This window comes from Doryrhamphus excisus, chromosome 11 (genome assembly GCF_030265055.1).
Source record: "Doryrhamphus excisus isolate RoL2022-K1 chromosome 11, RoL_Dexc_1.0, whole genome shotgun sequence".
NCBI classification, from domain to species: Eukaryota; Metazoa; Chordata; class Actinopteri; order Syngnathiformes; family Syngnathidae; genus Doryrhamphus; species Doryrhamphus excisus.
Window position 1 is genome coordinate 4,297,177 of NC_080476.1, and position 105,692 is coordinate 4,402,868.

A 105,692-nucleotide genomic window follows, 5' to 3' on the forward strand; every position below is an offset into this window, starting at 1 on the left:
CTGGGATGAAGTAATTAAAAAGAAAATAGCGTAATAATAGAGTAATAGTGTCTGAATAGACCTCATGTACACGTTATATGGCAACACTGCAACATGTCAAGACATGTTTTAAGTTCCAATTTGTCAAGAAGCCGCTCACCTTTTTGCTCGTGCTGCCATCTTGCGGCGAAACCCGGTCACAGCAATGCGATCGCTAACAGCAGACGGGTAGGGGTTTCTATCAAACACTGCTGCCATCTTCTGGTGAGAATCTGCAACTGCAACCACAAGACCTGTCGAAAAGTTTTCATTTTTGCCGTTGTACAAATATTTCAACGTTCTTGTGTGTGTTTGCTTATATTATGACTTTATGACTATTATTTTATTCTCCTAAAACCTACTTTAAAAATCACATTTGTAAATTGCAATGATACACAAAATACACAGTTCGGTTCGAACGTTTCAAATGCATCTTGTTAGAGTTCATGCTAAATTTTGTACAACATTATCAATATGAATGGAGTGAGGACGAACTAAAAAACCTCAACTCTGTGTTTTCGCATGTTCGGCTATATAAACATATGAATTTCTGTGATGGGACCATTTTAAAACGCCGACCGTGTTTGTAGCTCTGCTAAATTAGCTTGCTAAATTAGCATGATATGCTATGAATCGCACCATTCGCAAGGCACCCGAGCCGACTGGATGGTTGCTAGTGACCCGACAGCGACCCCTGTATAGAAGGGTTCGGTACTGATACACGTATTGTTGCACCCCTACTTTATTGTTCTAAAATCATAACTTTTTTTCTCTTATTCCCGTAATGGTTTTACTTTATTCTGGTAATATTTTAACTTTTTCTCTACCTAATTTTCCAAAAGATTGCAACATTGCTTGTTTAGTTTCTTAGAATATTATGACTTTAAAATTTGACTTTTTTCATTAAGCATTGTGCATCTTTCTCAGTCTCATTATTATGATTTTATTCTCATATAGAAAATGTATGAATTAATAATTTCATTTTTTTTAATTCTCTTTTTTCAGATTTTTCTGTAGTTGATGTACAAATATGTCATCTTGTAATTATTTTTGCATTATTCCCACTTCATTCTCCTAATATTTAGACTTTATTCTGATACATTGCTGCTCCTTTTTACAATGTTGCTGTTTTTTATGTACAAATATTTCAACATTCATTCATTCATTTTCTACCGCTTTTTCCTCACGAGGGTCGCGGGGGGTGCTGGAGCCTATCCCAGCTGTCTTCGGGCGTAAGGCGGGGTACACCCTGGACTGGTCATATTTCAACATACAAAACATAATTTTTTCTGGTAATATTATAACTTAATCCCATAATAATTTGACGTTATTCTCATTCCAAAATTTTCCATCTATCCATTTTCTATGCGGCTTATGTCACGGGTATGCTGGAGCCTATCCCAGCTGTCTTTGGGAGAGAGGTGGGATACCAACCAATCACAGGGCACATATAGACAAACAACCATTCACACTCACATTCATACCTATGGACAATTTGGAGTGGCCAATTAACCTAGCATGTTTTTGGAATGTGGGAGGAAACCGGGGTACCCGGAGAAAACCCACGCATGCACGGGGAGAACATGCAAACTCCACACAGAGATGGCCAAGAGGGGAATTGAACCCGGCTGTTCAGCCTGCGCGCTAACCGCTTATCACCGTGCAGTCCTCTTGGAAACTACAAGCCATATAATAATAAGCAGCTGGTGTCAAACCTCCTGAAGTCCTACAAAGCTGCAATATGTCACTGAAGATCCACTTCTTGTATTCCCATCTATTGAACTGTGGAGAAGTAAGCGATGAGCACGGGGAAGGATTCCACCAGGACGTTGCAGCTTTGGAGAAAAGATATCATGGAAAGTGGAATCCATCTTTGCTTGCTGAGTGAAACCTTAGCATGTTTTTCATAAGCTATTCAATCACCTGATGTCTTAATATGTTTCTTTTTTATTTTCACAACAGATCGAGAAGCGCAACTTCAATATTTAGATGTGATTTTGACTTATACGTGTTTGAATGCCCGTAATGCTACGAAAGGCTAGCAAGACAATGCACTTAAAATGGGTTTAAAGTTAAGAAACGATACTTACAACCACATCGATCATGAAAAGTTTTACACTCAAGTGTGCCGAGCCAACGTTAAAGTGACAAAACAAACAATAGTGTGTGTGTGTATCACCAGAGGATCAATTAGTCAGCTCGGTGCCAACAAATGGAAGACTTAAGGGAATTGAAGTGGAAAACAAGTCTTGTCTCTGGAGAGTGAAGTAGACACAGTAGAGAGGTGTCTCCCGTCAACATGTTTGTTTTACTACTTTGACATCCAAACAAAGTTCATGTACGTAAACTTTTGTGTCTCCGTCTGACATGAAGACTATACATTGGGATCCAATATTGTTTAGAAGAGTAAAAACAACACGTATGTACATATGCTTGTAAAATGTGTGATCGGTCATCTTAATATTCATGAATGAATGTTGATTCTGCTTGATGACTATTTGCGTACTTTATCAAAGAGTTGATATGAATACTGAGTTATTATTTAGTGTATAGTCGTCATGAAGTTTCTCAGGTAGATGATGAATTAGTAGCAAATAAGTGTCTTTGTCCCAGCAGCTTTAATAGTCCTCAGAGACACGTTGTCCTTCCCAGGGCACATCTCATAGCTAATTCATTAGCGAACCTTAGCTTACCCCGTAGCTGTGGCATTCGTGTTGATCGCCTGAAAAATTGGTTTGGGCATGCTGGTTGTGTGTTTCCAGGAGGCGAGTGGGAATGTTGCTCCAGGTGGTGAAGATGGCTTCACGGAGGACATCCAATGTCTGGAAGTGATGTCCGTTTTGGTAAACTTCCCTTGCCATCCGCCCCCAATTGGGTTTAGATTAGGCTGAGGTTGTTCCTCTGGAAGACAACCTTTGAACTACACAGACGAGGGTCTTGCCGTCTATCGTACATGGTTGTTTCTCTGCCACCGGAGGTCAATTTGAGTCTCAAACTCAATTTACCTGGGGGCCACCGGAGCTAGGTTCTGGGTGAAGCCGGGCCGCATCAGGTTTTCAAAAAAAAAACCAAAACGCATTTATTAAAAACTGGAAAAAAAATCAATAAAAAAATCTTCAATGCTTTTGCTTCTGCTATACCCTACACTTTTTCAGTACTTTGGTTCCGGTTTTCCACACCAAAATATCTGATAAAACATTCCACTGTTCTCAAATATCTTAATTTTTATTTTTCTATACACAAAATAAGATAAAAAAAATAAATAAACAAATTAAGAATAAAGACAATAATCAATCAATCAGTAATAAATAAGTAAAATAATAATAAAACAGCAAATAAGAAAAACGTAAGAAACCACATACAGTTGGTAGAGAAATTATTTTTTTCAGATTCAAATGTTCAGTATTAACAGTTATTTAACCTTTAACATGAACATTAATGAAACTTATTGAAATAATTTGACCCAATTAGCAAGTTAGCATCGTACTCAGTTCCATCTGGGAGCAGCGTGGTAACTTTAACGTTTAATGTTTGATGAGATGCTTTATCCTGACGTGTATTTTCCCTTTTATTCCAAATCATTTCCTGCATTTATTTGTACCCAGCGTCATAAGCCTTTAGCTTCATTGCTAATCCAAAGCAAAACAGGGCGGGGTAACAGGGTAGGGTAACAGTATGGGCGGGGCAAAATCATGTTAATTGTGTCCGGTGTGCACACAACTTTAAGCTGTCATTTCAACATTAAACTTTGGTATCAAGGTGGGGGCCTCAAACTAGCATCTCGCGGGCCGCTTTTGGCCCGCGGGCAGCGAGTTTGAGACCCCTGGTCTAGAGTCTAGAGAGCCCCATTTTCATTGCTACATAGCTCCACCAGAAGGTAGAAGGATAGCTAGCCTGGTTGCTGGTGCAGATTATGATGATGATACTGTAGTGACGGGGAAACGATCATAACATCCCCACATAGCCATCTGCTGTTTGACGCCCCTGCACAACCTGAAGCTCCATTGTTCCATTGAAGGATCACGATGGCGCCCCCTCCACTGTGCCGTGTGGAAGAGATCTCAGGTGTGATCTCCTTGTCATGCCAGTAACGTTGGAAGCCATCAGGACCGTCAAAGTTCCTGTTAGAAAGCCCATAATTTACATGGTTTGTGTCACTGATGATATTCAGCTTTTGGTGTTGTTTTGTCCTACTGTGTTCGGCGGTCAGGAAACACACCACAATGCGCCATTGCATCCATTGAGCTATTTATGACTTCTCTGACGCTTTCTTGTTTGCAGTTGTTTGCGCACCCTTTTCGCTAAGCGAGGCTCCTTTGTTGGTGCTAATATTAGCATTCAAGCTAACTGTATGACCAACTATTGTTCTAATAAGCGTCATATTTACCTAACTCTCAGAGTGACTGGACCCTACACACTTCCATAAGTGGGTCAAAAATGACCCATAGAATAGAATCAATGCCTTTTTATGCCAATTTTGCCATTTTGGTTAGGAATAATCACTTGTTTGATATTTAGTATTATATTTAGGACCACACAAGAATGATTTCATGTTTGACACATCTTCATTTTTCACTTTTTTACATCTTTGAAAAAGAAAATGACCCCGTACAACAGAGGTAGGGAACCTATGGCTCGGGAGCCAGGTATGGCTCTTTTGATGACACTATCTGGCTCTCAAGCATTTCTTACCACAATAAAAATGTATTTTTGCTAACATTTTAAAGTAAACATCACAGAAATCACTGTTAAAAATAATATTAAAAATCAAAACTTTCTTATGCATTTTAATTCGTCCATCTATTTTCTACTGCAATACGGCCAACCATATCTATCTTTCCTGATGATATTTTCCAGGTCAAATACCAAAACTTGATTATTACTGGATAATGCGGTAGTCTACCTCGGTCATTGAGATGTCAACATGTAAATGTAAACACTCCTCCTTTAGTCAAATAGTCACCTAGCTAAAGCTGCAGAACCAAGCCTTCTGACGAAGATGGCCAAAAGAATGAAATATACTGAGTATGGTGCAAAATTATGCAGCAGCAGAAGTTGTATTAATGGCAACAAGTATTTGATTTATTATTAGACACTGCGCTGCTCACGAAAGTGTGCTGGCCACACCCCATTGTCGTGGGGTAGTGTGCCTGGTCTACGTAATTAGAGCCCATTATATCTAAAACTGTTGGTCTTACATAAAAATGCACACATTTTATTGCATTCAATGTTTAAAAAAATGTATATGGCTCTCACAGATACACATTTTAAAATATCTGGTCTTCATGGCTCTCTTAGCCAAAAAGGTTCCCGACCCCTGCCGTACAACAATAGAAATGTGAGGATCCATTGTGTGTTGCATAAGAGTAAGTTAAAAATGTGAACGGTATGATATCAAAAATATGTTTTTTGAGGAATACCTGGAATATCAAATAATGAAAAATTTTCATTATGAAATATTTCAAGAAAACAACCTGACCGGGTCATTTTTGACCCACTTATGGAAGGTTGGGGTAGTAACACAAAACCAAAAATTTCTTAAAATGTATATAAGGTAAGTTAAAAATGTGAACGGCATGATATCAAAGAGATGTTTTTTAAGGAATACCAGGAATATGAAATGATAAAAAATTTTCATTACAAAGATATTTCAAGAAAACAACCCGACCGGGTCATTTTTGACCCACTTATGCATTTAAGGGTTTCCTTGCTGATTTCTGTATGTGCCTTTGGCTCATCATTATGTTGATGTAATATGAGTTATGTTACTTTACTTCTCATTGATTTGTATTGTATGTATGTTGTTACAGTACCACAGCATAAAGCCTTAATACATCCACCAAACAGAGGACAACCTGCCGTGGTCTTTGACTTGAACACACCTTTATACCTTTGACCGCCCCAAACCAGTGCATCCTTGGAGACATTCTCACCGCATTTGGTACAAATTCCAAACACACAATTTAAAGGTGTTGAAGGAGACAAAGCCTTTGAAGCCATTTTTTCTTTAAATGCCATCTGATGAGGTCAGACAACCATCATTTGGGCCGAGGATGTCTTGACAGACGACCAATGGGATCCTCTGGCTCAGGGCCGGTACATTTTTTTTTGTTCCACAACTCTCAGGATGTTTGAAGAAGTTTCAAATGATTGTCTTCCTGCGTCCAACCTCAGCAGCAATGGAACGCTGTGAGAAGCCTCACATAGGCAGCTCAACAATCCGACCGCGTTCAAAGACAAAAAGATTTTTTGCCTTTGCCCTCAAGAGATCATGACAGTGTGAATACCTGACAGAAAATCACAATCAATCCACATTTTTTCCACGATTTGGACTTGTAAGGCTGTGGGTTTAAACTTTTGAACATTATGCTGTGAGGTCATGTTTGTGTTTCCATGATTACGCTCGGTTGGTGTAAACGTGTTTGTCGGCCAAGTGGGTGTAGTTAAGGAGGAGGAAGCACAAGGGGGAGGGGCATGGGCGTCCCCTCTTATTGGTGGTCCTCACAGAAGACGAGCATCTTGTGGGACCATGAACTTGTTCAATCCCGCAACAGACAAGAACGTGTCCATGGTGCGCCCCGAGTACTTCATCATCAGCGGGCTGTCAGGCGTACGCCACATCAAATTGTACTACGTCTTCCTCTTCCTGCTCTATCTCCTGTCCGTGCTGGGCAACGGCGCCGTCATGGCTGTCATTTGCCTGGACCGCAAGCTGAGGACGCCCAAGTACGTAGCCGTCTTCAACCTGGCTTTGGTGGACCTGTTGGGCAGCTCAGCGCTTGTGCCCAAGCTGCTGGATATCTTCCTGCTGGGGCGGCGGCGCATCGCGTACGGGAACTGCCTGGTGTTCCTCTTCTTCTGCTACACGTGTCTGTCCATGCAGTCCTTCAACCTACTGGCGCTGTCCTACGACCGCCTGCTGGCCATCATCTTCCCGCTGCACTATCAGGTGAGGATGAGCCACCGCTTCATGTTCTCGCTCATCGCCGTTTTCTGGCTGCTGGCGGTGCTGCTGGTGCTGGTGGCGGTGGGCCTGCTGACGAGGCTGTCCTTCTGCCAGTCGCTGGTCATCAACAGCTACTTCTGCGACCACGGCCAGATCTACAGGCTGGCATGCAACAGCCACTTCCCCAACTACGTGGTCAGCTGCCTCTACCCCATCATCATCTTCTGGATCCCGCTGGCCTTCATCCTGCTCAGCTACGTGGCCATCGGCTGCACGCTGGCCAAGGTGGCGGCCGTGCAGGAGCGCCTCAAAGCCTTCAAGACCTGCGTGGCCCACCTGTCGCTGGTGGCCATCTACTTCATCCCGCTGCTCATCACCTTCACGCTCATGGAGAACATCCACCCCAACGCCAGGATCATCAACCTGTCGCTCACCTCCGTCTTCCCGCCCATGTTGAACCCCATCATCTACACGCTGCAGACGCAGGAGATCAAGGAGTGTCTCAAGAAACTGCTCGCCAGCCGGCACAGGGCCAAGATGGCCGGTGGCAGGCCAGCGCACGTTAGCTGACAAATACGAGTACGGCTTCATGATAGCCATTGGGGAAGGTCTTCAATATTACGTAACGGTAGTAGAAATGATCTGTCATACTTCTCCAATGTTGTTGTTTATTTAATCTGTCATGGTGATATTTCACCAAATATTACACATACTGTATAAAAGTAGACATTTCATTGTCATTGTCAACTGTGCTACGTTGGTCAGTGCTCCGCTTGATTGACTGTCGGACCATTTCAGGGACGTAATAGGTACGCTGGCAGCGATAAACCGATCAGAGAACTTCACATAATAAGTACAGTACGTATGCTTAACCATCGCCACCCCACCCCATTGCTCCGCTAATGTGAAAAACCAAGTGAAGCAAATGAATTCGGAGCGTGCCATCATTCCAGGAGGATTAGCAAAAGACTAAAGACTGGGAGGCAGATCATATGTGAATGGATTGTGGATGCTTGGGCTAAGGTATCTGCTTTAACTGCAAAAAAGTCATCTCAGATTGTCTTGATGGTGAAGAAGAGCCATGGCGGCCAACACTTAAATGTGATGTTGACTGGCTTTCATTGAACGTGTTTATGCTGACTATTGTGGACAACTTGCACCAGACTGGATGGTGTACATGTTTATTCTTGTTACACACCATTCAATTAGGTACAGTCTCTCTATATATGTCAATGTGAAAGTCAATTTCCCCTGGAGATGAATAGAGTATCTATCAAAATCGAAAGAGCAAACACATCTCCAAAGTTGTTGGTGTGCTCAGCTGGGTGTGGTTTCTGCAGTCGGCATCCGTCGTTTCCTCAGTTCTTCCATGCGTGTCTTCTGGTGGTCCAGCATGCACGCTTTGAAGGCGTGCACGTGGCTCTGACACGCCCGCCAGTCCTGACGCTCGGCCATGCACTCCTGTACGGCGTAATGCAGCTCGGCGCAGCCCGTGCGAGAAATCATAAGCTCCACCGGGTCGTCCTCATCCTTGTCGTCGCTCCTCCTGCTGCGGTTGTGAGGAGACGGTGATGTCATTCTGCGCAGAGGAACAACACCAATGTGATATGGTGGTCATGATCATGGAAATGTGCGGTATGTTTGCCGCTTTTAATTGTTTTTCATTGAGTAGACCACAGGGGTGTCCATGCTACGGACTCTGGGAGGCTTGTTTTTTTTTTTAATTAGCCCACTGCACGCTGTAGGAATAAAATTAAACAGCAATAATGGGAAAATGGGAAATAATGGGAAAATGTTTGGACACCACTGGTGGATTTTTTCTAGCGAAACTTGTAGTAATTAATAATTATGGTAACTAATGTGTATGATAAATATATACCGTCACTACTTCTGTAGGCAATTGCAACGTCAGAGTTATTGAAATAATTGACGTTTCTTTGAGTATGACCTCATGGTGTACTGTATGTTAGCTAACTGGTTCACAACACAGTTTGTTCAAGAATTTATTGTTATCATACCTGTTGTGGTTGTTTTAAATGGACTCCGTGTGTCCAGTCACACTTTCACACTGAAGAAAAGTCACACTTTTATAAGTAATAACTTAAAAAACGGACTCGAAGGAGGGGAGCTGCTTTTCCGGCTGGAGGGGACACATTTAAGCGTCGGACTGTGGTGTCGGAGATAAATAGTTCCGTCTAAGCATACTGCCCTAACCGACAAACCACACAGGTAAATACAATTACGCCATACAACCTCATATCGTAATTATTAGTAATAATTAAGTTTCATTTGTATCTGTACACAACATGTTTGTAATGCATTTTACATAATTAAATGACGATTAATGTGATTATCTTTGACGCAAGAAATGGCAATGCAATGCAGGAGTACAAGCTAGGTCGTGTGTCTGAAGAAGCAAACAGCTTTCTGTTTAAATTCACCCTAGCTTTTACAATCATTAAGTCACCACAACTGTAGCAAATGTAGACAAATACAGATATTTAGGTTATATTTCAGGGATATGTATAAAAAAGCAGTAATCAGCCAAGCTTGCTGTTACTGCAAAGACTAGTGAGGTGGACGACGTCGTCCACAAACGCTGCAAACAAAATCATCCCAAATTAAAAACACATAGCTGCTCGACACCACAAAGCAAATGCAACATCAAAATGATCCAAATTAAATCATAAACACCTCAAAATCAACACCCAAATGCTAAATAAAAATGCACACAAAATTGTTTTGTGTTGCTTTAACGGTGTAAGGTGTAATGTCTACTTTGGTGACCTTGTCTACAACAAACAAAGCTATTATTCACACTTTACCCTAATTAATCTCCTTGAGTACTATCACAGTGGAACTGAGATATTATTTCCCTGTAGGAAACAGTCAATTATAAATAATCTGTTCCAGGGTCAATGTGTGTCCACCATGACAGCTTTATTAATTGTGCAGGCCATATTTGAAGTCCCATTTTAAACGCGCTTAGCTGTCACACAAGCAGCAGGTATGCCAGAATTCTGACTGTTTGACTTTAGTTTGCAGGTGACCTCATCATGACGGTGCCCCTCACCAGAACCTCTCAGAGGGGCTCCTTTTGTCTTATTAATCCCTTTTATCATAAGACAGTAATTTCCAGGAGGGACCATGATGAATAGGCCTCTACTAGACTAAAGAGGAATTAATTTAAGTTAATATGGGTGACTCTGCCTCCTGCTCAATGTCATGTAGGATAGCCTCCGCCCCTCATGACGACCCTGCACTGTAACAGTATTGATGATGGTTCTGTATGCGAGTCATGATGAAGAACTGAACAGTTTGAGTAGAGACAGGATGTACATTTTAAGAGTAGATGGCTGCTATTTGCACAGGTTACCTTCTACTGTTACTCTTATACAGTAGGTGCTGTGTTGTATTTCACTGCCCACCTGGGGGCAGCAGACTGTCTTAAAATGATGGGGGGAGGGGTTGATGTCCTCAAAGTGTCTGTACTGTTAAAGCAGCTGTTAAACTTGGCTGGATCATGTGATGGCTCGTCATCCTGATGTGTTACTCGGTGGAGGAGAGAGGGTGCTACTAGGTAACATTATTTTATGTGGGGGTGGGGGGGATAGAAGTGACACAGCAGTTCTCTGACAAGCGGATCAGAACCACAAAAATGTTGTCTGACTGCCGCCTATCTAAACTGCTGAGATGCCAGTTTTGTTGGTGCACTTTGAGATGCATGTCACGTGCACATACACACAGTGGAGGCTAATTCCATTGATTTGAGGGAGCATTTCCTTCTAATTGGGCCCAATAATGATGACATGACTTATAGAACTGCATTCTCAATGCATTTACTTATAGAAACGTAGATTTTTTAAATGTTTGTTTTTTAGTATATCCATCCATCTTCTATGCCGCTTATCCTCACATGGGTCGTGTGTATGCTGGAGCCTATCCCAGCCGACTTCAGGCAAGAGGCAGAGGCACATATACGTTACACAAACAACCATTCACACTCACATTCATACCTATGGACAATTTAGAGACGCCAATTAACCTAATGATTTCAGTATCATACTGGCAAACATCTGGTAAATACACCGAAATCCAACCCAACTGTGCTCACAGGACTAAGTGGGGAGTAAGTCACCATTGATGCACTACACTGCCAATGGATGCCATACAACTTCACGGAAAAATACACCCTTTAACCCCTTTAAGTTCTTGAAGATGCTTGTTGGTGACTTTAAGTGAGTCAGGTTTGTCCAAATATTTTCATACAGAAAACTAGAATAGCCACTTTGATACGTTTAGTGCTAATATGCTAAAACCAATGTAATGTAGGTCAATGACCGGTCAAAGGTTTTACAACACTCCAAGTTTTCCAGTTGTTTATTGAAATTCAAGCCGTTCAAGTCCAACGGCTTGAAATGGTACAAAGGTAAGTGGTGAAGTGCCAGAGGTTAAAAACAAAAATGAAAAATAATATGGATCTCAGAATTACACAAAAAGGCCTAATTCAGTGACCACAAAATGGGTCAACAATTTCAAGCTTTTCGGCAGAAATGGAGGTTGATCAAAATTGTCCATAGGTATGAATGTGAGTGTGAATGGTTGTTTGTCTATATGTGCCCTGTGATTGGCTGGCAACCAGTCCAGGGTGGACCCCGCCTCTCACCCGAAGAGGGCTGGGATAGGCTCCAGCATGCCTGCGACCCTAGTGAGGATAAGCAGTATAGGAAATGGATGAATGGATGGATGGATGGATGGATGGAGGTTGATCAAGCCTTGGCAGTTGGTGCACATACTTCCTATCGGTGTTCACCAAGTTCTGGAGTACGTACGACCTCCTCTGCCTGAATAAAAATATACACACTATAGTACTATATCCTCCTCAACATCAATTGAGCAGCATTGTACTAAAGTCATTTGTTGCTACAAAAAAAGGAAATGAACAATGGAAGAGAGACAGACCTTATTACTTATTTCTTCCTCCAGAGAAACTGGATTGTTTTGACCGGTCGTGTGTGCTAAACTATCTGAACAAAACATCTTAGCTTTGTGTCAAAGCAGTGTCAGTGTCTGCAAAGCAAATGAGTGTAATATCAAATAAAATGTCTCATTAATAATCAATGTATTTTATTTTTAAAGTATGCCGCAGGCCCATAAAAAATGAGCTGTGGCCTGAAAAAGGCCCCATTCTAGATACCTGTGCTTTAGTAAAATGTAAAGTGTCTTTATTCCGCCTCCATGTAAAGTGGAATAAAAAAGTCGGTTTGGTGCTGACGTCTCCTAAAAGCAAGTTAATGAGCAGCACATCAGTCTTGTCATCAATAAAAGTCTCTCTTCGCTCTTATGACTTCCTGCTTGTTCCCCATCAGACCCAAAGTCATTAAATCAATTGCAAGTGACACCCCCTCCCCCCAATAAAAGAAATAAAAGCTTTTACAAGTTGAGCATCAATGTCACCTTTTGAGGACCTGGCAGGTCTACCGCGTCCAGCAGCTGCGCTCCGGTTTGAAGTGTGAAATGCCCAAACGTCGTCTTCATTAATGCTTGCCCTCTGCCGAGCGATGAAGGTCAGAGCATCATCATCATCACTTTAATGAGAGTATGGATTGCAGCCATGTTGTGATCCGAGGCCAATCGATCAGTCAGAAGTGTTTTCTTTCTTTTCTTTTCTTTTTTTTTAATTCTCCATTTTGTATTTTAACGGCCATGAAAACACACGGCATCTTCGACTGCAGAGGTTGTGACCTTGGCGGTGCGTTTGGTTTCCCATGGTGGGGAATTAATGACACTGCTGAGCAATGCAAGCACGGATCACTGACAAAATAGTCCAAAATAGCCACTATTCACCATGATGACTTAAAGCTACTGTATGTAAGAACAGGACCTTCGAGTAACATCTTAAACAAGTTGGTGCTAACCACACTTATATAATTGCGGCAACCAAAATCCTCAATGTTGCATTCATACATACTATGTGATTTGCGTTATTAACTCGTCTCAGTCGCTCCACTCATCCTAGTCCTGGTCCACCGCGTTCTTATTACTAAAAATGGCATAATGTATACTGTATATGTATGTATACTGTATATGGTCCATAAATGTGGTTGCATAAATGTGACAGCCAAAAGGGGAATTTCTATGAAAAATGGTACAGTTTATGTCAACATGCGTTTTAGAATTGTTGCTTTGGTTGCTGAGCGACAGAGACAGTACTTTTGATACGCTATTATAAACTACAGTGTATAATAACATATAAAAGCGGTCAACAAAAATCAGGCTTCCTTTCCTCACTCCTCCCCCTCCCTGACAAGTGTTAGAAAACCGAGCCATTTCCTTTTTTATGCATCTGGCATGTAGTTTTATCCACAGTGTATTGGATAGTTGTAGGGATAATCTAGCGAGGTTCCAGGTGCTCAATGAAGCTTTTAAACCAAGACATTCCTGACCACTGACAGGGGCTCACTCTTTTCTGTCAATGCTAGTCCTGTGGGAGGTTCCTATGCATGACAAGTTTCATCAGTTCTGTGCCACCACAGGAAACCTGCGCATGACAAGTTTTCTGCTTTGTTTGTGGCCTTTCACAAAAAGTGCACACGGCCGACATCGCTTCTGCTCCTTACTACTCTGTTAACACATTAGTACATTGTTGTTGTGATCACATGGCCTTTATCCGGCCACTGATGGATAGATGTGCTGTGGCAGAGTCTGGAATCGATTGCTCGTATCGGACTAGCAACATCGGAGGTTTTACCCTTACTTTTACGATCCGATAAATGGGGCTCAGTACAAAGTCACAAGGTTTGGATTTGGTTATGTTGACAACAGCTAATGTCAATATGAGTCAGACAGTTTGACATAAACGGGTTCACGGGTTCAAGTTTATGTTTTGTTTGAGCTGCTCTGCTGCCACCTGTCTGCTCTGTGTTGCAGTGCACCTGAGGGGCGTTGCCATCTGGTGGACTGTTGCTTCCAGCTTGTGGGTTCTCCGAATTAGCTTTTGCTATTGTTTTGCCGTTTTTGCTCCCGTGGTTTACCATTTACCTTTGGCTTTGTCCTGTTTTTTGCCTTTTTGTGACAATTCATCCACTCAAGTCGAGCCTTTTTATTATGATCTTCCGTGTCTTTCTATTCTGGCAACCAGCTGATTCATAAGATCAGATGTAGGTTGTTTCTTTTTCCATGATAGGAACTATTAAAAGGGGAAAGATACTGGAGTTACCTGATGAAAACAGGAGTGTTGAAGGGAATGCATTGGATAAGGTTAAGTGTGTATAATAAACACTTTTTTTTTTATTTGTGAGTACCCCTGATTTAGTTCCAGACATGATGCCCTTAACAACCCTCCTCTTGGCTTCTCACACATGTAGCAAACGATGACTCATCACTTTGCACGGGACCTTTGGAGGCCGGGCTGAAGACGTTAATGAAACTTTTTCTTCTTAATCGTTCTTTTTTTTTCCTTTTCAGCTTAGAGGCAGCGTGCTTAGGAAGTCACTCAGCTGAATAAAATCATTTACCTGCAGCGAGGAGCAAGGAGAGGTGGGGTGTGTGTTGGGGGGTGGGGGTGGTTAATGGGGGATCTGCATGACTAATATTTGAGGAGAGGAAGCTGGGGTGAACATGCAATGCAAACATCCACAAGCTTCTTCATCTTTACTGAGTCCATGACGCACAAACACACATTTACATTTGAACATTCTTTATTCTATATTCTGATGATGAAGATGTTGCACGGAGAGGGAATAAAACACTTCCTGGGTCGGCACTAAAGTCCAAGTCTTAAAAAGCAGATATTAGAAACCTTTTCCAGATGTGCAGAGGTCTCTGGCTGGTGGTTCCTACTCTACTGATCTTATCAGTAAGAGGCCAACATGAACTTGTGCTCTATTTGCAACATGAAAAATATCTTTTTTTTTCTCCAAAACTTAAATTTGACACACTTAATTTGTCTTTTCCTCCATTCAGCATTGTTGTTATTGTGTCTTTTTCATTAGTGACTTTCCTCGGACTTCTGATTGGCCACAATGATCTAGTCTTTTGCTTAGGCTGTGTCTCATATGAAGTACTTCATCAGTACACTTCAGAAAGAATACTTTACACCTGACTGTTGACAAGCTGCATACTTACCGGAAATGCCCCATGCCCTTTCGCTACAAGATAATTAAGCGTCCAGCACTGTGCACTCTTTGAGCGTGACATCCAGGTACTGACAGTGCACTGCATTTTGACATTCATCACAGTGTGAACACACTTATGCACTCAGAAGTCTCAAGTGAAGACTTCCCTGTACTCGGTTTCTGAGTGTGCAAATTTTGGCAGTGTCGTGCTATCCCAAATCAATTGATGTTGATGACTGATGCTTAGATGACTGATAGTCCATCTCCGCATTTTGCAGTGTACTTATGCACTGAAGTGTAAGTACACAAATGTGCCAGATTAGACACAGCCACTGTTTTTTCCTGCTTTCCTTTAAAAGTTTTTTTTTTTTAAATCTCTAGACAAGGGGTGTCCCAAGATTAAAACATGACAAGATTTCTCGTTCATGGACACTAGGACGATGATAAATGAATGAATTAATCACACAATAAATGGAAAATGAACTTACTAATTTTGCTCGCACAATAGACAGTATATTGCCTTGGGCATGCGGCAGGGTTCACTCTGTGCATTGGTTACAGCACGTTGGTGTGTTTGTTCCATAGAACAACAGCATGAAAGGAATGAGCCATTTTATCAGTCATACAGTCGCTTTTTCTCAGTGGGTGGAGGCGGGGCCGCCAGCTTAAACACAGAGCGCAGAAGAGTATAACGTAGTCCAAATTAAATGAGTGGATTGCCATATTCATTCATTTTTTACCGCTTATCCTCACGAGGGTGGCGGGCGTGCTGGAGCCTATCCCAGCAGTCTTTGAGCGAGAGGCGGGGTACACACTGGACTGGTGGCCAGCCAATCACAGGTCACATACGTATAGACAAACAACCATTCACACTCACATTCATACCTATGGACAATTTGGAGTCGCCAATTAACCTAGCATGTTTTTGGAGAAAACCCATGCATGCACAGGGAGAACATGCAAACTCCACAGAGATGGCGAGGGTGGAATTGAACTCGGGTCTCCTAGCTGTGAGGCCTGCGTGATAATCACCGTGCAGCCGAGATTGCCATATGTTGTCATATAATTTTTTAATTGTACTATTCTTAAAAGTAATGTTAATATCGCATCTCGTTTTCATAGGCCCCAATCTCGCGTATCGTCTTGTCTTGTGAACTGAGTATCTAGTGACACCCCTAATCTGGAGTGGAAAAAACATGGTCTCCAATTGAAGTGTACTGTATGTATGAATATAGACTAAACAAGACGACATCCATGTTATGGCATCCAACAACAGCATGACACTTTTTATGCCATTGGTGGCAACTTTTAACACTGCTGACAAATTGATTTGTATCTACGGTACATGTCCTTCCTCTGTCTGCTACATTAATAATAATTATAATAGGAATAGAATGTATGTACCTCCTATTTATACTCACACTAAACCCAAGAAGATTGGAAGAAATGATACCTTTAGTTATTTCTGGTTAACTAAAGAGATAAAATCAGTTCTACCTTTAGAAAAAGAAGCGTGTACGAGACACTTTAATAATGTCAGTAGTATATTTACAAATACTAGAGTGACCTCTAATCCTACAAATAACATCAACATGCATGTTCATTCATTTAAAACTCACCATTCTTCGTCCTTCTGACACTTTATATGTTGTCACGTCTTAAGCTATTAAAATGAGTAAATGTAAAATATCTTCATACAGTATTAAGTAGTAAGTAGAGCTATTGACCCGCTGAGATGGAAAAGATGATTAACAGGTATTGTCTTTGGCTGTGTCACAGGGTTAAACGGCCACATTGGCCAGCCGTGGGTCCGAGTCCTGCTCGTAGCGGTAGTGGTAGACCTCCATCTGGTCCCTACACGCCTCTCGGATGTTGTTGAGCCAGCGCTTAATGCCGCCTCGGTTCAGGTAAAGCACCATGAGGAACACCAGCCCGATCAGAGCCAGGACAATGCCCAGGAACACGTAGGAGACCGCCTCCAGGTTCTCGTTCACGCAGTCCACGTCTTCCCCGCGCAGTTTCTCCAGAGGGAGTCCTCTCTTGGCTTCGGGCTCACTGCAACGAAGCAGCGCCGCGTCGGGACACTGGGACGAGTTCCTCAGCCAGTAGTAGAACGCCTCCAGGTCACACGTGCACCTGAAGGGGTTGTGTGACAAGTAGACCCTGGTGCGCCTGTGCTGGCCCAGGCTGGTGACATTGTCCCTGTTGATGGTCTCGATGGAGTTGTTGACCAGTACTAACTGGTGCAGGTTGGATGCGTCCAAACTTGCCAGTGGGACGGACCGCAGCCGGTTGCCCGCCAGCTCCAGGCGGTGAAGGTTGTGAAGACTTTTAGAGGCGAGTGCGGCCGAGAGCTGCATGGTGGCCTCGGGCAGGATGGACTCATTGAGGCACAGCATGCGAAGTTCCACAAGTCCATTGAATGCATCATCTGAGATCAGCGCTACGCGGTTGTGGCTCAAATCCAGCACGTGCACACGCGGAAGTCCCAAGAAGGCGCCCGCTTCAATTACCTGGATCATGTTTGAAGCCAGGGACAGAGTCCCCATGTCCAACTCTGTGCCATTGGCCACGAACGCACCACGCTGCAAAGTTGTCACGTTTCTCCCGTGCACGATCAGCGTGGACGTCCACGCCGGGACGTCTCCCGGCACTCCCGCGACCCCGCCGCCACGGCAGCTGACCGTGCCGGACTCTCGGTCGCACGCGCACGCCGGCGGGCACGCGTCCTCCGCGCGGACACACGCCAAGCCCGCCAAAACGGCTGTCCACCAACGCCACGCACTCGCGCGCGTCCACATCTTCTCTCGCCTTTGGGTGTGTGTGCAGTACTCGTCGCCTCTCACGTGCACGCGCCGGCCCGCACTAGCCCGTACGGCTCCGCGTCGGTCCGCTACCGGTCCAGAACGGCACGCTCATGACGTCTTCACGTGCTCTGGACCTTAGTGAAGTGAGGCTGACTTTCGCTGCCTGTCTGGTCCGCTGCCACGCCCCCGGAGTGGCTCCCATGTCACATGACCCAGAGAGAGAAAGTACTGTACAGTACTTGACCCAAAAAAAGCCCCTTCATGAAGTCACACTTCCATCTTTTTAATATATTAACATTTGTTATGATTTGTTCTGGTGTTATGGGCAGTGAATCTGGACTTGGAACCTTCAGAAAATACCACATGATATTCTCCTCAAGAGCTCAGTTCAGCAAGTGTCAAAACACTCTTTTGCTTTTTCTTTGTCTTCCATAAGAAGGATGAGCATCAGCAAGAGGGCGTTAAGAAGACGTGAATTATAAGTGATTTTCATTCAAAGCATGCATGCATTCTGCTGAGAAGTAGGCCTATGGCAAAATGCAGTACACTGTCAGTACCCAGAAATTAGAGTCTGTGTATTTTTTTGTTAAAATCCCATCTTTAATGTGATTATTAAAATAAATCTGACTTATAATTGTGAGCATGATGTGTCTGAGAAGTAACCCATATGCGCAAAACATGATGTCACGCTCATTGCCGTGTGTTTACAGAAGTAAACATTGCCCCATTTGTGCGCTTCTCGTGGCACTTTCAAGGAAGAGACAGAGACAAAAGAGGGCAGGTATTTTGGGCTATATGGCAGTATAAGGACAACGTACTGTGGATCAGTGGACGTCAGAGCCAACAGTGGTGTCTCGCCTGGCAAAACACGCCTTTCGATGGCATATAGGTCGCATATATGCATAGCCATGGTTTTGAAGGACTTGTTCATGACTCACAAAAATCTATTACTTGGATGTTGCGCTCAAAACTCCCCAACTGGTGAGTGTGCAGGGATCTTGGCTATATGGATACAAAAAGCATGTAAATATTGCAGTGGCCATTTCCGGTAAACGTGCAATGACAGAACAGCACAGCACTGTCAAAATTAGTGTCCTCCTGAGCTAAGTAGACATATAAGCTTGTGTGTGCATAGCATAGCATTCTCTTTAGCTAACATGTTATGCTGTGAAAACCGCATCACTTTTGCACACTTTTATGGCACATAAGAATGTGAATATAAGCCACAGTTTGACCCTGGAACGGATCATTTCTATTTCCATAATTTCCTGTGGTACTGTATTAATGCTGGACGTTTTTATCCATCTGCTAAAACATGTTTGTATTTTCATCTTTAGCATGTTGCGACTGCCCCCGTGCACCAGTGGATTTCAGCGGCATATGAGTGACCTCCTCTTCCAAAGACAAGCACCCGCTGTCCTCATCCTCTGTGTGGAGTCAGGAAACAAAAGATGAGTTTTAGTAAACACAACACTTGAGTGGGTGAGTGAGACACATTCCTCTCTTGGGAAACTCCTTGCCTTCGATCTGTCTGTGAAACATTCATTCATTCATTTTCTACTGCTTATCCTTGTGAGGGTTGTGGGGGGTGCTGGAGCCTACTGGTTTGCTACTGACTGGTTGCCAACCAATCACAGGACACTTATAGACAAACAACCATTCACACTCACATTCATACCTATGGACAATTTGGAGTCACCAATTAATCTAACATGTTTTTGGAATGTGGGAGGAAACCGGAGTACCCGGAGAAAACCCACGCATGCACAGGGAGAACATGCAAACTCCACACAGAGATGGCCGAGGGTGGAATCGAATTCGGGTTCCTAGCTGTGTGGCCTGCGCGCTAACCACTCGTTCGCTGTGAAGCCCCATCTGTGAAGCATATGTACAATAAGAAAGTGATCAGGCTCTTCTGGTTCGTAACACACAACAAGCCACCTTTACACATGGATGTAGGAGAGAGCAGATTCAGAACCATGGACAGCTCATTTAGTGGCCAGAAATACATTCATTAATTCATTCATTTTCTACCGCTTTTTCCTCACGAGGGTGCGGGGGTGCTGGAGCCTATCCCAGCTGTCTTCGGGTGATAGGCGGGGTACACCCTGGACTGGTGGCCAGCCAATCACAGGGCACATATAGACAAACAACCATTCACACTCACATTCATACCTATGGACAATTTGGAGTGGCCAATTAACCTAGCATGTTTTTGGAATGTGGGAGGAAAGCGAAGTCCCGGGAGAAAACCCACGCATGAACGGGGAGAACATGCAAACTCCACACAGAGATGGCCGAGGGTGGAATTGAACCCTGTTCTCTTAGCTGTGAGGTCTGCGCGCTAACCACTCCAGAAATACAGTCAGGCTCCAAAGTGGTGCTATAAGTCATACTATAAGTGTGTTATAAGACATAAGACATAGTGCTATAAAGTATAATGCTATAAGCCATAGTGTTATAACTTACAATATAAGGTGTAATGCTATGAGCTATAAGGCTATAAACTATAGTGCTATAAGGTACAATGCTATCAGGTACTATAAGGCCATAGTGGATAATGTTGTATAAGCTAGAAGCTACAACGCTATACAGCTGTGCTATTTAAGGCAGTGATTTCTAACTAGAGCAGGGGTGGGCAAACTACGGCCTGGGGGCCACATGCGGCCCGCCAAGTGTTTGAATACGGCCAGCCCGTTCTTTCCAAAGTATTTCATTTAAACCTAATATACAATCTGGCATCATGGCTTGAGCCAACCTTTTGATGGTTTAAGTAGCTGTTTTATCAATTTCATTATTTGATGGTCTGCTGTTTACAAAGTGCTCCTGAAAAACAGGGACACGACACACACACTTTTACAGATACAATACTTCCAGGGGGACTGTTACGTGTAAAATATATAGTCTGCCCACCGCTGAACTAGGCGTATGTGTAGTGGTACATGAGCAAATTGCAGGGGGTACACGGAAACATTTAATTTTCAACATGTTAAGTAAATATTCTCAATCCTTTCATATTAAGCCACACAGTGTGTATGCTACAATTAGAAGAATTATTAAAGAATCATCTCTGGGGCTATACAAGACGAAAGAAAGCTGGGAGACGCTGCTATAAACTATAGTGCTGTAAGATATACAGTAAGGTGCTATTAAGACTATAATGTGTAATGCTATATAATCTATAATGCTTTAAACTACAACACTATAATGCTATATTGCTATTAGGTATGATGCTATAAGATAGAATGCCATAAGGTATGATACTGTAAGGCTTACTATGCTATAATGTTATAAGGTACATATTATAAGGAACACTATAATGTAGAAACTACAGTGTAATGCCATAAGGTATAATGCATTGATATATTTTGTACATTTTTTTTGTACATTTTGTACATCCATATCTTAGCTTTGTGCCTAAAGCACCTTAGTGTGACATGTAACATATCTTCTTAAGAATGAATTGATTTTCTGTGTACAACAGGCCGAGAGCTAGTAAGAGGCGAGCTGCAGGCCGCATTTTGGGCATCATACCACAAGGCATAGAGAGGCTGTATGAGAGTGATGCAGGATGAAGAATAACATCCAAAAGAGCGAATGGAGATGTTCATCCTCCCAAATGTGACGATTCAGACAGGTTGTGAAATGAAAGGCAGTGATGCCGACTTAACGCAGCGAGCCCCAGGACATGTCCACGCACGTGAGGACGGTATCAGCGACTCCGCCAAGGTCACGGTGGCTGATACCACACGCACACGCTTGAAGTAAATCAATTAGGTGGCTCAGAGTCAAGTTGCACTCCTCTGCAACAACGGCGTCCACTAGGCTGTGGTTATATAGGGGGTGGGCGGTACTAAATCTGGAGGTCCTGAGAGGTCGTCCTTGTGTGTTTGGACTTCCCAAAACGAGGCACTGTCACGGCGAAGCTTTATGGAGCTTATCAGAAACGCCAGCAGCCAGCAAGACCATCTCCATCACGCCTTATCTTACTCTGCACTCTTGTCCCTGCAGCTCCCTCTGCTTGCTAATCTAGATTTATGTCCCTCTACACTCCTTGCTTGTCCCTGTGTCCACACAGGGCACATGGAACCTTCTAGTACGCATGCACACACACACACAAACACACTACGTGCCTCCATTTGAAAGCAAAACCACACCTGAAGCAGCATTAAAGCTCCACATATGCACCGATATATTCTTTGACTACTGCTGATATGAGCATTCAAAGTCAATGGAGCACAATGACCCCTGAACTTTGAGGTGTATGGACTCATTTGACCTTTGACCCTTGACCTCAAGCATCTTCAAACCTCATCCTTGTGCAATCTTGCTCAAAATGTAATTGTTCACAACTTCATCACTGACTGCATAATGCCAGAGAGTTTAAGGAGGAGGATAGACTTTTGAGCATGCGGTGTTAAAAACCAACAGGGTTCTTGCTCTGACATGAGACGTTCATGAAGTTTGAATAGTTGTGACTCAGAAAAGTCTCCTGCCCAAACATATTCCACTGGGTATTATTCCATATCAATATGATTTTCTTCTACAACCCACCCACCACAATCCCATGCCTCCAGAGATTCTTTGTGTGTGTGCGTGTGTGTGTGTGTGTGTGTGTGTGTGTGCACGTGTTTACCGAGTATACACGCACACATACACACAGATAAATGAGCTAGTGCAAAGAAATAGGAGCCATTGTTGTCAGACAATAATTGCACACTAATCTAAGTGTAATCTCTGCAGCAAAAACACAACACAACTCTCTTATGTCTTCCTGACAAACTTTCACCCTCTCTCTCTTCTACTTCTTCACTTGTCTCCTTTCTGTCCATAAAGATGCCGCCCGCCCACTCGTTCCATTTGCCCCGTCCGCCTGTCCGTCCATCCCTGTGTCCACCCACGGAGCTTCTCCTTAATGCTTTTGCATGAATAAGACATGAAGGGACGAGGCGGTGGAGTTCTGTCACAGCCTCGTAGGGACCGAAGGGGGAGGGTGGAGGATGAAAGATGCGGGAGAGGGGACGGGGGTGGTTCGGGGGGTTAGAAATGGATCTAGAGGAGACGGTGTCACCTGTCCGCCGACCATTAATTAGTCATTTAGGGTTGTAATGGAGCGAGCTGTGGACAGAACGACGCAAGTGGCAGAACTAAACATGTCACTTAGTCAAACGGGGTAGCTTAGCATTGTCTGATAGTCAGAATGTCAACATGAGGACGCTCACATTCAATGTTTTAAAAAACATTCAAATAGTCTTATTTTTAATAAATAAATAACAAATTAAACAATTAAGCATGTGAAAAATTATTTACATTAAATTATTTACAAATTGAAGCATTCATTCATTCATTTTCTAAATCTTATCCTTCTTATCCTTATCTTATCCTCATGAAGGTCGCGGGGGCGAGAGGCGGGGTACAGCCTGGACTGGTGGCCAGCCAATCACAGGGCACATATAGACAAACAACCATTCACACTCACATTCATACCTATGGACAATTTGGAGTCACCAATTAACCTAGCATGTTTTTGGAATGTGGGAGGAAACCGGAGTACCCGGAGAAAACCCACGCATGCCACGTATGAGATGGCCGAGGGTGGAATTCAACTTGAGTTTCCTAGCTGTGAGGCCTGCGCGCTAATCACTCCTCCGCCGTGCAGCCGAATGTTTAATAAATAAAACCATATTATGAATATAAATGAAAATAGAGAATTTAAAAAGCAGAAAATGTATTTTTAATTTAGTCAATTGATTGAAATATTTAATTGAGATTAATTGCATTTTGTCCATAGTTAACTCCTAATTAATCACAATTAATCATAGATAGAAAGAACAGTTTATCCATAACAGGTAAGGATGTCCGATATTGGCTTTTTTGCCCCCAAATTACGTGCCAATATTGTCCAACTCTCTTTCTGATACCAATACCGATACCGATACCGATACTGATACCGATATGTATAACATGACATAGCTCCTGTGGTGGAATGAACGCATATAGTGTGTTTGGTATACAGCATTTATTAAACAGCCGATACCGATATCAAACAATATTGCATTTTCATGCTGATATCAGGCCGATAATTATCACACTTCTTTAATAATAAGTGTAACTCTTTTTTTCAGTTTTTAATACACCTATCAACATGAGACTGGATAATCGGTCTGCTTTATGCAAATTTTGGCTTATTAAATATTGTGTTTTTTAAACAGTTCAACACCAAATGGACCTTAATGCATAAAAAATACAAAGACTATGTACAACAAGTAGACATTGGTAAGGTAAACTGTCCATCATTCAAATACCATTTTCTTCAAGTAAATAATCTCACAAAATATAGTTGCGACTAACATTTTAAACTCGAGAGCACAGCTCTCCGTCTATAGACAAATGCTAATAAATAATAATAATGCTAATAATGCTCGCTAGTTGGGAAGCCAAGGTACCACTGTATAGATGACAATAAAAGTGCTCCAGTACCTTATCTCTGCCATTTGAGAGTTGACGTACTCGGTGACAACTCAACTCACAGCTGGTAGAGGGTAGATACAAATAACGATGGTCTTATTGAGAAAGCCATCTACTACCATTACCAGTACTACCATTCAAAATACTTCAAAATGCTCAATATTTCTCCCTGCTTGTGGCTCCACATCCACCGCTGCCTTTCCTCAAAAATGGTGTGTGCCAAAGGTCAAACAGGACGTGTGATGTTGATCTGGCATCAAAACAATAGTGCTTGAAAGCCCTAATTGAATATTAATATCTATTTTTTTTGTCATGGTGACATACATAATTGTAAATAAATGTATTTTTTGCCTATATACCCAGACTTTAGGGACACCCTGTAGTTAGACAGAATAAAATACAACAAAATGTAGGGTAATTTTGTGGAGCCCCTGAAGCCAAATTTCAAAGAGTTTCCCCTGGTGCTCAGAAATGTATATTGTGGGGTGACCACCATATTCAAAATGTGACCCCGTCAAAATGACGGTAATGGTAAAATAAAATGGGGCAAATTGGTCATCCGAAGCCAGTATGAGTATTGATTCAAATGCTTCAAATAAATGTGGTAATAATGAATTCAGTATGTTTAAAAACATGAAATAGTCTCATATTTGCAGTGATTTTGACAAGGAAGTGGCAAGTGGCAATAGGATCCGATACAAATAATAGGAAGTACACATTTAACGCATGATCCGATTGTCCTGTTCTTACGGTGTCTTTTAATAATGAGCACATAATGACGTGTCATCTAATATTCCATTTCCCATCTTGCTCCCCCTGTGCCAAAATATTTCGAAGGTCATAAAAAGTTAAATTTCTATCTGGCACGTTGGGATGAGGGATGTTTATGAAGCCTTTCATCACACTGATGCTTCATAATGTCATCTTCCTTTTTAATTTTATTTTACGTAGTCATCACGACGTGCTCGGCAGACCAGAAGGTTCTGAAGATGCCGAAGACGTGATGCTCTTTAATGATCTTTTACTGATATGTTCTTGTGTTTATGATAAATGAGTACGATGTACCGTATACCGTATGACTGATTATTATCATTCATAAATATCTTTATCATTTGTAATAGGCAGCAAGTTAACACATCAAATGTCCTCACATTAAGTACTGGTTATACCAGTGGTGTCCAAACGGCGGCCTGGGGGTCATTTGTGTCCCATTTGTAATGGCCTGCTGAATATTCTGCAGACAAAACATGGCTTGTATTAGAACGTTACATAGAAAAAACGGGTGTGGTGCCTGTAAAACAAAATGAAGGACGAATTGTACGGTACTTATATACTATATGCTCTTTGATGATTTTGGTTTTGGGTGGGGTTGGCCATCATCTGACTAGCCCCCAGGGCTCTACATTAAAAACAAAAATGACTTGCCCATGGGGAATCCTTAAGGTGAGAACTACTTGCCCGAACTTGCCCCATGTAAAATGAAAAGACTGCCATAATGATATCATCTCATTTTTGTGGCATCACATGAGAATCTCAAATAAAGATGAAATGATTATCATTTCTTGTGGTTGTTTTCCTACATAGATCATGACGTTGCATGGAAATCTGGATTGTCAAGAGACTTCTAGGCACTTTGCCTTGATAAATAAAAGTACATTCATGATTGAATAAACATTGTGCTTAAAAAAAAAATGTGGAGATGTATGTTAACATGGCATGCCATACTAGCTTACACATCGTAGTCGTAGTAAGCAGTGCCATCATTTGATTTGCTGCCGCTAATAAAATACTTGTTTAGGAGACACTGGTTCATCACTTTTTGCTGTTTTCCTTCACAAGTTGTTGAAGAATTAGACGCCATGATAGATGTTTTCCTAGTCAAACCATCGCTGATTGGTTGATCGCGAACAAGAACGGGTGTGGGTAAAACGAGGACTGTGGACTGCGGACCACGGTCTAAATAAACTATTCTGATTGGTCCATTTCAAGATTTGCAAGGATTGGTTTGCAAATTACCACCGGAATTATGCAGTCCGTGTTTTACCAACACCCAACAAGAACTGGTTTTAAAAAAACTCTTGGCAGTATGGCATTCCAAAGTGCACTTGCCCGACGGGAATATCACTGATTGGATTTACTTGCCCCAATTTTGTTTTAACTTGCCCCAGGCCATTGGTACATCGTTATTGTCGAGCCCTGGCCCCGCACACAAGGAAAGTTCCTCCTGCACTAAAAGTGCGACATGGTGTCTGCATGCTCCCAAATCCTTACTGAGGCGGTACTCACCCCCAAATTTCACCCACACTCACAAGTACAGCGGGTTGGGACCTGGGCCTTATAGCCGGTGCCTGATGGATGATCACATTGCGAGCCTCAAACTCACCACACTCTGCCAAGTGTTCGCCCCCCAATCTAAAGCTTTATAAAGCGCTGAGATATTTTATTATCAATAAAATTATTTTCGATCGGAGCACCCCTAATTTTTACTGATGTATATATTTAGATAGAGATTCCTTGCGCTCACTAAATAACATTCATTCATTTTATCAAAGTGTATAACTTTATTTTATAGTCGCTTCAGAGCCTGACAATACACTGTATTCTATTGTCTGTCTGGCCCCGCCCACCTCTGTGGCGCCCTATCATGGCGGACTTTTATCTCCATGCCATACTTCCCTGTGTTCCATTCATTTGCGGCAGAGTTGGAAATCCTCTTGTTGAAGTATGAACTTTTGGAATCTGGAATGTTATGATAATGAATTTGTGGATGTGAGATTTTTGGCCCAGAAAATGGGAAAACCGGGATTTTTTTGAGCATCAGTTAGCATTAGAACAATGTGTGTGTGTGTGTTCATGTCGTGTTTTTGATGGTGTTTCAAGTTATGTAAGGGTCCCACCTCCCTGGAGGTGTAAGGTGACCTCCTTTCTGGGTCACTAAAGATGGCTTCAGATTGATCAGGAAGTGAGCCGTAAAAAACGGCTTACTTCCTGTTTATTTTTAGCGGGCCACATGGCGCGTGTGTGTGTGTTTGTGCACGTCGACTGACAACAAGCATTTTCCACGCCCACTTGGCCCACAGCGTCCTCTCCTAGTGTCTTGAATTACTGAATGTCGGCCGGCAGCGGCGCTCTCGACGCCAGCAAGGCCGTCCGAGTGTATCGGTGACACGTGGCCCGAGACTCGAGAAGGCCGCGAGTCCTTTTAGACGCTACAAGGGACCAGATCAGGTTGCAAAGTGGAGATTAAATGTTTTGGAATAAGATGATTTATTTTTTCCGCTGGTCTGCGACCCACCTTGACTTCTCAAGAAAACACGTGCACGTGTACCTGAAAGGACCTTTCACCTCACCTGCTTTGAGCATCATGGCAGTCAAAATGAATAGGGTTCTATCACAATGCATATTTATATTATGTCAGCCTAACATAGGGGTGTAACAGTACACACGTCATCTCATTTTTTTTCACTTTTGTCCTCAATTTGAGAATTTTGCACACTACCAAAGTACATTCTGACTACTCCGAAGCCCACTTTCTAATATAGTGGGTATAGGAGTTGATAATAAATGAATAAAGTCTTTGGAGAGCTAAATGAAAAGTGTTTAGGACCTACTGGTAGCTCCTGGACACCCCTGACTTACCGTGTATGAACACTCAAACAGTGGGCACCGCTGGTGCTCCTCCAACCTCCCCGAGAAGGAGAACTCATTGTCGGACACACTCAGAGGCACCGCTGGTGCCGTGGAGATCAGAAGCCGGAGCTCAGAAGGGGAAATGTGGTTGTTGCATCGTGGACCAGATATCGTGGGCACTGTGGTTCTCTCCACCTTCATGGACGCACAATGTGTCCGACATGAATGCAGCTTTCCCGACGAGAGCGTGCTTCTTCTGGCTTCAGCAACGATTTGGCAGATATGTTCCCAAAAACAGTCCCATGTGAAATGCCGTCGACGCATGAAAATATTTTTCTCTTGCTGGGAATCACCAACTTGGTTGGGAGATTGGGGGAGGGCAGAGAGTGTATGGCGCCTACAGCCACGTCCATAAGGACGCCAGGTCACCTGTGACATCACAACGGAACAGTTTTGCAATACCCTCTGAAACCGATTGTTTTGAGCCATACCTCATTATCTGAAACTTTGGCATCGTTTAACACGAGAAAACAACATTCTAACTACATTTATAGGTCAGAAAAGTGGAAAAAGGATCATAAGTCCCCTTTGTGATTGGAATGTATTGTTACGCCCTTCTGTGCTTCTGTGTTCATTAGTTATTGGTGTAAACAGCCCCCAAATGTGCTAACTTACTAGCATGACATGTCAGCCATCAGTCGTGTGGCAATCAGGATTCATCCTTGGCCTGGATGGACTCTATGGGACAAAGCGTCAATGTTGTTCTCATTGTGGTGATGGACACACACGGTGGCAGGCCTGAATCTCGTTAAATATGACATCAGCGGCAGGCATCTTGGCTCCTCCATCATGGCCGGAAGAACAGGAAGCGTCCTTGAAGGCAGCGCACTCTCTGCTGGGAGAGGATGTGAAAAAGCAAAGTTCTGCGCATTAAAGAGTGATGAAGTTGGACGCTCCGTCATCAGGAAGCATGCTGGAGACCATCATTCATACCATCTTCATCATCATCCATCCACACTGCTGAAAATATTCAGCCATTAGGGTTAGCAGACGTGGACAAGCTTCCATTTATTGCCATGGTGCAAATTAAGAAGGGGGAGGTCATTATCTTTATCTGGGAGGGGCTAAAATTAGCTTCTCTGCTGGTGGAGCGGACAGATCTTCAAAATCATCATCATCATCATCAGTTCCTCCCACTAAATAAGTTATTGGAGGGCCACAGCTTTCATAGCTCTTGTGGGGCAAACACTTCACTGTTCATATGAAGCCATTGCTGCCCCTGGTGGTCACATATGTACATTACACTTACAGAGTGGCAGCCATGATACTTCAAATGTGACACTACAAGTAGTTGTAAATTAAACTCTGCTTAAGGGTTTGATTTGAAGTCATTCAATTCGATTTTGACGTCAAGTAAAAAGAAATTAGGCTGCACGGTGTTCAAGTGTAAACACAGCTTGGGGACCCGAGTGCGATTCCACCCTCGGCCATTTCTGTGTGTAGTTTGCATGTTCTCCCCGTGCATGCGTGGGTTTTCTCCGGGTACTCCGGTTTCCTCCCACATTCCAAAAACATGCTAGGTTAACCCTTTCATGCATGACCCATGATAAACTGAGTTAAAAAAATGTTACTAAGTGTTTTTATGTGTCTTTAGACATAAAAATAAGAACTGATTTGGTTCTGTTTTTATACACCAAATTTTCAAGAAGTTATGAACATGTCCACATAGGTGGACAGCATGCGTTTGTGGATTTTGACAAAACGAGACAAACAGCAGTGATTCAATTGACAAAACTCATCAAACTGCAGAGCTTCAACTGACAAACTACACAAACTATAATGCATCAACTGACAACCTCACAAGGTTAGGGATAGGCCACAGATGAGGTGGTATACAACCCTGCTACAATGCTGCATGCTTATGCTTATGTACTTAGTTAGTCGATCAGTACTGAGATACAGTACTAGATCACCGTCTTGTGTGAAAAATTGCCATGCACCCAGGGCACACAGCTACATTGCAACACATGCAGCTGCACTTTGTTTTTCGTGTGCACGCAGGGTCTTGGCATCTTTGGGCATTTTTTATGTTGTTCAGCAAGAGGGGGGCAAGAGGTTTCCAGGACCAGGCCTGACCTCCCAGGGTACCTTGGATGCAGGTTTGCACTTCACAAGAATAGGAGGTGGGGAAGTGTCACTTGGGCTCCCCCTTTTGCGGACAGTGCCTGAATTTATCAATGAATGAGCCACAGATGCCTTGAAAGGCAGAAGACCTCCCTCCTGCAATCCAGAGAATCTGAGGAGATGCCAGGCATTCACAACGGTTACATCGAGGAAGTGGAAGAACATTCTGACGTACCAGTGTTTGGTCTTGCATCTGTGAGGATACATTGCCACCATTTGGTCCATCAGGTCAAACACTCCCATATAATCGTTGTTGACCTTCAAATGGCCTACAAATGGCCTGTCAATGGTGATGATCTTCTTATCTTTCTTGGATCATCTCTGTGCAACATCCGTCAGGTGCTTGCCAAGACAGGAAGAGGCCAAGTGTCAAGCCAACGTTTGACAGTGAGATCTTCACCATTGGTGACAACAGAGATAGGTCCTCTTCCTCCTTCTTTGAGTTCTGTTGCACTCCTGAGTTTTGTTTGTGCACCCTGAAGCCTGTTGACCCGGCATGTGCCAGTGACATAGATGCCCTGTTCCTTCAAGACAGTAATTAGTGGAATGCCACAAAAGTAGTTATCAAAAAACACCTTGTGGTTCTTGAATTAGATGTCATCACAGAGGCGCAAGATGACGTCTGCAGCCATTCCCAATTCGTTGACTGCACCTGTGCTGGCTGCACCCCTGTACACTTCAAAGTGGTACATGTATCCTGAAGCCCCTGATCTTGCCCAAATTTTCACACCCCAGGGTTTTGGTTTTTTGGAGATGTATTGCTTGATAGACAATTTGCCTTTTGAAGAGCATGATCATCTCATCTATGGCTTGAAACTCCTCAGGATCCACAGCAGAGAGCAAATTTGCTGGAAAAGTACCTGTTACTGGGCGGCACGGTGGTCTAGGGGTTAGCGCACAGAACTCACAGCGAGGAGACCAGGGTTCAACTCCACCCTCGGGCATCTCTGTGTGGAGTTTGCATGTTCTCCCCGTGCATGCGTGGGTTTTCTCCGGGTACTCCGGTTTCCTCCCACATTCCAAAAACATGCTAGGTTAATTGGCGACTCCAAATTGTCCATAGGTATGAATGTGAGTGTGAATGGTTGTTTGTCTATATGTGCCCTGTGATTGGCTGGCGACCAGTCTAGGGTGTACCCCGCCTCTCGCCCGAAGACAGCTGGGATAGGCTCCAGCACCCCCCGCGACCCTCGTGAGGGAAAGCGGTAGAAAATGAATGAATGAAGTTACTCATAATGAATAATGCAAAAAACGTACATATTGATATATACAATGCAGCTTACAATCTAATAGCATAAAATGTTGATTTATACAAAAGAAAACTACTTCAGATAAAACATTGTCAAGAGTGATATACTGTTCAGTAATTGCATGTAATTGCATGCAGTCCACTTTGGTGGACATCTGAAAAATTGCAATTTCCTCCCAATCTAAAATCAATACATTGAAATTTTCACAACTATGGTGATTATTAGGTGTTACTTGATGTAGAAATATATTTTTTTACCTGCAGGAGTCTCCTACTCTAGAAGGATTGAGCAGCGATAAAACTATTAGTACATTGTAATCAACAGATAAATATATGTATAATAGCTGTCAGACAATCTTATTAAATAATAATGTATACATTCACTGGTTCGCCATTGTCCCTGTAAACAGAATGGTTGTACTGTTTCTTATACTAGTACATTACTCTTTAGTGTTTTATATGTCATTTTTCAAATGTGAAAAACTGTACTCCGCCTGAAGCTTGCATGGTAATTCTCACAGTATGCAAAGTGCTCTGATAAAACAAAAATAAAATGTCTAAAATAGTCAACAACACCCCTGAAGGCCTGTTTTTCTGGGGCAAAGTTGAGTCACTGACGGTGAAATAAACGTTTTCACAGCAGAGAGGACTGCTGATGCTGCACATGGAACAAACAAACAAATGTCCCCTGGGGCCCTTTTCTTATGATATTTTTTGGATGTGTGGATTTGGGCTGGCTGGCAGTGTGCCACCAGTGTTATTGTCCCCTGAGGTGGAATCAGAAGCCACAATACTCATGGTTAAAATCAGCTCTCCTGTCTAATAATATGCAGTAAAGTCATAATAAAAAAACTGCTGAGTCACATGTGCACACCCTGAGGCCCAGCTGACCGTCACCTCCGTGTATCAAATTTAGCATGCCCTAGTGAAGCCTTGCTAAAAAAAAAAGTTATTTTGTTGACTATGATGTAGTGAGCAATGCTGACATGATGGCCGCGAAGAGTGATGGCGTTTTTATTCTTACATGAGACACATTAACATCGCACCCATCATGCATCATGGGCCATGGTTCGGAGGGGGGTTGAGTAAGCAATTTATTGCAAACAACCATTTAACTAAAATAGGCTGTTCATCAGGTTTAATATTATACCTCAAAAAACCTGAAAACCCTTCCCTAAAAAATAACTTAAGCGTTTAACAAAAAGGACTCAGTAAGATCCACCAGTGTAAAAACTAAATTATCACAATTATTCAACCGGTCTTTCAAATTTTCATCAGGAATGGATGTAATGTGGGGACCTATTATGCACATTTTTCGACCCTTTGTATTCAGTTATGGACTCAATACTGCTATAGAGCAGCTACACACAATAACCCGTGCAGAAAATCTTCCAGAATCTGCACCTATTCCAGCTGTATTTCTTTGGATTCGTGCTTCCCGCCAAACAGTGCTTTAATTCATTCCACACGCCCGCCTCTGGGCACGCCCACTCCACAGTGATTGGTCACACTCCCATAGTACTTCCTGACTACTGTGAACAACACTTTCAAATTTAGTGTGGTAACTAGGCACCGCTGGTGTGGTGGAGCTCAGGAGAAGCCGGACGTATGGGCGCATCTTCCAACCTCGCCTGCCTGAGGAGGAGCACTCATTGTTGGACACACTTTGTCTGAGGCACTGCTGGTGCCGTGGAGCTCAGAAGCGGGATATGAGGGCTCTGTTTACTGAGTGCAGACAATCTTGGCATAACATCGGTAGTGGAAATGTGGTCATTACACGTTCCCGACATTGGTGTGTGCTGTGCAAGAGCGTGCTGACTCTGGCTCAGCAAAAGTTTGGTCTCGTGTGAAATGCCGTTGACAGATGAAAATATTTTTCTCTTGCTGGGAATCACCAACTCCAATAACTTCTGCCTGAGCTTGTTGAAACTACAGCCATGTAAGGAAGCCTGCCCCTCTATGACATCACAAAAGAGCAGCTTTGCAACGCCCTCTGAAACTGAGCGTTTTGAGCCATCCCAAACTTCTTTCAGGGCTCACTTACAAATGCGCAAACCTCATTATCTGAAACTTTGGCATCGTTTAACACGTCAGTACAACATTCTAAGTACATTTATAGGTCAGAAAAGTGGAAAAAACACAATAGGTCCCCTTTAAACTATCATTAAGAGAAATGAAAGTCCTGATTTTTTTAGACAAATTGGCGAGAATAATTCAAATTAAATACATTTGTATTCAACTGAGTGAAATGAATATTTGACCCCCTACCTTCCAGCAAGAATTCTGATCCACAGACCGGTTATGTGGAAATGAAACACACAAATGAGTCATGTCACTTTAAGAAAATACTCCTATTCTCAACTCATTATGATTAAAAGACACCTGTCACACAAACACTCTCTTCCATTCAAGAGTCTCAACCGCCATGGGCAAGACCAAAGAGTCAGTACTTATTTTCCTCAATAAAGTACAAATTCATTTGTAAATGTATTCATGTGTTTTAATAAACCTACCATAACTCAGCAGGGGATCAAATACTTATTTCCCCCACTATAAATGAAGCTTGTAGGATTACCATTGGTCGCTTTATTTTCCTGAGCACCGTGGAGCTTTCTCTAAGCTGCAGCAGGAGAAGGCAAACATGTTTAATCATCATGATGGAGGAGTGTGTCAGGTTGTATTGGATCACCTCCTCCGCTGTCATGTCAGGACGTTGAGGCCCAGCATCAATCTGAAGCTTCTGGAAGAGGTTGCTCTGTAGTTTAGGAATGTTACTTAGTTTTTCGTCCTTTTGAAGGTTGTCGTCAGTGTGAGCATCATTGTGATCAATCTTAGTTGTCAGTGATGACACTACTTAAACAGTCTTTTGGTTGAAGGTCAGAGTTGATTGCCATGGTGACAAGCAGTGTGTGTATCGTTGATGGGATGCCAGAGGAGACCGAGTTCGTCCCGACTCAGCAGTTCTGTTCCAGACGCTGATGTGCACGTCTGGTTCCTGGATACACTTGAGACATAAACTTAACAAATAAAGCTCAAGCTTTTCATGTACTGTTCAGATGATATAATTTTGCTAGGTACTTGCACATCAGAGGACTTTTTCAAAAATATTTGAAGTGATTAATAGCATATTTTGCCATACGTTGCTATTCACCCAAACCCAGTCAACTGTGTCAAGTGCTGGCATTCTTACCCACCGCATCATCCAGCCGCTTTATAAAATATTGAATTCTACTGCCAAGTGTCTATAATACCATGATTAATAAAGCAAGACACCCGCTTCACTTTTTATTTTCAAATACATCCTCACCGATGACTTTCATTTCTGCTAGCAACTTTGTGATCGCTGGTAAAATTTGGTGCTCAGCCAAATGTAACAAGCATAAATAGAACAACTCGGTCATTAAGTGTTCAGACAATATCAAACCTGGGCTGCACGGCAGCCGAGTGGTTAGCACGCAGACCTCACAGCAAGGAGACTAGAGTTCAATTCCACCCTCGGCCATCTCTGTGTGGAGTTTGCATGTTCTCCCCGTGCATGCGTGGGTTTTCTCCCGGGACTTCGCTTTCCTCCCACATTCCAAAAACATGCTAGGTTAATTGGTGACTTCAAATTGTTATGAATGTGAGTGTGAATGGTTGTTTGTCTATATGTGCCCTGTGATTGGCTGGCGACCAGTCCAGGGTGTACCCCGCCTCTCGCCTGAAGACAGCAGGGATAGCCTCCAGCACCCCCCGACTGAATATCAAACCTCTACACTATAACATCAACTGGAGCAGTTCACAATCAATGTTTATCTAAAAACATGACTAAACCTAAAGCTAAACCTAAACCTGGAAGAAATCCCAGACAGGCATTGTGAACTGTCCTGTTGAAATAGCCAGTCATTACCACACAGACGAGGGCTTTCAGTCATGAAGTATGCCCCCTTGCAACATAGACATAGACTTTCTTTATTGTCATTGCACAATAACACAGCAGTGTAATTGCCAACGAAATGTCGTTGCCTGGCTCCCGTGTAATAATAAATAATAAATAATAATGTGGAGAATAAATAGATTACATCAAATATGAACAACAATGTACAGCGTAAACAGTAAATTGCACAAATAATTTAAATAAATTAGAGTAAATAACAATAATTTAAAGTTTTGGTTATGCGTGTGGGCAGGTCGAGGGGCTTATTTGGCATTGAGCAGTCTGATGGCCAGGGGGAAGAAGCTGTCTCTAAACCTGGTTGTTCTACAGCGGATGCTGCAGAGCCTTCTCCCCGACGCCAGGCGAGAAAACAGTCCATGCTGAGGGTGTGTGGGGTCAGAGTAGATCCGACGGGCTCTTGATACGCAGCGGGTGTTTGCTATGTCCTTAATGGGGGGGAGCGGGGTCCCAATGATCTTCTCCGCTGTCCTCACCACTCTCTGCAGTAACATCCAGTCCGAGGCCTTGCAGCTCCCAGACCAGACGGAGATGCAGCTGGTCAGCAGGCTCTCGATGGTCCCTCTGTAGAAAGTGGTAAGGATAGGAGGGGAGGAGGGAGGCTCTTCTCATCCGCCGCGGGAAGTGCAGTCGCTGCTGTGCCTTCTTTGCCAGAGAGGAGGCGTGGCGTGACCAGCCGAGGTTGTCTGTGATATGCACCCCCAAGTACTTGGTTGCGCTCACAACTTCTACGGCTGTGTCGTTGATGCAGAGTGGGGTGTGGCTGGGTCTGGATCTCCTGAAGTCGACGATGATCTCTTTTATTTTGTCAACGTTCAGGACCAGGTTGTTCGCCTTGCACCAATCCACAAGATGTTTCACTTCCTCCCTGTAAGCCAGTTCATTGTTGCCCTGAATGAGGCCCACAACTGTTGTGTCGTCCGCGTACTTCAGGATGTGGTTGCTGCTGTATCTGGGGCGACAGTCATGGGTCATCAGGGTAAACAGGGGGCTGAGAACACATCCCTGGGGTGAGCCGGTGTTCAGGGAGATGACACTGGATGTGTTGTTGCCCAGTTTGACATACTGGGTTCTATTCGTGAGGAAGTCAAGCAGCCAGTTGCACAGGGAGGTCTTGAGGCCCAGCAGCTCCAACTTGCATACCAGGTCCTGGGGGATGATCATGTTGAATGCTGAGCTGAAGTCCAGGAACAGCATCCGTACGTGAGTGTTTCTCTTCTCCAGATGCTCCAGGCTCAGGTGGAGAGCAGTGGAGATGGCGTCCTCAGTGGAGCGGTTTGGCTGGTATGCGAATTGGAACGGGTCCAGTGATGGGGGGAGTATGGAGGTGATATGGTCCTTAACCACCCTCTCGAAGCATTTCATAATGGTGGATGTAAGTGCAATGGGCCGAAAGTCGTTTAGACATGTGATGGAGGATTTCTTGGGCACTGGAATTATTGTGGAAGACTTGAAACATGGGGGGACTACAGCCTGGGCCAGTGAGGTGTTGAAGATGTCCGTGAGCACGTGGGCCAGCTGGTCTGCACATTCCTTGATCACCCGTCCTGGAATGGAGTCGGGGCCTGCGGCTTTCCGCACGTCGACCTTCCTCAGGACTCTCCACACTGCAGCGGCATCCAACTTGACTGCCTCTTCATCGGGGTGGGGGGTAGCCTTCCTCGCAGGGTTGTTGTTTAGAGCCTCGAACCTTCCAAAGAAGTTATTTCGCTCATTGAGGAAGCTGACGTCATTCTGGCAGGGTGCAGGTGTGGCTTTGTAGCCAGTGACAGACTGGATGCCCTGCCACATAGCCATCTGCTGTTTGACGCCCCTGCACAACCTGAAGCTCCATTGAAGGAAAAGCAACCCAGATCATGATGTGCCATGTGGAAATCATCTCGGGTGGGATCTCCTTGTCATGCCAGTAACGTTGGAAGCCATCAGGACAGTCATGGTTCAATTTCAAGGTCAAGGTCTTCCACCTTTCAATGTCCCATGTTTGGCGTTCTCATAGAAAGTCCAAAACAGGCAATTTTGTGGTGTTGAATGAGATTAGGCCTTTGTTTTTCCTTTTTAAAAGCCTTCTGTCGCAGATGCCGTCTGATGGTTATTGGACTGCACTCAGCATCAGTAACAACCTTCATTTGGGCCGAGGATCATCACGTGTCTTGACAGACAGCCAATCGGATCTCCTGCTTAGGGCTAGTGATACATGACTTTTTTGTTCCATAACCCTGAGGATCTTTCAAGAAGTTTCAAATGACTGCAGCAGTGTCACATTCAGATAGAAAGCTCTTTTGCCTTGGCCATCAAGAGATCATAACAGTGTGAATACCTGGCATAAAATGACATTGAATCCACATTTTTCACTCCCATTTCTTCTTTTTCTAATTTGAAGCTCTACTTAGAACCTCCTTAAGATCCAGCAGTGCAAAATGTAAATTCTGCTCTTGAGATTTTGATCAAAATAACTTGATAGCAAGGCCTTCACTTTGTAGCATACACAAACCCAGTCACCGATGCAGCATTTGATTAGTTTCTAAGCCATTCCTGTAGGAGGTGATTTCCCCCAAGTTCACTCCTTCTGCAGTCTGTGTCAGGATGCTGGTTTGTGAAATAACAGTCCTCCACATCCACAAAATGTCATCTTTCCCCCCTCCTTCACCTCATCTTCATCCGGTATGACGACTTCCACGCTGAAAATGGATGAAAATGCGTAGCCGTGACGTGACTGATCCTGGAGGACCTCTTCAGCGTCGTCATGCTCTCGGCCGACCGAGCGTGAAATTGCACGTTGCAGTCGGAGGACGACTGCTGCCACCTAAAGGTCAGAGGGCTGCTGCTGCGTCGGCACGGCGACCAGCACCGTTACCGGGCCTTACACATTGATTAAGCGGCCGCATGGGGCTTAACGCAAGCAGACAGGTGCAAGGAAGCTGCAGGAGCCTCCCGGCTGAGCATGAAATTGGACTTCTTGATGGATGAAGTGTGATGCCAAGAGGTCAGAGAGCACCAACAGAATTTGAAACAATTGATTCTGTTTTATACACAAAGTAAGGACACACAGTTGTCACTGATCAAATGTTGAAATCCAACACAGAAGATGACTCGTGTAAACAGTCCTCCATAGCTCGGAGCTCCTGGACTTCAGGGGCCTGGGGGCCACAGTGCAGGGAGAGGAGGTGTCGGGCTTTGGGAATGATGGCGAGTGCGGACCTTCTGAATCCACTGCAAGTGAGATGATATGATGACCATATTTTTAAAAACATTCTACGAGGCAGACTCACCCATTGAAGTGCAGCTGAGCTAACTTGAAGAGTTGTCGAGCCATTTCAACGCTGTCCTCCCCAAACTGGGAGCCGATGGCGGTGGTGCTACGCTCCATGTGTGAAGCTGCACATCTCCACTGGCCTGCAGGAACAAGCGGAGATGGGTTCTTCATTCATCGACTAAAGTGCTCTTCTTCCTCTTGACCCCATTAAGACGCCATCAAATCCCCACCCATTGTGGCGTGCGCTCTGGCCATGGCGTCCGCAACCTCCCCCTGTAGAGGGTGTGTCTCTGCTAGCGTCCGGTCAGACCGGCGCCGCGTTCTTTCCAGCAGGACCAGGGCTTCACCTGACGGGAAGGCGAGATGAACATGAAGATACTCCTGAGAGAATCAAATGAGATTTCAGATGGGTGCTCACCTGGTCTCTGTCTCTCCATGAGGTCCACGGCTAACTCCAAGTCCTGCTGGACCTCCTGCAACCTCTGTCTCACCTCAGAGGATGACATCAGATAGCTGCAAGACGGGTGTGAGCATTTAAAGTGTCTTCCTGTGTCCTGCATCTGGGGATAGTTTGACAACACAGTTATCTCGTGGTTAGCACTGCTCTGCCTCACGGCGAGAAGGTTGTGGGTTTGAATCATGGGGGGTCCAGACTATTTCCACTGAGGGCCACATACTGAAAAATCGGCCCCAACGTTTGGTCTGTACTTCCTAGCTCAGCAGACAGATAGCAGATAAGACTCCAGTTGAGGGGGCAGGCTTGACAGTAAATAAATGAGACCCACTGCTCGAAGTGAATGGTCATTCGTCACGTGATTGACAGGTGGTCTCACCACAAGGGAAGCCTTGCATTCAGCACACAGCAGTCCAGATGTTCCACCTCCACATTGACCTTTTATGTCCTCTATCTGGTCCTCCATCTGCGTGCAGGCCTCACACTCGCACAGGAAGAAGTACTGCTCCTGCAGGAGGCGCCTGCGCTCCCCGGTAGTCATTCTACTGCTGCTAGGACCTGAGGACCAGAATAGCACCTCCATCATGTATTAAATCTGCTCCAGTTCTCTGCAAACATTTGTTCCTACCATAGCAGTGTGTGATCTCTTGTCCAGGAGACACACTTTGGGACGCTCTTATGGCGACAGCCACGCCGCTGCCGTTAGTCAGGGCATCTCCGATGCTGAACACCAGGCTGGTGTTGGGACGGCAGGAGTGGTTGAGGAGACTCAGTGTTGGGAATATGGCTGTGGCCATGCGTGCTTCCTGACTGGATTGCACTAGAGCATCTGACGGACCTACCAGGGACAAAGGAAGTCCTTGGTGTGGTGTCACAAATGACTATGACTTGAATGATACTCTTTAACAAGCCTCACCTTGGTCTTGGAGCGTGAGAACAGCCTGGCTGTTGCAGCGTAATTGCAGCAGGTGCCTGAATGCCACACTTCCCAACAGCTGCCACTCTGGGCTCAGATCCAGGTCTGCATCCTGATCTGGTTGTTCCGTCAGTGGTCCGCAGAGATCCTTCGCTGAAGGCGGTGGTCCTGTCCTGCTGAGCTTCATACAGAGCGCCGCTATGGTCACCGCACATAGGAAAAGCATGCTGGGACTCTGGTGGTTCAAGTGGTGCAACAGCTGGAACACGCTCATGTAGGAGTGAGCGGAATATTCTGAGGGATGTGCGTTCTCTCGAGACGACTCCATGACCACACGGATGGTCTTCACGCCAGCTTTCAGCGCTATTCTAAGAGCGAGCTGTGACATCACGCCCACCGCCATCAGATATTCCCCCAGTGGACACTCCCAGCGGTGGTGTTCCTCCCAGGCGAGCTTCTGACAGCCAGCAGAACAGTAGCGGCTGTAAGCGCACCCCACACATGGCACCGGATTTAATGTTTGCACCAAACACCTATGACAGCACCTGTACTCCGTCCCAAGCATGTCCCCCTTAGCTCCCTTTATGCTTGGAATGAGGACACAACTATAAGGCCTCTCTCTTAGGATCACCTCCCCGGCTGATATTCTCTTTGTAGCCACCAGGTGGCGACCTTTCTTTGGGCTGAAGTCAACAGCAGCTTGGGGACAAAGCCCTAATGTTAGAGTTCCGCTTTCTGCTATGTGTGGAGCTCTGTGGGTGTCTGAGGAAGAGAGGTGTGTGAGGCACTGTGCGTGGCGCTTCTCTAGCTTTTGTAAAAGATGCGAAGGGTAGTTGTTCCTCTTTGCTTTCTCAATGTCATCAAGAGCTTCCTGTAACAATGAGAGTGGAGCAGAATGTGAGTGAATTTGCAGTGTTTAGGAACGCTTTCCATTTAGTAGCTAACTAGTTGAACTTGGATTAATATCACCCTCTGGTGATTGCAGCGATGGAGCTGGACATGTCAGCTGTCATAAAGGGGGGAAGACAACACTTTACCTGATAGTGCTGCAGGTGGTAGAGTGCTGCTGAGCGGTTGGCATAGCACAGAGACAGCTGCTCTGAACCTTGGGGGGCAAAGCATACGCCCTGTCATGGCAGGAGAGAGACGCACTTTATGTTTGATACACTTTCATCAATAGCAGACCATAGTGCCTGGAAGTCTGGAGCTACAAAGTCACCTGTGAGTAATGCAGGGCTGCATCTGTGTACTTCCTGCATTTGAAGCTAATGTTGCCTCTCTCCCTGCATCTGGCTGCCTCCCCTGTATCTTTGTGTCCATGGTGTCTTGCAGAGATGCTTTGTAGACAGCACACGTCATCCTGTCTACAATCACAAACGACAAACTTTATTTGTATGTTACAACTACACAGTGCATCTTTGTTCAATGCTACAAAAAAGGTTATGCATGGCTCACGTGAGATTTTACAGAGACATACAAATAAGTACATCTAACCACCTTAGCATTAACATCAACTCACGTTGTCACACTTTGGGCGCTTGAAAAAATGTCTTCTATTTCACGTATGGACTTGAAATGTTCTTTAAATGCAGGTTCGAGTGCGGCCCATTTACGAGCAACGTGGTCTTGCCACGGCATACACGGAAGATCCATTCAGAAAAACTAACTTTCGTTGGAGGTGCAAAGTTTAGAGGGTTATCGTCAGTCCAGTCTGCAGCCGTCACACCAGTTTGCAGCCGCCATTGCTAGCTAAAACGTTCGTCTTATTTTGAAAAGATTATACGTCATATCCGGTCCGTGTTGAATTAGACGAGCAGGACATTTAAAAGGCAGCTTTTAAGTTCTTACAACATTCGTTTAACCAACAGACATGCGTGTCACACTCACACAAGGGGCCATTGAGGTAAGAATAAGCACGAACAAAGAGCTATATCTTGACTTGGCGATGCGACTGCTACCAGTTACTGTTAGCTTGTATTTATACAACAAAGATTATGAATTGCCTGTTTCATAAGATAGACAACGTTGTCAAAAGGATATAGGGCGCGCACACTTGAAAGAAAGCTGCCAAAAGGTTGTAATATATCTATACCAGACCAGCAGTTGATGTCAATTCGTTAAAAAAGCACTATAGCTACTAGTCTGTCTATTAAATATGCTTGTTCACTATATATACGTCTTTATAAATTGACGTAGGTTAGTTAACGTGTTTTATACAATAAACGTACACAGATGTGAACCCTGGTCCTCCATTGTTTTGGTTGCCTTGTCGCTACGCCGAACACTATCACGCATGCGCATGCCCCACGTTAGTTCCTGTTTACAAGAAGTTACAATAATTAAAATTTAAATATACCGTTTTAAACTTCCACTTTGAGACATGCTTGCTTATATTTGGCTACAAATCGCTGTTTACGTGTTATTTCATTTAAACTATTAATGCATTATTTTCCTGACGCACGTTGGCTGAATGGTATGCGTTTTGGCCACACCGGGAGACAAGGATTCGATTCTGCTCTTGGTATTTCAAGTTTGAGTGGACTGTTGATTCATTTTTAAAAAACGCTTTTCAAATAACTCTCATATTTGTTTTATTTCAGGCCCTGTTCAAAGATTCTCATGTTAAGGATCCAGTATTGCAGGTTTTGGTGAGTAAACCCTTAAAATAATCATTACTTTCTTGGTGGTACAGATAGTCCTCGGTCTATGTTCGAGTTATGTTCCTATGACTGTGGTGTAAGTGTAAGTCGCAACACCCGAGTCACTCACACTGAACACACATTAAGTAGCCTAATGACTATGTGTGTGACTATGTATCATTCCATGTATGTATCCTACCTACATAGCTGCTTCTATTTATTGTTGTACAAGACTAATTATGTATGGTAATGCGCTGTAACATTATTATAACACGAAGACCGCCTGTAATTTAGGATTTTTATTGATGCAATCATTCCCTGTCTCCCCTGCCAGAACCTCCGTGAGTACCCAAGTGCCCAAGGACCCCCCAAGTACCGTCTGAACCTGAGTGATGGTGTGCACATGCTGTCTAGTGAGTGTCCTAGAGTTTGCATTAATGTTAAGCATCATTAAGTGAGTTGTTTGTGTTTGCGGTCGGTACTGAAATCTGCTGATGGTTCCACATCAGAGCAGACCATTTAGAAGCTGCCATCATAAAACTGAATGATGATTACATTAGAATGGATCCTTTAGGGAGTTGGTTTCAAAGGAATGAAAGATGATTACATGAGGATGAATCCTTTAGGGAGTTGGAATCAAAGGAATGAAAGACAGGTGAGGGGAGTGGGGATCCTGACTGTGTGTGTGTGTGTGTGTAGGCTTCTTGATGGTCAGCCAGTTAAACCACCTGGTGGAGTCTCAGAAGCTGACCCCAGGCTGCGTGTGTACGCTCAAGAAGATCACAGAGACGTATTTATCCAACAAGTGTGTGCACCTTCCACCAACTTGTTCTTGACCTGACAGCTTGCCATGAATGAACAGTGTGTTGTGTCGTAGGCGAGTGCTGATCTTGTTGGACTTGGAAGTGTTGCAGACTGCTGAGGAAACTGGAGGGAAGATTGGGAATCCCAGGCAGTTAAATGGTGTGAAGGACTTCCTCGTGAGCATGAGGACATTTTGGGAAAGCAATAATATTCACACTGTTTGTTTGAACTGTCAGATAAAACCTCAGCGTCCGACATGAGTAGCTCAGTTGCAGAAGCCTCCGTGTCTGACGAAACACCTGGACCATCTGGAAACAGCAAGACAAGTAAGTCACCAGGGATGTTTTGTGCATTAAATATACTAAAAGCAATCTAATGTAGCTCAGGCTAGCTAAACTATATCACAGCAAAATAGCCTTGCTTTGTATTGTAGATAACAAAGCAAATTTAGCATAATAACAAATATGTATCTGATTAATGGGTATGCTGGAGCCTATCCCAGCTTTCTTTGAGCGAGAGGCAGGGTACACCCTGGACTGGTCGCCAGCCAACCACAGGGCGCATATAGACAAACAACCATTCACACTCACATTCATACCTATGGACAATTTGGAGTCACCAATTAACCTAGCATGTTTTTGGAACGTGGGAGGAAACCGAAGAAAACCCATGCATGCACGGGGAGAACATGCAAACTCCTCAGAGATGGCAGAGGGTGGAATTGAACTTGGGTCTCCTAGCTGTGAGGCCTGTGTGCTAACCACTCGACACAGTGGAGCCGGCCATGATTAGTAATCTATGAAATTAATTTGAATTTTTAAAAAAAACGAGCTGCATGCTTTGGACACCCCTGGTAATACATTTTACAATGTGGAAAGCGTTCCTGTTTGATAGATTTACGGTTCTCAGTCTGGCCTGCAGAGGGCGCCATGCATCCGTTGAGAAAAAACACTGCAGCATGATTGACTTGCGTTTTCAGTATTTTCATCCTCACAGCTTAATATTTAATTTGATCTCATGTATGTAACCTTAGACCAGATATGTTGTTGTTTCTCAGTTTTCAGTCTTTTAACTCATCAACTTTACTGACAGACAAACATACCGACTGTTCGTCTGTCTAGCTCCATGTTTGTGTAGACATACTGTTTGTAGGCACTCCCATTCATTTGGATACAGCATCCAAACAGCACGCCGGGTGCATATTGTGTGTCTGCGTTCATGTGTTATGACTGGTGTTGCAGCTCCTCCACTTCACGGCTTCATGAATATTGCAAGGCCGTGTAGTGTAGTCGCAGATAGAACACGTCGACTCATTTGACTCAGCAAAGACGGGACGCCGCATTAAGTACTTCATCAGCCTTTTCCTCCTTAAAGCCTTTGATCCGTGTTACCGCGGCGACGCAGCCAGCCTGCTGCTCTCATTAATTGTTGCGTTGATGAAACGCTCATGAGCGTGGCCCTCCAGCATGAAACCTGCTGCTGGTGTGTTTTACTGCCGCTCCAAAACGCTTTCTAGTACTCGTATTAACAGCTGCTTCCATGAGGCGACACAAGCAATGCTGAAGGTCAAAAAAAAGCTCAAAATGGAAGTTTTTTTTAAATTGGTTGTGAAATGGACTAATGCATCACAGCATGTGTTGGGAAGATTACTTATTTCCTGTCGCTGTTTACATGTTGAGGTCAGACTTTCATAACTTTGTTAGGCATGTCCAATATGAACTAAACCAGTACCAGGCCCGTTTTGGTTATTTTTCCATTACGCCGGTAATTGGTTGTTGGGGGGGTGTGTGGACTCTGTTGTGATTGTTTTCTTCCATCCAATATGGCCGCTCATCTCTGCCAAATAGAGGTGCTGCATCCCTCTCATCATGCCTGCTATGAGTCATTGCTGGTGGTAAACCAGCGAGGGAAGGTGCGTTCACAGCGGGGAAGCCAGGCGGGGGGGCCCGGTGGCCGCTGCCAAACATAAGAAGGTTGTTGGCTATTGTGTTGATTACATCACCATCACGCTCTGCCAAGAGATGGAAGACATGTCCACTTTGCAAAGTCAAGTTGTGAAGTTAATAAGCAACAAAAAACATTAACTTTCCCAAACTCCAAAATAAAAACATAGCAGCAGTGGCGTCAGATTCGATATGTATATATAAATAGCTTATATATATTTTCGGTAGTGGTCTGAGGCGCTGATGTGTGTGGTCGTTAGTTGCTAGCTAATGTGTAGTAACGTAGTTGGATCTGTGTACAGTGTTAATAATAATGACAACGTCGCAGTAGCTTGGTTGTATATGTGTCACATTATGTAAATGGAGCATTGTTGGCGCTTTTTGGAGTCTTTCTCAGAAGGCTTTATAGGCCGAATTATGTCATTACATGCAGTAATGAGATGCTTTTTTATCTGTTTTGATATCTTTCGAACGCACAGAAAAGAGAAAGAATGGGTTCATACATAAAATTTCCAAAAAAGTTAAATTTTCCTTGAAGTGTTTATTCTTTAACGTCTGTCCCTTTTTTTCCTGTCCCCAAAGCTCATGGACAAGTACTCATGAGAAACTCACCTATGAAGCAGTCCCCCGTGAAGGCATCTGAGATGGCGGCTTCCATGCAGGTTTCTCCTACAAAGATATCTCCTATAAAAGGATCCCCCATGCAGACAAGCCCGATGACACCATCCCCTCTGAAGGAGTCCCCGATGAAGTCTTCCAAGCTCTCCCAGAGTCCGACGAATGTGATGCCAATTGAGAAACTCAACCCCTATGTGAGCAAGTAAGTTACAGGGTGCATGAGTGTTCTGCTTTTCCTTTGACCACAGCTACAAAATAACCTAAAATGGAGCCTTTTTGTTGAAGAAGGCTATTTAAGACTTAAATCACGTCAAAAAAAACAAATGTGGTGTCCGTGTTGATTTTGCTATGGTATTGTGTCAACAATCTTGTCTTTCATGAGTGTAAAAGTAACAAACGTATTAGCAAGCTGCTAAGAAGGATGCTGTGTGTGTACTGGTGGATTCTTGCAAGATGCGTGCCATATTATCCGCACACCCGAGGCGTACATTTTGGAGTAAATTTTGAATGTTAACCGAAAAACACTCTTAACTGGGGCGTACGCAAACCAAGGTTTTGAGATAACAAGGCCACATGTATTTGTATATGTGCATGTGCTTGCATATGCTGCTAGTTACAATATGGGTGTGGGTTGTGCTTGTGCATGCCTTTGTGTACATTATCTTTGTATTTGTGTGTGCTAAATTTGCATGGAAATGAAATAAGCAATTTTGCAGGGCAGATGCCACCAGTTAGCTTGGATTTTGTTATTTTTCTCGCTGGGGATGAGGCCCACTCCATTTCTTCCTTCCTCCCCCCAGGCGTCCATTTCACTGCTGTATTTCCCCATCAATTTGCTTATCATTTGATGAGGCCCGAGTGGTCCTGTTGCTATTAAATCCAGCAGAGAGAGACAAGCACTTGAGTGGACTTAATAGGCAGTAGAACGGATAGTGACGATGACTCACTGCGTGGAGGGCGTGGCCATCGGGTGTTCATTGGAAACACAGCCAGTTAAACAGATGAGGGAGGGGTTTGCAGACGATCCTGTGGTCTGTCCAGGGACCACGGTCTCTGGAAATGGCACAGATCAGTGGTCCCTACCACTAGGGCCGCTGAAGACACTGGTCCTTGTGCTCTATGAAGCGTCTAGTGTTTTCTCTCTTTTCCGGACATTTTGGCAGCACCGTTTGATAGATGGGTAGTGTAAAAGATCATAATCCCTGGTCTCTATAATACACCATATCATCATTATTACTGATTATGGAGGTCAAGGACAAGCTTCCTTTTGGTTGTTTGTCTATATGTGCCCTGCCTTTGGCTGGCAACCAGTTCAGGGTGTACTCTCGCCCAATGTCAGCTGGGATAGGCTCCAGCATACCGCCCCCCAACCCTAATGTGGATAAGCGGTATAGAAAACGGATGGATGGAAATTGAATACATTGTCTGAATTTCTTTGCAACTGGTTAAAATATTACACCATTGAAGTTTAAAAGCTTGTCACATTACCCTCAGTGCGACATCTTCATCTTGGAACTAATGTCTTGGAACTAAAGTTGGAACACACCGCTGCTACACTGACATGATGTCTATATTTGGGACGCTGTAATCCGATCACTGGGTTGGCCTTACTAAGGCAATGAGGTCATTCAGTTGTTGGACATAGTAGGCCTAAATAAACATTTATTCATGCCAAAATTAGCATTTTTAAATATTTGAGATATGACACACATTACATACATTGGTCTAGTTGTTTCAATAAAGTGATTCGACTCTTGCATCTGGGGCGGATTTGGCCCCCGGGCCTGAGTTTGACATGTAATCTACAGCACTGGTTCCCAAACTTTTTACAGTCACGTACCCCTGCAGACATTTGACATGAAGCCATGTACCCCCTAGTCCTGCACACTTCACAAACATAAGCCTTATTATGTTAATGAACTTGAAATATTGAAGATAATTCAATGGTTCATTTATTTGATAGTAATTCCGGGTGCAAAATGTGTATTTTGCATGGTGACATTGGGATAAAGTTTGAGCACTGATAAATAGATTAGTTATGCCACATATCTTTTATTCAACTCTGATGTTGACATTCTTCCCTTTCAATCCATTTCATCTGAATTTACCTAATTTAAGCTTCACCTTTTTTTGTCCACTCAGGATGGCTATGGTTTAAGTCTTCATATTCATTTCATAGCAAATAGAAGGGGGAAGTTGACCAATCAGAATAAAGCAGTATCTGTCCAAAGGTTTGTTTAACATTGATGTCTTTTTAGAAGTAAAATATTTTGTAACATTGTCTTATTGTTGTTGTGGCAACAAGTGGTTGCCTTTGTAAATACGACCTACTTTGGGCTGCATGTGCATGTGTGGGTGTGTTTGTGTCATTTACAAGTGCCGCTCCGTGAAATGAAATTGAATTTTTAAGATGCACAAAGTAATCATTCAGACTTAGTTGTTGATATGATGCACACGGAGCAAGGAACAACTTGTCGCTCTGTGTCTTTCCTGCTGCGGTCTCCTCGCACTGTGAGGTGTTCAAGTGCACTTGTAAGTTTTAGTGTTGGGCGGTAGTTGTTTCTCATATTTATTCATGTAACCACTATGGCACTTGATGCACCCATTGGGGATATGCGAACTCCACAGTGGGAACCACTGCTCTAAAGTAACAACATTGTGGTGGTTTTTCCATTCCCACTGTCCCAACATGTCTTCAACATCTTCAACATCTGTCCCCTGCTATTCCTGCACCCGCTGTCTGTCTGCCCCATCCAGCATGATGAAAACAGGCCATGAAGTGGATACTCTCACCAGCTGTGGCTACATCTTAGTCCTTTCTGTTCCCAAAACCTTTCCCCGGTACCCCACTACTCAGACTTCAGAGTTAATGATGTGACAAAAGAGAGATTAGACTCTCATCTTTCATCAGAAAAAAAGAGTTTGTCCCTACCGTTTTCCATTCTTTAGTAATCAGCAGTAGAACATACCAGGTAAGTTTCAGCAAAATATCAGTTCTCAACACAAAAAGGGAGAGAAAGCCTTTTTGGGATCAAGCATAACACAAATTAGCCATATTATATATTTAGCCAAAATGTCGAAACAACGATGCCACAACATAAACTACACAAATTTTGTTGTTTTACTGTTTTTTAACAAGTAAACTATTTACAATTGTCACATTTACAACTGAACCGTGTGTGTGCATGTTTGTTCCTTTCAATTCGTCACCTTTTTCGTGCTACACCGCGACATGCCTTTTCACTTCCTGCTTGCTACAGTGCATGGTTTACAATGGGAGAGATGCAGGCCGGGCTTTAATAAAATGCACTTCTCCCACTTTGCGGACGCTTTTTTTCGGCTTAAAACTGTCCCAAACATGCTCTCTTCTATTGTGGAGTTACTATATTGTCATTACTCCTTTCATTATCACCTTGTGCAAAAAACCCCATAAAAGATGAATAAATACGTCTTTGGGAGTGAGCTGTCGGATTGGAAAAAAACATATGAATATGTCTTCAAAATGTATTGTTTATAAATACCACCAATACATAGATTAGATTTTATGTAGCGCTTCAGAATGAAGCTCATTCACTCCTCAGTCACACATCGGTGGTGGTAAACTACATATAGAGCCACAGCTGCCCTGCGGTAGTCTAATGGAAACATGGCTGCCAATGGCCTCTCCGACAGTGTGGACAGCACTTGAGGCAAGGTGGGTGAAGTGTCTTGCCCAAGGAGACAGCGATACGCCCACTCATGACCCACTGCCATCCAAGTACAAACAGTACAAAATTCAATCCCTAGAAATCAAGAGAAATAAGAGTTACATCTAAAATGAAAGGAAAGGTATACAAAACTGCGGTAAGATCAGCCATGTTGTTTGGTCTAGAGACAGTGCCACTGAGGAAAAGACAGGAAGCAAAACTTGAGGTAGCAAAGATGAGGATGCTGAGGTTCTCATTGGGAGTGACCAGGATGGATAGGATCAGAACGAATCCATCAGCGGGACATTACATGTTAGAGGCCTTGGAGATAAAGTCCTTTAGGCCAGACTGAGATGGTTGGGACATGTCCAGAGGAGAGATAGTGAATATATTGGTAGAAGGACGCTGTGTTTAGAGCTGCCAGGTAGGAGGCGTAGCGGAAGACCAAAGAGGACATTTATGGATGCAGTCAAGGAGGACATGAGGGTAGTTGGTGTGAGTGAGACAAATGCAGAAGACAAGGTTGGATGGAGGAGATTGATTTGCTGAAGAAGCAGCAATGCAGCGCAGTGTTGTGTGTCATTAGCACACCCTAGTGGTAGTGACCACTAACCACTCTGCCACTGGTTGCGACAAGTGTCTTCAGCGCTTTAGTGGTAGGGACCACCGGTCCTTGCCAGAGGTCGTGGTTACCTGGACAGACCACAGAATCGTCTCCAACCCTTGCTGACAGACACGGCGCCCTCACTTCACTAGCTGTTTGTTAGTTACCAGCAAGCAGAGCTGATAATTGGCTCCTGTCCGGCTGCTGCTTTCCTGATGGCAGATTTAATTGCGTGGGACGTTGGGGCATGAATATCTGTCGGAGCGCAATTATCGTCGCCGTCACGGAGGTGGGTGTCAATCGTCTGGCTGTTGTTTAAAAACAGAAGCAGCTGCACATTTGTGATACAAGCAGGATTTGGCAGATTTACAGCATACCTCGTCGAGTCTTTGAAAAGAAACTCCTTCTTCTTCTTGGCCTAACTTTAAACAGACAGGAAAGTCCTTCATGGTGATACCTTGGGATTTGCTCTGTTACCCAGATGTGATTCACTTTGGTGACTGATGTGAGCAGTCGGGGTGCTCATTAGCTAAAAAGAATGTCTTCCTTTAAGTCATTGTGTCGACTGGCACACAGCGACGACCCCACATTGACACAAACCTGTTTTTGACATCTTTTTTTACAGGAATGCCATTCTCTGACACACTCGGTACATTCTACACATATTGTGTAAATCCTCATGAATGCATATTTTCATATTAGGGCTGTTTAGAAATAGTGCGTTAATGGCGGTTACTAAGTTTGATTTAATTACATAAACAAAGTTTACCTAGCCATGACAACAGACAGTGTAGCTCCCCATAGAGACACTCTTTTATACAGTAACTCTTTCATAACTTTGTTCTAACTCTGTTAAAGATTTATGTTTTGTTCCACTGTCTGGAAACCATGAACACACCAGCCTGAGCGCTTGTGCGTACGGCATTGTACGTGTGGAGACAACTCCAGTACGTTTACTGATATTCTTCTAGCTACATTTGCTGATATTCTTTTGGCATGGTTGCATATTATTATTATTATAATTATTGGGCGATATCCAAGTTCAGGGATTGGATCGGAAGTGGGAATGTACACAAACAGCGTAGCGCTCTGTATTGACTCATGATGTGCGGATCGATACTGAAACATTGATACTTCTGATACCAGCTCTTCATGCATCAGAATATGGATCGATACGTCTCGTCTGAATTGCAAATATAGTTTTCATCCTTGAAGTAGTTCTTAATAGTCATTTATTTTAATGGTTTTATTAATTTTAGTTTTTATGTAACGGGGTTATATTGTAAATCACCCCACTAGCTTAATATGCCGTGCTTTTTTCATTAGCAAATGTTATATTCCTAATGCTATGATATGAATACTTTTTAAAATTTACCACACATACGGTGAATTTACACAAAGTATCTTTACCACCGATGCCAACGGAATCCGTATTGGATCGGAAACGATATCAGTGGGACTGCACAAAACTATTTATTCAGATTTCCCAAAAGTGTAAATATCTCCAATACATATTTTTGGAATGTTAGATGAAACCTTGGAATGAGAGAGAAACACACAGGGAGAACATGCAAACTTCCAGATGCCCAAACGGAGATATGAACCTGCTAACATGCTAACCGCTAGCAACACAAATACCGTTGTTATTATTATTCATTCATTCATTTTCTACCGCTTTTCCTCACAAGGGCCGCGGGGTTGCTGGAGCCTATCCCAGCTGTCTTTGGGCGAGAGACGGGGTGGACTGGTCGTCAGCCAATCACAGGGCACATATAGACAAACAACCATTCACACTCACATTCATACCTATGGACAATTTGGAGTCACCAATTAACCTAGCATGTTTTTGGAATGTGGGAGGAAACCGGAGTACCCGGAGAAAACCCACGCATGCACGGGGAGAACATGCAAACTCCACACAGAGATGGCCGAGGGTGGAATCGCACTCGGGTCTCCTCGCTGTGAGGTCTGCTCGCTAACCACTCGTCCGCCGTGCCACCCCCATTGTTGTTATTGTTATAATGAAATGTACTTTATAGGTGATAGAATGCTCTGTAGTGATGCCACTGTTTGTGTTGCAGTTGGACCATCAGAGCCAGAGTCACCAGCAAGTCCAACATCCGCCAGTGGAGTAACTCCAGAGGGGAGGGGAAGGTCTTCTCCTTTGAGACTGTGGATGAGAGTGTGAGTAGAAAACACACTCTCACCCCACACAGCGCATTTTCACACCTTCACATGTTGCCTTCAATGTCATGCAGGGAGAAATCAAGATTACGGCCTTCAACAAGGAAGTGGACAAGTTTTTCTCTCTGGTGGAGCAAAACAAGGTGAGCAGATTGTGAGCTGTCTCGGAGACAGTTTGTGCTGGCAAATTGAGCTTTTTTTTTAAGGGAGGTGATTTCACTGACGAGCTTGAACAAAACAACATCTTTAGCTTAGCAGATGAGGGGTGAACATGTCTCCCCCGGTCTACATGATCAGTTTCTGCTGATTCAGGCCAAACAATAATTGCTTAGCACTGACATTGACAGTGTCACTTCTCGGTGACACTGGCACGCCATCGTGGTAAACAAGGCCACGGGACATGCACACGATAGGTCTTTGACGTGTTGCGTGAGAGGAGGCGCTTACTGATGGAAAGGCAAGGTCGGTCCTTATGTCTCACATTAGGATTGTGGATGATGGGCAAAATTGCAAAACAAAGGTGCAGTTTTCCTTCAAAGGTGGATCCAAGGTTTGTGGCATGTGACAAATAACGTACTGTACTTTTCCAATGCAATGGCACAGGTCTTCTTGATCTCCAAGGGCACTCTGAAGGTGGCCAACAAACAGTTCAACTCCCTGAACAACAAGTACGAGTTGACACTCAACTCCAACTCTCACATCGTGCCCTGCCAGGACAGCCAGGGTGTGCCCACCATGCACTACGATTTTGTGGCCATCTCACAGCTGGGGGACATCGAAACAGACACCTTCGTTGGTGAGGAGCGCTCTGTTTTCTAACGAGTGTGCTAATTGTTGGCTATTGACACGTGTGTCGCCTGTAGATGTGATAGGCGTGTGCGACGAGGTGGGGGACGTGTCCGTCATCAACACCAAGGCCGGCAAACAGGTCCAAAAGAGGGTGCTCATGCTGACTGACTCCAGTGGAAAGATGGTTGCGCTCACACTGTGGGGAGATGAGGTAATGGCCGCCGTATTGCTTTAGTTGTGTTGGCAGGTATGCGATATCATTCTGGGAGCTGTTGTTAAAATTTCGGCTTCCATCATTAGTGACATGCGAGGGTCTAAATATTAAGGACAGCTCGCAGCAAACAAGATAATTGTGTGGTTTATCCTCCATTGCATTCTTCTTCTGTCTTCAGGCTCAGAATTTTGACACGTCCCCTCACCCCGTGGTGGCCATCAAAGGAGCGCGCTTGACGGACTTTGGCGGCCGCTCGCTCTCAGCACTCTTTAGCTCCACACTCATGGTCAACCCTGATCTCCCGGAGGCCTTTAAATTGAGAGCCTGGTGAGTGTGCACCAACGCCAGCATCCTTTGAATCATCTTGCCAAAAAAGATGCAGTTTAATAGTCCAAAGATGGCCGCCTCATACTGTGCATATCTGCATGTGCGTGCACGTGCGCGCACACAGCAGCCCCGATGCGCACTTGTCAGAATGTTGGTGGCGTACATGCCTCCTTCTCCTCCTCCTCCTTTTCTGTCCCTGTGGGATCATCAACAGGATGGAAGGCTGATATTTGTGGATGCTGGCTTGGAAGAATGTGTGTGTGTGTGTGTGTGTGTGTGTTTGCACAGCCAGATGGGACACATCTACATGGAGCTTATTAGCCTCCCTGGTGCATGGATCTGAAAGTATGACTCACGCCTTCATCAAGGCTGCTCCCAAGTACGCATGTGGTGAATTCAGAATAGTTCATTGTTTATTTGGGGGCACCATGGTCCACATACACACAGCATCACTGGATCACACCTTTTCCTTAGGTGTGTGTCACTACAGCATTTTTAATAACCTCATCAGTAGCTCCTGTAAAGAGGCAGAGCTTTGTGGGATTGCTTTGCAATGATGCTCTCCACATTGTTTCTCCATCAAAGAATGAAAGTGGAAGTACATCACGAGTCAATGTTTACACAAAAGCTAAGCAGTTTTATGAACAGTGACATTAAAAGCGATGCACATGCATTATGGTGTACCCTTGTAATGATGTAAATAAAGGTGCTACGTGTTCTCTGCACGCACAGGTACAACCAGATGGGTCACTCCCTTCAAAGTCAGTCCTTGACAGTCCCCAAGTTCATGGGTGATGATGTCAGGACCAACTGGAAGTCCCTCAGCGACATCAAGACGGAACAACTGGGGCACACTGAGAAGGTGAGGTGCACACACACACACACCCACACACACCTGCTCCAAGATGCTTGTGGTATCCGGTGTCAAAGGTGCCAATTAAGTATCTCCTGACGCTTTCATAGTTTTAAAGCGACCTGTGGTCCCGCTCACATGCTTCTCTCAGGAAAGAACCCTGTAGTTTTAAGTTGTCATCTTGCAGTATGGCCCCCTCCCACCAGCTGTAACAGCCACCCCGTCCCCTAAAGTGCTAGTTGTCTGAAAAATGTGATGAGGCAGGCGGAAACATGTCGCTGGACTGCTTGATGGAGGCAGAGGGTTCTTGCTAACGGGTAAAGTCTCCTAATTAAGAAAAAGTTCCTTACTAAGTGTTTTGCGGGGGGGGGGGGCATCTTGTCTCGTTATGAGGCAGTGACTCAATGGTCGCTGACGGGGGGGAAGTGTCACATAGAGTTTGACAGACAGGAACTGCGGAGGTCACCAAGACAGCTGCAGCCATCTTAGGCCAACATGTGCTGGAGGTCCATGTTAGCTGTAGACAGTGGTGCTGATCCAGGTTCATGATTCAGCTTTTGTTACTGTAGAACAGGGGAACCTTTCTTCAGCAAACAGAAAAACTGAAGGATGTGGGGAAGGCCATTTGTACTTGCTGAAGGCAATCCAATGTAGGTCAAAAATGGCCCCCGGACTGCACTTTGGACACCCTTGTTCTAGTGAAAGAAACTTGCCCTGCATACTATTTAGTGGGACTGTATAATGAAAATACTGAATGTGTTGCACATGTGTGTGTACATGTGTGTGTACATGTGTGTGTACATGTGCTGGCTTGAGACACAGTTCATCTGCCGCGTGTGAGGCTGGCATTAATATTCATGGGAAACCAGTGGGAAGAGACAACTGGTCTCCCTCTGCCGAATTAGCATTTGTTGACTTGTTAGGGGCTGATTGGTCGACTGGTTGTGTCGCTAATTGAGGTTTAATGACATTCCCTGCCCACCATGCACACTTGCGTTCACACGCAAGGGAGGTTTAACAGATGAGACTCCAGTTTGCATATGACCTTGCATGCTTATCGTGTGTGTGTGTGTGTGTTTATTTTATGAGAGAAGCATTAGCTGCTAGCAGCTGGGCACGCTTTTTGGCAACATTTCATCCAAATTTTTATTTCATTATTTCTTCTGTCGCTGAGCTTTATTGTAGAACAAGTTTGTGTTCTGACTGGACTACAGGCGGACTACTTCAGCTGTGTGGCCACGGTTCTGTACATGCGCAAAGAGAACTGTCTGTACCAGGCCTGTCCCACCACCTCCTGCAACAAGAAGGTCGTGGACCAGAACGGCCGGTACTACTGTGAGAAGTGTAACCAGGACTTCTCCAACTTTAAATACAGATTTATTCTCAATGTGAGTATGAAGACGAACATACAATGCTGGAAACAATTCATAGAAAAGAATGGAAATAATCTGTTCCAGGGTCAAAGTGTGGTTCCATTGTCAACTTGCAGTTAAAGGGCGGTCATGTGATGTGTTCAGGTCAACTTAGCAGACTTTGGGGAAAACCAGTGGGTAACGTGCTTCCAGGAGACAGCTGAAGCCTTGGTTGGTCACAGCGCTGAAGCTCTGGGACATATGAAAGACACAGTGAGAGAGACACACACACACATTGTGTTTAAAGTAGTCTATTCGCCTTTTAACTTCACCTGGTTACCTCTTTTTCTGTTCTGTTATATTTTGTGGTGTTTTTAGGATGAGGATGCTTTCAATCAAGTGTTCCAGAAAGTCAACCTCACAACACACGTCTTTAAGAACCGAATCAAACTGGAGACGTACAATGTGAGTCATGCCAGCCACTAATAATCAATGTGGTAATCCCTTGTTTATCACCATTAATTTATTCCACAACCAACCGTGAACAGGGTGGAAAAGGGGACCCATTAGGCTTTTTAACTTTTCTGACCTATAAATGTAGTTAGAATGTTGTATTTTTGTGTTAAACGATGCCAAAGTTTCAGATTTCAGGTTTGTGCATTTGGAATTGAGCTCTGAAAGAAGTTTGGGATGGCTCAAAACACTCTGTTTCAAAGGGCGTGGTAAAACTGCCCCTTTGTGATGTCATAGAGGGGTGGACTTTCTTATAGGGTTCATAGTTAGGAAGCACTTTGGGCGTGTGACCAATCACAGCGCAGTGGGTGTGCCCGAAGGCGGGCCATGGGTGGAATGAAACAAAACAGACTAAGGAAATACAGCTGCCGATTCTGGAAAATCTGAACAAGTTTTCTGTGTGGGTTATTGTGTGGAGCTGCTCATTAGGAGACCACGACTCAATACAAAAGGTCGAAAAATGAGCATAATAGGTCCCCTTTAACATATTCAACAAATGATGTCCAAAACATGTTTTACCTGCTTTCAGTATGTACATTATCCTTGACAACATCTCTCTTAACCAATCTGCTATATGAGGTCTTGTGAGTCTTTTTCCACAAAAGTAGAGAAGTAGGCTCCACCAGCGCAACAACAAAAAAATACACGATTCATTATAAAAAGTCCTCACTTTTACACTTGTCAGAGAAAATAAGGTGTCAATGCGTCACAGTAAATGTATTTTGGGGCTAGTAGGAGAGCAGAGTGGGTGGTGGACAGGAAGTGACTTTGGGTGTCCAGAGATGAGTTTTAGCTTGTTGTGGGTTATGGCCGCCACATTAGCCTGTGTTAATATTGGGGTTATGACTATGATGGTGTACAGTCGTCATTCATAATAACGCGGTTCAATTATCGCTCCATCGCTCTTTTTTTGCAGTTTTTAAAAAAATAATAAATTGCCTGTTTGTGATTGACCATGGCATATGATTAGTCAAAAAATACTAGGCGTCAGTAATGTTCCACTATTGAGACATGACATTGGAAATGGAGTCTGACATGATACAATGAAAAGAAGTTATCCTCCCATTCTGTGTGGAAGTGGTAGGTTTTTGGCTTCTTTGTTCTTCCTCCCACTCCTTTGTAAACCATTTAAGTTTAGAATACCATAAATTGGAGGCTAGTTAGCTCGTTAGCTTGCTAACGGCCAAAGCCGTGGCTGCCTCTTGTGTACCTGCACTGATCACGTAGCTCTGACTACAGGGGTTGTTATTTGTTGTCTCCAGGGATCTAATAACTGTAAACGTTGTATTTAGAAATACATAAATATGTGTTCTGTGCCCTCACTGTTCAATTTATTAATATCGAATCCTACTTCATGGAACTTCACTTATCACGGTCGGGTCTAGCACCAATTGACCGTGATGAACGAGCGATGACTGTATTGTGCTCCTACTTGGTGCTCTGCATCACCTATTGGTTTCTGCTGCAGGGACATATTATGCTAAGATATTCCAATTAGCATCGTCATGACGACAGACTGGTCATGTATGTGCAATAGCAAAACAAAAATCTTAATTATTGAGCATTTAGCTTGTGTCTGTCTCAGCCTAATTAGCCTGCCCATTATTTGCATGCTAATTAGCTACCAGCGGCTGATTCTCGGCGTCTGAGCGGAAAGGCCGAGAGCGCGCTTGAGTCCTGACCCCGGGATGGCTCCTCGGGAACATGACGCATGCAAGATGCTCATTTTCTGCGGCAGAACACTGATTTAATGAACACGGCTTTGTGTTTCATCGACACTCATGTGACAAAAGGCTGGAATATCCAGCTGATAGCTGTGTCTAGTATTTTGCTAGCTGCCCGAGTGTCAGACTGGACTCACTGTGTTCGCTGTCACTCTTCAGGATGAAAGTCGAGTGAAGGTGACTGTTCTGGAGGTCCATCCGGTGGACCACAAGCAGTACAGCAGGAGGCTGCTTGCCAACATCCGCACGCTGTCCCGGAGGACCTGAGCACAGCGCTCCATCCAAACATCCCGCATCAGAACTACACTACGGTTTTATTTTGGCTGGTCCATATTTCCCCCAGAACTGACATCACCATTTTATTCTTGACATCTTTAAACTTTTAGATTTTAGATTTAGCTTTTGATGATGAGGAATGACTCACTTTCTCTGTGTCCATTTGAAAAGAGAAGGAATATGTATATGCGTGGGATATGCACGTGTTTTAATGTTATTTATAGAGGCTTTTCTAAGGGCTCAGTCGGCGGGGGGACTGGGGATTTTGAGTGTTAATATAAACCAGGAGTGTTAATATAAACCAGGAGTGTTAATATAAACCAGAAAAAAAGGATTAAAGCAGTCCTTCAGACACTTGTGTACTTTTGTTGCTATTTTTGAGCTTGCTGTTGTATTTCCACTAACCCCTTTGACAGGAACACGAAGTCGATTAACATGATGGAACAAGGACGCCACGTGTGTTCCCAGCGAGGAGGAGGCACAGCTCTAATTTATGTTGACAGGACAACCAGCACCAGTACCACCTGCTTGCACTGAGCTTTGACAGCTGATCTCTTCATCCAGGTGACACATCCACACTGACATGCTTTGACCCTTGTTCATGTTACAGTACAGGTTAACTGTACTGTACTCCAATGGTGTGAAAGGATGCTCCCTTCCTGCTCTTATTTTTTGTCATACTTAAATGTTTTCGAATCCATTTTCTACCGCTTATGTCGCCGGCGTGCTGGAGCCTATCCCAGCTGTCTTCGGGTGAGAGGCGGGGTACACCCTGGACTGGTCGCCAGCCAATCACAGGGCACATATAACAAACAACCATTCACACTCACATTCATACCTATGGACAATTTGGCGTCACCAATTAACCTAGCATGTTTTTGGAATGTGGGAGGAAACTGGAGTACCCGGAGAAAACCCACGCACGCAAGGGGTAATGCCTGATGGGGAATCGAACTAGCTGTGTGGCCTACGTGCTAACCACTCTCTACCGTGCATCCCTGTTTTGAAATCATCAAACTAATTTAAATAGGTTTTGGAAAATCCAAACCTACATGGCCCTGTGTGGCATTTATTTGATGGTCTGAAACATTTGAACGAGTAAGAAATCAGGAAGGGGGCAAACACTTTTACACTGTTGTCTTTTACACTTTCTCTGATTGGCTGAAATGGTCTCCCAGTTAGCACCACCTGTTGCTTTGTCATGCACGGCAGCATGCTAATATATGTTTTTATGTGGTTCCAGTGGTGAGGGGAAACGTGTTTAAAAAACATTGTGTGATTGGGCACTGATAAATTAGCAGTCTGGACTTGAATCACATGCATCAAAACCGTACCGTCGTGTCCTGCACATCGTGATGTCTGAGCTCGTTATTGATGTTTTTCATTTTGAGGACAAAACCTCCACTGTGGCCTTCACTCCTCCTCGGCTAGAAGAACATTTGGCCTCGGGTCGTGAGCGCATGCTGGGATTATCTCTGCTCTGTGTGCAAACACCAAGGCCAGCGTTCTGTGTGTGTGCACGCACCGACAGCCTTGACGGAGGACTGCAAGATCCTCTCCCAGTCGGAGCGGCGGTCCTGCGGGTGTCCATGTTGATGTTGCATGCTGCTGTTGGCTCGCAACTTTCCCAGGTGGGCTCAGGGGTTCCAGCGAGGTGCACACTGGAGTATTACATCAGGCATCACAGAATGTTGAGCCTCGATGCCACATCATCAGCATGTAGTCATGTAAGGCAGTGAATGAACACGCTAACTACTCATTATCTTGATGACGATTAGAAGTGTTACATGTTTGCACAGCGGTGCACACTGGAGGCTCGCATTAGCATGTAGAATATGTGCATATCTATTCTTACTTTGGCATTCATGTATTGGTCTGGAGGATTATTGGAACAGCATGTCCACATACTAACACATCTAGTTCAGTGAATGTACTAATCTGCATCTTAGCATTCATGTGTAGACAAACAACTAAAGCAACAAAAGACTTTTTATGTGTGATTTTCCACCTGCGTGAACCTGCTCTCACTCACACGGTCAAGTGCCTGTTGCCATGACAACACGTCACACAGGACGGGTGGTGACTTTGGCCTCCCAACGCCACTGTAGATGTTCCTTGTCCACTACAAATGACACATACTTGAGGTATGTGGCGCTCAGGATGAGCAACATGCTTGCAGGCGCCCTGATCCAACTCAGTGCACTCGCTGAGTGCACTCAAGACAGTAAGCAGGGCTTGTGCACTAAGCCGAGAAGAGACATAACCAACTAACGTTTTGGTTATGTGTTAGCTGGGATAGAAACATCCATCCACTTTCTCAGCCGCTTATCCTCAATAGAGTCAAGGGGGTATGCTGGAGCCTATCCCAGCTGTTTTTGGGGCGAGAGGCGGGGTACACCTTGGACTGGTCGCCAGCCAATCACAGGGCACATATAGACAAACAACCATTCACACACACATTCATACCTATGGACAATTTGGAGTTGCCAATTAACCTAACATGCATGTTTTTGAGATGCAGACTCAACTGGAGATGAGTGATGTGTGGCCAGCATGCTAACGACTCATCTGTTGTGTGACCATATTAGAAACAACATCCAATAAATTAGGTTGTGGAAAAAGTTATTGTCCAAATTCTCCAGGAGTAAAGTCATAATTACAATAAGAAAATTTACAGGACAGCTGAATATTTGTAAAAATTAAACAGCACAAATTAAAATTGACACAAAATATTAACAGTAAAAATGCATACTTTACAATATTGCAAGTTTATTATTGTTAAGGAAAAATAATGTTTTAGTAGCAAAGAGTTGAAATATTATATTATAATATACAATTTAATTTGTAATATGAGAGAGAAAAGAAAATGAGGTAATGTTTAGACAGTTTGTTTGGGATGAAAGTCCAAATATTTTGGGAATAAATTGCCAAAAGAACTTTTATTTCAAAAGAAGGTTGACATATTGTAAGGGGGAGCCTTTCCACCTACTATATTGAAAACCTGAGATGCAGTTTTTGTGGCCTTTGTATCCTTTTATATGTCATACGTGGCCCTCAGTGGAAAGGTTTGGACACACTTGCTCTGAAGAAACATTTGTGAAGGGGAGTTGAGCATCTTCGCACACCGACGACACTTAAGTGTGAGTACAGCAGTGCACCAACTGCCTTCGTCTTTGTCTTAACTTGAGCTGGAGTCAAAGGTCAGCAACAAGCTACACCTAGAGAATTTTCAAGACAGAAAAGTGCTGTGTTTTTCCACGTGACTCAGCCTTAACAAAACCTCACACTCCCACTGGCAGCAAGGTGGCGCTCTTCCAGCAGCACCGCTCAAAAGGAGGTGGAAGGAGAGGAGGTGCGAGCGTGGAGAGGGATGGAAAAAACAAAGTGTCAAAATGTTCTTTTTCCTTCGTCGAGCTGTTACATCATTCCAACATCGGCCTTTTGTGGAGCGGTGGCACATACGAGAGCGCGTGATCACACGTTGTGAGTCATCTATCGCGCGCCATCCTCCTTTTGTTTTCTGTCTTCAGTCTTTATAACTTCCTGGCTCTGTTGTGTCCGTATAAGTACTCTGGGATAGTAGGAAATGTTCCAATTGGAGTTTATGAGGCCAACCTGCCAAACAACAAACATGGCCGACACGGTTTGTTTTTGTTTGTGCACGTGGGTGTGTGTCTCTCACACACACAATTTTGTTCCCTGTTTGGAATGAACAGTTCTGGCCAGAGGTCTGGCATTTCCAACTTTCTCCTATAGTGCAGTACTGTAACTGGAGCAAGGAGTAGAGAGGGAAGCAGCTGATTGTCGCTTTGTTAGGATTTGGAAGTTTGATCCATTATGGAGTGTCAGTGGCGCTTATCTCATTTCTACTTTGGCGCTGAAGTCACAGTCATTTCATGCGATGTGTTGCCCAGCAGCATTACATAACACTGCTGATGTGCACGTGGGCGTGTGTGTGTGTGTAGTGTATATTTGAAGAACAGTTGAGCCTTTGTCAGTATCCCATGCTGGCTACAGAGATGAGAAAAACAAACCACAAGCCTTTATTATTGTTGTTCTGACCTCTGAGGCTGTCCAAGATGGCCGCTAAGTGGCCTTTGCGGTGCCTGAAATGGAATACTGTGTTCCCTCGCTATATCGAGGTTCATGTTTTTTTAAATGCAATTTTGCATATTTCTTTCTAAACAGCTGCATGAATGTGTTCTGCATCGTTGTGGTGTATTACAGCGATATAACAGTGCTGTTTTGTCTGCTATTGTATTTACTACTACCACTAGAGGGTCTTATACATTCATGCAAGAGTGGGCGATGTCATATCGATGGTAATGTTGGTATCACTATTGATTGATACCGATGTAAGATTGATACTTAAGACTTCAGTTGGTATCCTGCCCATGAAAATCCATGCTACTTGAACAAAGAATTTGTCAGAATTCATTCAAATCTTTAAAAAGTATCGGTTTCGGTATAAATATCGGCGGTACTGGCCCCGTATTTACTTGGTATCGGATCGATATCAAATCTAGCGGTATCACACACCACTGCCCCTCAACTCTCAGCAGGACACAAGAGTATAGAGCCACAACAGTCCTGATTGGCTAAGGGAGAACACGCCCATTGTGTTGGGCATTCTGATTGTAGACCAATCAATCTTTGTTCACCACTGCCATGTGTCCGGTTTGCTTATGGAGTGCTGCAAATTTATCTTTGGTTCATAGAGGACTACAAGGAGAAGTCAAATATTAAATATGAGCCATATGTTTTAACAAGGATACAAAAACGCAATCAATTTTTCCCGTTAGAAATAATGTAAATCAAATTCATGTGTTCCAAAACCCCCAAAATATTAACACGTTATATTAGTATTAACATATTTTATAGTTTAGCAATTATAGTTTTGCATTCAGAAAACACTTTTTTAAATCATTTTTTATCATTCAAAACTGGGGGATATTATTTTAGAAGCCACCATCCACCAGTACATGCCTGGACTTTACTTTTCAGAGAGGTTGTTTACCTAACAAATATGCACATTAGCACTCAATAAGGTCATCAAATCTTACCTTTGTGCATTCCCACATAGTATCAGCATTTGGAATACAGTATAGTGGTTGTAGTACTGTGTGGCGTGGGACAAAGTAAGAAAGTGCGTTCAAGTACTGTCAAATAAAGTGGGGCAAAGCGCCGCTCACATTAAACATGCAAAAACTGCGGGATTTCTAGCTGTGTATTATTTTTTCAATAAAATAATGGCCCATATTTCCAAAATTGACATCCCGTTACATCGTAGTTGCGTATCAAATAATTTACCACAAAGACCTTTACATCCCTACACATTATTGATAATATCGTCTGCAATTAAATGTGATTAATCCGGTGTTAACTATGGCCAGAGATGCGATTAAAAGTTCTGACTTTTTCAAACTTGCGCGTCGCCCTGCTTCAAGGTGCAACACCTTTTTTTTCTAGTCCCCCCCCCCCTTCTGTTATTTGGCCAAGATGGCGACTATCGAGCGTGCTAAGTGTCCATCACTCACCATTGGAAGGTGTTTTTTGAGTGCAAGGTCTGGACCCTGCCAGTGCACCTCATTTTGATGAAAGCTCTTATGTAGGTGTAAGTATGCAAGTGCACCAGCTGAGACACGGCACTGGAGTACACAACTAGAAAGTGTAGGGAACATTAGGAAGCGGCTCGCTGGAGTTTGATTGGCAGGTGGCAAGGATGCTTAGCGAGGGAGGAGGTATGTGGATGAGGAGGAGAATGTGAATGATGAGCTTGTGGCAGCCAGGGAGGGAGGGGCTGACATGTGGAGACAGTTGCTAAGGAGACTAAAGTAAGACACAAGGATGGAGAGGGACAAGAAGGCGGGCCAAAAATGAACATCCTGTCAAGGCGCCGTCTTCGCACATCATTCCTGACTTTTTCATCCTTCGTGAGGGGACGCCATCTTGAAACACTTGTCTTTGGGGAAAGTTCCATCTTGTATTTCGTCACACAGTGATGTTAGGACACAAATGAGGTCAGTATGGCGATAGAACCCAAGCGAGGAGCTGTGACGCATCCATGCTTGGTCCTTGAGTACCACAGCATCAACCTCATGGAGTCAAGCAAGGATGCTACGGGATGTGCTGGTGGATCCAGCATGTTCCCTCAGACAGGAAAGATGAGAGGAGCTTTTCAAAAGGCGCTTTGTCGTCTCTTGGCGTCGTCATCCACGACGCCCACACTCAAGTCGTTGTTCTTGCTCCGGCCCGCTTTCCCGCCTCACGCGGCATCACTTTCATTAACAAGACGACTTTAATTGAAAGCATTAACCGAAATATTCCACACCCCTCCTGAGGACTGCTCCATTTTCTCCTTCACATACACACACAAGTACAGCGAGTGTCTGATCAAATCTGTTAAATGAGATGGTGATTATTAGGAATGCTGTCCTTGTTGGCTCTTAAAGTGTTTCTTTAATGAGGTCCTGAATCTGCTTGTGTGGAATGAGCTTGTCTAAAGCTGCAAGACTAACAATTTCACCCCAACCCCTTGTGGTCAACACTTTTAATAGCCCTTTGATTTACGCTACATCATTTAACAGCCCCGCTATAGTGGCTCACATGTCTAATACCGATACCAATACCGACCACATACATGCAGTGGAAATGCTTAACCCCTACTACTAAACCATCCTGGAGATGCTGATGCAGATTTGCATTAATTTGTCTTTCGCAGTATTTCCTCTATAGGATACCACTACGACTAAATCCCTGCTTTTTGCTAAAATGGAAAAAAATCTCTGGATAATTGACACACCCATTAAAATGTCTATTTTTGACAAATGGCTCACTCCTCACTCTTCTAAACCTGCTAGCTTGACATTGACATGTTTTTGGATCAACATTTGCAGTATTTGTTTTTCAGGCCATACAGAGACTATAGGCCAGGCGTATCCAAGTGTCTTATTCAAACCAGAAAAAAACATAATTTTTACATTCATTCATCCATTTTATATGCCGCTTATCCTCACGAGGGTTATGGCTATGCTGGAGCCTATCCCACCCTGGACTGGTGACCCCGGACTGTTCGCCAGCCAATCACAGGGCACATATAGACAAACAACCATTCACACTCACATTCATACCTATGGACAATTTGGAGTCGCCAATTAACCTAGCATGTTTTTGGAATGTGGAGGAGAAAACCCACGCATGCACGGGGAGAACATGCAAACTCCACACAGAGATAGCCAAGCGGAGTATGTGGCCCGAAACCCCTGCTGTTCTAGAGCACTCTGCAGTTTTTAGGAATCTGCTACAAAAATGCTAGTCACTGATCTTCAATATGACAAGAGCATACTCCAGAAGCACTAGTCAAAGATCCTCTATACAGTACAGACGGCGTTTTGCAGGGATACATTTAAGACCAACTGCGAGTAATTGATACACCCATAAAATTCTCTGTTTCCTCCTCCAACTCCTCCTGCTTGCATGACGTTGACGTTTTCCTACGATTTTCACATAAACATTTGCAATAAAGATCCCTTATTATGGAAGTTATTCGATTCAATTCAGCTATCCAGTTTCTAATACAGCTTGGCCTCACTAGCATTACAGTTATGCTGGAGCCTATCCCAGCTGTCTTCAGGCACGAGGCGCGTCCACCCTCGCTCCAGAACCTTCTCTCTTTAATTGGCGATGGAATCTAACAAGCTAAAGGATAAATGCCTTGCCTAAATATGCCTCACACACATTTAAAGCATAACATGTTAAGCATTTAAGTATCAGGTGTTTTGGATGTGATGTTCTTTGGATCCAAGATGGCGTCCCGATGAGGTGAGCCAGGTCACAAAGCGTCAGCTACTAAATAATCGAAAAGGATGACAGCTGCAAGAGACTTTTAATGCACTCAGAGCAGCGCTGCGCTTACAAATAATACATTGGACTCCATTAGTGGAGAGATGCTACGCGTTCTTTATTTTTCCCCTTGGAGGGAGGGATGGAGGGAGGGAGGGGAAAACGTCAACTCAGTTAAGTTTTTTTAGGGGTGTTTTTGTTCCACCAAAAGAAACTCCTAATGAATGAAGATGAAGCTCTAATTCCAACATGGATGCCCTCCGTTTGCTAGTTGGCTCTGCTTCACTTCCCTGTCACCAAGTATCAACACACACTCCCATGCACACACACACTGTACGCAGGATGCTAACATTCAGTCTACCTCTTTGACCTGACACCTCCCTCACCGCTAACACGCCGTGACACGTCTATGTCTGTGCTGCATATTTCATGTGAAAGTGAAAGTAGGACACCAAAGAGGCCAAAATACTTCCTGGTAGAACATGGCCGTGTTTTTCTCCTGTGTACCTCCTTTCTTTTTTTTTTTTTCTTTTTTTTATTTGTTATTTTCTCTCTTTGGCTTATCATCCCGCCTCAGGTCTCATTTGGTACACACACACACACACACACACAGCAGGACACAATGAGCCATTTGAGGACACTTTAATGTTCTTTATAAACAACCCGTGTGTTGTTCTGCAGACACACACCACCAGAGGAGATGAGGCAGGAGGAGAAAGGTAACAAGGAGGCAGACAGTAAAAAAGGAAAGTATAGAACAGGGGTGGGCAAACTTTTTGACTGGCGGGCCACGTTTGCCTCAGGAGCGTCTATATATATAGGTGGTATAGAAACACCATACTTTCTCACGGTGCAACAAAACAACTCATCCACAGTAAATCAAGTACTACTACTATGTGGGGGCTAAACATTACACGTAACTTAAAATGTTTACAAGTGCCCACAGGGCATGCTGGGTAGCCAAGCAGCAACATCAATATGAAGATTGTTGGCTTACCTGACCACCTGCTCAACATATATTCAATTGCACAAGTTACCCAGCATGCCTTGCGGAGGGAAAATATGGGTGGAGTTTTGGCATGGTGGTTGTGCTTTGACATTTTATTCATATTCCCACATGGTGCAGTAAGTACCTGCAGTAGACCTGATGTGACCCGCGGGCCACAGTTTGCTCACCCCTAGGATAGAAGGATGTGACCGGTGTAATAAATCATCCAAAGAATTGTTGGAAAATAAACATTTCATAAAACACGGGGCAAACAACAAAAGTCACTATTTAGTTTTTTTTGCTCCTGACAGGGTTCGGGTTAGACACTTCAGAGGTCACCACTAGAGGTCAGAGTGACCTTGACGCCAATATTTATTAAGATGGACACAAAAATGTCAAAGTCGTCTGTTGTGCTTTCGTTGGCATGATTGTAGCTGAGGCTAGCTTTGGCGGCGTCTCTTAGCATTTGGCTTGTTAAGCTAGCCTGCTCTGCTGCCCCCCAGTGGAGGAATGTCAAAGCCCTGCATGGCCCATGTTGGATTAGACTGGACTCTTTTTAGGAGGATCGGGGGGGAAGGGGGGGTTCAGGAAGGCTGTGAAGCAGCTTGGTTGGGTTTGTTGTTGTTGTGTTGATAAGAGTCACAAAGACTGCATGATGTGCTTTCTTCTAATACAGCCTCGTCAGGATCCAGGTTCTTCATTATTGTTGGTGCTGATGCATCATCAGGTCCTTCTTTGGTGGACAGCCGATTGCCCACAACCGAGACCGTAGACCTGGACCTATGGACCAAGCGGTGCTTTGATTGGGCTTTTGGCAAATCTTCATTGCTTCAAGTTTGGAGCCCGGTGTCCTCAGGCTTCAGGTTCTCCTTGGAGCTTCTTATGCTGATAATGGAGACAGGATGAAGATCCCCTCCAAAGACTCATAAAGAGTTAGGCACTCTTGCTGTGTTGCATCTTTCTGGTCACATGGCTTTAGTGGTTTCTCATTGGCTCTCAACTGTGATGTAGGGTTTGGACATCATCAAGATAGACTGAGACATTTGGACCATGACTGGAATATTGCAGCTGTACTCGTGAATATTCGTCATACAGCTTATTTAGATTTCCAGGTCTTGTCGCTGGGGTGGTCCCTCAAAGGTTTTTTATGGTACTCCTGACACTTCAGTACCTTTTGGCTCCATAAAAGGTCCAAACAGTCACCTTGGAGTCCAAGTGTCCCATGCCCTATGTCAGTGCAGCGTTAGCAGTGATGCTAATGCTATACATAAAAGAGTCCATGAAGTATGAGTCACGGCAGTATTAGTGGCTCTCTGGACCCCACTGGGCGGCCCCACTGAAGTCCTTGGCATGCACTTGTTCTTCCTCCTGGTGGCCGTAGACACGTCATGTTTCCCCCCCAGAGAGTCTTTGTCCTTCCCCTCGCGAAGTACCTGCACCTCATTCTGCCCCCCTTTGGCCTTGCGCCCCCGTCGGGTGCAGTTCCTGCGTCCACCCTTGGGTGGTCGCGGCAGGGGGGAGGGCGAGGGCAGGTGGTGTTGGTCACCGTGAAGCAGGTAAGGTTGTTGGTGGTGGTTGTGGCGACTCCGCTGACGATTGAGATGGTTCAATGACTCGCCGTGCTCCATCTCCCCAGCAGGGGCGTCACCCTCCCCCAGCGAGCACGTGGGAAGCTCCTCTTTCCTCAGCAACTTCAGGTCTTTCCCCACCATTTCTGGAGGTGACACGCACGCCACTGAGGAGGTGGAGCCTCGGAAGCTCCGCAGCCAGTCCAAAAGTGACAAGGCCCGGCAGTCGCATTGCCACGGGTTGTCGTTAAGGCGAAGGTACTCCAGGGCCGGCAGAAGAGCCAGGCTTGCCCCAGGTAGCTCCGTCAGTGAGTTGTTGAACAGGTACAAGGTGGTGAGGCGCCGTAGGTCATGGAAGGCCTGCTGGTCGACCCACTGGATGCGGTTTTGGTGCAGGAGCAGGCGGTCCAAAGCACCCAGACCCCGGAAGGTGTTCTGGTGGAGGCTCCACAGTTTGTTACCGTGTAGGAAGAGATGGCTGAGGTTCAGGAGGTCGATGAACAGGTCGTCCTCCAGGAACTCCAACTGGTTGTCCTGCGAGGAACCAGAGATAGACTCTGATCAGTCGGGAAGGTGGTCAGTTACAATATCAACAAATGGTGACCTGGCAGGTTAAAATCGATTTCCAATCATTAATATGCAAACCTAAGCTAAGGTTACCAGGACACCAGGAGGTGTAGGAGGACAGGAGTAAGGAGTAAGCAAGCAAACGTTTGAGGTGCATGTGTACCTGCAGGTAGAGATACTGCAGGTTGTGGAGGCCTGCAAAGATGGCGGGGGGCAGGCTGAGCAGGCCGCAGTGGTACAGGTGCAGGGCTTGGAGGCGGCCCAGGCCCTGGAAGGTGTCGGCCGCGATGGCCCTCAGGTGGCGGTTGTCTCCGAGGTCCAGCTCCTCCAGACGGCGGAATCCGTGGAAGGTGGACGGCTGAATGTAGGAGATGTTGTTGGAGTAGAGCCACAGCATGGCCGTGCTGGGCGAGAAGTGTCCGCGGAGCAGCCGCTGGATCTTGTTGTTCTGCAGGAAGACGCGTTCGCTCTGGGCTGGGATGCCCTCGGGCACGGCGTGGAAGTTGTGTGCCTGGCAGGACACGGTGGTGGGCGACGTGTAGCAAATGCAGTGGCGGGGGCACGGCAGTGACACGTCCAGACCGCACAGCACCAGCAGAAGCTCCAGCCCTGCAGAACCTGAGGAAGGACAGCAGGCTGGTCAGTATCTTCTATCACACACACACACACACACACACATTGCAGTGAATGTTAACTGCTTTGTTTCTCCTCTGAAGGTGTTGGGAAATCGATGTTGTTTACAAGAGACCACATTTAACCTTCTTCCATGAGACAAACACACAAAATAGAGGTCAGTGTGGGTGTGTGTGGGAGTGGGTGTGTGTGTGGGCGATCGCATGTGACGGTCCAGATGTGATGCACAGATGTCAGGCAATGTGTTGTGTGTTCTCAAAGGTCACACAGCGCCGGTATGACATTGTGTGCTCTAATGTGTTGCTGTGTTGTGTCGCGGTGTTGTTACTGTGCACTCTGCTAGTACATGTCAGTCATGTGACCAACATGTCGAAACGGTAATTCAGAACACAAGTTTAATATTTTTACAAGTAGGCTGGATTTTCTTATCTCATTACAAATTAAAAGACCTGAGATAATGATTTTACTTTGAAATGCCAACAGGATGATACACACATACATAGACAAGCGTCACCTGTCAGTCATCCTGGCACGGAGGAGGCAAGAGAGAGCTCTAAAAACATGAAAAATGGTGAAGTGGGTGAGAAAAACAACAGTGTGTGTGTGTGTGTAATTACTAGAGCTTGTGTGCAGCATGCCTGAGGCTAATTTTGCCGTCATATGCAAACACTGTCAACGCTAGAGGTGGCTGTGAGGGGGCGTGGCCAAATCATCAAACTTGCGCTGAGCTAACAAGTGTGCGTGAACACACACACTGGTGACATCCATCACTCAGGTCAGCAGTATTGTCACCATGGCAACGCAGTTCCAACCAACAACAGGACTTGAGTTGTGGACTCCTATAGAGCAGATACACACAATAACCCGCACAGAAAGACATGTACTTCCTGCTTCCGACCCAAACAGTCCATCCCCGATCTTCCTCTGGGTACGTCCACTCCACTGTGATTGGTCACACTCCCCAAGCGCTCCGGAGGACTTCCAGATACATAGGACTGTGTCAATGTCCAAAACCACCGAACAGAGCCATCCAAATCCCATCAGGGATTATTATTATCTGACGCTTTGGCATCATTTAACACGAGAATACAACATTGTAACGACATTCCTAGGTCAGAAAAGCATAATAAAAAAGCATAATAAGTCCCTTTAAAAATACGTTTTTAAAGTACTGTCAAAAAAACACAACATGAGAAATGGCTCTACAAATTGGTAATTAATAAATCGTTCTTTTTGTGGTTGAATACGGCCTGTTAATTTGTCAAAAATATGCATATTGCAGAAAATGTTACATATTTGTTGGGGCTGAATGAGCTGAAATACAAATATAAGGCATTCAGAAGAGACATTGAAAGAAGGTATGAAGTATTCTACACTGGTCACTAGGTGGCAGTCATCATACTGGAAGACATGACTGGAGGGCTCTAATAAAGTCACTTGGGGGAAACGCATTCATCACAGTTGGAACTAGTTACCCATGCTAAAAGAGGAATTAGCGTCCATGTATTCCAGTTAGATGCATGTAGTATGTTACATGTACACTTGGCCTTCACTCCTGTTTTAGCTTTTTTGTTCTAGCAGCTGCACTTTGTGTTTGTGAGCTCACAGAATGTTCCAGCACCGCCTGGATCGGGTCCAACATGGGCCGACGGCAGCATAGCAACTTAGCATTTGTATATTGGTCGCTATGCTAGTTAGGGTGTATGCAGTAATGGGGTCATTTGAAGCGAGGGGCTTATCTTAACACTCATCTACTTGTAATTACACTCAGGGAAGCTTCACACACACACACACACACACACACACACACTCATGCTGGTCATGCAGCTTACAGCAACAGCTGTAACACAACACCACCGTACCGTTTTTGATTCGAGATTGGGGTGGGGGGGGGCTTCCATTGTTGGGAAGCATTCCAGGTTTCTCCATGACATGTCAGTGTTGTTTACATCTCCACGGCAACCACCTCCATCCCCAGCGCTCGCTTACACCATTGCATCACGCTGTGGGACTATGAGATGATGACGGGTCATGACGGATCGTCTCCTTGTCCGTGTGCTGACCTTTGACCCCATGCAGGACAAGCCCGTCCATTAACTTGCTCTTTTTTTCTCTTGTGTTTGAAAACTAAAACTGTGTGGGAAACTAATAGCGTCACTGGAAGATCATAGCACTAGGGGCTAGCGGCTAGCGGCTAGCGATGCCACTAGGGGGCATGACTCCATGACATGCTGGGATGTTGCCGTCTTGGCTTCCAGTGTAGTAAAGCCTGCCAAAGATGTTAAACTCCAGGTGAGATGCTTTCCTTGAATTTTTTTTTCATCCAAAGATCTTCTTCTTCTTTGCTGTCTATGAAATGTTAGCTAGACGAAGCATGGGGGGCGGTGCCCCCATCACCTGAGGCCTTTGTGCACGCCAATGCTGCACAAATACTAGTTTGTATAAAGGAGCACACTTTTTTAGTTGTCACCAAAACTCTTGATTAATATGTTTGTGTGTTTGTGCTTCACTTTGCTAACCATTGGAGCAGGTCCACGAATACACACACACACACACACACACACTCTCTCTCTCTTGCTATTGTTTGGTGCTGAAGTATGTCATTGCGCAGCGGTAAAGTGCATGCCAGGCCCTCCTCCACCAATTTACACACTCCATCAACCCACTTTTCCTTCTCGCTCACACTAACACAACATTCACCTCAATCTGTGTGTGTGTGTGTGTAAATGTGTGTGCGTGCTTCAATTAGTCTCCATATGCCAGAAGCCTCCAGCCTCCTCATGTGGTCCTTTGAAGTCAGCTAGATTAAAGAAAACAAACATTTGACGAAGTGTTTAGAACACACACACACACACTTGTAGCACGAGAACAAAAGTAGAAACAAATAAATGTTTTGGACACACGGGCGAAGAGGGGCTGAGCTGTCAACTGATCACCACCTGATAATTTGGGTTCGATGCCAGACCAACCTGGCAGGCCCAAACGTATAGTGAGGGTGTGCTGGGAATGTTTGGCAGAGTCTCCTGATCGTCGAGTATTCAACTCGGCCGCATTGCTCAATCCAAGCTTCTGGATGGATCGTGACATGTACTGGCAGGTGGTGGTTGACACTAAAACTCAGCTGTGGGAGGAGTTAGATGAGGCCATGAGCAGGATTTTTGGTCAGCTTCGCAGAGGTTCTGGCAAAGCATCCGACATGTCAGAAAGGGGAAGCAGTGCTTGGTCGATACTGTTTCCAGCATCCCTCCGACATACCTTCTGTAGAGGAAGCAGAGTCTGACATGTGACAGAGTCTGATGGACATGTCCATCACCGTAACTGAGGTATCTGAGGTAGTCAAAGAAATGGTCAGTGGCAAAGCTCTGGAGGTGGACAAGTTTCGCCTTGAATTTCTCAAGGCTCTGGCAGACCAGAGTGGTGGTCCTCCTTTTCAAGAGGATGTGTTCCAACTACAGGGACATCACACTCCTCAGCCTGACAAGGAAAGTCCATTCGGGAATGCTGGAGAGAAGGGTACGACCATTAGTTGAACCTCAGCTTCAGGAGGTGCATTATGGGTTTCATCATGGTCAATACTGGACCAGATCTACAGACTTGCAAGGGTGCATTTACGTTTTCCCAGTTGGTCCACATGTGCTTGGTGGACTTGGAAAAGGCATTTGACCGTGTCCCTTTCAGAGTCTGTCAGTCATTTTGGCATTGAGGGTCCAAAGTCCAGTTTGAGTGCCTCTCCTAATTGTAGATGATGTGGTCCTGATGGCCTCGGATTGTGACGTTCAGTGTTTACTGGAATCTTTCGGAATCTGAGGCCATGGTTCTCAGTCGGAAAAGGGTGGATTGGTTGGGAGTGAGGTCTTTCCCCAGGTTGAGGAGTTCAGGGTTCACAACTGAGGGAAGGCTGGAGCGTGAGATTGGCAGGCGGTTTGGCGCAGCATCTGAGGTGATGCAGTCGCAGTATGGGACAGTTGTGGTGAAAAGAGAGCTGAGCCAGAAGGCTTGAGCTTTGGTCAACTAAGACCAAGATGGCCAATACAAGTGGTCCAAATGAGTTTTGGATGGCCGGACTCCCCCTAATAGAGCTGAGGACCTCGATCATGCGGTAGGAGTTCAGAGTAGAGCCACTGGTTCTCTACATGGAGAGCAGCCAGTTGAGGTGGCTCGGGCATCTCGGCTGGATGCCTCCCTGGCGAGGTGTTCCGGGTATGCCCAGCCATGAGGAGGGTCCAGGGCAGACCAAGGACACGCTGAAGGCATTATAGCTCACTGCTGGCCAGGGAACGCTTTAGTGTCCTCTTGGTGGAGCTAGAAGGGGTGGTTGGAGACCAGGAAGTCTGGACTTCCTTACTGAAACTGCTGCCCCCGTGACCCAAACCCGGATAAGTGGAAGAAAATGGATGGATGGACCAAAATAGGTGTAAAATGAATTTCTCATGTCAAAATAGAATAGAATGAAATACTTTATTTATACGCTCAACATGCAGCAGATTGCTACAAAACACAGAACCAAAGACCCATTTAAATGTGACGAAATGTAGTCTAGCTTCGTGTACTTTCCAAGTGTGTGTTTTCTGCCTAGCGACAGCTGAGTGCAAGTCAGAGAGTAAAGATGGAGGCAGACAGCACTCACAGGAAATCAATAATTAATGACTAAACTTCTTTTCTCCATCGTCTTCTTCGCCTGAGCCTGCTTTGCATTCTGGATGCAAAAAAGTCTGTCTATGCGAGTGTCACAGTGTCGTGGTTAAGCTGCCAGGTTGTCTCTTTCATAAGTAACGCTCGTCATCATTAAAGCTGCCTTTGCTGCCAGGATGCACACTGCTGCGACGCCATCTTGTTTAGACTTCCTGCTGTGTTGCGGCACACGCCTCCCGCCGCGTCGCTTTGCTGGGCTCATGGTGGTGCCGGAGAGTGTCAAGCACTCATGTGCTCGCCACTCATCTTTTAGCCCCCCGCCCTGCTCAGCTCAATGCTTGACTCCCTCACAGGCACTCCACGCGGCCTTCAATGACACACGACAAACACTATATGTGTGCTGCGTTCACTGGCGTACTTCAAACTTAGAAGCACACAAACATCTCAGCACATTAAAAGTCCACTCAGCTGTTCTGCTGCTACCTTCATTGGCTACTCAAGTGGAAGTGTGTGTGTGTGTGTGTGTGTGGCGTGGCTGCTTGTTGACTGACAGCTGAGGTAATTAGGTCTCCACTGCAGCGCTGACCCTCGCGTCACCTCCCAAACTGAGTTAAATATCACTCCGTATGTAATGATGTGATGACAAACTGTCATGTGAACAGCTCGTGTTCCTCCACGCCAAATTCCAAGCATGCCTTTATGGACCATGCTTTGTGCACAGGGAACAGAAAAGTACCCCAAAGTGTTTTCACAAAGGTGGAAGCATGGATGCAAATGTCCAAAATGTCTTGCTAAGACCAAGAATTAACATTTGAGGGCCAACTAACTTGAATCCAAGCTCTCATTGATTGCTGAAATAGCTAGAAATGATCATAATAATGTAGTTCCTTTTTAAAATGTCTCAGCCTTTCAGCAAACAAACAACCTGCTGCGTTCACTGTGCTGCTGAAACGCTGCGTTGAGTATCACTCGGTAAACACACTGTGTTGCCTTCACTGTCACATTGCAAAAACAGTAAACATCAGGGTGGTGCATTAACAGTCACACGGTAAACAACACTGCGTGATGCACTCACAGTTGGACTGTAAACAACACACCGGGGTTCCTTTTCTGTCACACTCTAAAGAACACTGTGCTGCCTTCACTGTCACACAGCAAACACTGTAAACAACAGTGTGAGGTATTCACTTAATCAACAAATACTAAACAACACTGTCGCGTGATGCATTCACTGTCACACTTTAAACAACGGCCTGTGTTGCATTAACTGTCACAATACCGCAACCTGTTAACATTATTGTGTGATGCCTTCACTGCCACACAGCAAACACTGCAAATGACAGTGTGTGATGCATTCGTTGTCACACTGCAAACGGTGTAAACGACACGGTGTGATGCGTTCACTGCCACACAGCAAACACTGTAACTGACAGTGTGTGATGCATTCATTGTCGCACTGCAAACGGTGTAAACGACACAGTGTGATGCGTTCACTACCACACAGCAAACAGTGTAAACAACACTGTAAAGACACATCAGGCTACCTTCACTGTCACATACTAAACACTGTTAACAACAGTGTTTCACCGTCATACTACAAATACTATAACATTTCCGTGTGTTGCATTTGCTGTCACACTACACACACACTGTAAATAATATTGTGTGATGCCTTCACTGTCATACAACAAATACTACAACAACATTGTCATGCGTTGCATTCAATGTCACACTACACACACTGTAAACAATATTGTGTGATGTCTTCACTGCCACACAGCAAAAACTGCAAATGACAGTGTGTGATGCATTCATTGTCACACTGCAGACAGCGTAAAAGACATACCATGCTGCCTTCACTGTCACACACCAAACAGTAAACAACAGTGTGAAGCATTCATTGTCATATTACAAATACTAAACAACATTCCCGTGTGTTGTATTCATATCACACTACACACACAGTAAACAATATTGTCTGATGCCTTCACTGCCACACAGCAAACACTGTACATGACAGTGTGTGATGCATTCATTGTCACACTGCAAACAGTGAAAATGACACTGTGTGATGCCTTCATGGCCACACAGCAAACAGTGTAAACAACACTGTAAAGGCACACCATGCTGCCTTCACTGTCACACACCAACACTACACAACAGTGTGAAGCATTCGCTCATACTACAAATACTAAACAACATTGTGGTGTGTTGCATTCACTGTCACACTACACACACTGTAAATAATACTGTGTGATGCCTTCACTGTCATACTACAAATACTAAACAACATTGTCGTGTGTTGCATTCACTGTCCCACGACACACACTGTAAACAATATTGTGTGATGCCTTCACTGCCACACAGCAAACACTAAATGACAGTGTGTGACGCATTCATTGTCACACTGCAGACAGTATAAAGGACATTTTGTGAAGCCTTCACTGCCACACTGTAAACAACACCATACACACCAAACACTAAACAAGAGTGTGAAGGATTCGCTGCCATACTACAAATACTAAACAACATTGTCGTGTGTTGCATTCAATGTCACACTACACACACTGTAAACAACGCTGTGTGAGCCTTCACTGCCATACAGAAAACACTGTAAATGACAGTGCATGATGCATTCATTGTCACACTGCAGACGGTGTAAACAACACTGCGTGATGCATTCCCTGTCACGCAGTGAACAACAGGCAGTGCTGCCTTCACTGTCACACTCCAAACACTAATCTATGGATGTAGGCCTACTGTTGATTGATTGCGGTTCGAAACATTTGCGTCTTGTTTTGTTGTGGCGGCCATGTGGGAGTGCGAGCTGAGGGATTTAAGAATGTAAGAAGAAAAAAAGCAAACATCACGTCGCTTGATGTTGCTCACCAGCGAGCAGACAGTAAGTGACGGTAAGATGCACGCCAACACGTGCAGACGTTTTAATAAGCTGAGCAGGAGCCAGCCACATTAATAGCAATAATATCATTATAAATCATACAGACAATTTGCGTGGGGAATACATTTCACGCTTCTTTACTCCGTGGCGCTTTATTGTGAGATGCAGCGCGACGGCAAACAATATGCACTGGCGAGCGCGTCTCTTCAAGGACGCAAAACAAAGCACTTGTATAACAACATCATGTGCTCCACTTTTTAGCTTCATGGACAACGAGGTGGCCTCCGTGGTTGTGTGAGGGTTGTCTAGTGGCTCCCGGAGGAGACGATGAGGAGGAGACACAGTAGGTCCTGATGCTGAGTCACGGGATCTTTCCTCGTGGGGTTCAAACCCAAGTACCTTTATCGAGTCTAATGAGGCGTTGCTGTTGCTAAGCTAACATGTTAGCTAACAAGCCTCGGGAGGCTCCTGCTTCTTCATCACAACACCTTCCTCACGTGGAACCCTCAAATGTGGCCCACAAACGCATCACGGAACACTTTGTTGCACAGACTTTCTGGAACTTTCCTCCAAAGCACAGTTGCCATGGCAACACACACACTCACACACAACCTCCACTATATTGATTTTAGCCTCCAGCTCTTCATTTGAAAGTCATACATTCTATTTCATTTAAACATGCAAATGATGTGAGCACTTTGAGCTAAGCTAACAGCATTCAAGCATCTGTGTGTGAGCGTGTGTGTGTTTATGGTGGTCAGAATATTAGACACAGAGACATATTGAGGGGTAAGTCCTCTCCATGTTTGGTTTCCTCCATTCGCCATTGTTGTTTTCCACTTAGTACTTTCTTCCGATTGGCTCAACGGGTCTTTGTGGACAAAAAAGGTTGTTGTCGACCTCGAATGAGGTCATGATTGGTATGTAAACAAAGTGGAGGTGTGTCCGTGTTGAGGAGCTCCCGAGTAGTGCTAATTAGCAGCTGGATCACCTGGGAGCTGATGGGGCGGGGCCAAGTGGAGGGAGTGAAGGTCGATCAGGCGTGCTACCTCACAAAGAGACGTAGATCTAGACCATGCGGTACGTTCAAGAAAACTTGCTGCTGGAGGGTATTTTTTTGCTTCTCACCTTGGAGGATCACTCACACCTACCACCACCACCACTCTGTGTGTGTGTGTGTGTGTGTGTGTGTGAGCACTCTCATTTTGCAGCATCGCATTAACCCTTCTCACTGCGAGTGTCCCAGGCAACAAGGTAGAATGCCACTCAGTAGAGCAACAACAATCCTAAATCATATCAGCACCAGTCATCCAGTCATAATCCTTTGATGAGTTCTCCTCAAGCTCAACAGTAGAAACCACTATAGGGTGCATTTCAACACATTCAAAATGGCTTCTTTTGGATTCATGTAATTCATTTAGTTATTAATATTGACAATTCATTATGATTTGTTGGCACCCGCACCTGGCATTCAGTTTTGAATCGCTGGAACGACAGGCGTTGGACTTTTCTCACAACAGGCACAATAATCTGTCACAAAAATGATTGATAAAACACAGCCGTACTTTGGTGGTTCTTATCCACACAAAGCTGAAACTCAACTCTGAACCTCCAGCGTCACTTCCTGTCCACCTCTCTTTCAGGTACTGTAGGGAACATGTTTATAGTGGTCTTATATATCTCCTATAGTGGGTATGAAGAGTGTAAAAATGACTATAGGGGTGTTATTTCATGTTTACAGGGATTTAATAATGTTAAGCCCCACCCCGCTTTTTCTCATGTTTTAAGTGTGTATTAACGAATGACTGTATCTTTTACTCTGTTTACTTGCTTTTATTCAACTCCATTCTTCTGTAAAGTGTCTTTGAGTATTTTGAAAAGCGCCACACAAATAAAATGTATTGTTATTATTATTATTATTATTAAAAACCCTGCTCCGACTAGGCAAATGGTAGAAGGAATCCTACTTTTTGCGGAAATACACTTATCACAGTCAGGTCTGGAAACAATTAGTAAAATAAACTGAGATAACTGAGATCAACAACCTTTTCAAATATAGTTGGTATTAAGAGTATAAAGATGACTATAGGGGTGTTATTTTATGTTTAGAGGACTCTAATAATGTCAAAAACTGAATTCAGAAGGTTGTAAACAGGTTTGTTTCTGTTCTAACTAGGCAAATGTTCCATATGAGAAGGAAACCTACTTTGCAGGAATTCGCTGATCATAGTCAGGTCTGCAACAAATATTTCAACTATAGTGGCTATTAAGAGTGTAATGATGACTATAGGGGTGTTATTTCATGTTTAGAGGGCTCCAATAATGTTAAAAAACTGAATTTAGAAGGTTGTAAACAGGTTTTCTCTGCTCTAACTAGGAAAATATTCCATATATGAAGAATGAATCCTACTTCTTGCGGAAATGTACTGACCACAGTCAGGTTTGCAACAAATATTTCAACTATAGTGGGTATTAAGAGTGTAATGACGACTATGGGGTGTTATTTCATGTTTAGAGGGCTCTAATAATGTTAAAAACGGAATTTAGAAGGTTGTAAACAGGTTTGTTTCTGCTCTAACTAGTAAAATTTCCATATATGAAGAATGAATCCTAATTTTTGCGGAAATTCACTTATCACAGTCAAGTCTGCAACAAATTTGTCAACTATAGTGGATATTAAGAGTGTTAAGATGACTATAGGGGTGTTATTTCATGCTTAGAGGGCTCTAATGGTGTTAAAAACTGAATTTAGAAGGTTGTAAACATGTTTGCTTCTGCTCTAACTAGTAAAATTTCCATATATGAAGAATGAATCCTACTTTTTGTGAAAATTCACTTATCACAGTCAGGTTTGCAACAAATATTTCAACTATAGTGGGTATTAAGAGTGTTAAGATGACTATAGGGGTGTTATTTCATGTTTAGATGGCTCTAATAATGTTAAAAACGGAATTTAGAAGGTTGTAAACAGGTTTGTTTCTTCTCTAACCAGGAAAATATTCCATATATGAAGAATGAATCCTACTTTTTGTGAAAATTCACTTATCACAGTCAGGTTTGCAACAAATATTTCGACTATAGTGGGTATTAAGAATGTTAAGATGACTATGGGGTGTTATTTCATGTTTAGATGGCTCTAATAATGTTAAAAACGGAATTTAGAAGGTTGTAAACAGGTTTGTTTCTTCTCTAACCAGGAAAATATTCCATATATGAAGAATGAATCCTACTTTTTGTGAAAATTCACTTATCACAGTCAGGTTTGCAACAAATATTTCGACTATAGTGGGTATTAAGAATGTTAAGATGACTATGGGGTGTTATTTCATGTTTAGAGGGCTCTAATAATATTAAAAACTGAATTTAGAAGGTTGTAAACAGGTTTGTTTCTTCCCTAACTAGGAAAATATTCCATATATGAAGAATGAATCCTACTTTTTGTGGAATTTCACTTATCACAGTCAGGTTTGCAACAAATATTTCGACTATAGTGGGTATTAAGAGTGTTAAGATGACTATAGGGGTGTTATTCCATGTTTAGGGGGCTCTAATAATATCAAAAACTGAATTTAGAAGGTTGTAAAGGTTGTAAGAAGGTTTTCTTCTGCTGTTTACTTACAGCCCCCTGACACCTCAGTGAGTCCCCCTATTTGAGAAGCACTGTTGGAAATTGAGTCTGTGATGTTTTGGTGTGCGTGTGAATACCAAGACGATGTTGGTGTGTTTAGTCAAGTTGATGAGCTCAGTAATGAAGTGTTTGGACACAAAGAGTGGCGTTCCACACTCCACTGCTTCCTGATTCATGGTTGCTCTGTAGCGGCTCGCTGCACGCCACATGCGGAGGGGTCGCTGCAAGAAAGTGTGGCATTTGGTGCGTTCAGGGTGCTGATGATGCAAATAGATAACATTTTCTCCTGGTTGTTCTATTAGCGAATGAGCAAGATGAGCGTCCTTGTGTGTGTGTTTTAGTGTGTGTTTAATGAGCTGCTTTCATGTGTTCTTATGTGTTTTGGTGCTAACAGCGTTGAGTATGCCATCATCACGGTTTGGTTTCAAAGCGTAGGCTGTTTACATGATTTTGGGTATCGTTAGTGAACTGCTTAGCTTTTTTGTTAAAGGTTTTAATTCCGGGGTTTTTTTCATTCTGGCAATTCTGTTTATTGTTATTGTGTAGAAAATAAAATCCTGGGAAATTAATTAACTTCCCATAAATCACAATTGTCATCTTCTACAAATGTTAGGGGTTTTTTTTGGGGGGGGGGGGGGATTAGGACTTCTCTCATAATATAATGACTTAGTTGTAAGAAGAAAAAAATAGAAGTTAGTTTTGTAAAATTGTGATTTTGTTTCTCACAATATTACATTGGTAAAATGGAAATAATTTCTAAAATGTTTTTATGTTATTTCATCCTAAAATTGAACAGCATTTTCTATTCATCCTAAAATTGAACAGCATTTTCTATTTTTTTTTTAAATATCTTTTTTTTTTCAGAAATTGGCACCTTCATCTCGTGAAATTACAACTTTTTCTTATAACAATATGACATCTATGTCATCTTGTACAATTTTGATTTTTGTTATAGTTTGACTTTTTGTCTGATCAAGTTGCAGATTTTATCATGAACGTGATCAAATCTCATTGACGTACAACTTTTTCCACACTTTTCAATTTGCAACTTAGAAAGGATTTTTTCATTTTTTTTCATTTTTCATTTAATTTTTATTTGTATTTTGTAGTTTACATTATCATAATTTACATAACTGTATTATGTTATAGTTTGACCCACCCTTACAAGGGTGGGTCAAACTATTGGGGCAGCTTGCTCAGCATCTTGCAAGACTTGTTTATGTTAGCAAAAGCCAAATATGTGTTTACATTGCATGCGGGCTGTTATAGTGTGTGTGTGTGTGTGTGTGTGTGTGTGTTTGTGTGTGTGTGTGTGTGTGTGTGTGTGTGTATGAGCATTGATGTGATGAACACGGGCGGTCATGTGCAACCAAGCTGCAACTTTCAATTTCCGATTTGCACTTTCCTCTCAGTGTCATTTCAGGACAAGATGTTAGCCTGTGTGTTGAGAAGATGTAGAGTAGATGACGAGTAGATGTTGATGTGAGACGTAATTAGCGAGGAAGTTGAGTGCCGGCTGCTCTCTGTGTCTCATTAAGTACAATGAGAAGTCATAATGACATTACAACACATTCAACAATCCTCGTTGCATCGTCGGGATGACATGTGACTCCATGGAAGGTGTGGAGTTGGGTGGGGGCGAGGTGAGGACAACGTGAGGAGGCAGATGGAAAGATGGCGGGCAGGTGGGGGTTGCATTTCATGGAGGACGAGAAGGATGGAAGGTTGGATGTGTTTGGAACATCATCATTCAGCGTGTCAGTGGGCGAAGGTGTTCGACTCCTCCTCACAAATGTCCTTTGAAAACGTTCTTTGTCTTCCACCACGCCACGTGACCTCACACTGCAAGTTAGCTGAACTATAAAGGAGCTTTTCATGCAACTTTTGCCAACCCTCAGGTCCTTCATTAAAGTAAAAAGCGTCTTAGGACAGAAATCCTCATTCTGACATAGTTAGCATGCTGGCTAACAACATTGTTATTGTTTAAAAAGTCATGTTTTTTTACACAATTAAATCTTAGGGGACTTATTGTGCTTTTTCCACTTTTCGGACCTATAAATGTAGTTAGAATGTTGTATTCTCATGTTAAATGATGCCAAAGTTTCAGATAATGAGGTTTACGCAGCCCTGAAAGAAGTTTGGAATGGCTCAAAATGCTCAGTTTCAGGAGGCGTGGTAAAACTGCCCCTTTGTGATGTCACAGTGGAGCAAATGTCCTTATATAGGCGTGGTTGGCAGCCAGGTCTCTGCCCTCCCCCAAGCTCTGCTTCTGTGTTTACACTGGTAGTAGTGGCTCGTACGGGAAAGCCACATTTGTTTACAATTCCCAAAGACGCCACCATCAGGCACAAGTGGTTGGAGTTCCTGATTCCCGACCAGCAAAAGAATTTTAAGCAGTAAATGGAATTTCACACTGCACTGTTTTGTGAACATGAGCCAGTGTGCAGCTGGACTAGCCCACAAACTTGCGGACGTCCGACTACTTTACAACATGTGGTCGTTTGGAAGAGTCAGAAGAGCACGCAGTAAGTAACAATTCATTAGTGTCGGGGTTGCTAATAGCCAATCAGTGGCTCTACGCAAGTTTTTTAAACACCGGTAGTCCCGCAAAACACATTAGACGTTACTGATGCTATAAAAAACACTAAATTGCTAAAACTACTTACCATTAAGAGATGTCTTGAAGTAACCTCTTTTCCTGAAAAACTTGGGACTGTCCAGTCTGTACTTCCGGATCGGATTCGGGATTCCGACACATATGGCTGTATGTTCAAAGCCGACATTTTAAAAAGATAAATGGTCGTTTATTATGAACTCTGGTACCGTTTATCAACTCCGATAAAGTCGGGTTCGCCACTACCCCACAACGTCAGTACCCTGATGCTGGGGTGGCACTTCACTGTCAATGTTTGCGTCGTATGTACGTAGTATACTTATTGAAGTGCACTGACAGAAGTATACACTTGTTGGTTATGTCATCAAAGGGCAAACATGCTAACTTGACCAAGGTGGAGAACCCCTCGCCATTCTGTTGCAAATTCAGTATTTAGTAATACAAATACCACCAAACGTCCATGTTTTACTTGCTGGGATTTTTACAGCAGCCCGTTTGGGCAGCAGACTAGCATGGCCGGACTTTAACGGCACCCTCTGCTGGTTACTGCCACATACGTAAATCCATGACGACGTCTACACAGCCAAGTACACAACATGACCTTGTTAACGAGCAGCTCGCTGAGCCGAAGTCTGGCTGAGTCACAAGCTGCGGTCGTCTCCAGTACCAGTACACGCGTGTTGATGATGCGTGTTGACACTTTAAGAAGATTAATGTCATCTTTCTGTACGCTAACGCTTGTCGTCAAGAATTAGGCCAAAGCCTCCCCACACTCGGCTGCATTCTCAAATAATATCCATGTTTGTTGCTATGATTTATATCAAACACCCGTTACCTAACTTTGCCTTTCATGTTGAAAACTTTCTGCAGATTTTCTTCCAAACTCAACTGGACCCAGTAAAAGGATGTTGATCTGATTATGTAAGACACACACACGCATGCATACATGGTGTGTGCTCCAATGTAAGGGGGCCACATTGATACATTTTGTAAAGATGCTAAAACCAACCCGATGTATGCTAAGCTAACATACAGGGGATGTCATATCTAATAATATATCTCATTCATCATCTATTTTATTTTTTACAATATCCTGAATGGCCCCCGTGCCACCATTTGAAGACCCGTTTTGCAATGAGACACAGCAAACAAACATGACTTCCTCTAACGTCGCTTACTTCATCATTTTCATAATTTGGATCACTTCCTGCCGTGAGTCAGAGTCTATTTTTAGCCTCAGCGTTCACGGCTAAATTAAGACCTGATTAATTAAAAGACTGCTAACACTTGCTTTTACGTCAGCTCATGTCATCTGAGTTCTGTTCAGGTTGTGTTCTTGGCCACACCGGACTTTGGACTGGCTTCTGTGAGGACACAAAGCATTGAAGGCTGCTGATGGTTTTTAAAAATCCAAATAAAAAGTCCACAAAAGGCTGAGGAGTGTTGGCGCTGAGCGAGATAAAACCCTGAGAAGACAAAACTGAGGCAGCCGTCCAAACCCGGCTGGTACCGAGCCAAGCCGCCTGACGCCAGCAACAACAAACACTTTTTGTCCTCCTGCTTGTGTCGTCCAAACAGAACCAGAACCACGGGGCGGCTAAGCATCAGAACCACGAGGAGGATTAAGATGAAAGATCCCTCCGGCCACAACTCTTCCTCCTCTTCTTCCTCCTCCTGAAGTGACAGCACTAATCACTTCTTGTCAGGTCCATTTGGTGCCGCCCGCCTTTGACCCGACTCGACCCGCCGGGTGAGCTAAGAGATGACGATATGTGCGGACGTGTTGTTGGACTTTGCGGCACATTGGACGGTTCTAGAAGGACTGTATCAAGTATTTCCTACTTTTGGTTTGATTTTGTTTACATGGGTCGAAACTGAACTGGGAAGTAGCGGGAAGGAAGTGGGTACCAACGTCATGTGAGTGGGACAAAACATATCCAAACATATTACATATGGTGTGGTGGTGTGGTAATACACAAACATGAAGTACAACAACCGATGAGTTATTGCCTATTTTTGACTGTAGTTTAGCGGTTTTACCTTGTCTTAATACGCAAGTACTAACAACCTGGAAAAAGGAAGTATGAGTAAAAGCAACATGAAACTGGTAATGGTGCTAAATATGCCGTCAAACATAAGCTTTCAACCATTGACATTTAGACGTTTAAACATTAAACATTAAACATACAGTGATAACAAATACCTGATATTTAATTTCACTTCAAATATCACACACAAAAAGTGTATTTTTGTATTAAATTACAGTAGAACCTTGCTTAGTGTCCGCCTTTTGTTAGCGTTTTTTCGGTTAAAGTCAAAAATGCTGCCTCGGTTTGCATACGTTTTCCGGTTAGCATACAATATGGCGCACAAACGACCTCATTAGCTTGCTAACAAAATGGCAACCGTAACCGAAAGTCAGCTATGTTGCACATCTACGATGTCATCAGCGGTTGACTCTTAAACAATGTTCACACAAAACACGTTTTTATAGTTTTACATACAGAAACAATTCCAGATGCATATAAATTGCGAATGAAAGGGATAAATGACCATTGAAGACATCGCTGTCCTCAAAGGCACCACGTGGCAGCGAGACACCACCTTGCTACTCCATTTTGGGTTGTTGAGGTGAGAAAGACGACTGAATGAAAGAACTCATGGCAAAACAAGAAGGTGGTGTCTGTGTTGATCTTGCTTCTCGCTTCTCTTGAAAAGTAACCTTAAGTGTTCATTCATTCCTTTCATTCATCATTTATATGTATTTCTATGCATATAAAACTACTGTATCATTGTAAAAGTACAAAAACGTGTTTTGTGTTAACATTATTGGCTTTATGGCATGGGTTAATTGGATGGACATTATTTGTTATGGTAATAATTGATTCAGTTAGCGTCCGTTTCAGTTTGTGTCAAACCTTCTGGAATGGATTAATTCATTCATTGATTAATTTTTATTTCATGTGCTTTTTCTTTCATCACATCCATGTTTTTTGCCCGACTCCTGTACAAGCAGTATCACAGAATCACTGTATTATCATATTTGAATTTTCTATCAATTTGAGAGCTTCCTGAAGACCAGGAATGGATACATACATATTTGTAATAATAAATCTGACTCATAATGCTTTTTGTTTCCGTTGAGCATTTTACCCGGTGACCGGATAGTATAAGAGAAAAGTCTATTTTTAACATCCTATAGTTTAACGTCCTTGTTAACTTCCTTAGATATTGTCATATTCCGGTGCAGGCTGCATCACGTAATCAGTATCACAATAATATCAGCTTACTAAAAGTTGAACTTTTGATTAATTGTAACTATTATAACTATGAACTATTATATTTTTCTATCAATGTGTTTTTCTTTCTTAATGTACAGAGATACGTATCATGATGTATCTCTCTTACAGTATCTATGGCCTAATTCTCATGGATTGGATCTCCGTAATAAAAATGACATTACGCTACTTTGGGATTGTCCTCTTAGGAACAACAAAGGAAGTCTGAAGTGTGGACCTAGAGACTGGACCCGGTTCTGATTCTCTGATTGGTCCCTGCAGCCCCCATGAGTCCAGTCTAGATTAGTTCTGTTGTTGACAGGTAAAACACAGCCACCATGCTAACCTTTGACCTTCCTTTCCATCTCTGTGGTTCTTCAGGTCCAAACCGCAGCAATGCGGCATCGCTTCCTATTTTAAGACTTTGTTTGCTTTTTTTCTTACACCGGCTCATGAATATTTCATCGCTCACTTTAAAAAAGGGAACCATGACAACTCTCTCACACACAGAGAACAGAACAGAACCAGTGGAGTTGGACTCACCGCGTCTGAACATGTTGGCCCGTCTAGAAGCGTCGGTGCGGAAGCAGCATCCTGGTAAAAGTGATGATTGGATGTTTGTGGTTCCCGAGTAGAAGCAGAACACTGTAGAACTCTTTGTGACAGCGTGACTTCACGTGATCATCATCCTCATCTTCATCACGATGCCGTCACGTCGCCGCCCAGCTTGGCTCAAACGGTCTTCTTCTACTGAGTCCGACACACACTCACACACACACTCTCACACACACAGCTCACACAGCTGCTACGCTCTCTCTCCTCCTCACCCATTCTCTTCATCAGCCCTCCCTCCTCCTCTTGCTCACTCCTCCCTCCTCCTCTCGCTCTCTTTTTTGATATTCAACCACTGGACACTTTAGGTGCATCATGTAAAAACTACTGTGTTTCCCTTCTTAACATACATATAGATACAATGGTGTGAAAATGTGTGTGTCCCCTTCCTGATTGCATGTTTGCCATACTTAAATATTTCAGATCATCAATGCCAACACAACTGGGCGCACAATACAGTTTTTCAATGCAACTTTTTATTATTAAGGGAGAAAAAAATCCAAACTTACATGACCCTGTATGAAAAAGTGATTGCCCCTAAAGCCAATACCCGGTTGGGCCATCCTCAGCAGCAACAATTGCAATCAAGTGTTTGTGATAACTTGCAATGAGTCTCTTCCAGCGCTGTGGAGGAATTTTGTCCCACTCATCTTTGCAGAATTGTTGTCATTCAGCCACATTGAAGCACCTTTTTAAGGTCATGCCACAGCATCTCAATAGGATTCAGGTCAGGACTTTGACTAGGCCACTCCAAAGTCTTCATTTGGTTTTTCTTCAGCCATTCAGAGGTGGACTTGCTGGTGTGTTTTGGATCATTGTCCTGCTGCAGAACCCAAGTTGGTTTCAGCTTCAGGTCACCAACTGATGGCCGGACATTCTCCTTCGGGATTTTTTGGTAGACGCCAGAATTCATGGTTCCATTTATCACAGCAAGTCTTCCAGGTCCTGAAGCAGCAAAACAACCCCAGACCATCACACTACCACCACCATATTTTACTCTTGGTATGATGTTCTCTTTCTTTTTCCGCCAGATCACGTCAGACCACAGAGTATTTTCCCAAAGGTCTTGGGGATCATAATTTCTGACAAAACTGAGACGAGCCTTAATGTTCTTTTTGTTCAGCAGTGGTTTTGGTCTTGGAACTTTTCCATGCAGGCCATTTGTCCAGTGTCTTTCTTATGGTGGAGTCATGAATGAACACTGACCTTAACTGTGGCAAGTGAGGCCTGCAGTTCTTGTGGGGTCTTTTGTGACCTCTTGGATGAGTCGTCGCTGCGCTCTTGGGGTCATTTTGGTTGGCCGGACAATCCTGGGTAGGTTCTACCACTGTTTTGTGGACAATGACTCTCACTGTGGTTTGCTGGAGTCCCAAAGCTTTAGAAATGACTTTATAACCTTTTCCAGGCGGATATGTAGATTTGAATTATTTTCTTTTTGGGGGGCAGGATAGGGCCATATAGGTTTGGATTTTATTGCTCCCTTAATAATAAAAGGGTCCATTTAAAAACTGCATTTTGTGTTCAGTTCTGTTGTCATTGACTAATATTTAAATTAGTCTGATGATCTGCAATGATCTTGAATTTATTCATTGGTTTAATTTAGATTTTTTTATTTAAATGAAACCCTGCAAATGTTTGTAAAACACTTTGGATTGTTCTTCAGGGCCTAACGTGGCCTCTTGTCATGATGATCTTTGGTGTTTAGTGTTGATGCTGATGATGTTTCAGCAGCATTATTATTCCAGAAGGAGCCATAGCAGGAATGGCGACACAAATGAAGAAAAACATCTTTTTCAGACCTGCTGAGCTAACTTGAGTGATGTAATAAGGTAAAATGAATGTTTACTTCCTTTGGTGGAAGAGAAAATCAGTGTGTCAGGGAGTCGGGGAGGCCTGAGAACCTGAGATCAGTGCAGACAGAAGGTGTCATGTATTCATCAGCGTCATCCTCACCAGTCAATCACACTGAGACTGATGATGCCACCTTTGAGGAGGTTCTTTCCTTATGCTCGCCATCTGACACCATGACAGACACGTGCACCGCATGGATAGACATATAACATGACATAACATACTCATAGAAGTCTATTCACAACAAGCTACAGATGTCTCACTTTGACATTAATAACCAAGACCAAGACTTGGTCTCAAATGAAATACTACTATCAGTACACTTCAATGAGTATACTGCATACACTGTGTACTGCATGAGTGTTGACAGTGTTGTGCTGTCCCAAATTACAAATTACTCTGTGCACTTACCAGAAATAACCATCACAATATTTATCCGCTTCTTCTATTTCTTTTCTTCTTTTTAATGGTGAATTGCAACAACTCCATTTAGCCCCTCCCAAGACAGCTGGGATAGGCTCCAGCATACCCTGTGACCCTACTGATGGACATTGATCGTGTAGCGGAGTGTTATGTCTGTGTACTGCATTTTACTGTTCTTCTCCATGTGAGTGAAAGTACGCCAAATTGAGACACTGTACAGTCATGTGACGGGAAGTGAGCGCTCAACGCGACCTCTGTGTGACTTTGACACAAGGTGAAAAGTATATTTACTTCTTGTTCAGTCGACTAGATACAGTAACTGTGTGTGTGTGTGTAGATGAAAGCGGGCAGAGATTAGCGGCGCTATTAGCAGCTTCTAAACTCATCACACTCATTAGTTGATACGATATCGCTTAAAAGGAGCTGACAGACTTTCTGCTCCTTGTCAGAAATGCGCGATGACCACTTTGCAGAGCTAAAAATATTTTTCCGTCACTTTTTACCCAGTCTGATAAAAGCTAAATTTGTTTGAAGTGGTACCAAAACTTTTTCAACCGCATACAAAAAAAATTAAAAGCTTGATATTCTTCACGTATGTGTTTATAAAACAAGAAATGTTTTGTTGCTCAATAAGCTTGTCATGTGACTCCCCCACCACCCCGAGCAGCAAGACGCAGACAAGCATTTTGTATATTGTTGGCGGAGATGCAGACCTTTGCGCTCAAAAAGGTTGCCCAAGCTACACACATTTTGCTTCCTTCTCAAACACCAAGCAGGTGGACGCTAATGGGAAGGTCGTCAAAGGTCGCTAAAAAGGTTACAGAGGTCGGAGTGACCTATAGAGTGACCTATCCCTGCTCGCTTGTTAATGTCTGGGTTCTGACACAACCTTTCCCACAACACACGCTGAGCAGCACCGCAGCGCCATCTGTAGGACGTGCTGCGTCATTTGGCCCCAATGCAAGTGGACTCCATGTGAACATCTGTCTCCTCAGTGGGAAAGGTTTTGTTTTAAGGCCCGCCCCTGTATTAAAATCCAAGGACTTACAATAAATCACCATGACAACTAAGGCACCCCCTCCCTCACTACTGCAACTTCTTGTTAACATTGGCCCACACAACCTTCTTAGTAGACTGCCCCCCGTCCCCGGCCCCACAGTACAATATTTTATTAGCATAGACAATAAAAAGATGCAAATTCAGTTAGTAGAACATTTGGTGCGTTTGGAGACGCTCCAGTATTTAATACATGTGAGGGCTTTTGGAATCGTTTTATCTTAATCCACAAAAGCTTAAAGAAAGATGGGTTCCTTCTTCTCAATTGTAGAATGCATTTCAAGAAACATTTCTAATATTCATCTAAGTAAAGCCTTCTCATGCTCGCGTTCTGGAACTACTTTTGTGAGTGTGTGTTGCCGCAGACTGCAGCAACTGTGGACAAAGTTCAAGAGCTCCATCTAGAGACTTGGTTCAGGCTCAGGCCAGGAGAGACCTGAAGCTGAAGTTTGTGGAGAAAATGCTGACAAAGCTCTACTGGCGTCTTGTTAAAAGGAAAAACACTCGGTCACTGTTATCTTCTTCCGGGAAGCCCACTGATGGATTCTTCCTTGAGGGTCATCAGCAGAACCTTCTGGTTCAGTTTGACCTCCGTAGAGGATGAGGAGCAGACAGGACATTTGTCAAACTCCTCTCAGGCTTCACAATGGAGAAACATCAGAACAAGGGGCACTACTGCCTCCTTGTGTCTGACAGGGGGAATACATGTGGAGACGCCATTTCACCATAGACTCGACTTTTTCAGAGTTCTTTACCCCCTCCGTTTTTTTAATGACTTGACCCTCATTTGTTATGGCATTTCCTCTTTACCATACTGGACATTAGCCTCAGTTTATTAACGTTCTGTTTTTTCACGTTCTTTCCTTCCGTGTGTGTCACGCAAGAAGCGTCATCAAGCTAGCTCGGCTTCAAACAAAAGTAGTCTATGATGTAAATGTCGCCTTTTACCACATTTCAGTGGAAGACAGCCAAAGCACTTCACACGGGTGGGTATTTAATCACGGTTTTGTGATACGTCTTGTGTTTATTCACACATCCGCTCCAATAGAAAACGGCAAGGGTTTTATTTTGAAACAATAAACGGATGTAGTTGTAGTGGCAGGTTACTTTAGATGTCGACTGTGTGGAGGCGGACGCTGTCAGTCATATAATCTGGTTTGTGACTGGAAGAAACTGGAAGAAATAATATTAGGATGGCGTGAGGATATTCTACAGTTTCATTCAAAGCATGTAGGGTTTAGGGAAATAAATACGTTCTTAAAGTTTCAGGTCCATTCTTTCTTTATGGGGGATTTTTAGCATCTCGATCCACACTCCTCGCCTGAAGGGGGCGGTAGCACTCACCATAAGTTGTTTGCCAACCACAGAAGAGTAGGTCGCCTTCCAAAGTTTACATTGCCTCTTACACTTTTGGCTCAACGTCCGGGTATGTAAATCCTTCTTGTTTCTTAAACGTCCTACTTTGTCCTTCAGATTTTGACGTTTTCTCAGTTTATGACTGAACAATACATGTGTTTCACTCGAATTTCTTTGGCCACTTAGCTAGGTAGCCTGCTAGTTACCCTGCTGCTTCCTGTTAGGCCGGGGTGAGCTTGGCAATGGCGCCTCTTCGCGTGTTGTGTGTGCACGGCTACCGCCAGAGTGGCGCTTCTTTTCGGGACAAGACTGGAGCTCTGAGGAAGCTGCTGAAGAAACAGGTGGAGCTGGTATACGTGGACGCGCCTCATTGTGTTGTACAAGGTGAGCTAACACCGTGAAGGTGGCAGCAGTGTCACGTGGTAATGTTAGCCTGGTCACTCTGTACCACGTCATTTGATGCAATGCAATGTACTGATAAGTAATAATGTATTTGTATTGGAAGTAGCCAGGTATGCCAACAGTGTCCACAAGATGGCGTCATAGCTCCTTCACAGTGTCAATGGATTGTATACCTAGTGAAGAGGAGTTTGTTTACTGACTTGTGTATTTTTGCCTCCAGCCCACGAGAATGATGATGGTTCAGATGCGGGTGGAGATCAGGACTCCAGAGGCTGGTGGTTCTCGGACCCCCAGGCTCGGACCTTCAATGCACAGCAGCAGTGCGAGGAGAGTTCTGGTCTGGAGGAGAGCGTGGCGGCTGTAAGGGAGGCTGTGAAGCTCCAAGGTCCATTCGACGGCATCTTGGGCTTCAGCCAAGGCGCTGCCTTCGTCGCCATGCTGTGCGCTCTGCAGGAACAACACGCTGAGCCTGACTTTCACTTTCGCTTTGCCGTTCTGGTCGCCGCTTTCCGCAGCACCTGCACTCAGCACCATAAGTTCTACTCCTCTCCAGTCATGATGCCATCGCTTCACGTGTTTGGATTGGAGGACCGCGTCATCCCTGACCGCATGAGCAGGGAGCTCCTCCCCTGCTTCCAAGACCCACACATCCTCACACATCCTGGCGGACATTTTGTCCCGGCTGGTTCTGCTCACCGACAAACCTACCAAAACTTTTTGGAAGCATTCCAGTGAGGGAAACATTGGAAGGTAAACTGGAGACTCTAGTAAATAAATTATTTAATATCACTTCCTGTCTCCTGCTGATGTCATTCAAAATCAGTAGAGTTCACGATAAGTTGACAAGTTATAAACCATTCACACTCTCATTCATACCTATGGACAATTTGGAGTGGCCAATTAACCTAGCATGTTTTTGGAATGTGGGAGGAAACCGGAGTACCCGGAGAAAACCCACGCATGCACGGGGAGAACATGCAAACTCCACATAGAGAGCGGGGAATCAAACCCGGTTCAGGTTGTCAGAAGATGTTTTGGGACTTGTGGCTAGCATGGAGGCGACCAGAATGAAGTAACAAATTAACCTTGTTCCACCTTGTGTTGGACATTCAAAATCAATCAGGTTCTTGCATGAATACGGGTTAGTTGCAATGGCGACAGAAATGAAGGAAATAGAGTCTAAGTTGACATTTGACACAACCGCACGTAGCTGTTCTGTATCTAATTCAAGATCCACAGTGTTCTTGCTCAGGAATGATGGACAAATCCCTGGACGCTTGAAGATGTGGCTGGCGTTGAGTTTATTGGTTAAGTGTGTCAAATCTTTATCCTCCTCAGCCGTCTTCTGTGGGCTGGACTCCAAGATCAATAGGATGAGTTCTTGCTGGGTAAGGGACAGCTCATCATAGGAAGGATTGGATGATGATTGTGACTGGTGGAGAGACAAAAATGTGTCTATCCTCTCATCCAGTTTCAATTCCAAGTGATGGCTTTGTTTTTGAGTAGCCATTACGTTCTCTGATGTTGACATCCAGACAGATGGAAGGAATCACTGACAGAAAGTTCTTGGCTAGTGTGATGGAAAATTTTATATTTCACAGGTATAACTTAGGTTACACATTGTGTGAATTACTTTATTGCCTTTTGAAGAGCTTCGACATTTGCATCCGAGCACATCCTGCTGTCCCTTCAAAGATGGTGGCACAGCAGGAGGCTATCTGTAACCTGGGGTTAGGGGCAGTGTCGGAGGAGGTCATTCTTTGATCAAAGCTTTACCTTCATGGGATAAGGGGACATCAGGAGGTCCCACCAAATGGCTGACCCTAGGAGGTTGTCTCGCATGGGTGTGACAAACCGTGCCAGAAGAATGGGTGTGAAGGCTAACCCCCATACATGAGGGTGGCATCGGGGGAGTGACAAGAAAGTCTCTTTTCTCTTGTAATGTAATTCATTTGCATGCTATGGAGTATAAAAGTTCCCGCCAAGAGACCACTCTTGGCCAGACACCTACAGACCGCCATGCATACTGTGTGTTGTCTGACCCCTTTGTTTTGCAAAGGTAATAAAAACTGCCAGAGCTATGTATTTATTTCAGGCATTCTCTATCCTACTTAGGATGATAGAAATTTTTTCCACAACAATTTGGTGTCAGAAGTGGGATTCCTTGGCTGATTGGATCTGGACCTGTGGCGGACAGCGACTGATCATCCTGGAATTAATTTTTTCCTCCAGCCTCTCTGTCATTGACATTCAGAGATTTTGAGGGCTGCCCGTCCAGGACTCCAGACCATCACCACTGGAATCTCTTATCAGAGTGGAACAACGTCTTGTACACGGTGAGAATGCTGAAATGAATGCTGGTCTGGCATTAGGTAACAATATACTCATAATATTTCCCATATGTACATCTGGTCACGTGTCACTGCAGGGCTGGCTGGTTGGGAAAAGGCTCAACACCGCTGCAGTGGCATATATCAGCAGGTAGAAGCTGAAATTAATGAGCAAAATTTGTCAATGGGTATGTTGAATCTGACACCAGTTTTCAGAATTCAGCCATGCTCATGGACATACCTGCCATTCAATTTCAGGGTTGAGTACCGCTGTTAGGCAGGTAGAAGCTGAAATTAATGCTCAAAACTTGTCGATGGGTATGTCAAGGCTGAAACCAGTTTTCAGATTTTGGCCATGCTCATAGACATACCTGCCATTCAATTTCAGGGTTGAGTACCGCCAATGGGTAGGTAGAAGCTGACGTTAATTTATATTGACCTTCAGGTTGAGTACCACCAATGGGTAGGTAGAAGCTGACGTTAATTTATATTGACCTTCAGGATTGAGTACCACCTTAAGCTTTTCCAATTGTAGCAGGAAACAATTAGGATTCGGGGCGACGGCCTCGTCTATGGGTGCACAGGCAGTGACATTTGTAAATATGGGAAATCTGGTAAACAAGCAACTATAGGTAAAGAGAAAAAAATGAGGAAAGCATGCATAAAAAAAAAAATACACTAATATGGGGAACTTTTGAGAACAAGAGAAAGTGAGTTAAACAAAATAGATAAGTGAGATTTTTGTTGGGAAAAATTGTGATAAGGGAAAACATCACATTGCATTGTTTAAAAGATAAATAATTATTTGAGAGAAAATCAAAGAGCATTCAAGAATTTTGTTTAGGACATGGAATGTTTGGAAAAAAAAAATGAAAAAGGCTAAAAACCATTGAGAGCAGAGAGCACTGCTTGCAACTAAGACTTGCAATGATGATCGTTACATAGGCAAGATCTGCAACACACACTGACATGAAAAGAACAGACAAGACTTCTCAGAATAGGTCTTCCTTCTCTTTCTCCTACAGTGCCTCAGTGTCTCAGAGTGGACCGTGATCTTGATCGCACACCTCCACCCTTGCTCTGCCAACAACCTGACAACAATATCCTGATACAACAACATGCATGATGAGTCCAATATCATCAGCCATGCCATTATGTCCAGTTTCATCTCCACCAAGACCTGAAGAAGATCCAACACATGAACTGTGTTCTGACTGCAAATGATCCCTTCCAGACATACATTGTTGCTCGTATCCAAACGGATGCTTAGGAAGTATCCTGTAACTGACGGTGGAGAACATGAGTGGTGTAAGGAAGGCGTGTGGGGAGGCCATAACAGCCCTGCTTGTGTTTAGTGAAGTTGTCCCACTTTCCCTGACGACTGAGGAGTTCTGAAGACGTTTGCTGACATGGTGTTCACGGTGACGACAATCACATCACCAGCCACTAAAGCGGAATGTGGCTGACTTAGAACTGGATGGATCACACTTTTGACCGGATGGATCACACCTTTGATGTGAGGACAAGCCATGCACCAGAATCAATGGGTGGCAACAAATGGCCACCTGCAAGGAGAACATCCAGAGAAGAGACTGGGACAGCAATATGACCCTGGCATGTGCAGCAAAAGGAGACTTTGGACGAAAGACTTGATGGAGGACTTTCTTAACAAACATGGTGGAAGGAAGCAAGGAGGTGGGGCGTGATGGGATCATGCTACTCTGACTCATCTGATGCCAAGGATGATACTGAAGTTGACAGTAACACACACACACATCCATATCCATATGCTCTGTCCTTTTCTTCCTTTTGTTTAGAGTCTTGGCTTAAATCAGCCCCTCTTGCTGATAACTATGTAGGATATGACCTACTTCTCTCTTTTAGAATATGCTATAAGACGACTTAGTAAGGTCATTTCTTTTCCTTTCGACTCTGATGAAACACACTCACTAAGAGTGACAAATTCCTAACCTCTCCAAAGTTGAATGGCAATTATGTTAACTTCGTTGGCCAATCAGGTGAAGTGGACCAAAGACAAGTCACCATTGGATTTTCTGTTTAAGAGAAAATTCAACTTCAAAAATTAAGTTTGTTGGCATATGGTGCAAAGGACCAAATGGCCTATTTTCTAATTCAGATGGAGGTGAAGGTGTAAAAACTGACCCTGATGTTCACACTTTGGTGAAGCAAGATGCCAATCAGCTGTATGCATATCAAAGGAACATGCAAACTGGTGACATGAGTGCTCAACTGGTGGAGGAGGCTAAGAATGTACTTTCTCACACGCACACACACACACACACACACACACACAATTAATGCAAATTGATGCTCTGCAAGGTCTTCAATGCACATCATACCTTTCTATGGTGATGAGAAATTTGATAAAATATATTGACATAGGGATAGCTGCTTAGGGAATGTTTATCTCACAAATATTTTGTTCTGGGCATAGGTGCTGCCTTGATGCACATTTGGGGTACTCAGGTACCATTTTTTTTGACGTCAATGATTCCATTCCTCATGGGTCACACAGTGACAAATGGAATATTGTGGGCCTTTTTTGTACAAGCATGCTATTCTACATTCGATTGGGAATGCACAAACAATTTGCTAATTTATTACAGTCCTAAATTGGATTTTTTGAAAAGTGTTTTCGGCAAAAATACACTCAGAAAGGACTGTCCAGCTGGTTTTTCATTGTTGTGTTGTCTTGTTTGTCTGTGTGAGTGTGAATGTGAGGCTGAAGCCATCCCTGACCATCACTTTGGAAAAAGGAAACAAATGTATTGCAATACAGAACAAACCCAATGATTAGTTTACTAATAGACGCATTCAAAGAACATATTAGGCTGTTCTGCTCTTTTAGCATCAATAGGCATAAATTAAATCTGCTAAAATGTAGATAGTTCATTTAGGGTATGCAGAACCTTCATCTAAAAATTAGCTATTCCGAAAAAGGCCTTGTAAATTAGGACAATCCGACTTTCAAAGGAACTTGGACCTTTTAAGTGTTGCAAATGACATCCTGACATGACGACTATGAGTGCGACACACCGACAGCAGTGTTCTTCATGGGGGACAGTGGACTGTGACAAAAATTTTAATTGACTGAAATTTAAATGTGATTGTTCTTTCAGGGTTGTTCTTGTGTTGTGGGAAGACATCAACTACTATGAACTATTCCAGCCTAACCTTCATTGTTCCACATTAGGAAAGCACATTCTCCTGGAGGAGGAGAAGACAAATGTCATATGTGGCCGAAACATGACATCTTTTTTGTTTAAAACTGTTTAACAGTACTAACATGTACTAACATTAACACTGTAACACTTGAGGTCATTCACACACCTGGGAGGGTGTGTCATCGTTTCAACTTCAGTTTGTTCCACAGGACACTTCTTCAGGATCCAGAGTTTGAATTGTTGAACTTTGTTTGATGTGTCCTGCTTCACAGATTACTGTTTGCAGATGTATAAAAAAAATATAACCATCATTTGATTTTACAGGGAACTTCCAATACTTTTGGAAGTTGACACATGGGAAGTACATGTGTCAAAAGGGGGGAGATTGTCATTTTGTTGAATAATCATGGTTAACAATTGGACATGATATATTTTTTTTGCTAGAATTGGTTTTCTCCAAAACCAAAGTGAGTGAAACAAAGGTAGGTATGAGTTCCAACATTAGAGGTTGATAATGATCAGTGATCAGCAGTAGTATTGACACTCCATGGATTGTACAACATGCTGAAGATTTTGGTAAGTTACTGTATCTTGTTTTTTCTTGACTATATTATAGTATTTGGTACTTTGCCTTCCATAGTGCCAATGGTCATGCTAATGAGAGCAAATGGTTCATTGAAACCCAAATTTCCAGCTGTGAGCAAGGAACACTACTACAGTGTGACAATGTCCATCTTAATGCAAATTCAGACCAGATGGTGTGTTGGTTTAAATTCAGTGAAACCTTGTGTTGTTTGGCAAAAACTTAAATGCAGAGCTGGATGTTAAAATTAAAGTTAAAATAGATATTGGTGGCATGATGGCAGAGTGATTAGCACTGCTGTCTCACAGCAAGAAGGTTTGAGAACCTTTCTGTGTGGAGTTTCACGTTCTCCTCATGCTTACGCTGGCTTTCTCCTGACATTTTGAAAATTTTAAGGTTAATTTACAATCGACGTCAATGGCCAAAATATGAACAAAGTGTCGTATTCAGTCAGACACTACATGATGGTTGCCTACTGCTCTTAGGTTGCCTACTGCTCTCGAGATTAGTTATGTGTAGAGAACACATCTGACATGTATGACGTAGATGTAAAATTTTGTGTTGCTCATTCATTTCTTTCTATGTTCTTGGTGGGTGTCGAGTGACCTGACATCTGTTGGCCCTGGGGGCCATAGAGAGGACGTGTTGGAGTTCCAGCAGAGGGAAGACTCCACTGTCAGCGTGGTCATATGAGAGACCTGCACACAGATCGGTCAAGGCAGAAAGACACTACCTAAACAGAATGGAAGAAATGTCCATGACGCACTCAACCTTCTCAACTGCGTGTTTGGATGGAGTTCACGAGTTCGCACCGCAAGCTCCGGCAACCTAAGAACAAGTGCTTCAATCAAGAGGATTGGCTGGCTGACTGACTGATTGAATACAACACGATAGAACAACAGCAAACCATCAACAGAGGCACAAGGACTTCGACATGATTTGGATTCTCATTGGGATCGCGGGTATGCTGGAGTCTATCCCGGTTGACTTTGGGCAAGAGGATACACTGACTGCCAACCAATCACATGGCAGACACCAAATATCAAAATGAACTGACTGTCGATCAACACCTGCACCATCTATCACAACAATTGAACACATTATAACACGGTTTTCCACATTCCTAACTTTCATGATAATTAATTTACTGACAACCCTGGTCTGATGTTTGTTTATCTGTAAATGTACTGTAATTCGTGATTAATTAATAATCAAAAGGGAGGAGTGTGATGGAAAATTTTATATTTCACAGGTATAACTTAGGTTACACATTGTGTGAATTACTTTATTGCCTTTTGAAGAGCTTCGACATTTGCATCCGAGCACATCCTGCTGTCCCTTCAAAGATGGTGGCACAGCAGGAGGCTATCTGTAACCTGGGGTTAGGGGCAGTGTCGGAGGAGGTCATTCTTTGATCAAAGCTTTACCTTCATGGGATAAGGGGACATCAGGAGGTCCCACCAAATGGCTGACCCTAGGAGGTTGTCTCGCATGGGTGTGACAAACCGTGCCAGAAGAATGGGTGTGAAGGCTAACCCCCATACATGAGGGTGGCATCGGGGGAGTGACAAGAAAGTCTCTTTTCTCTTGTAATGTAATTCATTTGCATGCTATGGAGTATAAAAGTTCCCGCCAAGAGACCACTCTTGGCCAGACACCTACAGACCGCCATGCATACTGTGTGTTGTCTGACCCCTTTGTTTTGCAAAGGTAATAAAAACTGCCAGAGCTATGTATTTATTTCAGGCATTCTCTATCCTACTTAGGATGATAGAAATTTTTTCCACAACACTACATGTTCAATTTGGCCTTTTCTTTTAAAAAGGAAATTGTGTGTACTTTCTGGAAGTTTCTCACCTGGGCTGTGGAAGGTTGAAAGTCATGACAAGTATGTGATATGAAAGCCAACATACTGGAATGTTGTCATGCTGGCTGTTGTCTTTGTTGTCTTCCTGCTTCCATCCAGCGGTCAGTGAGTCAGTTTCACCGTGCAGGCCTGTTTCCCCGTGCGCTGCTTCATGTGTGCATGCCATGGCAACCAGCTGGAGGACACGTTGTTCCAGCATAGCTGAAGCATGTGCGTGTGAGAGAGCATGTTTGATCGCTTCCAGATGTGTGCTCCCTTCCGTCCATCCTCTTTCCCTGCGTCACGCCTCGCTTTCATTCCGACGACTCCCAAGTACGTATGTCTCAGCAACACGCCTTCCCTGACTTGTCACACTGTTAACATGCTACATGGCGTGCTATATTGTACACTACATGTCACACTATTGTGACAATGTTAGACTTTATATGCTACATGTCACACTATATGTTCCACTCACAGCTGATGCTTCCTGCTTGGGGCCCAATTCCATTTTGGGGCTGCATATCACACCTTCCACGGCTTGCTGCAATTATTGTACTGTATGTCCAATGTATATTTGTCCCACGGAAGACCCCTCCATGGAGAAAAATGGACACAAAGCTTTAACAGAGATGATGGAAGAAGACTGAGTTGGTGAATGCATAAAAAAGGAAAGAATATGGGACCGAGAAGTAAGCCCTGTGGAATCCCACGTTACATTGGCTCCAGTTGAACTGAGGCAAAAAAAGTGACTAAACACTGATATTTGTTTTGATTTCTCGCACCAGGCATGAACTTCCTGTCTGACATCACATGACCCTTCACCTAACGAGTCGTCACCACGGAAGAAGCGGCGCTGCTTCTCATCCTCCTCCCCTGTGCTTCCCTGCGGCCCTCACAGGCCTTGCTGCAGACACAAGCGTGCACATGGTTTGGATCAAGCTGAATGCTCGCAGGAGGAGGAGTAGCAGAAGGGAGGTCCTACGAGGAGGAAGAGCGAGGGCCACTCCTGCCAGTAAGTTTTACAACAGAAGAGTGACTCTCTCCTCAGGAATCTCTTCCTCTTGTTACACAACAACTTGGAGATCATGGAATGAGACGCAGAAAGGGGGCGGAGTCAAAGCCCCCACCCTCTCAACCCCTCCCAGGGGCTGAAGGATCACTTTTTCCTGGAGGGGAGAGGGGGCGTGTCTCCACACAGATGTCTTTTATTTTGATTACGGAGCATGTGTTGTTATGGGAGATGGTGAGGGAGGTGGGGCCACGCCATCCCGACTCTCTTATAAAAGAAGTCCGCTTCATCACACACACACACACACACACTGTGTCTTCACCTGCGACTGGTCCCTGTGGAATTATAAAGATTTTAACACCTCCACTTTTGGAATAACTCTTTTTCAGCACTTTGATGGACATGTAATGGAGAAGTTTGTATTGTGTGTGTGTGTGTGTGTGTGTGTGTGTGTGTGTGCATGCCCACTCATATGATGCTGCCTTGCTATCCTGTGGTGTCAAATGGAGAGGGGGTAGGTCCAAGCTGGAGGTCTAAGTCACGTCAGTGCTCCTTTAGGCAGATTGTGTCATCTTCTGTACAAGTTCTAAAAGTTCTGCAGACATCTCAGGTCTGGCAGCCTGGGTGAAAATGAGTCATCAGAACCAGCAGGGAGGAGAACTGTGTGGTCCAGTCTGGACGATGGACAGCGAGGAGGGATGGCAGGGTGGGGGTGTCCTGGCTCCTAAATCCAAACACTCACAAACTGGACATTGTTGCACAATTGTGTGACGTTCACAACATTTTTTTTTTTTTTTGGACAGATCAAACATAACCCGGGAGTGCGTGAATGTTTGTGGTCATAAAGTGGAACTGAGTTCTTTGGGGACTTGGCCCTGAGGAGGACTATGAAGATTTGAACACCTAACCAACAAAGCCACTTTTCCCTGTTGGAACATATTTTGGTAACTTTCAAGTGGCTTTCAGAAGAAAATGGACTTCAAACGTCTCACCAGCATTGAGCCATCCAGCAGTCGGTCAAGGAAATGACTTTTTAAAAATGTTTTAAGTGTCTTTGTGCACTCTTTAAATGTGATCCTGTCTGGTCAGCCCTGAACAGTAAGAGTTTTATGTGCTGTTAGTTCACAGCACATGAGCTTTTATTGTGCAGGGAGGCTGAGAATAATCAACATTACTTTTAAAATATACAGTTTAAATATTAATATTCTTACCATGCACCATTACATTTTATTAGATTTTTAAACAAATGTGTGTAAGTCCTGATGTTGTTGATGCTGAACAAAGTTTGTCTTAACCCAACTTCCACCTCAGGTAAATCAAGTATTTCAAAAGAAATTTCCAGAAGACATTTGCACATTTTAAAATAGTTTTTATTCAATCACTTGCACAGGTTTTCATCTTCAAATTGTTGTTTTCTCTTGTTGTACAGTTTGTGGCCAGAAGAGGGCGGCAGAATTCTAACTTCTAATGAAATTGGATCAGAACCACCGCTGGAGGAGAATGACTCATCCGCTTCCCTCTGCATTCCTTGACTGTCCTCTGGTCAAGAAGCGGTCAGTCGGATGAATCGTAAAAGCAAGTGGTCGTCGATGACCTCTGACCTCTTCTCTGCTCCCTTCATTCCCGGACGAGGCCTGCCCCTAACGACCATGGCTGTAGACTGTTACCATGGTGCTTGTTGCTAGAGTAACAATCTAAAGCCACGGTCGCCGTGGAGACAGCAGGCTGGAGGGCCAGCATGGTAACTGGAAGACGGTGAGGTCTCATTGGCCGACACCAGGACATCACGCACGTACGTGGAGCAGGACTCCCAGCCCTCCCCCACAGCATTCCCCCAGTGTGAGCCCATGCAGGTTCCCCCTTCAGAGCGGCCGACAGATGCGCTTTCACCTCCGCGTCATCACTAATACTCACAGTAATACTCTCAAATACCGGCACCTGCATGGATGGCAACAGTGTGGTGTTGCCAGGCCTCAGTAGCCATGACTGTAGACTGTTACTGTACTGTGATGCTGCATATAAGCAGTAAGCAGTCTAAAGCCAAGGTGCTGATGCTCTGGCTGCCTCAGGAGGAAGAAGACGGTGAGCTCCTTTTCAGGGAACGCTACATAGACACAAGAGGGGAGGGTTTTAAGTGAAGCACATGTTAACGAGACACAAAATCACACACACGACTTTAACTCTGATGGCATACTACCTGCTAGCCTAACATGTTTATGTATTTAGTCTTTCAGTGCATGTGACACACCTTTGTCTTATTACAGGTGACACCGTTCTTCACACTGACCACTTGACGCTTCGTGATAGCAACTTTATCTAGTTGATGGCGTCGCTCTTCTGCAGGTAATTCATGCATCATGGAAGAGCTATAAAAGTTGATTTTTCTGCCTTGCTCTTTTTACTTACGGTAAACAGGACAGTCGTTCAGTATATAGTCCTAAAAGCTCAATAATAAACATATTAAATACCACAACAGACTAACTTGTTGCATACTGCACATAATGGTTTTTAAATGTCGGTAATTAGGAAAACGTTGGCATAAAAAACTTGTTTTTTGTCTCTAACCTATTAGTTTGTTAGAAGGAAAAATAAGCTGAATTCAAACTTTATTGGTTTAAATTAGTCTTATTCGTTTAGCAAGTTTGTGGTTCAGCACCACACCTCCCTGACAGCGCCCCTGTTGGTCGCGTTCCATGGGAGCTGTCCGTGGTCCTGGATGTATTCTCAAACGGAACCCCGAAGCCACGTGATGACGCCATGCCATGCCATTTGCGTGAAAAGGCGCACGTGATGTCACTCGCGGCGCGAACCAATCATCTCCCGCCTTTTTCGGGCCCCTGACGTATCAGCGCGCGTGTGCTGCTCAGTTTCCAAGGCGCCGAGGAGAAGCTTCTCCGTACACTTGACCAGCGTGCACGTCCTCCGTGAGATATTGCGGGGGCTTTTCAATCAGCTGTTAATTAGGACGTGCGAGGGCTCGTTTCCCAGGTGTATAAGCGTTTGAAGAGTTATGAATGAACAAGAGCTTCAATCAAACCCCACGCTTGCACGCCCACGCACGCCGGAGGAAAACACAGCAGCAGCGTGCGTGCGCGCGTCATGTCAGCTTTTATAAGGCTTGTAGTAGGTGAGTGCGTGCGTAGGCTGTTCCACCAAGTGCGCAGGAGTGACGCAGACTGACGTCACTGACCGATCGCGTCACAAGACCGAGATAGGGAGGGGGAGTAGGAACAACAGCCGGAAGTCCATATAAGGAGATGGCAGCGCGCCTACCAAACCGGAAGAGGAAAAGTGACGAAAGTGAGCGCCAAAAGAACATGAGTTGTATCTCACGCGCAACGTCACGTGGCACGTTGGCTCTATCAATGGCGGGAAAGCTTTTGAGTGGACGGGATCCTGATACTGTGAGTCACACTGCAACAAACGCACCGCACTCACCTCTGCCCGCATCATCATCACCGAGATGAACTCACCTCCATCACTTTCTCGCTTGGCCGTGAAGAACAAACATCTTCATGCTGCCTGGCAAGTGTCCGTGCACGCGCACGCTCCCTCATCGTTCATCTTTTTCTTCTCCATCTTCTTCTTCTAGTCTTCTCTCCGTGGCCGCAGCTTCCCTCACAGAGCGGGCTCTCCCATCCTCCGTGGGCTTTTTATAGAGATGCCCTAGTAACTAGTAGCGGCTGGGAAGGGAGGGGGAGTGGGAGGAGGAAGGTGAGGAGTGGAGGGGGGCATCTCATTCAAAGATTCACCTACACATGTTCGTGCGTGTCCACGTCACTGAGAGCAGTGTGCAGTTATTTATAAAGGGGGGAGGGGCCTCGGTGGGGGCTCAGTTACTTTAAACAAGCGCGTGGAAAATGACACGCTTGTGAGCGTTATACG

General features: G+C 44.0%; 7 protein-coding genes and 1 long non-coding RNA gene across 12 annotated transcripts; 4 read left to right on the forward strand and 4 right to left on the reverse strand.

Annotated features, from left to right (window-relative positions):
* The first annotated feature begins 6,547 nt into the window (after positions 1–6,547).
* Positions 6,548–7,534, forward strand: LOC131138267 (olfactory receptor 1E16-like). Its single transcript, XM_058087062.1, has one exon. The coding sequence runs from the start codon at positions 6,548–6,550 to the stop codon at positions 7,532–7,534; it is 987 nt and encodes a 328-aa protein (XP_057943045.1).
* A 595-nt stretch (positions 7,535–8,129) lies between these two features.
* Positions 8,130–9,144, reverse strand: LOC131137805 (cytochrome c oxidase assembly factor 4 homolog, mitochondrial). The gene is made up of 2 exons (XM_058086126.1): positions 8,983–9,144; positions 8,130–8,543 (listed from the first exon to the last, which is right to left on the reverse strand). Exon 2 carries the CDS (start codon positions 8,540–8,542, stop codon positions 8,282–8,284), a length of 261 nt encoding a protein of 86 aa, XP_057942109.1. The 5' UTR covers position 8,543; positions 8,983–9,144; the 3' UTR covers positions 8,130–8,281.
* Positions 9,145–16,419: 7,275 nt separating this feature from the next.
* On the reverse strand, positions 16,420–18,060 carry waif2 (Wnt-activated inhibitory factor 2). The gene has a single exon (XM_058086125.1). The coding sequence runs from the start codon at positions 17,880–17,882 to the stop codon at positions 16,863–16,865; it is 1,020 nt and encodes a 339-aa protein (XP_057942108.1). The 5' UTR covers positions 17,883–18,060; the 3' UTR covers positions 16,420–16,862.
* Positions 18,061–38,342: 20,282 nt separating this feature from the next.
* Positions 38,343–41,892, reverse strand: smyd4 (SET and MYND domain containing 4). The gene is made up of 10 exons (XM_058086119.1): positions 41,496–41,892; positions 41,196–41,340; positions 41,014–41,103; positions 39,977–40,847; positions 39,689–39,898; positions 39,440–39,618; positions 39,025–39,166; positions 38,837–38,953; positions 38,623–38,746; positions 38,343–38,563 (listed from the first exon to the last, which is right to left on the reverse strand). The coding sequence occupies exons 1-10, from the start codon at positions 41,627–41,629 to the stop codon at positions 38,413–38,415; spliced, it is 2,163 nt and encodes a 720-aa protein (XP_057942102.1). The 5' UTR covers positions 41,630–41,892; the 3' UTR covers positions 38,343–38,412.
* Positions 41,749–65,345, forward strand: LOC131137802 (replication protein A 70 kDa DNA-binding subunit-like). 4 transcript variants are annotated; one of them, XM_058086122.1, is made up of 18 exons: positions 41,916–42,497; positions 42,577–42,624; positions 42,950–43,028; positions 43,315–43,420; positions 43,493–43,578; positions 43,656–43,745; positions 45,945–46,024; positions 46,100–46,182; positions 52,352–52,454; positions 52,529–52,597; positions 53,058–53,250; positions 53,318–53,454; positions 53,636–53,784; positions 54,517–54,646; positions 55,852–56,025; positions 56,155–56,262; positions 56,368–56,454; positions 58,386–65,345. In XM_058086122.1, the coding sequence occupies exons 1-18, from the start codon at positions 42,447–42,449 to the stop codon at positions 58,491–58,493; spliced, it is 1,881 nt and encodes a 626-aa protein (XP_057942105.1). In that variant the 5' UTR covers positions 41,916–42,446; the 3' UTR covers positions 58,494–65,345. The 4 variants fall into 4 exon arrangements, with proteins under 4 accessions (XP_057942104.1, XP_057942106.1, XP_057942105.1 ...); XM_058086121.1 differs by lacking the exon at positions 41,916–42,497 and adding an exon at positions 41,749–41,879 and having other exon boundaries at positions 45,945–46,182; positions 58,386–59,382; XM_058086120.1 differs by having other exon boundaries at positions 41,919–42,497; positions 45,945–46,182; positions 58,386–59,390.
* LOC131137803 (reticulon-4 receptor-like 1) lies at positions 64,001–87,963 on the reverse strand. Its single transcript, XM_058086124.1, has 3 exons — positions 87,695–87,963; positions 69,631–70,085; positions 64,001–69,434 (listed from the first exon to the last, which is right to left on the reverse strand). The coding sequence occupies exons 1-3, from the start codon at positions 87,705–87,707 to the stop codon at positions 68,565–68,567; spliced, it is 1,338 nt and encodes a 445-aa protein (XP_057942107.1). The 5' UTR covers positions 87,708–87,963; the 3' UTR covers positions 64,001–68,564.
* On the forward strand, positions 68,857–89,172 carry LOC131137806 (uncharacterized). Its single transcript, XR_009131978.1, has 3 exons — positions 68,857–70,106; positions 70,184–70,257; positions 85,452–89,172. It is a non-coding gene; the product is annotated as an uncharacterized LOC131137806 (long non-coding RNA).
* Positions 89,173–91,932: 2,760 nt separating this feature from the next.
* ovca2 (OVCA2 serine hydrolase domain containing) lies at positions 91,933–93,627 on the forward strand. 2 transcript variants are annotated; one of them, XM_058087269.1, is made up of 3 exons: positions 91,933–92,519; positions 92,674–92,833; positions 93,072–93,627. In XM_058087269.1, the coding sequence occupies exons 2-3, from the start codon at positions 92,692–92,694 to the stop codon at positions 93,584–93,586; spliced, it is 657 nt and encodes a 218-aa protein (XP_057943252.1). In that variant the 5' UTR covers positions 91,933–92,519; positions 92,674–92,691; the 3' UTR covers positions 93,587–93,627. The 2 variants fall into 2 exon arrangements, with proteins under 2 accessions (XP_057943252.1, XP_057943251.1); XM_058087268.1 differs by having other exon boundaries at positions 91,959–92,519; positions 92,636–92,833.
* Positions 93,628–105,692: the final 12,065 nt, after the last annotated feature.

What these genes read in the sequence shown, in the direction of transcription:
- LOC131137805 (XM_058086126.1), bottom strand. Translation starts at nt 8,542, where the DNA reads ATGACATCACCGTCTCCTCACAACCGCAGCAGGAGGAGCGACGACAAG.
- LOC131137802 (XM_058086120.1), top strand. Translation starts at nt 42,447, where the DNA reads ATGGTATGCGTTTTGGCCACACCGGGAGACAAGGATTCGATTCTGCTC. An exon ending in AGGATTCGATTCTGCTCTTG is followed by an intron (nt 42,498 to 42,576) that starts GTATTTCAAGTT and finishes GTTTTATTTCAG; the next exon opens with GCCCTGTTCAAAGATTCTCA. An exon ending in TCAAACTGGAGACGTACAAT is followed by an intron (nt 56,455 to 58,385) that starts GTGAGTCATGCC and finishes GTCACTCTTCAG; the next exon opens with GATGAAAGTCGAGTGAAGGT.
- smyd4 (XM_058086119.1), bottom strand. Translation starts at nt 41,629, where the DNA reads ATGGATCTTCCGTGTATGCCGTGGCAAGACCACGTTGCTCGTAAATGG. An exon ending in AATGCAAGGCTTCCCTTGTG is followed by an intron (nt 39,167 to 39,439) that starts GTGAGACCACCT and finishes AACTATCCCCAG; the next exon opens with ATGCAGGACACAGGAAGACA. An exon ending in CATGGAGAGACAGAGACCAG is followed by an intron (nt 38,954 to 39,024) that starts GTGAGCACCCAT and finishes CCTTCCCGTCAG; the next exon opens with GTGAAGCCCTGGTCCTGCTG.
- LOC131137803 (XM_058086124.1), bottom strand. An exon ending in TGCAGTATCTCTACCTGCAG is followed by an intron (nt 69,435 to 69,630) that starts GTACACATGCAC and finishes GGTTCCTCGCAG; the next exon opens with GACAACCAGTTGGAGTTCCT.
- LOC131138267 (XM_058087062.1), top strand. Translation starts at nt 6,548, where the DNA reads ATGAACTTGTTCAATCCCGCAACAGACAAGAACGTGTCCATGGTGCGC.
- ovca2 (XM_058087269.1), top strand. Translation starts at nt 92,692, where the DNA reads ATGGCGCCTCTTCGCGTGTTGTGTGTGCACGGCTACCGCCAGAGTGGC. An exon ending in GCCTCATTGTGTTGTACAAG is followed by an intron (nt 92,834 to 93,071) that starts GTGAGCTAACAC and finishes TTTTGCCTCCAG; the next exon opens with CCCACGAGAATGATGATGGT.
- waif2 (XM_058086125.1), bottom strand. Translation starts at nt 17,882, where the DNA reads ATGTGGACGCGCGCGAGTGCGTGGCGTTGGTGGACAGCCGTTTTGGCG.